The sequence below is a fragment of the Eublepharis macularius genome, chromosome 17 (assembly GCF_028583425.1).
Source record: "Eublepharis macularius isolate TG4126 chromosome 17, MPM_Emac_v1.0, whole genome shotgun sequence".
Lineage (NCBI taxonomy): Eukaryota > Metazoa > Chordata > Lepidosauria > Squamata > Eublepharidae > Eublepharis > Eublepharis macularius.
The window spans coordinates 19,004,461-19,142,243 of NC_072806.1; the positions used below are offsets into that span (position 1 = coordinate 19,004,461).

Here is a 137,783-nt window from a genome sequence, read left to right on the forward strand (position 1 = left end):
AAGGCCAAGAGTCTCTGTCAATGTTTTATTCCTGTGAAAAGTTATTAGAAATGGCGTACGTGCCATGCAAAGGCAGTTCCCCCCCTTTGGTGCCAAGGTGGCTGCGTTTCTGAGGCACCAATGGGGGGGGCAGAGAGAGAGGGAGAGAGGGCACCGTGGCAGAAGCAGCCAGATGGCAGGCAGAGGCACAAAGGATCGAGGGGTGGGCCAGCCCTCCAGAGCAGCTGTGGGTGTGATGTCAAAGGGAGCTGCTGCAGCTCTGTCAGGAAAGCACAATGGGTCTGTCACCCCGGCGAGGGCGAGCACCGAAGAGGCCTTCCTCGGCAGGGCACGTAGCAGGCTCCACAGCTATTATTACGGGCTTGGTTGCTATGGCAGCCCACGGAGCAAGGCCCCCAGCGAGGCCTTGGGGTGCGTCAGCACAGGATGTTGGAGAGGGCTGACTTGGCAAACAGCAGGCCCCAAAAGACAGCCTTGGCATTGCCAGCTGTGCCCCCTGCCTCATGCCCCCCAAGTTCACGGAGGCATCAGGCACAGATTGGGGGCCTGCCATTCAGAGCCTCAGATAGTTTGTTTCTTTGGGGAATCTGTATGCCGCCTCTCCAGTCCTGCTTGGAGGCGCAGAACTAAAACAGTAAAACGATATCATGCAAACAAGAGACTAAACAGCTGGTCAATGAGAACAAATCATGCTATTAAAAACAAATCAACAAAACCAGCCAAGTCGATAAAATAAATAATTAAGACCAAATTGATAAAAACATGCCAATAAAAATAATAATGCTGTCAAGCTGCCTATGAAGCTGTGACATCAAGACAGACTTCAGTGTGGAAGGAGGTAGGTAGATATTGTAATGTTTTTATATAAACAGAACCTGGGTTAATTAAGCACATATCTTGATAATATAGGGGTGTAGAGGTCAGATAGCTGGACTAGGATATGACTGACTGTGAGACCCAGGTTCGAATTCACAATCTGCCAGGGAAGCTCAGAGGATAACCTTGGGCCAATCACACCCTCTCAGCCTAACCTACCTCACAGGGTTGTTGTAGTAAGGAGAAGGGGACACTTATGTTGTAAGCAGCTGTGGAGCCTTCACCAAGGAGGAAAGTGGGGTATAAGCCTTAACCTAAATCTAATGTAAAAATATGAAAGATGATACAACAGTAGGGAAAAAACAGCAAAAACTGAAGCAAGATCCTGCCTGCTTACCCTGCTGGGCTGAAAAACAGTTAGAGAAGACATTTGTGACTAGAGAAAATGTTTGGGAGGGGAAGAATTTAAGTCTCTCACCAAGCCAGTGCTGTATCCCTGATTTCTACAGCACTCTCACCCTCTCTTAGACTAAAATACAAGTTTAGAGTTCTTATCACTGTTGTCTGTCATTAGGCCTGAATACAAACCAGGTAATAAGGCCTCAAAATGAGCTCAGCCCTCTCTGCCTCATTGCTAGAAAGGCCACAATGGATATTCTGGAAACTGAAAAACCTGATATATTTTCCTGGGGCAAGTGCAGAGGTGGCAGGCCAAGAAAAAACCCATTCCAATTCAAACATTTTTACAATTATGTTGATCATCTATTGATGGCAGGACAATTGTTTTTGGCAGCACATATAACTCTTTCAGTGCATGTGATCTTGCTTTACACCGGTAGAAAGGGAGGGCCATCTATTTAGGTTGCCATCTTTTTCTGCCTTTACTATGTGTTACTAAAGCTGAGACAGTGGGAAGGACAGAAGCCTCTTTCGCCGGACTGTTTCAAGGACAGACGGAAGAAGAACTTCAAACTGCTGTGTATGGAAAAAGAAGGATGTGCAAACATTAATAAATGAAAGATTTCTGTCACCTGGCTTGCTTGCTATCCTTTAGACAACCAGCAGGTGGCAGAACCTCTTCCTAATAACCCTTCCCCTTCCCAATTGCACTTTTTTTAAAAAGGAGGGGTAGCCCTGATAGTCTGTTGCAGCAAAACAAAAGAGAACTCCAGTGGCAACTTAAAGACTAACAACACGAGTTTTTGTGAGTCAGAGCTCACTTCTTCAGATGCAGACCGGACTCAAAACCTGACCATTTGTTGGTCTGTCCACTTTTCAAGAGGCCATTGCAGCTATGCTTTCAACAGCAGCCAGAAAAGCAGGCCGTAGCAAATAATCATGTTTATCTTTGTGTTGTGAAGGGGGGAAACCCCCACCGGCTAATTTCTGCACACTTTATTGTGGTTAAAGGCACAAAAGCAGAACAAAATGACACACGCACACACACCGTGATGTCGTTGGTCAGTTGGCAACTCTACCTTATCAAAGGAATCCTGATTTTTCCCACCAGCAAACACCTCTCTATAGTGGGGCAGCTCCATATGACCAACCCCCCCAGTAAGATTGGCATGATTTGGGTTCAGTGGCAGCTTAGAAACCAACAATGATAGTTTTAGGTGGATAGCCGTCTTGGTCTGCCGTAGAAAAGCAGGTTTTGAGTTCAGCGGCACCTTGTAGATCAATAAGATTTTCAGGGTATAAGCTTTGTTTCTTGCAAGCTTAAACACTGAAAATCTTGTTGGTCTTAAAGGGGCCACTCAATTCAAATCCTGCTCTTTTTAGAGCCCAACAAAATTTTCAGGGTATGAGCTTTCGAGAGTCAAAGCTCCTTTCTTAAGATACCCTGAACATCTTGTTGGTCTTTTTGTGTCACTGGACTCAAATTCTGCTGGTATACTAAAAACTGACAGGCTGCCTACTTGAAACCAGTAAGCTTCTTAGCTGTGTGTATGTGTGTGTGTGTCCAGCACCCTGGACAGTTTCTCTGAGCAAGCGCAAAATTCTTTCTGTTTGAGTGACTTTAAAAGAACACAACCTGACCAGGCTAGCCCAAGTGAGCCTGATCTTGTCAGATCTCAGAAGCTAAGCAGCGTTGGCCTTGGTTAATAATTGGATGGGAGACCTCCAACAAAGACTAGCGTTGCAGAGGCAGGCAATGGCAAACCATCTCTGATAGTCTCTTGCCACGAAAACCCCGCCAGGGTCGTCATAAATCAGCTATGACTTGAGGGCTTGTGAACATCTGGAGAGAATTACCGTGTTCCGGTAATTATTCTGTTCCGAGACCAGCAGATAGAGCCCAATTGTTTCTTTCCAGGGAGAACCCCACGAAATCTCCCATTGCGCGTTTCCTCGAAGGTAACCCCGCCTGCCTTACTCAATGGGTCTTCCTCCTAGGGACGCGTGCCTTGGACGACAACCAGAAGGCCAGGAGGGGCCCTAACGTGCGGCACGGCGAAGTGGGCAGAAGCAAAGGCTGGTGGGGAGCCCCAGCCCCCCTTTCCCGACAGAAGGGCTTTCCTCTTCGCCCGCAGCCTCGGGCTCCTCCGGGACCGTCGCAGGAGGAGGAAGAGGCGGCCGATCGCCGGGGTCCCTCCCCGCCTGCCTCCCTCCGGCTCCAGCGCATGTGCCGCCGCCGCCTGCCCGCCTCCTCCTCGCTGCTCCTCCCTTGATCGCGGCCACCGGAGAGCCGAGGAGCCCAGCCCGCCGCGGCAGCAGCGATGAAGGACCGGACGCAGGAGCTGCGCACGGTGAGTCCGGCACCGACGGACGCCCCGTCGGGGCGGCAAGGGGGCGCCTCCGGCTAAAGCGCGGGGGACCCTTCGGGAGGGACCAGAAGCGGCTTCATCCCTCCAGCAGGCGGAGGGGGCCCCAGGGTGGTGCCCCCAGCCAGCCGTGGGCGGACGAGCCGTCGATGGGGGTGGCGGGGGTGGCTCAGGTGGGTGCAGAGGAAAGGGGGCTCGAACCGGGTAGGGCTGGCCACGAGCTCCTCGCAGCCCCTTCCCTGGGGAGGAGAAGTGGGGCGCCCCGTCCATCCCTCGGCGCGTTCGTGGGAACAGCAAAGGGAGTCTGTGTGAAAGAGAAGCCACGATTGGGGCGCGTGTGAAGAGATTACAAAGCTCCCCTTTTGCTTTCCCGATGGTGCCCTGTTGATGGAGGGGGGGGGATGAAACCTTTGCTGGGGGGGGGGGATAGACAGGCGTGCCTCCTTATCCCACTTCTGAAGAGGAGAGCTCTGACTCTCCCAACTCCTACCCTGAAAATCTGGTTGGTCTCTGAGGTGCCGCTGGACTCAAAATCCTGCTGTCCTGGAGACCAACGCGGCGACCCACCTAAAATTACCCCACTTTGGAACTGTAGGCGAATGCTTCCCTTGTCTGGGGGAAGGGGTGCCACCCCAAACGATGGGAAGGACTTAATTGAGGTGATTGATTATTTAGCCCCCTGCCCCAGGCATGGAGCTGGCCGAGAACCTTCATCCCAAGAGATGAAGAGACCAGAACTCTCCCTGCTGAGACGAAGCTGATGGGTGGGAGAGAGAAGAAACAGGACTTGCCACAAATAGCCACACATTTCCAGTTATAAGGGTGAATTAGTCGGATGGAGCAGGGAGTATTCGCTGATTGCTGTAGGGCTGTGAGGGGGGTGCAAACGCTGTGCTCTGTCCAACCCCCTTGCCTGGGGGAGGGACACTTTGGTGTGAGGTGCTTTCTGGGAGGAGCCTTGAACCAAACCAAGCAGTGACCCCTGCCAGGAAACCTGTATTCCACGACAAGAGGGGTGCCTCCAAGCATGTGCAGAAATCTGGAGATTGGATGGTGGGCAATCTTTTGATGCTCTGGGGTGCCAAAGAGCCTGAGGAGAACAGGGGATCGCTTCATTTCACTGAAATTCAGATCCAAAGTCATCTGGGATGTGAGTGTGTTGTTGTTGTTGTTAGTTTCAGAAGAGTTTCTAAAAAGAGAAAAAGATTGAAATATGATTCCAACTTGGCTGCAACAGAACGCAGAATTTCCCTTGAGCGTGGGATCTGTCTGGAATCTAAGAAGTTTCTTGAGCATATGCAGAGTGCATTTCCATCTATTGGATCTTCCTAGCTGACCCCCTCCCCATGCACCTACATTCAGGAAGCAACTGTATTCATTAACCCCCCCCCCATCTTTCCTCCCATTTAGAATTCAAGTCGGTTTACTTAGCAAAAATTTCATACAAAGCAATCAGCAAATTCCAATCCACAATATTCTGCCACAAACCAAGCATTCTAGAATCACAGGAGCATCACAGTATAAACAAAGCAATAGTTTTGCTCAGCAGTCCAGCCAGTTGTGTTAGCATACCTTACAATGTTTAGCTATCTTAGAAAGCTCACCAAAAAGTTCAGTTTTACAGTTTCTTAAATACCAGAAGGGTTGGACCATGTCTGATCCATCCTGGCTTATTTTTCCATAAAGATAGTGCCACTACCCAAAGGCCTAAGACTGGATAATGGCTATCCTAATTGCATGGCATGTAGAAACAACAAAAAGGTCAGCTAGGAAGAGTCCACACAGGTATAGGCAAGGAGAGACAATCTTTCAAGTTTGTGGTCCCAAGTCATGAAGGGCTTTAAAGGTTAAAACCAGCTCATTGAATAGAGCCTGGAAACAAATGGGCTGACCTGTGTAAAGTCTTTGGAATTATTGTATATGGCCATAGTGGTTTGTCCTGGTAAAAACATGGGCTGCTGCATTTTAGTCAAGTTGCAGCTTCTGAGTTGCCTACAAGGGCAGCCCCATGTACAGTGCAATGCAGTAGTCCAGCTCTAAGGGTACTGGGCATGGATCAGCAGGGTGGCAATACTCTTGGCTCATTTTTGTAACAAAAGGATTGAGGTCAATAGTCCCCCAGAACATTTAACTGACCCAGTCAGAAAAAGACTTCCCCCCAGCCAGAACAAGGCAAGTAATTCCCCCTAGAACCTGATCCTTCCCAGTCAATATCCTCTCCATCTTATCTGGATTTGGTTTTTAGCATCCGGACCTCACTATGAACAGTTCTAATCTCATTGCATATTGTGTGTTTTAAATGAGGGAAGAGAGAGAAGGAGCCGTGGTGACTTGGATCGCTTGCAATATCTTATTCAAGTTTTCAGTTCGCCATTCCTGAATCAGGCTAGGACCAGAAGGGAGGCAGTGTTTGCCTCTTGGCAAATTCCCCTCTCCAGGAGTATGGGCATTGTCCAGCAATGGTGCGAGATGTTTGTATTCACTTGGTAGCCAAGCGAGTGGGCGATGGAGAGGGACCATCCATCAGCAATAGCACACCCGCTTTATCTCCATGCCAGAGGCTCGTAGGATTGGGAAAGACCTTTCTCTGCTTATCAGAGTCTTGGGCTAGTTATTTATTTACAAAGGGGTAACCATGTTGGTCAGTAGTAGAAGAGCAAGATTTGAGTCCAGGAGCACCCTAAAGACCAACTAGATTTCCAGGGTATGAGCTTTCGAGGCGCTTGACTCGAAAGCTTATTCCCTGGAAATCTTGTTGGTCTTTAAAATGCTCCTGGACTCGAACCTTATTTATTTATGTTATTTATAATTTGCCCTTTTTACTGAGATTCAGGCGGATTACAAAATGTAAGTCAATGCCGTCAACAGGATAGGGGCCTCCAATAAGCAACATAATCAGACTGGGATGCGGAATTTAAAACCAAGTGAAAAACCTGGAACAAAACTGAAACAAAGCGTGAGCGTTAACACAGCATGCAGAAATTACATAATAGGCTCAAACAGCAACAGAGAGTGCGTACTCTACACAGTAGTATAGTCCAGTCTTTTCCCCTCGATTAAAGCCTTCTTCCCCAATCAATTCCATCATAATAAAAGATGTCTTTCTGAATAATTCAGGTTTGCAAAATAATTTAGTATAAAGCAGCTTCAAACGTTCAGGACCATTTTGTGACGGGACCGTGGCTCAGGGGAGAATATGTGCTTTCAGTGCAGAAGGTCCCAGGTTCAGTTCTTGGCGTGTTCTGTTAAAGATGTTTCTCTTCCTAATCCCAAGGAGCTGCCGTGAGAGTAGAGGAAAGGCTAAATTGCCCAGTTGTCTGGCTCTGTGTACAGCAACTTAGTATGTTGGTGTCTGTAACGGGGGGGGGGGGGATTTCAATTCATTGTTTCCTACTTCAGGTCCTTTGGGTGGTGTGCACTATGAATGAAGCAAAGCCGCTAAGGCACCCAAGTGTACTGGAGCCCAGAGTTCTTGTCTTTCCGCTTTTCTGTTTTGCCTTCCCAATGGGTCTTCTTGAAAATGCTGGAATGGAAAGATGCGTGAGCTCAGAGATGCCCCCGTGGATTTCACAAAAGCAAGCTGGCACCTGTGTAGAAATAGGTTTGATGTTGCCCTGCTGCATTTTACATCTTAGGTCAGTGAAGTCATTTTGCAAACCCGGCTTTTTGCTGAAGCTGTCCAAGGAATGCAGCTCCTTGATAGGGCCGGGCATGTTGGCGAGCATTTCTCCCTGGGTTTCTGCAGGGTTTGATTTTTATCCAAAGCTCAGCTGCATCTCAGGTGAAATGACTGCAAAGAGAAACGCAGGAGACGGATGACAATTTTTCCCCCCTGAGAGTGTCAAAGATGGTTTGAAAGATTATGCATGGTGGTGTGAGGTCTCCTCTTGCTTTCCTCACAGGCAAACATGTTTTTGTGTTTCAAATACCTACATGATCTGTTTGGCTAAAAGCAACACCATGATAAGAAAAATATGTATGTGCATAATATGAACCAAAGCCTCTTTCAACTTCTGTCTAGCTGATGGGGGTGGGGTGGGGAATGGGTCCACTTTACTGGTGGTGGAAAGGGCCGTCAAGTTGCAGCCAACTTATGGTGACCCCTGATGGGGTTTTCAAGGCAAGAGACAAACAGAGGTGGTTTGCCATTGCCTGCTTCTGCATAGCAAACTTGGACTTCCTTGGTGGTCTCCCATTCAAGAACTAACCAGGGTAGACTCTGCTTAGCTTCTGAGATTTGATAAGGTTGAGCTAGCCTGGGCCATCCGGGTCAGGGTGGAGTAAACCTAGGCCTGGTACCTGAGAATTCTCATTGGTATGGCCTGGGCTGCAACTAAGCCCCTTACCATGACAGATTATTTCAGTCATAAAATGGCAAGTTTTCTTCGTGACTAATGAGACTGTATGTGTGGGATGGGATTGTAGGGGAGGGAGAGGGTGTGGTACAAGTCTGTGCCATGCCAAGGGGATGATGCTCAGACCCTAGTCCGAAGCTCCAGTTGGAAGGATAGATGAAAGCCATTTAGCAGAACCATCAGTGCCATTGGCTGAGAGACACTGGCATACTTCTTTGGTCCTGCTGTTCCTTTTGGCTAAACAGGCATTGCAGGTTTTGGAAATGCTAGCCTGGATGGGCCAGCTGAGCCCAAGCTCATCAAATCTTGGAAGCTAAGCAGGATTGGCCTGGTTAGTACTTGGATGGGAGCTCACCAAGGAAGTCTGGTGTTGCTATGCAGAGGCAGGCAATGGCAAACCACCTGTTGATCTCTTGCCTTGAAAACCCCACAAGGTTGCCGTAAGTGGGCTGCAACTTGATGGCACGTTACACACACAAACATGCATTTACCAGCATGTACCCAGCTCGCTTCCTCTTTCAAACATTCCTTCCCATCTTAGGATGTCCACCCATCTCCATCCCTAGGACTTGGGAGATGGGAGGGGACCAGTAACTTAAATATATATCCTGCTTTTCTTAGTGTTAAATGTGGTTTACAAAGCTATTGAAAGTGAGCATCACCAAATACATACCAAAAATTAATTGGAATAGTTTAATTACAATGGCAGCAGTTGGAAAAAGCCAACTTTAAGCCAAGAAAGGACAACAACAGTTTTCAGGTGTTAAAACTAGTGATGAGGACTCAAACCACCAAAAGGGAGGGAGGTAGAGATACCATAGTCTGAAACCCCAGCACAAAATCAGTCAAATGCAGAATGAAATAAGAATTTTCATCTGCCAGTTGAACACTGGCTAGTGTAGCGTCAGGCAAACATCAAGTGGCAGAGAGTTCCACAGGCATGGGGCCATCACAAAGAAGGTACCTGCCTACCTTCTGAAGCTGGGGCACCCGGAGGAGTCCTTGCCATGTGATTGCAGTTTACTAGCCGTGTGGCCAACATGTCAGCTTACTTGAGCAATTAGTGAAAGCCCCTATGTGAGCGTTGCCTCTCTTTCTCTTATAGTGAGTGAAGCTTATGGAAGACGCAAGTGAGACGGGAAGCACCAGCTGACCTTTTCTGCAACATGCATCTTACAGAATGGTGCGTCCCTTCTCTCTAGGGGAGAAAACTGTGGTCCTTTCTCACCCTCCCTGAGCCAGCAAAGTCAAAGCATGGCTCCTCATGCACCCGCAAAGCAAGATCAAAGCCCGTCTTTGGGTTTTCCCTGTGTTCAGAGATTTGCCACCAAGTGTGTGTTGGCACACACCGTTTATGCACACAGATGGTCGCTCTTGGGTGATGATGTGCTCATTGTGAGGCGTGATTTGTAATTAAACACATGTTGTTTGCCGCGATTTTGGCTGTAAGCTCCTCAGGGCAAAGGCCCATCATGCTGTGTACATCAAGAGGTGAAATGTTGAGGTGGGGTTAGTATAGAAAAAGGATGATTTAAAGGGGACCTGATATCTATATATATAAAGACAAGTGTCTTGACTGATGCCTAGCCCAACCCTCTGGACCTAGAAACATAAAATTTGAGAACATTCCTTTCATGATGTAAATTCCCACTAAGGGGGTGTTTACCTAAAGGGGTACAAAGGGGGAAAATGTGTTTTCCTAAAGGGATACAGCTTCCCTGTATGGCTGGCAGGCTGCTGCCTGCTTGCGCCCCTGCCCACTGCCAGCTTGGCCACTCTTCCCTGATTGGGCCAGCCTTTCAAGGTCATTTGCATATGCAGCCTGATTGACCCTCACCCCCAACATTCTAAACAGTTTGCAGTTGCTATTGGGAGTCATTGAATGTGTCCTGAGGTAAAATGCACCTCCCAGTCTTTCCCTCAAAGTTCACTTGGGTTGCCAATCTCCCTGTGGGGCCTGGCTTTCCTGTGTGGCTGGCAGGCTCCTGCCTGCTTGCACTCCCCTCTCTCTGATTGGTCAGCTGTGGAACTCTGTGTTCTGAGGTAAAAATCAGGTCAAAGAAACTGCAGACAGTTGAAGAAAGGCAGTAACTGAATTTAAAGTAGTTAAATACTGTAGGAAAGCTTGGGAATCAAGCTAGTAGGTTTATACAATTATGCACAGACTCTAGAAAAGGAACAGAGGGAATCTTTTCCCCTCCCTTCTGTTGTAGTTCTAGAAATCATGGACACCCAGTGAAATGGCTTGGCAGCAGGCCTAGCAATGGAAAGGAGCCGTGGTTCAGTGGAAGATTGTTTGCTTTGCATTCAAAAGGTTTCAGGTTCAATCTTTGGTTAAAGGCTGTCTTTTAATGGGAAAGACTTTTCTCTCTCTGAGATTCTAGTGAGCTGGACAGAGAAGACCATACTAGGCCAGATGCAACAATGGAGTGACTCAGTTAGGGTTTCAGCCTCCAGGGGGGCCTGGAGATCTCCCAGAATTACAACTGATCTCCAGACTACAGAGATCAGTTCCCCTGGAGGAAATGGCTGCTTTGGAAGGTGGACTCTGTGGTATCACATCCCCACTGAGCTCCCTTCCTTCCTCACCCCTCCTCAACCCCCCCCCCAAATTTCCGGGAATTTCCCTACCTGGAGCTGGCAACCTTTCCTAGAAGGCAGCATAATACATTTGGTTATTTCCCCCCTCCCTACACTCCCAGGTATGTAGAATGTCTAGTGTGTGTGTGATGCTCTCAAGTCAGAGTTGACTTATGGCAACACCTAGTAAGGTTTTCATGGCAAGAAACTGTCAGACATGGTTTGCCATGGCCTGCCTCTGCAACCCTGGTCTTCGTTAGAGGTCTCCCTTCCAAATACTAACCAAGACCGACCCTGCTTAGCTTCTGAGATCTGACGAGATCAGGCTCACCTGGGCTGTCCAGGTTAGTGGCCAGCTGATATTCAGACTTCCTAAATGTATATAAGATACAGAGAAAATACTTTTTCATGCAAAGTTCTGTTAATTGATGGAACTCCTTGCCACAAGATAGCTTTAAGATGACAAATTCACAGGGGTCATGTCAATCATGAACCTTTGGCCATAACAGTTTAAAAGAAACTTCCATGTTTGGAGAGAGTATACCTCTGAACACTGGCTACTCGGCGTGGGGGGAACCAGCAATACAACCCTCGCCTTTATTTATTTAATATTTTTATTTATGTCATTTATAGTCCGCCCTTCTCACTGAGACTCAAGGCAGATTACATAGTGTGAGTTTAGTACAATCAGTAGCAAGGATAAGGGCAGGCATTTCCATACAGTGTCAAGAACATTTTCTTAAACAATGCCATCAGGTAAACGAATACCAGTTTACAAAGACATAGCCTCCCTGAGCCCATCTGTGGGGAGGGCGGGGTATAAATCAAATCAAATAAATGAATAAATAGCATTAGCAAGGTTCCAATACGGGTTGAAGTATTGCTGAAACAGAACATAATCAATTCTAGGACATTAGACAACATGAAGCACAGGTAGTATATAGGAGTACATATTCAAAGTGACAGATAATATGCAAGGCAACATAGTGGTGAATTCTATGGTTCCTAAGTTATTAGTGAAACATCTGAGACCTCCATCCTACAATACCGCCCTCCTATCTGAGTAAAAAGCCTTTTTGAATAATTCGGTTTTGCATTGTTTGCCGAAAGCCAGGAGAGTGGGGGCGCTCCTGACCTCCTGAGGCAGGCCATTCCACAGGGTGGGGGCCACCACAGAGAAAGCCCATGTATGGGCTGCTGTGGATTTCACCCATGTGTAGGCTGGCACTTGCAAGAAACCCTGTATGGATAAGCAAAGCCTTTGAGGGAAAGTCTTACTTCAACATTAGAGACTCGGCCTGAACCATGGTCAGCTCATCATCTGCTGAAGACAAAAGTGAATATGGTCCCAACACCCCACAAAATAGGGGGTTCCGGTGCACGTGAGTTTCTCAAGGGCATCTGTTGGGAACAGGATGGCTGATGGCACAGACCCTGCTCCAATCCAGTCAGTTCTCTGCTTTTAATGGTGAGGAGGAGTATATACATTATGGGCCCTGTATAAATAAATAAAGACCACGTTCTTTTCTTAGCAGAGAAAATGCTTCTGGGGCTGCCACGGTCTCCAGGTAGCTCAGCTGATGAGTGTGTTAGCGAAAAGGATGTTTGTTTAAAGTGATGACAAAGGAAGGGAGACAGGAGCCGTGCCTCCTTTGTTGGTGGCTCCTCCCTCTTATGGCCTGGCTCAGTTTCCCTGCTCTCTCCAGGGCTCATTTTCACAGCAACCGCAAGAGCAATCTCAGCCCGCTCCTTCTTGGTTTTAATATTTCTCTGTGCTCAACAGAGAGAGAGAGAGAGAGAGAGGCAAAACTGGCTGGCAGGAACTGAAGCCAGAAACAGCCCAGCCACATCTTAATGGAGGCTCAAGGCTTAAAATTTAAACCGCTGATCCTTGGAAATGTCGAGCATCAGGTGAATTTGCACCTGGTGCTGGAAGAAGTCGTTCTCTTCTATGGATTCCAGTGTCAGTTTTTCACATGTTATTGTCTGGGTTGTCAGAGAACGCTTGAATCGGGCGATGCTTAGTTTTGTTGTTTGATGGCTGGCATATGATGATGTTAAGTATTTGGAAGTGGCTGGCCAAAGATCCAGACTAATAGAAGATGTCAAGTCCAAAGCATTGGAATTCCAAAGGGACAATATTCATAGCTGACGTTTCGCCTTTGACATTTTGTTTCTCTCCTTGTTATGCCTCTTGGGGAACTACTTCTAAAGAGTGCAATATCTCATTTATTACCTTGCTGGAACATGATGCAACCGTACAGGAGAGACCTGCTCTTGAAATTATTCTGCTAGACCTGCCAGAGGCTTGCACTAAGACAAATGGGCAAATAGACAGCTTGGACCTCTTGTTTCCAAAACACAGCAGAGTGCAGGGTTCCCCCCTTCCCCAGATTAAAACTCAAAAAGCAATGTATTTTCTCAGTTGTCTCCCAGGGCAATTGAAAGCCATCCTTTGAACAATGGCAGGACAGCCCAGTTAATACCGCCTCCTAGAACCCCATCTACCCCTTGGCCCGGTTGGCAGTGAGAATTAAGGGCATAAGCATAGCCCGGCTGGATCTGAGTTCCTCTAGCTGAACACCTTCTTTTTCACAGTAGCCCACCTACTGTTGCCAGCCCCAAGTTGGGAAATTCGTGATTTTGGGAGTGGAGCTTAGAGAGGGTGGGGTTTGGGGAGGGACTTCAACAGGGTATAACACCATACAGTCTACCTTCCAAAGCAGCCATTTTCTCCAGGGGAACTGATCTCTGTGACCTGGAGATCAGTACTAATTCAGGGAGATCTCCAGACACCACCTGGAGACTGGCAACCCTAACTGCCCTCCAGATGTCCTCAGCTGGTCCCCAGACAGGGATGCAGACACCAAAGCCTCCTCCTGTTGCCCCCTCCAGCAGTACATTGCTTCTGAACATGGAGGTTTCATTTAACCTCAAGGCTGATAATGGGTCCACTCTTCATGCGTTTATCTAATCACCTATTCAAACCATTAAAGCGACATTGCTTCTTCCACTGGAAAAGGGTTCCACAAATTCAGTGATAGGGCTATGTATTCTGGGCGGGGTGTGGGATTTCTCTTTATCTGTCAGCTATAGTTTGGGCTGCGTGAGGGAATCTCGGCGCATCCTTAATCCCTCCAGCAGGATAACGTCATTGCGCCTGTATTGGTAGGGGGTGAGCTATGGATTCACTCTGCTTAATTTTTTCAAGTCAGGCAGTGGCCTCCCTTTCAGAACCTAGCGTGTCTCAGCAGCACTCAGTATGACAGCTTGGGCAGCTCTTGAATCCAGCTTTTTGTTTCTGGGATGAGGAGTTCGCTTCCTCACACGCTGCCTTTATTGCTAGTGTTTTGATTACAGGATTGGGATCGTGAAAGGAGAAGGTTTCTTAGGTGACTAGAGTTTTCCATCACCCCTGTAAGGCACAAATCCAGACAGAGCCATGATGGAGCCCTTACCTTCAATATCGAAAATGACCCTCTACCAAAGGTAAAAAATGATGTAAGTCCTACTCACTCCCCCACTGTGAGGCAGATTTTCCCTCCAAAATGGTCAAGATTGCTTGTTGTGGCTGGGCAGCCTCTGGTAGCGCGTGTCTCTGAGTATAATCTTGAATCCCTTTCGTCCTACAAAGTGGCCTGCTCTCTGCTTGTCGCTCCTCTTTCTGTATTGTTTCTGATGAGGGTTGCTTAGAGAGATGAACTCTCCTCTTCCCCCAAACCACACGGTTTTAGGATTGCTGCGTGGTTGTGCTGCGTACAGGGAGTGGGTGCCGATCCGCATGAGAAGACAGCAAGAAATTCTCTCTCTGGCCCACTCACAGGTGTGAGATTATTGAGGCGCTGTGCTGCCTGTTTCTTTGTATTGTTGGGATAGACTCTCTCTGAACAAGGAGATTCCACTAAATTAGCTCAGCTAAGGGAAGAATTATGCATTATGTGCTGATCTGTGGGTCTTTTCCGTGGACTTTTATTGTATTTTGAAGAGTGCTTTTACCCTTAGGGAGGAAATTCTCTGCATACTCATCAATTTTCCCACAGGGATAAAAGTTACCAGGTTTGACTTGCTACTCTGACATGGGCACTTGCTGGGCGATCTTCAGGCAGTCACACACACTCAACCCAGCCTACCTGACAGGGTTGTTACGAGGATAAAATGGAGGAGAGGAAAACGATGTAAATTGCTTTAGGTCCCGGAGAGACATAATGGAAGTAAATAAGTAAAAAAAAAAAAAATCTCGAGGAAAACAGCCCAAGGAGAAAAATGGCCCTTTTAAATTGCAGCCGTTGGAGCTGCAGTTTTTATGAAATTAAAAAACCCACCTCTCTTTAATGTGCGACTCCATCCTAATAAAAACATATAGGTTCAACCTCCATAACATTTAATAAGTTTTTCCTGAGAAATCCACATCTTCTAGTGTAGGAAGTGGAACCTTTTCAACCGCCTTGCAAGGTTGGATAGTATAATTATCATATTGACTGGAGCTGGAGGGGAAACCAGATTTTCCCCTAAGTCCTGCTTGTGAGATTGTGGAATAGGGTTCATGTCTGCTTCTCTTAAACTGCTACCCGAAACCACTTGAGAACCATATTTGGCTTTCTTGCTGCTCTGGGCATCTTAAAATCCCTCTTTAACAGCGAGTGGCCATTGCCACGTCTTGAGGCGGCATATTCCTTAAGTTCATTCTGCATTGTTTGTGGACAGTCTTTCTTTCATCTGTCCTGAATTGACTGCCCATTAACTGCGCTGGTTGACCCCAAGTTCTTGTACTGAGGGATGGGGTGTGTGGCCTTTTTCTGCCCTAGACGATGATTCCAGGTGGGTAGCCGTGTTTGTCAGTAGCCACAAAATGTCTGCCTCGTGGTTGACACACTCCTGTGCACTTGATGAAGTGAGTTATGAGACTCAGGAAAGCTTATGCTGAAATAGGTTGCCTTAGTCTTCAAGGGGCAGCTTGGCTGTTTTATTTTCTCTTCGCTTTTCTTGACCATACTTCATTTTATAAACCTCCGTCAGGGCCCTGCCCTGTAGCTGCTGCCTCCCTCCCCCAACTACAATCAGCATTCCTCAAATGGAAAAGTTTGTAGTTTGCAGTCAAATGTTCAAAATAGGTCAAGTTGCTTGCTAATTTTTCCTCCTGTGATTTCCAACACGCAGCAAGCTTGCGGCGTCTTTTCTGTTCGCTCCTGCTGGCTTTGCGTCTGCCCCCAGCCTCCTTCCTCCCACATCTCCTTTCTTCCTCTCTCTCTCCTTTTGTTTTAAGATGCAACTTCAGCATCCTCGTCTCTGCAGGGACGGCCCTTTTCGAGCTAAGTGAGAAAGGAAGGGGCTTTCCATTGTACATTCAGAGCCGTAGCCCGCTTTTCCCTCATCGCGCAGAATAGATTTCTGTCTTGGGTTGACAGCGTGCAAAACCTAGAAGGGAGGCAGAACGCCTAGAAGCACACAAATGTGCATTTCAGCATGCTCTGCATGCTTGAGGAGCCAACAGTGTCTCTCCCGCCATCTCACCCTGCTTCAGGTGATGGATGCGACTTGGTCACAGATGAAACCAGGAGACCCAGTTGCATTTTCCTTCATGGGTGGTTCCCCATTGCATGTTAAATTCTGCTAATGCATGACCCTGTATTGGCAGACGAGGGTTGGCATTGCCTGAGCTGGCACCTGCCTTCCAAGCCATAGCCCCAACATTACATAGCTGAAAACAGGGGTCTTATTCTTTGCTTGCTGTATACAGGGCTCATTTCGAGGGGGAACATGCAGGAACGCAGTTCTGGCAGTTCCCCAAAGAGGTCACATGTCAGGTGGCCCTGCCCACCTGAGTCTCGGCCATTTTGGGCCTGTTTCAGCCTGGATTGGGGCCGAAACAGCCCAGATTGGGCCTCTGGCGGGTGGTGGATCACTCTCCCACTTAGCAGTGGCTTGATCCTGGCCATTTTGGACCCTTTTTTGGCCATTTTCAACCTCTTTTTGCCATTTTGGGCCCAATTTCGGCCCTGAATGGCCAGGATTGGGTCCAAAACAGCCAGGATAGGTGATGTTGGCGTGGGGGTGGGAATATGCAAATCAGTTATACTAATGACATACTTCTGGTGATGGCAAGGGGCGTGGCATATGCTAATGAGTTATGCTAATGAGTCCCTACAGCTCTTTTTCTACTAAATGACCCCTGGCTGTATCCTTAATTAACTGACTCTGTGATTGTTTGGTCAGCCTGGATTCAAAATCCAAAAGGGTACATTTGTTCTGTTAGCTAAAGAGATGCTAGACCAAGGGGGTCACAATCTTGTTGACCTGGTAGACACTTTTGGAATTTTTTTAAAAATTTTTTTTTATTCATTTCAACAATAACAGTACAACAATATTGAAGATAATTATAAAATAGAGATTATAAATTACAGTAAGGACTATAACATTTGTTTAAAAATTTACAACATTATTGGGTGTATGTTGAACAATCACATAACAAGATTTACAAAAAGCTAAGTAAACAGAGGGAATTACGTTATCATATCATATTAAATTAAAGTGAGAAATTGCAGATGTTTCGGAGTGTGTAGTTCAGTACACTTTTGGAATTTTGAGGACAAGGAGTTGGCGCCAGCACAAAATGGCTGCCATGGGGGGGCTGGGCCCATTCTCCGAATGTTGGGAGATATCAAGCCAAGTGTCATTCTAGGATGGAGGCGGCTGTTTCACAGTGGGTGTCTCTTTCACCCACAAAGGTGAAGCCGTCTCTGAAGCATGCACTCCTCCAATAAGCTGGAGGAAAGCTAGGATTGGCGATGTGCTTTGGGGAAGAAGAAAATGGCACCAGCAGGCACTGTGGTGCTCATGGGAGCCATGTTGGGGGATCCCTGGACAAGGGAGAAAGCTGGGGACCCATAAGGAATCAAGGGAAGGGGCTAAACGATTTGGAAATCCCACCCCTTAAAGCTCCCAGATTAATTCCCTTTCTACCCCATCCCCTTGCAACTGACCCATAACTGCTGTCAGCCTTTTGTGCCTCTTGAATCATGCCCGTCTTTTTCAGTTTTTTCTGACCTCCCCCCCACCACAATGACAAAGCCATATTTTTCTGCATACGTGGAGAGCCCCCTGAGGCCAGTCCCTGCTGTGAGGAGTGGGCAATACCCCCCACATTTTTGTCCGTGTGGAAAGGTACAAAGGGAAGCAGAGAGGCAAAGGACAGCAAGAGAATACTCCGGGCACAACTGCCCCAGCAGAGCCCTTTATTCATGTCTGTCTATGATAAACGGGTACAAAACAATTTATGATAACATCAAGAAGAAGGAAAAAGGAAAAGCATAACCCCCACTGGATTATTTTCAAACAGCAACAATAGAGAATGGTAGCTTCGGCCTCCAACAAGGCCTCGAATTTCATTCCTGAGGCAAAAGCGCTGGAAGCTGCCGGGAAGAGCAGAAGGATGGGGCCAGGCTACGTATCCAAGGAGGCTGGCAGAGACGTGGCCCGTAGCCTGTCTTTTCCATATAGCAGATTGCGGAGCGGCTTGGGCCGAGCCCATCTGTCGTTCCTTTCGGGCTGGCTGTGTTCTGCGTGCACCCAAAACTGAGCTCATACGATCAGGCTGAATCCCAGAAGACAGGCTGCATTAGGGTCAGGGGTTAATGGCAACGGGCTGAGGGGATTGTTTCAGCCTTGCCCTTGCTCTGTATCCTCTTAGGGCCTCCTCTGAGCAGGCCGACTAGGCTTCCTTGCAGACATGTGAAAGGGCCACTGCTTTCATCCCAGCTCTATTTAATCACATTTTTATCCCGACCTTCCTTCCAAGGAGCTCAGAGCGGCATAAGTAGATTTCCTTCCCCTCAAATATGCCTCACAACAACCCGGTGAGGTAAGTTGGGCTGAGGGAGTGCTCTGTCCTCAGATTATCCCAGCAAAATTCATGCTACATTCCTAGCTTGGCAGATATATTCTGAGAGTCCATGCCTCCCAGACTCACATAGGCCTTCTTATGGATGAGGATAGAAGGAATTAAGCCTCTTCCGCCACAACTTTTCCTGAGTTGAAACAGCTCACGGGTTGTGTGTGCGCACGTGCGTGTGTCACTTGGCCCATAGAGGGGTCCACACAGGGCTTTTTTTCTGGGAAAAGAGGTGGTGGAACTCAGTGGGTTGCCCTCGGAGAAAATGGTCACATGGCTGGTGGCCCCGCCCCCTGATCTCCAGGCAGGCACAGAGGGCAATCTAAACTCCCCTCCGCCTGGAGATCAGGGGCGGGGCCACCAGCCATGTGACCATTTTCAAAAGGTTCTAGAACTCCGTTCCACTGCGTTCCAGCTGAAAAAAAGCCCTGGGTCCACATAAGTTTCAGATCAGGTACACATGCATCTGCGAGGCTCAGGGTCAAGCTACAAGTGACGAATGACACAGGTTGGACACTTGTCAGCTTACCTCAAGTTTTGATGGGAGATGTAGGCATCCTGGTCTTGCAGCTTGGCTCTCCAACTGCTGTCCAATGGACTTTTCAACTGTCACTTGTCCAACATTCCGCCAAGCTGCCTACATTTCCCATCAAAACTTGAGGGAAGCTGACAAGTGTCCAACCTGTGTCATTTGTCACTTGCAGTTTGGCCCACAGACTTGCGATACACAACTCAACCCAGAGACATGCCAGGAATAGTGGTTAGTCCCTCATGCGTTGGGATTTAAACCCAGGTTTCATCAGTCAAAAGGCTACTAGAGAGCCAATTTGGTGTTAGTGGTTAAGAGTGTGGGACTCTAATCTGGAGAACCAGGTTTGATTCGCCACACCTCCACTTGAAGCCAGCTGGGTGACCTTGGGTTAGTCACAGCTCTCTTGGAGCTCTCTCATCCCCACCCACCTCACAGGGTGTTCTGTTGTTGTGGGCATAATAATAACATACTTTGTAAACCGCTCTGAGTGGGTGTTGTCCTGAAGGGTGGTATAAAAATCAAATATTATTATTATTATATTATTGTAACCACTACACCACATTGTTTTTCAAAAACCTTGATAGCCTCTGCAAAGATCATGCAGTCCTGTAACAAGAGAGCTTACCAAGTGTCGAGCAGCCATTCTTGTGCAAGAAGCGGCAGCTCTACGTCTTGGAAAGAGGACAGCCATATGTATCGCCCCCACACATTCTGACCTGGGATCCATTCAGCCTTTTCCAAATAGGCAATTCTGATTTCTTAACTGGATTAGATTAGCAACTGGCTGCAGCAACTGGCTGATGTTTCCTGGGAAAGTGGGAGAGCTCATAGAAAAGTCTTGAAAGGAGGTGGGTAGTTTGTTCTCAACGCCTGCTATTCAGAGGTAGACTGCCTCTGTACAGGGAAGTTCTGCTGTTACTTACTCACTTGGAGTGCTAGCTGTGGCTACGGAGCGGTGAGGGATTGGCCACTCTGCACAGACACTTGCTTGGGGGCTTTGATACTTTTGCAAAAAAGCCATAGGAATCCCCCCCCCCACCTTGAAAACTGAAGTCCAGATAAAGGGCCGAGAGTGTCTCTGGTGTCTTGCTGGGCCGCTCTTCTGGAGAAGCAAAGGCAACAAGGTCAGCCGGACTCTGCCAGTGCTTAAGATGAACAATAAAACTTGATATTGGACTAGCTCTTCCAGTATGCAAAGAGCTTCACACCCATTATTTTGTTGGAATGCTTGCAACAGCCCTGAAGAGCAGACCAAAATTATGGTCCTCCGTGTTTCAGATATGCTGGGAGAGAGCATCTTGCCTAAAAGCACCCACGAATTTTTTGGGCAGAGATAAAATCTGAACCCAGGTCATAGCTTCTCCTAGCTGCAAGTTTCCCTGTCTTTTCTGGGGGGGGGGGGCTTGTTTGGGAGTCCCTTAACTGGGCAAATTAGCTGGATCTGCCTCCCTTGCAGCCTGCTGTTCTTTAGCTGGCTGGCTTGAGAGGGAGACGGAGGCTCCTCTTCTGGCTGCCAGCACAGCTGTGCCATGTGCTTCCCCTCCTCAAATTAGTGCCCCGTTGAAGCGCTTGGAATGCACATGGCATGTAAAATGAGATCAATTAGCTGAAAGAGCGCTTTGCCTTTTCTTCTTTTTTTTTTACAGCATCTCCATCTTCTTGCCCACTCTATTTTGGATGCTGATAATACCAGCATTTTGGGTTGCTTATCAGCGTGTTAAAAACTACCCTTAAGGTGTGCACATCAGAGATTAAGGGCGTCTTCCGATGTGTGTCCAGGTGGTCAGCTTTTGCAGAAATCATTAGTAGTCACATTTGGAGAGTAGAAAGAGCATCTCCTTTCAAAGCAGGGTCCAGTGAAAGTGAAATGTATAGCTTCTGAAGCTTGAAGGCCCTCTGCCTCCTTTGCTGGTGCTGATCTGGTTGCCAGCTCTGGGTTGGAAAATTCCTGGAGGTTTGGGGGTGGAGTCTGAGGAGCTCAGGGTTTGGGGAGGGGAGGGCCTCAGCAGGAGTCCACCCTCCAAAGCAGCCATTTTCTCAAGGGGAACTGATCTCTTGTCGCTTGGAGATCAGTTGTAATTCTGGGAGGTCTCCAGGCCTCACTTGGAGGTTGGTGGCTCTGTGCAACCATCTCTGTAGTGAGCCAGGTGTTATTCTCCACAAGTTGGGCTTGCATGGAGAGATGCACTCTTGGCAACTGCTCCTACAGGTTGCAATCTCAAAGTATATTATATCCATGGCTTCAAAGATCGTCCAGCAGGAAAAATTGCAACCCTCGCTTCTGAACACACTTATTTGTCAATAGATTATACCAGTGAGTGACATTCATGTGTGAATGAGAGCTGGCTCTATTTTAGTACTCAGGGCTTTTTTTCTGGGAAAAGAGGTGGTGGAACTCAGTGGGTTGCCCTCGGAGATGGTCACATGGCTGGTGGCCCCGCCCCCTGATCTCCAGACAGAGGGGAGTTTAGCTTGCCCTCCGCACCGCTGGAGGGCAATCGAAACTCCCCTCTGTCTAGAGATCAGGGGGCGGGGCCACCAGCCATGTGACCATTTTCAAGAGGTTCCAGAACTCTGTTCCACCACGTTTCCGCTGAAAAAAAGCCCTGTTAGTACTTATCAATACAGTCAGTTTGGTGTAGTGGTTAAGAGCAGCGGGACTCTAATCTGGAGAACCAGATTCGATTCCTTCGCTTGAAGCCAGCTGGGTGACCTTGGGTCAGTCACACAGCTCTCTCAGAGTTCTCTCAGACCCACCCACCTCATAGGGTGATTGTTGTTGGGATAATCGTAACATATTTGTAAACTGCTCTGGGTGGGCGTTAAGTTGTCCTGAAGGGCAGTATATAAATTGAATGCTGTTGTTGTTGTTATTATAGAGTCACTTTATACAGCAGTCAGGTTTGGGAGGCTGGATTCACCCAAGCTTGTAGACATCTTTTTTCTACCCTGGATGCTTGGAAACAGCTGGTGGACAGCAGATTGCACGGCCCAACTCTGTTAGCCTTTAAGGTGCCACTGGACTGCTGGGATTTGGGTTTTTATTTATTTATATATTTTATTTATTTGTGTGTGTGTGTTATGTGCCATCAAGTCGTTTCCGACCTATGGCGACCCTATGAATGAAAGACCTCCAAAACGTTCCATGTCTAACAGACTTGCTCAGATCCTGCAAACTGGAGGATGTGGCTTCTTTTATTGAGTCCAGCCATCTCGTTTTAGGTCTTCCTCTTTTCCTGCTGCCTTCCACTTTTCCTAGCATTACTGACTTTTCCAGAGAATCTTGTCTTCTCATGATGTGACGAAAGAACGATAGCTTTAGTCTTGTCATTTTAGCTTCTAAGGAGAATTCCGGCTTGATTTGATCTAGTATCCCACTTATTTGTCTTTTTGGCTATCCATGGTATCTGCAAAACTCTCCTCCAGCACCACATTTCAAAAGAATCATTTTTTTTCCTGTCAGCTTTCTTTACCGTCCAACTTTCACATCCATACATGGCAATGGGGAATGCCATAGTTTGGATTATCTTGATCTTGGTTCCCATCTTTATCATTAAGGATCTTACCTAGCTCCCTCATGGCTGTTCTTCCAAGTCTCAATCTTCTTCTGATTTCTTCATTGCAGTCTCCCTTTTCGTTGATGAATGAGCCAAGGAATAGAAAATCTTGAACAACTTCAATTTCCTCATTGTCAACTTTAAAATTGTGTAGTTCCTCGGTAGTCATTACTTTTGTCTTCTTGATATTCAGTTGTAATCCTGCTTTGGCGCTTTAACGTTCATCAGTAGTCGTTTCAAGTCTTCACTGTTTTCTGCTAGTAATGTGGTGTCATCTGCATATCTCAAATTTATATATATTTATATATATTTACACACACACACACACAAAATAGACTAACACAGCTACCCATCTGTAACCGACGCTGTTAAAAAAGATTCAAGTCCAGTAGCCCCTTAAAGACCAACTAGATTTCCAGCTTTCGAGTTATGAAAGTATTACTTGTTCAGTGATTGGTCTGGGATAATATATTCTCCCACGCAAATGCTCACACTGGTGCAGCCGTTAAGTGGCACCTTTCCACAGGATTAGCCAGCCCCAAATGCCCCAGTAGCCAAGCACGAGTCCACATTCATACATGAACCAGCTCATGTCTTTCAACATATGTCCACAGGGTGGTTGTGCAGACAACTTGGGATTGCCCTACCTACACCACTCTGTGATCCTTGGTGGCATGGTGGAATGCCAATGTCAAGTCCTAGAGAATGACATGAGGACAGCATCCAGCCGCATAACTCGGATATCTCCTCCACTGCAGTTACCAACAGCTAGTCGATGAGTTCCGGGGGTGTTCCTGCATGCGGTCTCCCACTCTGCCTCTGTGCTAGTTTGGGGGAACGATCCAAGGCAATGAGTCAGCTTAAACCTCCTATCGATACAAGTTTTGGACTCTTAGATCCATGAAGTGCATACGAGTGCTTTAGTTGTCCAAAACGTGCATGGAGATGGATTCAGCTGCAGGGGACGATCTGGCTGCAGGGGACGATCTGGTATCTTTTCTCCCCCCTCCTCCTGAGGTTAGGTCAGTGCAATTTCTCTTAGCAGAAATCTACGGAAAGCCCGGGGTTCTTTCTCTCTTGTGCCATAGGAGTATTAATCACAGGCGTAAGGAACTCGAATGATCCCTGGCTGGAGACCCGAAGGATGGGCTTCAGTTCCAGGCACATTAACCCTGCCAATTACCTTCTCCTTGGTAGGATGTCATCCTCTGGGTAGGGCCTGGAGATCTCACAGAATTACAATTGATCAGGCTACAGAGATCAGTTCCCCTGGAGGAAATAGCTATCGCGTGACATCCTTGCTCAGCTTCCTCCCCTCCCCCAAACTCCACCCTCCTTCTTCCCTATCCCCAAATCTCTGGCAATTTCCCAAGTTAGAAGTGGCAATCCTTGGCCATAATGAAGTTCCTCCATCAGCTAGTTCTGCTGCATTCAGGGAATTCTTTCCCCTCTTTGAATGCTTCCTTGGCTCAAATGCATCCCTACCACATTGCCTCGGTTTTAGAGCATCTCACTTCTGTTGCCCTGGGCCCCCGAGGCTTCTAGGAACTCTTCTGTGACTGTCGAGGACCAAAGGCCCTTGGGTGCAGCCAGATCAAGCTAGGTATGCTGTTCTTCCATTGCCGTAATGAAATGATGTATCAGCTGGCAGGAGCCCAGCGCTGGTGCCTCTTGGCAAAGAGGTTCTCCCACCCTTGGCCTTGTTTTCCTGGGTGCCTGACAAAGGCCCTGGCAGCTGCAGGCAGCGAAAACAATAGCTGATAAAATGGGCACAAAGAGGAAGGAGTAACCAGTGCAGGGGGAGGGAGGAGGAGAGCAGAGGGCAGGTTTGTTTCTGATGGCAGCAGGAGCTAAAAACAGAGTCCCTCATCCACACACCTGCAAGTGTCAAAGGTGTCAGGAGGCCACTTGGCTTTGGCCAGCAGCTGGGTTCTTTGCGTATTTTCCATGGCATGCATCCACTTCTTTTGTTTCTTCTTCTTCCCTGGCATGCCAAGGGTGCAATGTGATAGCCAGCCAGACCCTGTGCCCACTGATGTCAGCTAAGTGTCTTACAGATAGGGCTACCAGCGTCCAAGTGGGGGCTGGAGATGATCTGGAATTGCAATTGATCTCCAGGTGACAGATATCCATTTCCCTGGAGAACGTGGCTGCTTTAGAGGGAGGAGCCTATGGCTCTGCTGAGATCCCTCCCCTCCACAAACTCCACCCTCTCCAGGCTCCGCCTCCCAAATCACCAGGAATTTCCCAATCTAGAGCTGGCAACCCTACTTACAAACCCCCCACGAGGTGCAGACAAAGGGGACTTTATATCACAGACTGAAAGAGGCATTTTTCTCCCACCATTATTTTGTTTAACATCCAGGCTGATAAAGAGTTCCGGAGAACTTGAAAGATGGCATGCTGTTCTGCGTCGTTTTGGTTGGTCCTAATAATAGGTGTTGACATGGCTTTCTTTAAAAAAAAATTTCTTTGGACCAAACTGACCAGACTTAATCTGTGTACTTTGTAACATGTAAAGAATCCTGAACGCACTTATGGATCTGTGATGATGATGATGATGATGATGATGATGATGATGATGATGATGATGATGATAACATTCTATTTATATACCGCCCTTCAGGATAACTAAATGCCCACTCAGAGCGGTTTACAAAGTATGTTATTATTATCCCCACAACAAAACACCCTGAGGTGGGTGGGGCTGAGAGACCTCCAGAGAGCTGTGGCTAGCCCAAGGTCACCCCGCTGGCTCCAAGTGGAGGAGTAGGGAATCAAACCTGGCTCTCCAGATTAGTGGCCCACGCTCTTAACCACGACACCAAACTGAGGATTGCTAAGATGACATTTGAAGTGCTTTGACATTCAGCAAGTAAATAAATGTCAAGCATAGCTATTCCATCTTGTTGACATGTTAGAAAGACATCCTGATCTCTGAATGTGCAACCAAATTGCAACATCTCTTGGGGTTCCACAATAGCACTTTTTGCTTCCCATGTGATTTTCCTTTGGCAAACTTGGTTGTTCCTTGGTGCTTGTTTCCACCCACGGTCTTAACCAGACTGACCCAAAACAAAGCATCCATCCTGGGTGTTGGAGAGGCGTCTCTTTGCCTCAGTCCCTTCAAAGCTAGAAATGGTCTGCAGTACCTGTCAGCTGTGATCCAGAGGCGCTATGATGTAAGGTGGCCTGCCCTGGGATGATCCCATTTTGCAGGCTCTAGGAAAGCCAGTGAGCATCACAGACGAGAAGGGCATGTGAAATGGGAGGCAGTGCCCTGCACTGTTTTGAGGTTTCCCTCGAGCTACGTGACTGCACGGAGATGTGAGCGTAGAGCTCGCTGGCTGCTGTGCCACACCACACAGGCCTGTAGGAATCACAAGACTGTTCCATCTCATAAGAAGAGACAGCCAGACCACGTTTCCCTTGGCTGTATTGCACTTTTGTTCAGTGCCCAAAACTAGGTGCACCAGCGCTTCTGGTCTGCTTTTAACGCTCTCTCTTCAAGATGGGACCGGTTCTTAAACGCTCAGCCATTGAACCTGCACATTGGCTAGCTGAGACTCACCCCCTCCACCCTGAATTAAAATAGGAGGCCTTATTTAATCCCTACATCTCAAAACATGTTTACCTTTTAAAACCAAAGTGGACTGTGATAAGTTTAAGGTAGGTAGCTATGTTGGTCTGTAGTAAAACAGCAGGATTTGAATCCAGTGGCACCTTAGAGACCAACAAGATTTTTCAAGGGTATAGTTTTTGAGTCAAAGCTCCCTTCTTCAGACACAACTAGGAATGGAGATCCCTGGGCCTTAATATCCCAGCCCAAAGTCATCTGCACTCCCTTGTAACACCCCACCCACCTTTGGCTGAGATAATGAGGCTCGGGGATCTCTATCCCTACTCGGGTTTGAAAAAGGGAGCTTTGGCTCTTGAAAGCTTACACCCTGAAAATCTTGTTGGTCTCTAAAATGCCACTGGACTCCAATCCTGCTGGACTTGGAAAGGATCTTTGTATCTTTACAAAAACAAAAAAGAGCTAAAAGCAGTGGTAGGCAACGGGATTCGAATTGGGACAGCCATAGTCGGCATGATTGGTTTTAACCTTGCATCTGTGCCATTTTTCTAGTACAGATCCTTCCCTTTCACCCAGTGGTGGAAACGTACAAGTATCTGTATAGTTCACCTCTCTTGGGCAACAAGCAGTTCCAGGATCTGTGTAAGCATCATTGAAGATGGTGCTTCTGAATCATAATCCCTGAATCATGTCCGTATTCCCTCTGCATCTGCTTTCAGCCCTTTAAAAAAATTAAAGCACCTAGTCACATGTCTCAAATCATGCCTACTTTGGCCCTTAGAACACACAAAAGTAAGCCTGGCTTGCCCTTGGAGGAGACAACCCTGTGTGTGTCTGCATGAGTCACTGTTCCGCCTTATCTCTTTTTTGCATTGGGTATGGCTGACGGGTACAGTTGCTCCTGAGGTAGAATTACCTGCCCCAAGAGAGGCTGGTGGAAGGAAGCCAGGCCAGAGCAGTGACTCATACAGGGATGCAGCAGGCACCTCATCTGTGGGCGGAGACTTTGGCCTTGTAGGAGCCTTGAATCTATTCTTCTTTCTAAAGTTCTGCAAAACATTCTCCAAACCGCCCCCTCCCTCCTCATGCAACTTCTCCATGGTTTTACATCTATAATTTGTTTTGTTGGAGTGAGTTAATGGGTGAAAGGTGGTGCCTGTCTTGATCAACCACTGTCAGCAAGGCCAAGAAGTTCCTTCAGTCCCTCCTCCTACACTTAATTTTGCTCTGCATTGGAAGCAAGAGGGGTCAGGCGGCACTCCTCGCAACTAGATTTGGCCCCAGTGGCCTTCAGTCACTAATCTATGGGTTTTGGGAGGGATATTTTACTGGAGAGCTTTGTCAATTTCATCTGTTGGCAAGGTGAAATTGACACCATACACAAGCTGTTTCCTTTTTAAAATAATCACTGATCCTTCAGGAGCTGAGGAGAGGTGAGAGCCTAGGTGATTATTCCTAAAACTGGGCAGACCAGGGTTCAAATCCTCACACAGCTGTCAAGCACACTGGGTAAGAACTTGGGCCATCCATCTATCCTATCTCTCTCTCTCTCTCTCTCTAGCTAACCTACCCTTGTAGGATTTGGGGAGGATAAAATGGAGGCAGAGAGAACCATGTACCTCTGGGAGAAGTCACTCCTTGATAGAAGGACAGGATAGAAATGTAATAGCAAAACAGATGTTTTAAAGTCTGTGTTCTGTTGTCTGAGACTGGTGGCTTTGTGTGAAGATTCTGATACAGCAGAGAATGAATGAATGTAAGATTTTTTTTAAAGCAACTAAAGGAGTCCAGGTAGATGGTAGGGAGAGCATTTTTTAGGCAAATAACTGACTAGTTGACTTCCAATACCAAATGAGAACAATCGTCTATCAGCACAACAATAATGCATGATAAACTACATCCATTTTTTAAAAACCCTAACAACAAACATATCTTCCTTTAAAAAGCAGTAAAACACAGAGGAACATTGGGCCTATCATAAAACTCAGATGAAGGAGAAAGAAGTTACATCAGTATCACAGCGACGTCACAGACACTGTGCAATAGGAGTCTGCTAGAACACTGTAGAACCTCTGCCCTCACTAGGATATTGTTTTGGTTTCCTTTCCTCCAGTTTTTTCCTCAGGTGCCTTCAGATGTTTTTTTAGCATAATTTTAAGAATGGTGTTGATTGTGTTGCAGGCCAAGGACAGCGATGATGACGATGAAGTTGCTGTTGGAGTGGATCGAGACCGCTTCATGGACCATTTTTTTGAACAGGTTAGTGATCCTTTCATTCGTGGAATGAAGAAGGGCCTGAGGGGTGCTTGCTCATACCCTAAAAGCTGGCCGTCTATTGCATGTGAGTTGGTAGCCTTGCTATTGGCTGATCTGGTGTGTTCATGATGCCCAGTTGCTCAGACTGGAACTGCCACCAGTAGAATACTGGCCTTGTTGTCAGGCCATTGAGGTCAGTGTTGTCTACTCTTGCAGTGGCGCTCCAGGATCTCAAGTAGTGGTTTTTATCACCAATGACTTGATCCTTTTTTCAAACTTTAGATGCTGGGAGTTGAACCTGAGGCCTTCTGCATGCAAAGCAGATGCTCTGTCTCTGAGCCACCACCTCTGCCTTCTAACTAGAAAGAACTAGCAGTGGTGTGGTCTTGAAAGACAAAGGTTTATGCAATTATGCACATGATAGAGGTTTATAAAATTAAGGATCGGGTGGAGAAAGGATGCAGAGAGAAAGTTTTCTCCTCAGAAAATACCAGAACTGGGGTGCTGAATGAAGTTAAAAGACTGTAGATTCAGAGTTTCTCTACACAAGACGCCTCGGCACGTGTTCATCAAGTGAAAGGAGACGCAATGTTAGCTGGGAAACGTAGTTTTAAAAGACAGAGCCAGCGGAGATCACTCCTCAGAGGGTTTATTAATTTCATCTTCTCTTCCCCCTCAGGCTCTGTCAATTTCACCTCTCCAGTCTAAAACCGTGTGCGATCGCAACCAGAGCTGGGCTTGGACCTGGAGAGGTTATAATGGGCTGAAGTTTCCCTTCTGGCATTTCACAGCCCCTTCCCACAGCTCCAGTGTATAGCAAAGCCTTTGCCCTGCTGCCGGCTCTATCTTTTTAAACCACCCTTCCCAGCTACCATTGCATCTCCCAGTACGTGTTCTTCACGTATCAGATGTCTCATGTGGAAAGACTCTCAATAAAGGGGCAGGGAAGGAAGCTGCACTTCACCCAATATACAATTAAGTTGGGGAGTTCACATCCACTGCTTGTTTAAATGGCTTTAGAAGGAAATTGACGGAGGGGAGGTCCATCAATAGCTGTGATGACTAAATGGAACCTCCATGTTCAGAGGTAGTGTACCTCATAATGCCAGCTGCTCTGGGGGCAGCAACAGGAGGCGGCTTTGGCCGCTGTGCCATGCATGTAGGCATCCCAGGGGCATCAAGTTGGTGACTGTGTGAAACAGGATGGTGGGATAGATGAACCTTTGGCGAGATCCAGAAGGGCTCTTCTTACAGCTCCTGATGGCAGGACGGAGCCCTGATGTGAGATGCCGGAAGGAGCTGTCATAAAGGAGCTCGGTTGCCCCAAGTCAGCCCTGAGTGGTTACAATTGGCTTCACTGGGGAAGCAGCAACTGTTTTGCTGGCCTCTCTTGTTTTCCCAGGTGGAAGAGATCCGGGGGTTCATAGACAAGATTGCAGAGAACGTAGAAGAGGTGAAGCGAAAGCACAGCGCCATCCTGGCGGCCCCCAATCCTGACGAGAGTGAGTAAGGCCATCTTGCTCCTCCTGCATGTCTGGCTGGGGGATACACTTTGGCAGGGTTTGCTGGGGGAGGGAGGGAAATTCATGGCGCCTTGCCCCCCCACCGGATAAAATCTACTTGCTGCAGGAATTTGTAAGAGTGGCAGGGTTTAGTAACTCAGTTGGTGGAAACGCAGTGGGCATATTATGTAAGCAGAAAACCCAGGCTGCTCTGCTAGGCACAAGGGTGCCCATGTGGTTCTTCAGTGATGCCACCGAGGTGAGAATAACAGGTGATGCCAGCCTGCTCCTAGCCTCTGAGGCTTGCTAGGTTTTCTTGGCCAAAAGCCCTATCCCACTTTCCGCCTGATCCTGAGCGAGCGTCCTTTTTTTATGGCATCGCTGCCCTGCATGGATCACTGCAACTGTTTAACCTCCATTGGGGCTGGCTTCTGACTTCCTCCGCTCCCCTTCCAAACAATAGAGCATTCTCTGCAGCGGCAAGAGCGTGCGTCGGGTAAATATCAATTAACTCCCTCGCCTGATTCATACAAACGCACTTAAGAGCAAACTGCTCTGTAATTAGCTGTGTTTGAATTTAGACTGGAAGGTTAGGGGCGCTCCTGTCCGTCTGGCAGCATCAAGTCACAGCGCTGCTCGGAGTGGAAAACCAGGAAGCCAGGCGGAGCGTGGAACGCCCAGGCCCACCCCAGCTGTCTTCCTGCCCCCGCCAGAACCAACCCAGCGATGCACGCAATGCGCCCAGTTACGCTGGGGAGGGGGGAGTGGGGATACATTTAGGGGCACCAGTCATGCCTGTGTGATCTGAGGATGGTACTCCGGGAGCTTTTGCCATGCTGGCTGAGGGCACCAAAGGCACATTGCAGAGTGTGGGATGCTTTGGAATCAGCAATGCCTCAAACTGCCCCTGAAGAGGCTGTGTGGATGATAACAGAACTGAAGGACAACTTGAGTGGTGGCAGGAAAGTATTGCTGCTGTTTTTAAAAAAGAGATGTGTGTGTAAACACCCCTAAGTGTCTTCACTGTGTCTGTGCCATTCTGAGTCTTTAAGCACCCATAGCTAGACCAAGATGTGGAGTAGGGGTAGACCTCTCTGGAGGCCTTGTAGTTAGCGGCAGAGAGATGGAACTATGCCTGGAGGGGTGGGGAGGCTACAAGAACCCTGCCTAGAGTCCCTTAAGTAGAAGAAAAGGGCCTGTTTACTAGGCAAGCTCATTTTGTTTGTACTGCAATGTTTTCTAGGGTTCAGGAGGGCATTTTTATAAAGGGGTTGTAGTAAATCGAATTGGGCACAAAGGCACTTTCATAAAGAGAACATGGCTGTAGTTTATTGCCCTGTTTACTGTATGTATTTTCTTGTTCGAACCGCACCATTTTTGAATGTTGGTAATCTGGTTGCTACATTGTTGACAGCATATTTTATACTGCAGCATATTTACACATATTTTATGCAACAGTATATTTTATGTTTCCTTTATTCTGTTGTTTCTCTAACTTTGCAATCTACTCTGAGTCGTGGCAAGAAATTGGTGGAGAGTGCCCTCAAGTCGTAGCTGACTTTTGGCGACCCCTGGTGGACTTTTCATGGCAAGAGACTAACAGAGGTGGTTTGCCATTGCCTGCCTCTGCAACCCATCCAATTATTAACCAAAGTTGGCCCTGCTTAGCTTCTGAGATCTGATGAGATCAGGCTCACCTGGGCCATCCAGGTCAGAGCCAGCAAGAATGTATAGTAAAATAAAATAAATAAAGGGCCACACATGGCCAGTTAAGAGACTTCCTACTGCCAACCCAGCCTTTTCCCTGTCAGTTTACTAGGCTAGGTCCGACCTGCAGGCAGCATTAAGGTTCGTTGGTTCGAGCCCCAGACCCCCACATTCTTTCTCCCGCTTTCTGGCGTTCAGGGATCTGACTTGTGTGGGGTGATGTGCTAGGTTTGAGCGGACGGCCATCTTGCCTCCAGAACAGGAGGGCGGCTATCTGGCTGGTCTGGCTCTGACGCCTGGCCCGCTGCCCTCATCTGCAGTGCCCACAGTCCTGCTGTAGTCCTGTACGGATGCCAGCAATTTCTCTGCCAGCTTGCCCACTTTGCAGCTTGCTGGCTGAATGTCTCTCTCTCTTCTTCCTCCTTCTCCAAGTTTGTCCTCCCACAGAGTTTTCGTGCCGGCTTCCTGCTGTCTTGTCACCAGCAGGGTCTGTTTCTCCTCCTTCCTTCCCCTTCTTCAGCTGCACCCTGGTTGAAAGCACCTTCCTTTGCCTTCTCCAAATCCAGCTTTCAAACAGCCAGGGCTCCTCAGCGTAGACAGGAAGCATCTTTAAGCTCTTCACTGCCCAAGTATTCCCAGCTAGCGAGGCCCAACCAGCAAGGAGGCTCATAGCCAGAAGTTTTATGATGGGGTGCTTGTGCGTACACTGAAGGAGGGGCTAGAGTTGGCATGATGCTCCCGTCATCCTAAATCCAGAAGTGGTGGAGCTTTATGACATAATAGGATGGGGTCCAGTGATGTCACAATGAATAGTTTTGTGAATAATGGGACTTCTGCACACCGATAAAGATGTGCCACATGTGTGCAATCATAATCATATGTCTTTGAAGAGAGAGGTTATTTACTTCATTTATACTTTCCTTTTCTCTGCAATGGGTACTGAAAGTGGCTTAACATCATTCTCCTCGCCATGTCACGGGTAAAAGAGGGTCGTGTGCGACATGTCTAGTATGGGTGTTCCCCACAGAGGTCCTTTAGCCCCCTCCCACACACCCCTCTCTCTCCTGCTCCCTTACTGGCTGCCATTACTCTGGTCTGAGAGTTCAACTAGGGAGGGCCCAGAGCACCCCCTTGTTCCCTTCACTCTTTCTAACAGCACCCTTCTACTGGTCAGGGCATTGCCACTGCCAGGTGACCTCACAACAACCCTGAGAGGTAGGTTAGGCTGAGAGTTGGGTTGCTAGGTATCTTTATCCTCCAGTGTGTGTGGTTGGGGGGGGGGCTGTACTCACCAGTGTGGAAATCTCCTGGCTTGATGCAATTGCGGAAGTGACATCATCGCACTTTACATGGGGCCAATTCTTTTAGAATCATCCCATTTGGGGTCCAAATCAGCTCCTGCAAAGTGTGGGAACTCTTGCCCAGGTTGTCTGCTGGTGGTGGGGGGATTACTAGGCAATGGAGTTTGCCTGCTCTTGGTGGGCACCTGGGAAACCTGGCTGAGAGGGTGTGACTAGTACAAGGTCACTCAGTAAACTTCCACAGCAGAGCGGGAATTTGAATCTGAGTCTCCGAGATCCTAGTCCAACACTCTAACCACTACATTTCACTTCGTCAGATGCATCTGACAAAGAAAGTTGTAGTTCTCAAAAGCTTATTCTACAATAAAGTTGGTTAGTCTTAAAGGTGCTACTGGACTCTTTACTATTTTGCAACTACAGACTAACACGACTAACTTCTCTGGATCTACACCGCCAGGGCCGGTGTGCCCATTGAGGCAGGTCCGGCCCCCGCCTTTAGTGCTGAGGCACCGAAGGGCGTGCCAGGGGCAGAGGCGCGCACCACGGAGCTGGCATGCCTGGCCTGCAGATGCTGCAGCCTGCCAGCCTCGTGCTGCCACCGCCACCAACACATGCCCCTGGCTGGGTGCAGCAGCTGCTGGCCAGACACAGCAGGCGTCCGGGGAGGCATGTGGAACCTCCCCAGCCACCCACCGCGCCCAACTGGGAGTGCAGGCAGCCTCCGCACACCGTCCCAGCCGCCTGCCAGCCAACGGGGCCAGCTTGCTGCGTGATGACGTCACATGCAGTGACATCATCCCACAGTCCGGGGCGGGGGGCGCGCGTAGGGGCAGCCGCGGGCATCAGAAACCCTGGCGCCGCCCCTGTACACCGCACTGTCTCTCAAGAGGATTCTACCGGATTAACCACTCTAAAAGATAAAAACAACATGGATATTAACTATGTGCTAAACATAAAAAAGTTTCTCAAGATTTTAGTGCCAATTATTGCCTCCCATTTCCAGTTTACATGTGCAATAGTTGCCACAAGCAGGCCCACGCAGCAGAAGCTATGCATATAGCACACCATTAGCTATCCAGGGAAGAAGTAGTTTCGTATGATGATACTAAGAGTCCCTTCTTTGATTTCGTTACAGCACAGTCCTAAACAGAGTCACACCCTTCTAAACCCATTGACTTTAGTGGACTCGGTAGGATGTAAGTCTGCTTAGGATCTCACTGTTAGTGTATCTGCATTCTTCTCTCAAGAGATACTGCAGGGCACAAGGCTGTGAGGGTAGGATTCAAAACTACTCTGGGAAAACTAGAGTGAGGAGACAGAAATTAACCAGTGCCTTGATCAGTAAAGGGGAGATTCCTAAATCATACCTGCCTACAAATGTCTCCTTCCAATCTAAAAATTATCTCCTAACACCAGATAGGTAGATGGTTGTGGTTACTGTATAGTAAGAGAAAGAACACCCTGCATACATACATGTAAAGGATTTGCAATCTTGCTATTCAGAGAAGGGATTATTCTTGGCTCAGATTTATTTAGATCTTCCCAAAGACCTTGCGATTTTGGAGTCAGGAATAGAGGGTGGGGGTTAAGACTGTCTAGGTATTGTGCCCCTTCAGCCTTCTGCACGGACAAATTCTGTTTTTCTGCAGAGAGGGGTTCTGGAGTTTAAACCTGCTTGAGCAGTTTGCCTCTTCCTTTAACCCCAATACCAGATTCATTTAATTTTTTTGCAGTGGATGAGTGGGTGAGGGGAGGACAAGAGCTTGACAGTGGTTATTCATCATTTGTGAGTTGAAGGTACTCTGTATGTGCTCAAAGGCATGCATGCTTGCATGCCTTCACACCAGCAAGGTGATTTGCAATTAATGACTAAAAACATTTAACAATGCCAGAGAAACTGGGCCTTAACTTTTCTGCTTCTGCCCCCCCCCATTTATTATTGAAGCAGGTTCTCCAATGCAAACAGAGAAAATAAGCCCCAAATAGGATCAGTTTCTCTCCAGTTTTCTACCTAGTATTCTCACTTGACACTGCAAGCATTAAAAGAGGCCAGAAATGGTTGTATAATGCCCAGGGCTTTTTTTCTGGGAAAAGAGGTGGTGGAACTCAGTGGGTTGCCCTCGGAGAAATGGTCACATGGCTGGCGGCCCCACCCCCTGATCTCCAGACAGAGGGGAGTTGAGATTGCCCTCCGCGCCATGTCTGGAGATCAGGGGGTGGGGCCACCGGCCATGTGACCATTTTCAAGAGGTTCTGGAACTCTGTTCCCCTGCGTTCCAGCTGAAAAAAAGCCCTGATAATGCCCAACAAAAACTCAACTGCTTCTAACTGAGTGGTTCACTTTTAACAACATTGGGAAATCTAGGGCAGGCAACTTAACTTGAAGGGAGGTGGGGAAGCCACTTAACTGAGACTTTTCCTGGTTCCTGTCCATTAGAGAACCAGAATTGTTCTGGCTTGGGTATGAAGAATTTATGCAGATCTACCACTGCAAATTAAAACTGTTTGCCTCCCATTCTCACTCTACAAGGCCTACTTACACTGAAGCCTAAAGGCCTAGCCTATTAAAGAGGCAGTACACAACGGAACCAAGACAGCAGCATAGAGAGAGAGAGAAGAAAAATGTGAATAAATATGATTGGGAAGGAGTAAACTGGCTCAGTTCCAATCAGCTTGCAGCTTCTTGCCCACATTTCTTCCAAGCAATCAGAACAAAAACTGCTTGCACATTTCCCTTTATATCTGTGTATCAGAAAGGGCTGGAAACTTATACAAAAGCTAGGAATTCAGTGGTGGGGCATGACATTTTGGTGGGTCATTGTCTCCAAATGCCCCACCCTGTGGCTATGGGGATGCTAGTGAGATTCAAACTTCCTTGCTTATCCTCTCAATGGCCATCCCAGGGTTTATATTTACTCACCTCTGAAGTTCTTGCTGGCAGCAGGAAAAAGTGGAGAAGGTGGGCTTGGTCTTTCATCCCTTTTACACTAGATTGGTCCAGTGACTTATATAGGTGCCAACCACAGCCTTAATTCTAATTTTTTATTCATTTATACCCTGCTTTTCTCCACACTGGGGAACAAAGTGGTTCACATGGTTCTCTCCTCTTCTCCATTTTATCTTCATAACAACCTTGTGAGGTAGGTTAGGATGGGAGAGAGTGACTGGCCAAGGTCACCCAACAAGCTTTCATGGCAGAGCGGGGATTTGAACTGGTGTCTCCCTGATTCTGCTTTGACATTCTCCCTACTATGCCACGCTGCCTTTTACATATCCACCCTTCTGGGCCCTAGACATGCTTATATGGATCACCCTGATATTGAAACCTTCAGCACTTAATGATTTCGTATAAGATTGTCCTGAAGGGCCAAAGTAGAAATTCCATGCCTAAAGCTCCCATTAAATAATCACTTGTGCCTTTGATACATGGAGGGGAATACGCCTCCAGAATATTTGACGCATGAAGGGGGAAATGACTTCAGAATATTTGACACATGGAAGGAAGACAACTTCAGAATATTTGACACATACAGTTATCCAGGGCTTTTTTTCTGGGAAAAGAGGTGGTGGAACTCAGTGGGTTGCCCTTGGAGAAAATGGTCACATGGCTGGTGGCCCCGCCCCCTGATCTCCAGACAGAGGGGAGTTTGCGGAGGTCAATCTAAACTCCCCTCTGTCTGGAGATCAGGGGGCGGGGCCACCTGCCATGTGACCATTTTCAAGAGGTTCCGGAACTCCGCCCTGCAGTTATCAAGTTTAGAGGACCGCTGCACAAAGGGAATGTGGCTTGTGCCTCCCATCCCCTCTGTTTTCCTGATCTAAAACAGTCCAGGGGAGATGCTGCTTGCCCTGTTGGGGAAACACAAGTGTTGCTCTGGGTGGTGGCAGAGAGTGCCGTCATTTCATAGCTGACTTGTGGTGACCTCTGGCGGGGTTTTCATGGCAAGAGACTAACAGAGGTGGCCCACATGCTTACCCCAGCAATCTGAATAGAGTTGAATCCCTGCATATCTAATGACCAAACTTTAATAAATGTTGGGAGCCCCACACAGCGAACTGCCCGCTTCTTGTCTGGTTTGGTCCTCTCGTGCTCCCCAAGGAGAGTACCATTTTGTGAACAGCCCGTTCCCCCTCTTCCACAGCAACAAGGGTCGGTTAATCCCTAAGGGTCGATTCACACAGGCATGTAGAATATATGATGAATTTGATCTTAACTCTGGATTGCTCTCTACCGTGGATGCAAGCTCCCTCCACTGAGGAGTCTTGTTGCGGTGCAGAAATTGCTTGGTTTTGTGATGGCGTCCCGCTGCATCCACAAGCGAAAGGAGCGCTGGGTGTTTGTGAGAGAGCTCAGGTCCTGTGAGAGGCTACATGGCAGGGATGATAGAGTGTATCATTAGAATTTGTGGGGGAGGCTGATCCAGGACCAGGACAAGATGCTGGAGAGAGCAAGAACAGCAACTGCCTGGCTTTAAATTAAACTCCACAAAGAGGAAAGGGGAAAATGAAATGGTGGCAAAGGATTGTCAACCTCTAGGTGGTGGCTGGAGATCTCCCGGAATTACAGTTGCCTTCCAGCCCACAGAGATCAGTTTCCTTGGATAAAATGACTGCTTTGAACTCTATGGAATTATACCCTGCTGAGGTTCCTCCCCTCCCCAAACCCCACCTTCTCCAGGTTCCACCCCGCAAATCTCCAGGAATTTCCCAGCCTGGAACTAGTCACTGTAGGGTGGGGAGCATTGTGGTGTGTGTGTGTGTGTGTGTGTGTGTGTGTGTGTGTGTGTGTGTTGGGGAGATGGGACAGTTTTCAAAAACGGTTGCAGCAAACCTCTTAGTGGTTTGAGAGCCAAACTACAAGTGACGCCTTACACAGGTTGGACACTTGTCAGCTTCCCTCAAGTTTTGATGGGAAATGTGGGCGTCCTGGTTTTACAGCTTGGCTCTCCATTACAGCTGCAAGACCAGGATGCCTACATTTCCCATCAAAACTTGAGGGAAGCCGACTAGTGTCCAACCTGTGTAAGACGTCACTTGTAGTTTGGCTCTGAGTGTTTGAATAGGATCAGAGACCTGAGTCCAAATCCTTATTCTGTCATGAAGCTTATTGCATGACCTTTGGCTAGTTGACTACTTTCTCAACTTGATCTACCTCACAGGGTTGTGGTGAGGAAGGAAATGCTGGGACCTTCCAATCCATATAAGCATATTGTACTCTTTGGAGGAAGAAGAGCTAAACATAAAGATAAATTATGAAATCATCTTGGTTCCCCCCCCCCAAATTGTGTGGGAGTGTTTATTTCTTTTTCTTCCCTTCTTTTTTTAACACTTCTGTCCCACAAATGCCACACGGTGCCTCCTCCTGTGGTGGAGAGAAAACCCACGCACAAATTCCAATCGTAAAGCAAAGGGGTTACAAAATGGAAATATTTAACAAGGATTGGAATTTTGATTAATTTTTTAAAACAGAAAACATTGATACGGAGAGACCATGGCTGTAGATTACTCAAAAATCTACTTTTAAAGTGGAAGAGCTGGACTAGTCTGTGTACACTTGAAAAGGAAGTCCGTCAGGTTGGGAGAGGAGAAGTCACTAAGAAGGCTCTGCAATCTTTCTGCCCTTTTTTGATCAGTTGGTGCACTTCTGGTGCATGTTCGTAGACATGTTAGTGTAGGAAGGAACAGCCCAGTCACTTTCAGTTGCTGCTTTTGGCATCACAAGGAAGCATCCAACACCTTTCTTCCCAAACCTGTCCAAGATATGTTAGCGAATTGGCCATCTTGCTTTCACCCTGGTAACTCTTGGCAAGTGTAGAGGAGGCCAGAGAGCCTTAAGTAGTGAAAAGGGCAGTAGGGGTTGGGCCACAGCAGCTGCAGGCAGGCTTTGGGCACAAAATCAGACCTGCTGGTCGGAGCAATGAACCTGCTTGGTATAGCACAGCCAACAAGCAGTTGGTGAACATCTGGCAGAATCGCGTGCTTGCCTGAATCAACAGTTGTAATTAGGGCTGTAAGTTTCAGTCAGGGTTGTGAATTTCACTCAGCTGATTAGCCAATAAAAGCTTTAGCTAATTAACACGGAGGGTGGCGTGCATGACTTAAGATCCCTCCCTTTTTGGGTAAGGGGCTATGATGGCATTTCTGCCAGGCTGTTGTAATAAAGAAGAGACAAATAAAATGTATATGTGTTTCTTCCCATTGATAATGAAGGCTGTGTAGAGCACTATTCTTTGTATGTTAATGGTGCTATTTAAACACTTAATAACCACACACACAAACCTCTTATACTTCACTCGCTTCTACGAGCACCTGCAGATTATTGATCGATACATTTTTATCCCATTCTGCCTTAAAGGAGCTCAGGGTGGTGTATGTGACTCCTTCATTTTGTCCTTAAAACAGCCCTGTAAGATAGTTTAGACTGAAAAAGTGATAGGTCCAAGGTTATCCAGTCAGTTTCATGGCTGAGTGAAGTTTTGAACCTGTGTTACCTGGGACCTAGAGCCGAATTAGACGAGATGAATTACACAAGTCTATGCGAATGGCCAGATTCAGTTTCCTCCCTCACCTTCCCATATCTCTTTTACCCCTGATGAACTCGTGTCCGTGGCTCTTCTCTGTGCACGTGTCATCAAAAAAGCGATTTATATTGGTGACCATATCATCAAGTCACCGTTGCAGAGTGGTGATTCTGTTTTGCTTCCATGTTCCTCTTCCCTCATAGAAAGGCAATAGGGGACAGGGGATGGTTACAGAGGACAGTTTAAGCATGCACAAACTGGCAGTGCATGATGGGATACCATTCCTGCATCTTGGAGGAGTGCAGAAGAAACCTGTGCCAGCATGGACATGGGATCAAGCGCAGTCTGGCTGCGCTGGTGAGTGTATAGGAAAGCAACAGGGAAACGCATGTAAGTCCGTTTGCATGTTGTTCGCGTGTCATTCGTATTGTGTAGTTCAGCTCCTAGTTTGACAGTCTAGCACTTCATTGGCCCTCACATTCAAATGTCATCAATGTAACTGATTTACAGTGAAATCCTAAGTAGAGTTACTCCAGTCTAAGCCCACTGATTTCAGTGGGCTTAGACTGGAGTAATTCTACTTAGGATCTCACTGGTAATCTGCTAAAAATTCAATCCCTAAACAATGCTGGATATCATGAAGAATATTCCCCCTCTTCTCTCCAACATCTAATGTTCAAAAGTTGTAAGAAACAGATATGCATCTGAGAAAGTGGATTCTGGCCCCTCAAATGTTATGCCACAATAAACTGCTGTGTAGCTGTTTAAGGAATAGGTCCTTGGAGACTGGCTTCCTCCACGTCCCCCAGCTGTTTCTTCCCTCCAACCAATCACATGTTGGCGAGTTTGCATCTGTCAGGAGAGATGCTGCAGCCATCCCCAATGGAGCCCCCATCAATCTTGAGCTCTATAAGTCCTGCCACCCGCCTGTTTAATAGATTTCTGGCTTTTCAGGGCTTTGCAATGTTATTAATGAGCCAGCCAGGCAGAGCGCAGCAAGGCTGATTTTCCCAGATTGGGTTGGGGCCTTATTAGCCCAACAGTGACAGCTGCCTTCATGCCCCCCCTCCCCAATGCTTGCAAGACAAATTGGCCGCTGGAGATGTTTTTGTGTTTGAAAATCCAAGGAATAATAATAATAATAATTATTATTATTATTAGACAGAAGGTGGTGATGTCAGACCTGGAAAGGAAGTGTCTTCAAAGTGTTGCTTAGCTTGCAGTGCAATACTAAGAAGAGTTATACCCTGCTTGGGCTTAGAAGGATATAACCCTGTTTAAGACTGGACTATCGAGTTGGGATCGCCTTTTGTGATGTCCAGCAGTGTTTGTTTGGGGACAACAGCCTGCTTAATTTACACAGCATCCTCTTCTCCCAAAGAAGGTGATCTACAATAAAGAACTGATTTCATTTAGAAGAAAAATATTGCTCCCAAATCATTGCTCACCCCCATGAAAAAGCAATAAAGAAGTTGAAAAATGAGCGAATGGTCTTTTTGTGAACAGGAGATACTATTGTGTGCAGTATGAAAAGTTGAATGCATTCTCTCTCTACAGTTGTGTTGCTTGATGTTTGCTTAATGAGCATTGAGAGCTAGTGGGTACAAGCTACACGATGTAGGATAGCCAACCTTAAGCTGGGGCCTGGAGTTCTCCCAGAATTACAGTTGGTCTCCTGACTATGGAGATCAGTTCCCACAGGGAAATGGCAGCTTTGGAGGGTGGACTCTATGGTTTCATAGAGCTCTCTTGCCTCCTCAAACCCCCAACTTCCCCAGGAACCACCCCCAAATTGCCAGAAAATTCCCAAGCCAGAGATGGAAACCTATCTCTGGATGGGAGACTGGCAGAAACAGTTTGGAAGTGGCCTGTGAAATCTGAATTTGTTTGGCTAACTGGAAAGAGTAAACTTGGGGAGAGTCCAAGGATCTGCTCTTGTTCTGGGGGAGGCGAGGCTGCTTTAAAAACTTGTGTGGGAGCTGCTCTTCTATTGCTCAGCTTGTCTCTCTATGTGTGTTATGTACCATCAAGTCTCCAACCAGGGCTCTGTTTCTGGGAAAAGAGGTGGTGGAACTCAGTGGGTTGCCCTCGGAGAAAATGGTCACATGGCTGGTGGCCCCGCCCCCTGATCTCCAGACAGAAGGGAGTTTAGATTGCCTTCTGTGCCGCTCGTGGCGCGGAGGGCAGTCTAAACTCCCTTCTGTCTGGAGATCAGGGGGCGGGGCCACCTGCCATGCGACCATTTTCAAGAGGTTCCAGAACTCTGTTCTACCGCGTTCCTGCTGATAAGAAACCCTGCCTCCAACCTATGGTGAGCCTATGAATGAAAGACCTCTATCTATGATCTTGCCAAAAAAAACAAAACCTGCAAAGTCTCCAGGATTTCTTCCTCATGCAGAAAATTGTCCTGTTATGCCAAAAAAAAAAGAAAAAAGGCACAGATTAAAGTCTTCTCTGGATCCCTTCATCTGCCCTCCAAAACACTTCGCCTTCTTTCCATCTCTGTTTGGTTCTTTAAATATTTCGTGGAGGCCTCTATGCATTTGGAATTGGATTAATATTTTAGGACCTTCCTCTAAGTTGCTCCTGGCTGCTGGCGTGGCTTTGCTGAAGGATTTAAAAGTCCTTGAGGCTTAATTTCCACTTCAAACAGGTCTTTAATCTGTCTGATGGAAAGGAGAGCGCTTGGCTGTGGGAAATCTCCCACCAAGTGCTGGAGGCCAGCTTCCTCATACCTGTTGACAGAGGATGAGCAGATGAACCACATTCTGAAGAAACCACGTTCTGGGTCTCTGCCTCTTAAATCCCAAAACCTCCCCTTTGGAATGCAAAAGCAGAAGGGACAAGGGAGGGCTGGGTACCTACGCAGCATGTTGGGGCTTAACTATGGTACTGAAGGAGGATATAAGGAAAAAAGAGTGCCTCTGAACCTATGCAAAGGGCATTTCACAAAAATTTAGATTCCCCCATATAAACTGTCACTATGGGGGATGCCAAGCTGGGCTTTGTTGCGCCCCTGACTGTGGAAGCTTGAAGGTCTTGATCCTGGCAACAGGCACCTTGTGGCCATCTTGGGGCCTGTGTTAAGAAGAGATGAGCTGTGGCTATGGTTACCAACCTCCAGGTGGGGCCTGGAGTTTGCCCATGTTTACAACTGATCTCCAGACTACAACGATCAGGTCCCCTGGAGGAGAACTTCAGATTTCTTGGCATCACACCCTCATTGCATCTCCCTCACCTCTGCAAACTCCACCCTCCCTATGCACCACTCCCAAATCTCCAGGCATTTCCCAAGTTGGAGTTGGCAACCCTAGCACTGTTGCTGTGTGTCCTTACAGTGGTACCAGAATTGGCTGAGGTTGTGTCATCGCATCCTCGGTGCCACCCAAGACTCTGTTGCTCTGCCAGTGTTGCCTGGTTACATTGATGGTATTCAGACTTCCTATCCAGGTGACGGCAATTATCACCTCTCAAGAGGGCAGGGGAAAGAGCAGTCCCACCTGCTACATCCGTGCCAGGGGAAGAGGAGCGCTAAGAATCCGTGGAAAAGGTTGAGAAAAGGGCAGCTCAAATCAACTCTCCAGGGCAAGGGCTGGGGCCCCTGCCTCTGGAGGGAAGGTAAAATTAAAGATGATTTGTATAGATATGTATCCACGGCTTTTCTCCCCAGTGAGAGGCCAAAGTGGCTTACATGATCTTTTCCCCCTCCTGCATTTTATTCTTGCAAGAACCCTATGTCAGGTGGGTGGGGCCACCTGACGTGACCTCTTTGAGGAACTGCCGGAACTGCGTTCCTGTGCGTTTCCCCTTGAAATGAGTCCTGCTAGTTTAAGGAAGAATCAGTGCAGGTGTGGATGAAAGGCAGATAATGCTCTTTATGGGCTCAGATACGTCTGAGGAAGGAATCTCAGTGCTTGGCTCTTGCAAATGGTGATTTTAACCACAGACTTATTCATTTGGGTATCAGAACTGAATTCTTTCTGGGGAGAAAACACATTGGGGCAATTTGGGGTGTGTGTGTGCGGGGGGGGGACAAACAAAACAATTGGGGAATGATATGCAACAGAGGAATTTGGTCCTGGCTGGCACTGGTTATCCAGGGTGATGGGTGGAACCTGGTTTTACAAATTTTTGAAATCTGTGACCAGAGAGGGCAACAGGTTTGACCACCACAGTACTTGCAGCAGTGGAAAAGTAGGCTGTAAGTTCCTAGGGCCCTGACCTGGATAGCCCAGGCAAGCTTGATCTCATCAGATCTCAGAAGCTAAGCAGGGTCAGCCTTGGTGAGTAATTGGATGGGAGACCTCCAGCGAAGACCAGGGTTGCAAAGGCAAGCAATGGCAAACCACCTCTGTTAATCTCTTGCCTTGAAATCCCCAGAAGGGATCACCATAAGCTGTGATATGACAGCACTTTCCACCACCAAGCTCCTGGGGATAGAGTCTCGTCTCTGTCCAAGGCAATTCTGTAAAGTGCCGTTGAGGCTGGAGACACCTTTTCTTTTTACTTAAATAACATCTTTGTTAGGTATTTTTCTCCAAAAATTGTTCAAAGCGCCTTGCAACAGCAAAACAGAAAATATATTAGAATGCCTTAAAAACGATACAATCAGTAAACATGTTATCAGTAGGTGAAAGAAACAATAAATAGCATAAAACCCACATGGTAAGTCGGTCATCCAACAGCCGGCTATAAAATGAATTCATCGGCATTGTAGCTATTCAGTTGCCAAGTTGTTTGAGCACAGTGAACAAAAAGCAAGGAGCAAGATGCTACGTGATCTGGAGGGTACCTGGACCAATCAAAGCAAACACCTTTGCTTGGTGTTTGGTTGGAGCTATCACTGAAAAGGCCCTGCCTTTGATTGCATCTTATCTTCAGAATGCAGGAGGACACAGAACAGGGGCCTCTGATGTCACTCTTAATTAGTGGGAAGGTTCACAGGGGGAAACGTTATTAAGGATAGCTGATTGATAATGGAACAAGCTTGAACAGTTTGGGACCCGTCAAGTCAGAGGCAGAAGACCATCTCCGTTCTTACCGTCTGCCTGAGAGTGGAGGGCTATGTTATACAGCCAGGCGTAAAGTACAGCCTTTTTCCCCCAAAAAAGGTTTGGCACGCAAAACGGGGGTGGGGGAGTGATCCTGTTTGTGAGCCAATTTCCAGCAATTCTTCTGATCTTCTTCCCTCTAGAAACCAAAGAAGAATTGGAGGAGTTAATGTCTGACATCAAAAAGACGGCTAACAAAGTCCGCTCCAAACTCAAGAGTGAGTAGCTGCCTGGGGTGGTGGGGGTGGATGGATTGTGGTGGAGACCCGTATGTAGGGGCCAGTTTGATTCTGCCAGTTGCACAAGAACATAGAGGGCTACAGCTGTCCAACAAGAGGCTGAAGCCAGGAACGGCGGTGCCAGCAAGAAGGCTGCACCTGCTTATCTCATAGGAAGTCCCAGTTCCAGTCTCCAGGGCCGAATCCACATTACCTTCGCGCGTCCCGGTGTTGCGCTAAATGTCCGCGAAACACCCGGAAGTATAGAGTCTTTCAAGCGCGATTTCAGAAATCGCGCTTGAAAGATGCTATACTTCCGGGTGTTTCGTGGACATTTAGCGCCGCGCGGAGGTAATGTGGATTCGGCCCAGATTTCAGCTAGCAGGGTCAGGGGAAGTCCCCCCTTTGTTGGAAACCTTGAGAAACTGCTGCCCATCTTGCTTAAAAATGGTTGCCTTCTCTCTGCCCCAAATCATTGTTTATCTGTGCATTTCGTGCCTCTGAAATTGAGCCATAAGTCATGGACACAATAACCCAGTGTGTTGGACTTAGAGCAATCATTATTTGATTATCTGTAAATGTTGTGGTGTTATTTGATACTTTTATAAGCCACTCTGATTTTGGTTGATCAGCGGTGCTGGCATATTTAAATAAATAAGTAAATAATGTGCACTCTGACTTTATTTTTTTTTTAAAGATCCTTGTGTTTTGGCTGTATAGAGATGCTTGCAAACTTATGTTCTGTGGCAGGGAAATTGCTGAGTCCAGAGTGGCAAAGTGTAGGACTTAACAGGTCTCTCTGCATAATGATGTGAATAAGGTGCCATCTGCATAATTTATTCAGGTCACAGAGTTCATCTTCTGGTGGCCCAGATTCTGATTGCTTAATATTTTTAGCATTTGCTTTTTCTTAGGCCTTTAGGTGATGTTTGCCAGATGCAACGGTGTGTTTCAGATGTTAGCATAAAAGCATCCCTTTATAAATGGGACATTTGTAGCTGGTGCCTTCTGGAGAGATATTTTTAGCCCCGTCTGCAATGGGCGTTTGGCAGGCAAGGAAGACAGAAGCAAGTGAGACCCATCTGTTTCTCAGTTTGCCCTCCCCCCCACTCCCTGTCTCTGAAAATAGGCTGTGCTTTTTCTGCTCCCTCCCAGGTATTGAACAGAATATTGAACAGGAGGAAGGACTGAACCGATCGGCAGCCAACTTGAGAATAAGGAAGACTCAAGTGAGTCCTTCTCAGGGGTCCAGGAGAGACCAAGAGGGAGATCTCTGTGTGCTGAAAAAAAGTAGTTTACGTTAAAAGCTTGGCCACCATAAACCTGCCCCCTCCTCCTCCATAACGTCTAGGATAACTTTACTCATTTAAATATAAAAATCACACTGTTGGATCAGATTAACCCAAATCTTTCTAACCCAACATCACGCCTCCAACAGATGGTTCTGGGAAGCCCCCAAGGAAGGCACGAAAGCAACTCTCCCCTGTTGTTTTTATCTCCAGGGTTTGTTATTTAGAGGTATACTGCTTATGAACATGGAGGTTCCATACAGCCATCATGGCTGTGTGTGTGAAGTGCCCTCAAGTCTCACCTGACTTACGGTGACCCCAGCAATGGGCTTCCAAGGCAAGTGAGAATCAGAGGTGGTTTTCCAGTGCTTTCCTCTGCAGAGTCTTCCTTGGTGGTCCCTCATCCAAGTACTGGCCCTGCTTAGCTTCCAAGATCTGACGAGATCGGGCTATACCATGTCGCCATCCTTCCCAGCCGTCATGGCTAATGGCCCTCAAAAGACCTATCCTCTATGAATTGGTTTGGTACACTTTTAGAGGCATCTATACTAAAAGCCATCTCCGTATCTCATGGCAGGGAGTTCATGTTAGTTAGGAGGTGTGTGAAGAAGTCCTTCCCTTTGAACGGAGTTTCGCTGTATAACCAAAAATTCTGGATGAGGAGGAAAAAGTTTCTCCACTCTCTACAGAACACTACCTCTCTCATGTTCTCTTTACTGATCCTTCCCCCCTCATCTAAACAAAATATAAAAGTCTTGGATTCTGCTCCTACGGCACTGTGTGCATAGCTGCTACTGGCTGGGGCAGAGAAGAGCACCCGTCCCCAATGTCAGACCATGGGCAAGTTATCTGAAAACGTTATGACAGAAGAGTTGAACACACTGTTGCCGTTCATGTAGCTGTTGCACACGTAATGTAACTTGCTATTTTGGACACTCTGAAAGCCTCTTTAAATGAGAGGCCACCCTCTGCACTCATACAGGGCCTATCCTAGCGAAGGGACTTTAAATAGCAAACAGTAATAAGCAGGGCTTTTTTTCTGGGAAAAGAGGTGGTGGAACTCAGTGGGTTGCCCTTGGAGAAAATGGTCAGATGGCTGGTGGCCCTGCCCCCTGATCTCCAGACAGAGGGGAGTTGAGATTGCGCTCCGCGCCGCTGAGCAGCGCGGAGGGCAATCTGAACTCCCCTCTGTCTGGAGATTAGGGGGCGGGGCCACCAGCCATCTGACCATTTTCAAGAGGTTCCAGAACTCCGTTCCCCTGCATTCCCCCTGAAAAAAAGCCCTGGTAATAAGCACATCCTCTTATTTCAAATGCATTTTGATAGCCCCGTGGCAACCTAATGCCAGCCCCCGCAAGAGGAAAAGATGGCCTGCTCTTTCCATTTGACATGCTTAAATTTATTCTCCGAGCCGGCATAGCCTAAAAACCCAGAAGTCAGCCTTGTGCTGTCTCCAAATCCTGCTTTATTCTGACTGCCAGTGAACTGGAAGAGCAGTTTCCAGATGTGCTGGAAGGCTCGTATTGGGAAAGGCTTTGGCGTCGATGCCCTTGCTTGGGTTAGCCAGTGTGGGGACAGGATGGTGGCTCAGATCGACTAGTGCCATCAGATCCGAGAGGGCTCTTATGATTCTTATCTGGGATAACAAAGCATTTGTCCTCCCTTTCCCTTGTAGGAAAATCTATGTTGGAGGATTTGGAATAGCTGATTGGTGGGATGTTCTCCATGCGGCTTTCTTAAGACAAGATCTTGGATCTGACCGGGAAGTCACATGCATCGGCTTTCCCTCTTGCCGCCCTTCACGGGTGCTAAAGGGGCCCAAGCAAACAAATCCCAACTGGGTCCTGGATCCTAATCTTGGACTCTATAAATAAATCACGCCTCTCCAACTCCTTGAAATGGAACAGATGGGTGACGCGTTGAAGAGAGGAAATTATAGACACTCGACAACCCGTTTTTTAATCAAAGGAGAGGAATAAAATGCACAAGCCAAAAGCAGGATGGGCGGGGGGGGGGGGCTGCAGGATCCAGCCTTTTATTCATTGCTCTAATTTGGTCTCGGCTGCTGCAAAATCCCTTCATGGTCCTTACATTTCTATCCCCCCTTTCTCCCATCTAGCATTCCACTCTGTCACGGAAGTTTGTGGAAGTGATGTCGGAATACAATGCAACCCAGTCGGACTATCGGGAGCGCTGCAAAGGACGGATCCAGAGGCAGTTGGAAATCAGTGAGTACTGCTGTGAAGTACAGCTCATGGTGCTCTTGTTTAGGGCCCAAATATGTTGTGGTTTTTATCTTGTTCTCCTTTACAGGCCTTCCTGCAAAGCACCTTTAGGGGTGGATTGAAAACTAACATTTGGACATAACACAAAATGAGTAACACATTTATGGACAATTTGGGTTAGTTTTTTATGTTTAGAAGCCCTGAAGTCCACCTGAAGGACTCAGGACAAGGGGCACTCCCAACAGCCACCATTTAAAGTGACAGGAATTTGGGACATATCTCCCTCGATAGATTTCTATTGGCTTTGTACCAGTTTAATCGTCATGGCTTCCCCCAAAGATGTCTGGGAAATGTAGTCTGGCTGAGAATCTTCTGCAGGAGTGCCCTTGGCTCTCACAAAATAAAAAATGAAACCCTGCCCTCAAGTCATAGTTGATTTATGGCAACTCCTGGTGCGGTTTTCATGGCAGGAGACTAATAGAAGTGGTTTGCCACTGCCTGCCTCTGCAACCCTGGTCTTCGTTGGAGGCCTCCCATCCACTTACTAACCAAGGCCGACCTTGCTTAGCTTCTGAGATCTGATGAGATCAGGCTCTCCTGGGCTATCCAGCTCAGGGCTGGATCTTACAAAATTTCCTAGAATTTCCTGAGAAGTAATGACTGCTGACCCAATTTAAAGTGCATACTGTTGATACACCCTCACAAAACAAGAGACCCTCTGAATCTTCTCCGAGCCATGGTTTTTGTCACTGTGGCACCACTACGCAACATGGTTGATTTAACTTTTCTCAACCATGTTTTTATGCCCAGAGCCCCTGAGGATGGATGGTTTATAAATCGAAATAATAACTAAAATAATAAATAAACTGCTGGGAAAATACACCTCTCTCCTCACCAGTGAATGCTATGGATGTTGGGGGCAGGGAGATTACCCTGGCTGGTGCTTGTGACAATATCCATCAGTGAGAGAGAAATTCCACATCACCTTCAACTGGTTATGACCTTCCTCTTTTTTTCTTTTTAATTTTTGAACTTATTTTAATAGTTTGGATGCTTGATCTTCTACGCTCGTCTATACAAAGCAAAGCTCCTTTGAGCCTTGCCTTGAACTTTTTAAGTTTCTTCTTGGCTAATAAATCCAGCTGGGAACTGAAATTGACTCGGTCATATGGAGTTTCAACTGGATTTAAGCTGTAATCAATTTCAGTTGTCAGTTTCAACCTTCTGGCCATCTTGGTCATTGGGGCAACCTCCATTGTAGGAAACTTTGCTAACTCAAGCTGTATGGGGAAGACCAAAATATCCTTTGTAGTTTGATTGCCTTGTTTTTGATCAAGAGTGTGATATTGGCATAACTCTCTCCAAGAAAGAAAGTGAAAGAAAAGATAAAGCACTGCATTTTATTAAATTAAATCATAAGCTTTATTGCCATAGCTCACAGCCTGAGCAATTGACACCATCAAAATTATAATACAACAATCACAATAACAGTAACAACTCTAATATACACTGCAATTTTATAACGATCATTAGGATCTCAACAAAATTTAAGCTAAAACCAACATTAATTCAAGCAATTCAGTCAGATAGCAAAATACATAAATTTATCCATCAGCCACAATAACAACAGATGGTTTTGATAAGGCCATTATCACGCTTGCAACAAACTTTGCCATTTACGGCGTTATCCATTTGCTTTTGTCAGCAAGTAATATAATTAGTTTATCATTAGCCACTTTCCCAGAATATTGTAATAAAATATCCCCAAGATATCTTTCACGTTCTAATGCAAATTTTGGCCGATAAAAGACCTCATGGCCTAAATCTTTGACAGAATTCTGATTGCAAATACAGAGTCTCTCTGCATGACATGTGTTCTTCATGTGTTGGGAGATGCAATGTTAGCCAGGAAGGGTAGTTTAAAAAGACAGAATCAGCGGCAGGGCAAAGGCTTTGCTATATATTGGAGCTGTGTGAAGGGGCTGTGAAATGCCAGAAGGGAAACTTCAGCCCATTAAAACCTCTCCAGGTCCAATCCCAGCTCTGGAAGGCTGCTCTAGCCCATTTCCATTCCTCGCTGCCCTCTGGTTGGGATCCCACACAGTTTTAGACTGGAGAGGTGAAACTGACAGAGCCTTCTGGTGGTGAAGATGAAATTGACAAACCCTCTGAGGAGCGATCTCTGTTGGCTCTGTCTTTTTAAACTATGCTTCCCGGCTAACATTGCATCTCCCTACACTTGACAAACACATGCCGAGGCGTCTCATGTAGAGAGACTCACAGACACATTCTCTATATGGGATTGCATTATAGTTGCCTCTTTCCATTGCCAGTTGTAAGGTACCCAACCCTGCTTTGGTAAATGCTTTCTTAAGCTCAGAATTAAGTAGATCAGTAAGATAAGATAGAGGAGTCAAAGGAGAAAGTGCAAGTTGCTTGTAAAGAGGAGCTATTCTCAGAGCATTGCACTTTAGGCAGGCCCTCCTCCTTCTTCATTTTTTGGAGTTGTGTAGACTGTGGTCCCCTGGAAGATAGATATTGTATCACTACTCATAAGAAGAGCTCTGCTGGATCAGACCAGCTGTCCATCTAGTCCAACATCATTTCTCACAGTGGCCAACCCCTTAGAGGCCTTCCCCTGATGCTGCCTCCTGGAACTGGTATTCAGAGGTAGACTGCCTCTGAATGTGGAGGTTCCCTTTAGTCATCATGGCTTGTAGCCACTGATAGACTTATCCTCCATGCAAGGTACCCCATAAGGAGCAAAAAGCTGCATCTTGTGGGTGGTGCATTTGTGGAAATGCCCCCCCACCAACTAGTTTTGGATTGCATTGAGCACACGTTTTCCATATCTCCACTTGCCCTGCATGAAGATAGCTTTGAGGGCAGCTGGCCCAACTGCAGGCTGAAAACGTGCCACAACTGAGAAGCTGCTGTGAGCAGGAGAACAGGAGCACCCACCCACACATGAGCTTGGCACTCACATGGCCTCTGAGTGCAGCTTGCCTTTTGATGGTGGATGGCAAACCTTGTCCCCAGAAGCAGAGAACCATGGAGTGGCTTGAGGCATCTCTCTGTGAGTGTAGCTTTTCCTGGCTGCCAGCAAGAAAGGGTGGGAGCGCGGGAGGCTAGATTAACAGGGAGTGGGGCGGAGGTGCAGATGAGAGAGACTAGAATAGAAGGGCTGAGTGGGAGATGCAGGGACTGGAGAAGAGACGGTTGCGAATGCCGTATGTGGAGCGGAAGTGCTGAGAGAAGACATCACACCTTCCGTCTTATGGAGCTGGGCAGTGGATCTAGCTGGGAGGGAGGATAAGGGAAGAAAAGCCAACCTTGGTTTTTTGTTGGTGCTTGGCAAGCAGGGCAAAGTGCTATGCCTCTTCCCACTTCTTCCTGCTTCTCTTGTTAGGCAGGATGACCCAGCCTGGTATGTTACTTGTCCTGGGAAGGATCCTGGATGCCCATTAGGACATCCTTGTACGGTGGGACCAAATTGTTCAGAGCTAGTTTAGACTTCCAATTGGCCAGCTGACATAGGCAGACAAGATGGCTCATCCCCTTGTGAACTTTCTGCAGAAGGGGACATTGAGGCTGAGAGAAATGGTGACTAGCAAGTGAGTGACAAAGGTGAATTATAAGCTCAAGTCAAACCTGGGAAGGTCTCTCATGCTGTGGCCCTACCTCTGCTCATTAATCTCTCTCTCTCTCTCTCTCTCCTCTCTCTCTCTCTCTCTCTCTCTCTCTCTCTCTCTCTATATATATATATATATATATATATAAAGACAAGTGTCCTGACTGATTTATCAACGCCCAGCTCAAACCCCTGGACCTAGAAACAAGAAATTTAGGGAGAACATTCATGTCAACACACACTAAGAAGGGATTTTAAGAAATTCGCCCCCTAAGGGGGTAAAAAGGGGTAAAATGTGTTTTCCCAAAGGGATACAGCTTCCCTGTGTTGCTGGCAGGCTGATGCCTGCTTGCACCCCTGCCTACTGCCAGCTTCATCACTCTTCCCTGATTGGGCCAGCTTTTCAAGGTCGTTTGCATATGCGGCCTGATTGGTCCTCCCTCCACATTCTAAACAGTCTGCAGTTGCTATTGGGAGTCATTGACTGTGTCCTGAGGTAAAATGCACCTCCCAGTCTTCCCCTCAAAGTTCACTAGGATTGCCAATCTCCCTGTGGGGCCTGACTTTCCTGTGTGGCTGGCAGGCTCCTGCCTGCTTGCACCCCCCTCTCTCTGATGGGTCAGCTGTGGAACTCTGTGTTCTGAGGTAAAAATCAGGTCAAGGAAACTGCAGACAGTTGGAGAAAGGCGGTAACTGGATTTAAAGTAGTTAAGTACCATAGCGAAGCACAGGTATCAAGCTAGTAATAAATAAAAACAAGAGGGGACCTGCAAGAACTGGCAGGGGGAGCAAAATCCCACCCACTCCTCATGCTGCCAGCCCTTCTCATTCTGGCTGCTGTATTTTCACATGACTTTTGGGATTGCCACAACTTTGACATGCGCAGATGGTGCTATCATTTTGGGGGGGGGGGGTGTAACCTCCAAATGAGGTTTTTTAAAAACTAAGATTTTCTACAACCTGGGGGTCCCCTGGGGATTGTTGAACCTTAAACAGTAGCCGTACTGGCTGTGTGTTGCATAGGTTTGTTGATCTGCACATGGCTCAGCCTTTGGTTGTTAGCTATAGCGATGAATATGAAGCACATTCTGATGTGGCTGACAGGGAAGGGATTGCAGCCTCCAGCACTGAAAGGAGACGATGTGCTGTGTATGTCTACTTTCTTCAGCTTTCTTTTTCCATACCTTTGGTTGGACTCTCTCTCTTGTGCTCTGATGTTTGCTTCTGGGCACACCTCCTGCGTTCTGTTTCTCTTCCCCATAACCATTTTCTGAGAATCCAGTCAGCGAGCCCCTCTCCCCCCCCCATCCCCTCCAAAGGGATTCTGCTGTTTCCTCAGAGCAATTCAAGCTTCCCAGCAGCCTCATTAGCGGCTCTTCCGGGCGACTGCTCCAGTTCTGTCAGCAAAGCAGTTTGCCAAAAGCACAATTAAAAGTTACCTGTAGCGTCCCACGCTGAGCTTAACTCTCTAAAGAAACCCTGAAGGAGGAGAGTTGGAAATAGCAAAGATTCCAGGATGCAGAATTTGTGTGCGTGTGTGTGGGTGTATATATGGGGCATTCCACGATTCTCCCAGTCTGGCACTGTTATGTTATGTCATGTTTATTAGGCTTGTATCCCACTGTCCATGCACGCAGGCTCAGGGCAGCTCACAACAAACAATTAAATCCCCGATCCAATCCAAGCCACACAGTCGCGTCCGACCCTCGGCTACTCCGTAGATCGTCCCCCTCCAGGCCTTTCTGTCCTATAGCGCGTCGAGAGAGATCCGATCCGCAGAGTCTCGCAGTGAAGGTTTTACAGGGTAGTTCACCATTGCTTTCCCCAACCCAACACACTTAGCCGTTCGACAGCCACGAATGGTAAGTCATACGTTGCCACCCCCCTTGGCACTTTGAGCCGGTGTGGGATAAGGGGGAAACAATTAAATACAAATACACAAATTTAAAATACACCTTGAAATAGATCAAACCAACCAATAAATATATAAATAGGTGTCAAAAATCATATATCAGAGGCTGCATTAAAACAAAAAACAAAAACCCAGATAGCTGGAGAGGGAAACATTCAGTCTCAGGACAGTATGGTGGGGGCATCCTATCCTATCCTATCCTATCCTATCCTATCCTATCCTATCCTATCCTATCCTATCCTATCCTATCCTATCCTATCCTCAGAGTATAAGGAGTATAGCTAGAAAACAATTCTCGTAAGCCCAAGAGGATGAATTCACAGCTGCCCTGTACTCCGTAAGCATCCCTGTTGAGGGCCAAAGGGAGAGGGTTGGATGATTTCAGCTAAAAGCATCTCTTCAGTAAGGGAGATGGTGACAGTTGCCCAATAATTAGGAAATCGGCCAGACAGACAGAATCCTTCCCTCTCCAGCGCCCGTTGTACTCCTGTTGACCCCTGGTCTCTCTGTCTATTGCAGCTGGCCGAACCACCACCAGCGAGGAACTAGAGGACATGCTGGAAAGCGGGAACCCAGCCATTTTCTCTTCTGGGGTAAGTTCTCTGCCCTTGAAACTTGTCATCATGAGGACGGTGGGCTGGCTGTGGCAGGTTGCGCCAGAAGCTGTCTGCTGAGTGTGTGTGTCCATTTTGAGAGGACCCTTTTTTAATTTAGCAAAATGTGGCCAGGCACCCGTTGTTCACTGCAAGAAGGAAGGCCCCAGGTATGAACCTGCGTACTTGAGGCCTTCCCAGAATTCCTTGCTGGCAATTCCTGCCCTCCCCTTGTCCATCGGGCCTCCAACAGAAATCGGGCCTTTACTTATTCAGACACCAGCCCAGAGCAGCCCTTCTGAGGCCTGACAGCAGGCCTCATCTTTAGGTACTTTCAGGAGGGCTTGAGAGACTATCCGCCCTAAGGGCTTTTTGATTAACACTGAGGGTAACTTGTTTTGATTTGCTATTTAGTGATGTATCCTCCCCCCTCCCTCCCCAGAGGAGATGTTTTGTAGCTTGCATTTTGAATTCTCTTTTGATACTTGAGGTTTGAAGTTATTGAATACATTTTAATCCCGCGTTCCTCCAAGGAGCTCAGAGCGGTATGCATTGCCTTACCGCTCTGAGCTCTGCTCTGAGGCAAGACACACACACACACCCGCACCCGCACCCGCACCGACACACATTTTGTTCACTTTCTGCCTTCCTTTGCCAGATCATCATGGACTCCAACATCACCAAGCAGGCCCTGAACGAGATCGAGACGCGGCACAGCGAGATCATTAAACTGGAGACCAGCATCCGGGAGCTCCATGACATGTTCATGGATATGGCCATGCTGGTGGAAAGCCAGGTGAGTCCCTCTGTTGGGAGGGTGGGGGAGAACAGGCAGGTGGTCCCCCCAGGGGCAAGAGACCAGAAGGAGATTCTGGCCCAGTGAGCAAGATGGGAGATAAAATCCGGCCCTGTCTTCCAGAGATTAGGCCTCTGCTCTGCCATAGTAGGACACCAGAGATGGATTTACAGACAAGCTGAGTAAACTATGGTTTAGGTCCTCCTGAGGTCTTAATCCAGCCCTTTGGGATTCCCAGTGGGGATTTAACTACAATTTGGTGAGAGTACAGCTGCTTTGCTTACCGAAAATTCTAGGTTTGGTCCCTGTTGTTATCATTACGAAATTTCTCCTAATGTTCAACTGGAAGCCACCCTTCTGTAATATTAGGCCTGTTACATCAAGTTTTGCTCTCTGTAGCAACATGACCGTCAGGTTGGGTATATGAAGAGCACAATCCCATTTGGTCTGCTGTTCTCTTGGTTCAATATGCACAGGGTTTCCTCCTGGCCAGAGGCAACATAAATCTATGTGGGGGGGGGGTAGAAAAAGGGGGTGCCCAGTGCTCCCATTGCAAACTTTGATGATCCTAAAGCCGTAGGAAACTGTTTCTTTCCTTCACAGAGGGCCTAAAATTTAGCTCTGCAAAGCCCATATTGTGCAATAACTTTGTTGCTTAGCCTGGGGTTAATCTCCATTCACAAGATGTTGAAGAGCCACATCCTGTTCTGGCAGACCCCCCTGGGTTAGGGGGCATTTGGATCCAAGTTAGTAGAAGACGGCCCCTTGTAGGCAGAATTGCAACCTAGAGACCATGTTACACTTCCGAGATCTGTCATGTGCATTGACCCCCAACTGGGTGTTTCTAAAATGGAATCTGCTGCTGCCAGTAGAGGTGCCATCAGCTTTTAAAGGCAATTAGGCACATTCATGGCTGAGGGAGGGGCTGCTGACCATTGCTAGCCAAGACAGCTAAACAAAACCTTCAGGTTCAGAGGCAGTACACCTCTAAATTATCAGTTGCTCCAAGCGCAACAGAGAAGGAAGCCGATTGTCTTTGTGTTCTCCCCATAGACTCCTGGTGGCACCTTGGCTGTCCCCTGTTGGAAGCAGGAAGCTAGATTAGGTGGAACCAGGGCTCTTCTCGCCTTCTTCCATTTTAAATGCTGGATTTTATAGGAAATGTTGGGAGGGTTGTCTATGTGGGCCAGAACTGCATATCCTGGGCAATGTGGGATGCTGCAGTATGCTTACGGCTGTCTTGAATAAATCAAATATGACTTTATTCAGTGCAAAGAACAATACCCAAGGCCTATCAGAGTCCTTCACAGTAGCTTGCCTAGTCAGTTTGCCCAGAGTCAGAAGTAAAACTTGGGCTGGAACTCCACCAGACTCTGGTACCCTGGAAGTAGGTTTGACAGCCTTCAGGGAGTAGCTGGAAATCTGAAATTACAACTGATCTCCAAGAGACAGAGATCAGTTTTCCTGGGGAAAATGGCTGCTTTGGAGGGTGGACTTTATGGCATTATACCCTGCTGAGGCTCCTCCCCAACACCCCTCCCCTCAAATCTCCAAGAATCCCCTAACCCTCAGCTGGCAACCACATTTCTGGAACTGATATAAAACATGAAATGGACTTCTGAATATTACAGGCAGCCACTGCCAGACGCTTTTCTTCTTCCCGGGTAGAGTTTAGCCAGGCGATGGTGTGAATTCCCTGGGCCCATGCAAATGGCAGCCAAAGAAAAGAGGAATGGGATCTCTGAGCACCACAAAGCCACATACCTTTTTTTATGAAGAATCCCCTGGAGAGAAGGGAGTGGAGGAAAAGAGGCAGCCCTTGCCTGGTGGGGTGTGAACTAGTCTCTGAGTTTTCCTCTCTGGGGACCCCTCCTGAACCCTGTTTCTACCCCCCTCATGCTACCGTGTGCAACTGGATAAGGGCGTTCAGGCATTGGCAGGTAACGCCCAATTCTTGTTGTGTTGGGGCAACTGCATGTTTGTGCTGCATGGCTGCTGTTTTCCTGCATGCTCCTAAGGTGGTGGCGGCGGTGGTAGGAGGGGAGGCCTGGAGGCCATGTACGGCTGGGCCAAATCCTGGCTCACATGTAGCTAATTACCTCTTGGCTTTTGCCCAGCCAAACAGCCAGATTGGGATGGATCGGGAGTTCATTCGGATGCTGATGACTGTGTGTGCCTACAAGCTGCAAAAAGTGTTTCTTGGGACGAACTGTTTCTAGACTGTGTGTACGCGATAGCTCAAAGCGGGCATGAGATTGCTCACCACATCAACATTTAGCTTTTCTTCTCTCCTGCAGTGGTCTCTGGTCCACTAAGATTTTGCAAGGGTTTTTTTTTTTTGCAGTGTTAACAAAGACCCAGACAACCTGTTTATCCAGAACATGGCTCTTAAAACTGCCCTTTGCTCAGTTGCTGGAGCGAGCTAGAATTGCCCACTGGTCATCCTGGTTAGCAATCATTTGTCAAAGCAGATGTGTGTGAGCTGGATAAGGGGAAAAAATGGACCAGTAACATTGTTGTGGACTCATTCACAAGGCAATCAGCGGTAGGATACAGGGGAAAGGGAACACAGATATTGTAGGCAGTAGATGTCTTGTATTATAATCCTGTTTGGGTCTCTGGGAAGCCTGATGCAGAATCTTGAAGTTGGTTTTGAAATGGGGGGGGGGGCGCAAAATATCCTTGTTTTTGTCACACTCAGTTGCCATTCACTCCACTTGATCAAGTGGAGCACAAGTGAATGGCAAGTGAACAGAGGAACACACATGAGTCTGTTCATTTGCCAGGCAAGTGTCATTCCTCACTTGTAGCTTGGCTCTCAGAGCTCAACTGCAGAGGGAGTTGGTGGGGCAGAGGGCAAGGACTGTCAACAATTGGCAGAGCCCAACAATTCTGGTTTTATCCCCGTCTGTTTTCCTCGTACCTTCCTCGCAGAAGATGACATTCGAGAAACATTTCTCTAGTTGTACACAAATCTCTATGCAGGTGCCAACCTCATGTAACCTCTCCTTTTGGCAGCTGTGTTTACAGTGACAGTAGACACACCCAATGCAGGAGAGAAACGCTCACCTTTTCTAAAACCCGCGACTTAGAATGCTAGCCAGAAAAGTAAGGTTTATGAGACAAAGGAGGATATAGGAGCACTACAGGTCTTTCAATGGGATCAGCTCTCCAGATCCCAAGTTCAAGAACTTATTTCCCATGTTATAAATGCAGAGGAGTTAGCCGTGTTAGTCTGTAGTAGCAAAATCAAAAAGAGTCCAGTAGCACCTTAAGACTAACCAACTTTATTGTAGCATAAGCTTTCGAGGATCACAGTTCTCTTCGTCAGATGCATGGAGGGCGAGAAGAAACTGCATCTGACGAAGAGATCTGTGATTCTCGAAAGCTTATGCTACAATAAAGTTGGTTAGTCTTAAAGGTGCTACTGGACTCTTTTCCGTGTTATAAAGTAACACAAGATAAGGAGACCTTTGGCCACACAGAGAAGGCAAAGACACCCCCTCACCCCTGGATAATCAATTACAGAGAAGCAGCCCAAACCAAACGGAGGGGTGCTGGTTCATTGAGCCCCAACCCTTTTCCTTTCAGGAGGTAATGTCTTTCAGAGCGCCTTTAATTCACCATTAATGATGCAATCCCATGCATGTTTAACCAGAAACAAGCCCTTCTATATTCAATAGGATTCACTCTCAAGCAAGCATGTTTAGGATTGCAGCTTGAAAGGGGCTTGGGTTTTCTTCGTGCATGGAAGTTTATATGGGGAGAGCTCCAGCCTCCCTCCCCCTTCAGTACAAATTTTGTACTACAACAACTGCATTACTGAAGAAGTTCCCTTCCATAATCCTCCTTCTTCAGCTTCTCGGAAGTAGGGAAAAGGGCGATTTATTTTACACGCACACACAGAGATAAGCTTCTCTCTGCATTCTGTAGCACCAAGATTTCTCTGCTGGATGAATTGTCCCTTCCAGGTTTTCCAATCTTGCTAACAGAAAATGGTTTTCTAGGGTTGCCAGATGGGGTCCAGAAGTACATTGGACCCCAGGGAAAGGGGGTGCATGTTACGTTTTTGGAAACTTGCACATGTGCTCCTAACTCAGAGCCATGTCAGTACCAGAAGTGATGTCATCCGCCGACCCACTCCTGGGTGACACTGCGCAGCTGCAGGAGACTGGCCAAGCGCCTGGGCTGGCAAGCCTGTTCCCCAGCCGGGCAATGGTGCCATACAGCCGCAAGAGACTGCCTGGGCAGCCCCTCCTAGATTTCTTAGCCAATGAATTAACAACACTGGTGTGGCTAAGCCTAGGTTTAAAGTGGAATTGCAAGGACGGACTTGCATGTCTACTTTACTGAGTTAAAGATAATACAGAAACTGGAACAGCTGATTCCCTGCCACTAGCATGCCCCTCAGCGAGCAGGAAGGGACTGAAGGGGTAGGGCGCTGCCCGTTCACCTTAATGGACCAGCCTCCATTAAGCACACCGTATGATTTTCCTCTGCATTTATTGAAAAAACAATTCCCTTGAAAATTTGCTTTATGATGGAGGAAATGTTCATCTCCTGCCATTTTCTTCTTAGAAAAAACCTTAGGAAGAAAACAAAGCATACTAGCACGTTTTCTTCAGTGGAAGTAATATTAGCTTGAGGGTGGCTTTTCTCAGCCATGGAGGAGAGGGTTAAAGTTCCCCCCTTTCCCCGTTGCTGCTTTCATCCTAGATAAAGCAGCTCTGGCAGCTAAATGTACACAAGAAACCAATGTTCTTTAGCAGAGACCCACATGTAGCTGAGCCAAGATGTGGACCTGGGAAAGGTAGGGGCATCACCAGGGTTATGATCTCTCAGGACTGGGAGAGGGAAAGCCCAGGGTTAAAACAGCAGGGCTTGTAAAATGAAGGGAAAGGGTTTTTTTCCCTCCAGCCTGTACATCTCGTTAGACTACTATGGTTTTCCTTAAGAACATGTAGCATTATACCTTTTAAGCTGCCATTAGGGCTCTCAGTGCCCCCCATACCCCATCTTTTCTCTCCCCATCCCTCATCCATTAAGCAAGGTTGCATGCCAGTTTCAGTCTTGGTACATTTGTGAGCATTTGTGCATGCACTCCAGGATATGCAGAACTCTCCTGACGTGACCCTGGTCTTTTGCTCCCTTGAACATTCCGTTGGGTTCAACAAGAACCTGTATATTTGCCTTGGAATTTTGCTTCTGGCCAAACATGGTGGAGGCCCAGCGTACTGGCGCTTGAGCATTAAGTACAGAGCCCTGTAGAGCTGGAGGAGGCTGGAAGGACGTGCCTTGCTGTGCACTTGGTAGCTCATGCGCATGGATGCACAGCGAGTGGAAGAGCTTCGGATTGCCTTGCAAAGAAAGGGAAAAAGCAGCTAGGCGTCCCCTGTGCCAAAGTGAGGGAGAGGGGGAGAAATAGTGGAGCAGAATGAGAAGGCGACCTTCGGGGTGGTGCAGCTCAGCAGGAGGCTGTTTAAAATTCAGTATGCCAACACCCTTAACCTATACTGAGTGTGTGTATTCAGTACTGAGGGGAGCTAGAAACTTGATGTCACAGTAGCTCAAATTCTGTCCAAAGACCTGCTGGATTCTGCAGCTCCATGGGTATTTTTGCAGGTTTGCCTTCTGTGCAGTTGCATCATTTACCCTGGCTTTCCAAGCGGAGGGGAGGGATCAGGTGTTCTGGAGGAAACTGACACCCTCTCCAGCTACCAATCTGTCCTCTGAGACTGCACATGGCGTCACCTGTATACTTCCAAGAAAACCTCTGAAAGCACGAGGGCTACAAACTTGCTTCTTTTTTTAAAAAAAAAAAATGAAATGTCTTTTTAAGGGACACCGAACTCTGGGTCCTGAACTGCGTTCTGCATCTTTTCATGCTGTTCTTAAGTGGAGCTCTGAGCAATGAATGCAGAAGTTCCTGGAAGCTGAAGAGCTTAAGCAGGGGACGCTGCACACCTGGGGAGAAAAAGAGAGGCAGCTCCCAAAGGAGACTGGTGGCCAATTGGGTGCTTCCCTGTCTAGGGAAGGAGGCGGGATCTGCTCCATCCATCCATTCCTCAATCCTGCTTGCTTTGGCCTCTATTTTGGGGCAGTGGCTACCAGCAGAATGTAGGGAAATGCATCTTGCCCATTCTAGGCTTGGATTGGCAGGAGAGCTCCATGGAGATGATCTGCCTGGCAGAACCACAAGGGGCCGTAGCTTGGCCGTGTGGTCTCCTCGTCCCTCTCAATTCACAGAAGGTTCTGAGATCAGAAGAGCACCCTTGGCTGGACACAAACAGCCGGCAAGAAGCGGTAAGTACAGATCGCCCAGCGATTCCTGCAGCGCAACCTCCAGGCTTTCCCCAAGGGTTCCATGCCAGATGCTTTTAAGCCAGGTTCTCCGCTGTGGCTGCAGATACCAGGATCCCAGCTAGTCGAGCTGCTTCCGACCCCATGCTCTGAGTAGAACAGCTAGGAGACAACGAGATAGTCGCACAGGAGACGCGTTCAGCACCAAAGTTGTCTTGCAGAGTGAATGGCCAAGGGTCTTGAACGGGGACCGAGGATGGAGCTGAATTTCTGAGTAGAGCCCAAAGGGGTGAAACTCTGCCCCTGCCATCCCTGGCATGCCAGCAAAGCCAGAAAAGGCATTCTGCACATGCTCCAAGGCTTTCCTAAATTTGAATAATTCAAGTTAACCTCTGGATGGTGCGCATCCAGTTCCTCCTTTGTCTATCCAGACTGTGAGTAGTTGTGTGAGACCCCGGTGCATGTTATTTAGTGGGTCTAGTAGGTTTTGCACTGCACGTGGCAAAGAGCCACAATGTGCATTTACACCAAAGGGCCAAGAGAAGTTGTTTGGCATCTTTGTAGTCCCTGTTGGGGATAGCTGTAATTTTACTCTAGGAAGCAGGGTGTGTGTGCGTGCGCGCGTGCTTGCATGTGTGATGGGGGTGGGGAATCTACATCCCACATCAATATACTGGGGTACCGTGGGCAGCATATGCTACCTTGTGAGTCCCCTACAATGATTTTGTGAATCAGGGTTGGGATGAGAGCTGGGTCCTTCTCCCTGCATGCACTTGTGGTCCTTTGTCACTGCCCTCCTGGTGTGGTTACTCCCACCCCCTTTGCTGGACAGCATCTGTGCCCCTGTAATGTCTGGTGGCTTTTCCTGGAGTGATTGGTTCTTGCTTCTTTGTCCGTTTTCTGTGCAAGTTTCTTGTCACAGGTGCCTTTGCCCACCTGTCCCCTTTCTACCTGAAAAGTGTCTCAAGCAAAAACAAGGGATGTCAGGCACTGCCTAATAACATGTAGGGGTTAGTGTCAGCCTAGGATCTGGGAGACCCAGGTTCAAAGCCCACTCTGCCATGGAAGCTCATTGGCTGACCTTGGGCCAATCACACTCTCCCCACATCACCTACTTAACAGAATTGTTATGAGAATAAAACAGGAATGTTGTAAACTGCTTTGAGTTCCCCACTAGGGAAAAAAAGCAAGATACAAATATCTAATTAAATAAACAACAGAGGCTTTCCTTTCTGTCTGAGAGGCAGGTGCTTACTCTGCAAGGCTGTGTGGCCCAGGAATGAAATACTGGACTTGGGAGTCCCAGGTTCTAATCCTACTTCAGCCATGAACTGTGGCAAGTATTCCTTTCAGCTTTAGCTTTCAGCCTATGCATCAAATGGGAATCGCTAACCCTAAATGGGTCGAGCAGCAGAGGATGTATGGGTAGGCTTTCAAGTAGCACATGGGGCAGGGGGGAAGAAATAAGCTGTCCCTCTAAGCCCCTGACCTTCCTTTCAGTCCATTCAGATGATGGGCAACAGTAGCAATTTTTTAAAAAGGATGTAATGTTCCTTTCGCTTCCCGGTAACAGGTCTTGTAAGGATCCCCATGGAACGGGGCACAGGATGTACTTGGGCTGCCCAATGCCGGAGGAGTCACCTGGAAGTGCACAGGTAACATGGGAACACTTGGAAGGGCCTGCCGGCACCGTAAAAGGAAAACCGCTCTGTGCATCCTCCGTTGTGCAGGGCGAGATGATCGACCGCATCGAATACAACGTGGAGCACTCGGTGGACTACGTGGAGCGGGCCGTCTCAGATACCAAAAAAGCTGTGAAGTACCAGAGCAAAGCCAGGCGGGTGAGGACACCTCTTTTATGTCGTCCAATTGCACCAGTTACGATTGGTCTGCTCAGATCCCTAACGCCAGATCAGCGAGACTAGGGCATGTGGTTATAACCCGTACTCCCCACTGGTGCCTAGAGCAACCTTTAGCGTTACTCCCGATGTGTTCTTGCATGTGTGTGTTTTAAGATTCCAGAATTGATATCCGGTTCCAAATTCACCCCCTGCACTACTCCGAAGTCCAGAAGCCAAGCCTCTATCCTGGACAGCTGTCCTTCGGATTGGTTTCTGCCCATGGACTTCCTATCTCCTTCGTGGAGTGGTGGAGAGTGTCCTCATGTCATAGCTGACTTATGGCGACCCCTGGTGGGATTTTCATGGCAAGAGACTAACAGAGGTGGTTTGCCTTTGTCTTACCCTACAACCCTGGTCTTTGTTGGAGGTCTCCCATCCAATTACTAACCAAGGCCGACCCCCCCTTAGCTTCTGAGATCTGACGAGATCAGGCTCACCTGGGCTATCCAGGTCAGGGCTGCTATCTCCTTACTTACTTCCCGGTAACAGGTCTTGTAAGGATCCCCATGGAACGGGGCACAGGATTCCAAGTTCTGTCCCTTCCTGGTCATGAATTACTTAAGAGGGACTTGCTCTCAAGGAGCATCCCACCCATTTCTTAGCATGGAAAGAGAGTCTTTGGTTTTCACTCTTGGGGCCCAGCCTCTATTTACAGAATGAAAGCAGCCAGTGATAGGGACTCAGCCAGGGCCGCCCAAGGGCCTTTTTCTGACGGCTGTAGCATTTGCGGAGGGGGGGGGGTGCCCTGTGCTGATGGCAGAATGGCCCTTCTTTGCTTCCCCCCTCTCCCGAGCAGAAGAAGATCATGATCATCATCTGCTGCGTCGTGCTGGGGATCGTCATTGCCTCCACTTTTGGCGGGATTTTCGGCTAGGAGGCCCCCACCTGGACTCGTGTCTTTGGGAAAGCGGAGGTGAAGAGAAGCAGCTGAGCTGCCAGCCTGCGGGGATGACCCTTCCTGTCCTGCCTGCCCCACATGGCCGTCATGGGAGAGCCTTGCCGACCAGCACTTCCGTTTCTAATGCATGATCGTCTGTGTTAACGCTGCGTGTCCAGTACAGTGTATGTGGGGAGGGTTGGTGCTGTGGCATGCTGGGAAGTGGCAAGGGAGCCTCGGGCCCACATTGTTCACCATCCCTGGGCTTCGTCGCAGAGGTCCTTCGCTCCTGCCTTTTTGCCTTGAATTCAAGCCCCCTTCCCTTTCAGCTGGAGCAAGAGGAACCCCTTCCCTCTTTTCCACTAAGTGGAACTGGCTGCGGCAGCCCCAAGAAACGAGCTCTTGCTGCCCAGGGACTACAGGTTGCTTCAGCCGTTGCCTGCCAGGACAATGGCCTGTGGTCACTAGGGGGCGCCAAGGAGGGAGGAGAGGCTCTGCCTCTCTCTTTGCCTGAGCTGGGCTAGTATTCTGGCCTCTAGCCACTGTGGTCACCTTTTTACACTCCTGCTGGGCCTGTCCGAGGGCCATTTTGTTTTCCTGTTCTGTAGCTGCCGAAGGAGAGATGGGTAGCCCTTTTGATGCACATGTCTTCCCTTGTTTTTTGCTCTTTTCTAGAGTTTAGGCCTGGCTCCTTCAATTCATTTATTTGGATATGTATAGCCCAGTTTTCTCCCCAATGGGGACGCAAAACAGCGTACATTATTTCCCCCGCCCTTCTCTCTCTTTTATCCTCACAACAGCTCTGTGAGTGAGAGATTACACAGTGTGTGTGACTGGTCCATGGTCACCCAGCCAGCTTCTAAGACAAAATAAGGATTTGAACCTGGGTCTTGGGTAGCTTGCTTTGATATTCTTAAGCCCTCCACCAAGCTGGATACTGTTTTTCCACCTGCTCCTATTTTGCCCTTTGCAGGAGAGCGACTGTAGGACACCCCGCCCCCTTCAAAATGAGAGGGGCCTCTCACTCAGTGGGGAAGGATTGTTTAGGTTCACTTCCATGCCTCCCGGTGTAAAATAGCAGCGGGGCAGATGTTTACAGTTGTGTGTCTTGTACCTGTATACTGATGCTTGTGGTTCCCTCCCTCGCAAACCAAACTGCAAACCCAGGTTGTCTTCCACACAATGTGCAAAATGACGCTGGGTCTCTGCTGTGCCACGTTACATGCCATGCCCTGAGCCTGTCCCAAATGTTGTGAAGGGAAGAGATGACACAATGCATGTTTGCAACTTGAGCTATGCATGGCAACCGAAGCCCCTGCACCCTTCCAGGATCAGGTCAGCAACAACCGCATTTCTAAAGATCCCACCTTTTAGGTGCAGAAGCGTGCGCTGCGGGGCCTGCCTGGAGGTGCACCTTGGCCGGACTGGTGCCCTCCCGGCCACTTTTCTCAATATAGCCTAATTAAATAGACCTTAACCCCCCCTTGGCTGTGCCTGCAGGGAATGGAGGCCTGAAAAGGTAACTGTGAAAAAAAGATACCCCTGGAAGAGAAGTGCAAAAGTGTGCCAAGATTCTTTCCACTCTCCCAGCAGGCTCTCTCCATCCACTGTTGTTCTTTCCTTGGCTGCTTTTTCCTTCTTTCTGGAAAGAAAGACCAGAGGGAGGCATCTGTCCCCTCTTCCCGCCCCCCACCCCCGGCAGGTTGCTAAGACGAGGCCACAGGCTCCCCTGTCCAGTCAAATATGCAACACAGCAAGTGCCAAATCCCCTACTCTGACACTGCCTGGAGGAGGCCTTGTCTTTAACGTAAGAGTGTGCAGCGCGGCCGGCTGCTACCCAGCAGAGCCCAGTCAGCACTGTGCTGCCTTCCAGCTGTTTCACATCACCAGCAATCTTTTTAAAATACAAATATACCCCCATCCTGCAGTAGGACGACGACAAATCGTTTGCAGGAAAGGGAGAGCCCAGCATCCCCTCGCAAAATCTCCTTAACCTTCCTGCACTCCACCCCAGCAAAAACAGGATGCTGCTGCTGCTGCTGCTGCCAGGGAGGCATTTATCTCGAAGAGACAGGAGCTGTGGCCTGGCCCTGCTTGGCAAGGGAGTGCCCGGGGGATAGGCAGAGTGAGAAGCTGCCTTGTGACTCCAGCACTACTTGGCCCTTAGAGGGAAAGATGTTGAGACGGCATCCAGTTTTGAAAGGGGGGGGGAGAAGGTCCTACTCTGGGGTGCTTTCCTCACCTTGAGGAGGGCTGCTGCCTCCACCAAAAGCCCAAGGTATCAGACACAACCGCTAAACCACCGTTTGGTCAAACCTGAGTTAGCTTTCATGTCTGAATGCACCGCAGGGTCGACACCACACCAGCCTTTCAAGCTAGGGTTTGTAGATGGCTTATTAGCTATACCTGGGAAGGCCGAGTTCACACAACCGCAGTGTGACACAGTAGCACCACCCCTTCAGGCTGTCTGGTCTCAGAGATGGAGATAGTCCTCCTCCGGAGAACGGGGGGATCCAACAAAAACCAGGGGGTTACTCACAAGCCAAGACTTTTCATTTGGTGGACTCTGTAGTTTGCATAATCTTGACGTGTAAATTGTGGCTGCAGATCTGTTCCCACTTTGGCTTCCACTTCTAAGGAGACTTATGATACTGGGAAAGTGGAGACCTTGTTGTTCGAGGAAAGCCTCCCCCTGTCATTCCTGCACTGGCTGTAGGGGCAAGAACTGAGTATTAGAAACAGCCTGTACCCAGATGGTAGATCCGGCTCACATAGCCTTTATCCTTGTCCTACCCCCTATACCCAGCAGGGGGAGCTGATGCTCCCAGTCACTTCCCCTCCCGTGCAGACTTTCACGACTTCTACTGCTTTCTTCCTGTCTAAGTGGAGATTCGCAGGGCCCATTCTTTTATCGCTGCCCTGGGCTCTGCATCCCCCTTTGTTTGATTACACTTGCCTTTCTTGCATGTAGAAACTGAGCCGTTGGTGGTGTGTTCGTGCTTTGGGAAGGTATTTCACTGTCTGGCACTTAAACCACCCAATTTTTTTTTAAAAAAGAGGTGGCTGCTGTGCTGTCCCTTCTGCTGCCAGTATTCAGCATTCATGCAAGGGGGTGGGGATGTGAACGTTTTTTGACATGTCTTTCTCGGAGGCCTCCCTGGGAGTCATTCCGGTGCTCGTATGCTGTGAGCCAAGCGCCCCCGTCTCTCCATATGGGATCACAAACTCACCTCCCTGTCTGTCCAGGTGCAATTGAAAGTGTCCATTTGTTGCCTTCTCTTTCCATTCAGGCCTCCTTTTCTTCCTGTTTACTGAAACCTCACCCTTCCCACCCACCCCCCAACACTTCAGATGGGGGGGGGAATAAAAAGCTTCCTTTCTGGATGGAGTTTTATGTAGAATAAAAGTATTTATATCTGTGAAGCAGCCTTTGACTCCTAGTTGCGCTGTACCAGAGGGGGCTGGTCCAACTTGTGCAAGGGGCAGGAACTGGGCAAGGCCAGGTGCAGAACAAAAATTAAGTATAACCAACTGCGCAGCCATCAGCCCCACCAGGCAGATTTTGCTACTAGCAGCAGGACCAAGTACCTTAAAACCCTCCCTGCCTGCTGAGAGTCTTACTCCACCCACATTTGTGACTTCTCACGTGCCTTCAAGCACATCATTATAACATGAGGACTAGAGACTTTTTTAAAAAATGCAAACAATAGTAGGTGCAGAATTCTTGACAATGGAAGTTCTGCAGGTTTCCTCCTGGCCCAAGGAAAAAGAAATCACAGCATGGCTTGAGACAGAGGGGAAGAACGAGGGCCTATGTTAAAGAACATCTCAAAATTATGACAACCACGGGTAAGATTTTGAAGGAGTGTGACTAAGACAAGGAAAGCAAACAGCAAACCTACAGATTTCCACTGTAATCAGCTCACAAACATGAGCCGCACAGGAATTCCTCAACAGAAGAGGAACAGCACCAGGCCCAGTGATTTGCAAAGCAACAGCCAGTGAGTCAACATTTTTATTTAAGTTCCCCAGGGGCTTTTTTTTACCCATCTGGTTCTCCAATGCCCTTTTGTTTCTAAAATTTTGGGACAATGGTTGGTGGAAGGAGTATTTGAAAGCACCCTCCCTCACAAAGTGCACTGACCAAACCAGCAATCTTTGCTGCTGTGGATCAATTCATGTGCTCGAGTAGTACTGTAAGGGGAACCAAGCTTCCCAAGCCCAGCTGGAGAAGGGCTTAGGAAAACAGGACTGCAGCAAGGCAAGGTGAACACTCGGCAAAATCAGCGGGTACCACACTGTCTCTCTGAACAGCTCTTGCTTGCTCCAGTTCAAGGAGGCTAGATCCAGCAGGTGGATGCCCCCAGGTAGAAGTTCAGGCACAGGGCCTCTGCCAGCATCTTCCTGCATAAGAGGACACGGTGACAGGTGCCATGCTCTAGGGAACAGAAGCAGTCCAAGAGGTGAGATGGGTCCTCAGAAATGAGGCCGCCGCTTTCGGCCCGTGTATCTCGTGTCTGCCCGCACCTCCCTGTGGGCAAATCATAAGAGACACGTTTGTAGAAGCAAAGAAAGATGGACAAAATGCAGAAGTTAGCAGAAGGGGCAGGTGTTGTGACCGGATGTTCCTTGGAAGAGGAGACGGTACTCACTTGCCCTGCCGTCGCCGCCGTTCTTTCTTCTCCAGCACCCAATCCCGGCTTTTCTTCACAGACTGCCCTTTGGCATTCTTAAACCGTATTCTGGAGAGACGAGAGTGCCATAAGGAGGTGGATTCTGCCAGATCTGGTTCTGTCCCAACTTCAGCAGGTAGCCTTACCCAAGCTTCCTCCCCTCAGTCTTCTGTCTGCAATATGAGAATGGCTGACCTCACAGGGTTGTTGTGAGAACTATCAGCCCACTTCTAGAAGCTGTTACAAGTCCTGTCCCTTACTAGAGTGTATGAGGCAGGAAAACATGACAACCCAGAGCTGCTGGTTGCCATGACGACAATCCCCTGGCTGTTGCTGTCCGTCTCCGCCTCAAGCAGCACAGGGTGTGGGGTGCCCTTGGCTGCTTCCAGGGAAGAGACGCGGCTGACTAGTGGAGGTGGCTGCAGGCATGTGGCCGTTCTGGCTGCCCGGTGGTGGTGGGGTGAAAGAACCATTATCCTTGCCATTTCATGGGTTGGGGGGGGGGAGGCACAGAGGTGGAGGGAATGTGATTTGGCTCAGATGAAATAACATTTCATTGCCAAAGTTATGAATTGTACCCAGTCTCATCCACATTGCTCTCTGAAGAACAGCCTCACTCCAGTTTCCAGTGGAAGCCCCTCAGCCAATCCCAACCACAAGATTATTCTGTTGCCTCTTACCCCAGATATAAACGAATCACAGCTGTACATGTCCAATGGGCAAAACAGGAACTGGGAGGAATGGCCTTCCAGCCCTAGCCAGCCCCTGGCAAGATAGCGTGCATGAACGTTTGTGCGCTGAAATAAAGCGGCTTGATCCCTCAGTCTCCTGCTGCTCGTTACCCCCCACTCCCAGTTCAACCACCTCAGTAAGCATCCCTGCCTCCCCACTCAGTACCTTTCACGTATGAATTTTGCTTGTGCTGTCTCTTCATCACTGCACTCGGTACCGAGACCCTGAAAAAACACAGTGTTGATTTGCTTGCTGTAGGAGAAGTGGCTCCAGGCCCTGCCATGGCATAGGAGGGTGACAAACAGAAGATGACAGACCCACAAGACTATCAACCAGGGACAGAGGCTGTGGGTACTGGGGGATTCAGGTTTCACAGTCCTTTGCAATCAGGATTAAAAACTCAGCGCTGACCTGAACTGAAGACATTCTAATCTACAGGGGAGGGTCATAATATCTTGACAGCAAACCCCACAGAATATGCTTTTATCAGGCTGACACTGGTCACAAACCCCCCACTGGAAGAGGCTGAAGCAGCAGCGCTGGCAAGGCACCAGGAAAAGGGTACTCCAGAGCAGCCACAGAAAACAAATTAATGTTTGGGGAAGTGTAATGGGGAAGATCTGGCGCAACTGGAGGAGTATCTTGGCTCTTCCCTCTCCCCCATCTCCTTTCAGCAAGCCCACCCCAAAGCACAACAAAGGCAGCCCAACCGACCTGCCCTGGTTATTCCCCACACATTCCCCGATTCCATTACCTTTGGCAAAACAGCAGTTGGACCAACAAAGAGACAGAGAAAGAACCTGGAGGAGAAAATGAAAGGTAAGCCATTAGAATCAAACAGATAAACGGGAGCCTTTGCAAGAACAGAAGGGCGGCTGAATCACAAAAAGGTAATGGGGGAAAATGGATACTGCAATTCACAATTTGGAGGGCTCAGGGCAACCTCTCTCAGAAACGCACCTCCACCACATTCCCGAAGGGACTTACTTCTTGGCTTTGGCGCTATTGGGATAATCCACCACCATGCCGCCCGTGAAGCCTGCTTTCATGGCCTGGGTGGTGATGAGTTCCAGCTACCAGGGGGGGAAAAAGATATTCTGGTGAGTCGAAGCACAACGCTGCCTCCAGTCTATTATCTCAGTACTGTCTCCTCCCCAGGAGCTTGGACAAAGAAAGGACATTCCCTAAAATCTGCTCTATACAGACTAACTGAAGATTGAACCTGCCTACATCTGAAGCAAGTGTTCTGCCACTGAATTACAGCCCTTCCTTCTTTAGCTCGGCAGCACAGTCTTGCCACTTCAGGTAAAACTAGACTCCCTCCCATATCCAGACCTCATCCAGACCTCATCTCCGGTCTTCAGAAACACAATTTTCCTTGCTGTCTGCCCTTGCAGAGTCTTGGACATTCCTGCTGTGGATCAATAGACCACTGATTCAGTTACTGCCAAACACAAGAAAGAACAAAGATGGCCTAATCTTGCATCCCTGATGTAAAGCTCCTTGTGAAAAAATGCCTGGCTATACATTCCCTCTAGCCAGGATGGCTGTAGCAGTATGAAAGCTTGCTGTCATCCTAACCACATTCCAAAGGAGAATCCTAAATGCTATCGGTTTACATGAATGAAGCCTGACCTGACTCTTTGAGAGCACAGGAGAGTAATCAACAGCAGCCTTTGCTGACCTGATCACTGACCCCCCAGCCCAAGCTGGAAAGCAAGTCTCTGCTTGCCCTAGGTAACTCTGGCTCAGTCACAATTGAGAAAGAGGGCTTTGATTAGTAGCACCCACCCCCACCCCGGGAACATACCTGCTGAGAGTTTTCTGGATAAAGTTGCAGAACAGCTCGGGCTCCTCGGGCCTAGAAACAGAAAAATAAGCTATGATCTGGCAGCAACCTGCCTTAAATCTCACACACAAGACTGCCCGTGCTCTAACTAGAGGAATAAAAAACACTAATGAGATACTGTTTTGTAAAATGACGTCCATGAGTCTAGGCATGGTTCAGCAGGCACCGTCTGGCCCTGAAACCCCAGACTGACATGCTAGGGAGGAAGCAGCACAACAACTGCAAAGGACATTATACCCCAAGTCCCAACTCTGTTCTCTGCACCCTTTCTTTTGTTTTCTGAATCCTTAAGTAGAGGTCATAGATCCAGAGGAGTTAGCCATGTTAGTCTGTAGTAGCAAAATCAAAAAGAGTCCAGTAGCACCTTTAAGACTAACCAATTTTATTGTAGCATAAGCTTTCGAGAATCACGTTCTCTTCATCAGATGCATGGAGGGCCCTCCATGCATCTGACGAAGAGAACGTGATTCTTGAAAGCTTATGCTACAATAAAATTGGTTAGTCTTAAAGGTGCTACTGGATTCTTTTTGATTAAGTAGAGGTGCTTCACAACTAGACATGGGCACGATCCAAAAAAAAAAATACCAATCAAGCTGTTCATGGATCTGCGCTGGTGACAAGCCCAGATCGCTGATTCACTCCAATCAAGTCCTGTTTCCGATCTGGGATCGGAGGGGTGCCCCCCCAACACACACACTTAGAGCAGATGGGGGGGGGAATTTTTAACCCGGTGATGAGCCGCCTCTCCTCAGGGAGGGGACATTTTCACACACACGCATGCACGCACACAGAGCAGGGGGTGGGGAGTTTTTAACCTGGTGACGAGCCGCCTCCCCTCAGGGAGGGGACGTTTTCTCACACACACATGCACGCACTTAGAGCAGAGGGGGGGAAAGTTTTTAACCCGTCCCTGCCTCTCCAAATAGAGAGAGAGAGAGACTCCCTGTCAACAAGTTTCAGCCAGCTTTTTAAAAAAAGCAGGGATAGAATCTCCATTCCTCCCTACCCAATTTTAAAAGCAAGCAGCCAGTCTTCCAAAAGCATATTTTAAACAGGAAGAAAGTAAAACCAGGATCCACACGGATCCTTGCGGACCCTATGGTTTTCAACTTCTTGCAAAAAGCAGGCACTGGGCTGAGAAGCCAGGAGGAGAGAGATATCTCTTCTCAGTGTTAACTCTTTCAACGCACTGAATGAACTCAGGAGGAGTGCAAAACAGCTTCTGCTGATAGCCGCACTCAAAGTTTTCTCTCCCAATCACTTTGCTTATATTTTTCTCAGGAAGCCACCTTTTCACTCACAACTGTTTGCTTTTCCTCGCTAGGGGAAATATTATCAAGTTTCAAACAGAGCTCAGGCATTCCCCTGCCTCCGTTGCCAGGGGAATAAGATTGTTGGCGCCTGAATGTCTAGCTTCCCGATCCTATCACGATTGCCCTGTCCAGCCCCGGTCCAGCCCCCTCCCGACCGCTGGATCGTTTGCCATGGAAGACAACGATCCACCAGGTCCCGATTGTGCGAATGCCATTATCGTGGGGTTTTTTTTTTATAGTAATGCAGATCGTGCCCATCTCTATTCACAACCCATTGCTGTGTTAACCTATGCACCTTTTTTAAAGTGATGGTTTCAAAGAAAGGCAGTGGAGTGGGTGATATTTATTTATTTATAGTTCACCTTTCTCACTGAGACTCAAGGTGGATTACATAGTGTGAGATTAGTACAATCAGTATCAAGGACATTTCCATAAACCATGCCATAGGGTAAATAAATACAAGTTTACAAAGGCATGGCATTATCAAGGATCCAATACAGAGTTAAACAAATGCTGAAACAGAACATAATCAATTCTAGGACTGACATTAGACAACACGAAGCACAGGTAGTATATAGGTGTACATACTTAAATATGTAAGGCAACGTAGTGGTGAAGTCTATGGTCTCTAACATTAGTGAAGCATCTGAGACCCCCTCCCTACAATACAGCCCTCCCATCTGAAAGAATGCCACGCTTACCAGAGCAGTATAAAGAGTAGAGAAGAATCGATACAATCGCTTTGGAGGACGGTGTGTCTTCTTGTCAGCATTGCAGAGCCACTGCACAGCTGAAATACTACCAGAGAACACAAGAGAGTCAAACAGCCTTCCTCGTGATGTTTTTCACACAAAGAATCTCACATGTTCACATTATCGACAAGCTGTAGGTGTCTGTTCTTGCAAACATCACACCGCATGTTCCTACCTGATGCAGCCATCAAATGCCCCAGGCCTGAAGGGAATCCCCTGGCCCATATCAGTAAGCATCAGGTCTCCTTCCACTTCTCTTTCGATAGCCACATCTGTTCAGAGGACGAAACAAAGGAACCTTGCAATTCCTTACCTAATCATAACCTCACTCCAGTTCAAAGCAAGAAGGTTCATGTCTAATGGATGGATGGAACAGGAGGCACTCACCTAGCATAGCAGGGCTGATGTCCATGCCAACCCAGTAATGTCCCTCCTCAGAGATGTAATCCCCGCTCAAACCAGAGCCACAGCTGAGAAGAACAAAAACAAGAAATAAGCAGACACCAATTTTCTCTTCTCTGCATCTGTTCCTGAGGACTGGAAGGTAGCTAATGTTGTCCCCATCTTTAAAAAAGGTTCCAGGGGAGATCCGGGAAATTACAGGCCAGTCAGCCTGACGTCAATACCGGGTAAGTTGGTGGAAACTATTATCAAAAATAAAATTAGTGGGCACATTGATGACCAAAAGCTGATGAGGAAAACTCAGCATGGGTTCTGTAAGGGAAGATCTTGTCTCACCAATCTGTTAGAGTTCTTTGAGGGAGTGAACAAACAAGTGGACAAGGGAGACCCGATAGATATTGTTTATCTTGACTTCCAGAAAGCTTTTGACAAAGTTCCTCATCAAAGGCTCCTAAGTAAGCTCAGTAGCTATGGGATAAGGGGCCAAGTCCTCTTGTGGATCGAAAACTGGCTAATTAATAGGAAACAGAGAGTGAGTATAAACGGGCACTTCTCACAGTGGAGGGTGGTGAGCAGTGGGGTGCCACAGGGGTCGGTATTGGGTCCAATGCTTTTTAACTTGTTTATTAATGATTTGGAATTGGGATTAAGCAGTGAAGTGGCTAAATTTGCAGATGACACGAAATTGTTCAGGGTGGTGAAAGCCAGAGAGGATTATGAGGCACTCCAAAGGGATCTGTCCAGGCTAGAAGAGTGGGCATCCATGTGGCAAATGAGGTTCAATGTAGCCAAGTGCAAAGTAATGCACATTGGAACCAAAAATCCAAAATATAAATACAAGTTGATGGGGTCAGAACTGGCGGAGACTGACCAAGAGAGAGATCTTGGAGTCATGATAGATAACTCACTAAAAACGTCAGCACAGTGTGCGACTGCCATAAAAAAAGCTAATGCTATGCTAGGGGTTATTAGGAAAGGGATTGAAAACAAATCAGCCGGTATCATAATGCCTCTGTATAAATCGATGGTGAGGCCTCATTTGGAGTACTGTGTACAGTTCTGGTCGCCACACCTTAAAAAAGATATCATAGCACTGGAAAAAGTACAGAGAAGGGCAAGTAAAATGATTAAAGGGTTGGAACACTTTCCCTATGAGGAAAGATTGAGGTGCTTGGGGCTCTTTAGCCTGGAGAAAAGACGACTGAGGGGAGACATGATAGAGGTTTACAAGATAATGCACGGGTTACAGAAGGTAGAGAAAGATGTGTTTTTCTCCCTTTCTCACAATACAAGAACTCGTGGGCACTCTATGAAATTATTGAGCAGTCAGGTTAGAACAGATAGAAGAAAATACTACTTTACACAAAGGGTGATAAACACATGGAATTCGTTGCCACAGGAGGTGGTGGCAGCTACAAGCATTGCCAGCTTCAAGAGGGGACTGGACAAATATATGGAGCAGAGGTCCATCAGTGGCTATTAGCCATAGGAGATAGATGGTATTCTCTTTGTGGGGAGGTGGTGCTCTGTTGTCTTGATGCTGGAAGGAAGGCAGTGGGAGGGCTTCTGGTGTCCTGGCCTCACTGACAGTCCTTTAGATGGCACTGGATTTCTAGCCACTGTGTGTGACAGAATGTTGGACTGGATGGGCCACTGGCCTGATCCAACATGGCTTTGCTTATGTTCTTATGATAAATAGCCAGACAAACAGATCACTCAAGACCACAGGGATACTGGGACACCTGGCATACTGCCTCTTGATTCATGAAACCTGGTTATCTCAAATACATTAGTATGCAAATTATTATTTACAGTGCTTTGTATCAATCCCTCCACAAAAACCCCTTCAAACAGAAAACCAGATCTGCCACATCAATTTTCTAACCAAAAAAATTAGCTCAGTATAGATGCCAACTCAATCCTCATTCGTTTCCTCAATTAAGCACAACACAAAGTCACATTTTAGGCATAGAAAAGACAAAATTGCAAGCATAAGGAGTTCAGACTATGTCATTAAGGGATAACCAACGTGAAGAAATGAGAAGACTCAATTAGACCCATAAAATAGGACATTTGTGCGTTCGACATCCAAAACAAAAAATTATTATGAAAGAAGTTTTATTCAGTTTTTAAAAGCTGTTGCTTACCCAAAGCATTGCTGCTTGTTGAATGCTGCCCATGTACACAGTTACTGCCCCCAGGAAAGAGAACATCCCCAAAATTCAAAGAATTGCACTCTTATGAAAAGAAAAAAATCCCTAGCTGTCCAATACAACAAGCTTACCCCACATCCAGTAAGAAACATGGACGGTCCTCTGGGAGACCCAACAGCTCCACGGCCCGTTCAGACATCTGTGACTGGATCTCAATCATCCGAGAGCTAGAGGGTAGAAGCACACAGGGAATGATCAGTACTGCTCCAGAGCTCTAACAGCAGGAGTTCGTGCATATTCCACAACTTTAGCTAAAATTTATAGTAATGCCCCCAACCCCCCTGTCCAGCACATCATCTTCAGTGAGCAAGTGTGTCAGGCAACCAAGAAAGTCCTTTTTTTATTTATTATGCCATAACTGACTACTGAAAGGCAGGTGGAGACCACCGGACCCAATTTAAGGCAGACTGAATCATTAGTCCAAATTGTGAAGACTCCCCAGACGACATTTCCTCTGTACTCTCTCCAATGATACAACAAGCCTTCACCATACCCACTTCTCCTCCCCTTTTTAAGCCATTGACTTCCATTTATCTCAGGAAAAAGAAATGAATCTTCCCTGTGTTCTCCCAACACAGGAAATGCCATCCTTCTGCAAGGCACGACTTGCCATCAGACTGTCTCCTTGAGCATCCTTCCACCACAACCACACTAACTCATGCACAGCTGCTGCACATGTGACAGCCTGAGGACTTTTATCAGACACAAATGTTTACAACTGTCCTCTCTGCACATTTAAAAATCAATGTACAGTAAAGCTACTTAGGTTCAGCTACATAAGCTTTTGTTAAAAGTTAAACGAGGAAATAAGTTGCTTCTTCATTGGAAAACCTCCATTCACCAAAGCGGTCTTACTTGTGTGTAAAATCAAAAAGAGTCCAGTAGCACCTTTAACCAACTTTATTGTAGCATAAGCTTTCGAGAATCACAGTTCTCTTCGTCAGATGCATGGAGGGCAACATCAGTTCTCCATATCAGAAGCTGTTTGCATCTACTCCGCCCTCCTCTCTCCACATATATATCTGACCAGTTTCTTCTTGCCCTCCATGCATCTGACGAAGAGAACTGTGATTCTCGAAAGCTTATGCTACAATAAAGTTGGTTAGTCTTAAAGGTGCTACTGGACTCTTTTTGATTTTGCTACTACAGACTAACACGGCTAACTCTTCTGCATCTCTTACTTGTGTGTGTATTTCCGGGCTTCAGTCTCATCATAGAACTGGAAAAGAAACAAAAGTGAGTCGTGAGTCGTAGGGAGAACCAAAGAACTTTCTAGCTATGCCAATCCACGTAGCCTAGTGACTGTCTTCCAGCAACAGACAGCAAGAGAAACAATTACATTATTTATAATCCGCTGTTGTCACTTAGCCTCAAGGCGGATTACAAAATGTGAGCCACTACAGTCAATTTCAAAGGCATTTCAACCAACAACGTAATAGAGTCTATAAATGTAAAGTTACAAGGAATCAGCAGGGAGAGCGGACTAGAAGTCAAATCAAATAAATAAACGCTGAAACAGCATAACGAAGACTGCCTCTGAATATGGGGGCTCCATCTAGCTAGCGTGGGATTTGAGTCCAGGGTCACGTTAGAGACCCACAAGCTTTTCACGACGTAAGCTTCCGAGAGTCAGAGCTCCCTTCTTCGGACATTTAGCTACCACGGCTCTCTTGCCTCCCCCTGTGAGGTCACCTCCCTCTCCTCACGCACCAACTCAGGGGGCCCTCGGTGCTCCGGCCGCTTCCCGCTGGCCGCCATCTTCCTCGCTTACGTCAGCCGCACACGCAGCGCGCCGGTCGACGTCATCCCTGCGCGCGTCGCCTCACGACTCACAGGCGGACCGCCGGCCTCCCTTGCCATTGGTTTAGCTCAGTGTCCGTCTAGCTGCAGCCGAATGCCTTCTCAGAGCCCGCCTCCTCAAGGCCGGGAAGCATTTTCTATTGGTCGCCTGCCCAAGAGTCGTCGCCGCCGGCCGGCTGAGAGGACCCATTCAAAATGGCGGAGGTCAGATGCGAGAGGGCAGCAGGGGGCCGCTGAAGTGTCGCCCATGGCCTTAATCCGAACGAGCCTGAGGGTGCCTTCCTTCCCCTGGGTCGTCCCGAGCGCGGCCGTTCGCTGGCGCTCCTCGGGCTCGGAAGCGGGCGGGGGCCGGCGCGACTCCCCCTCGGGCCTGTACGAGCTGCTGGGGGTGTCCCCGACGGCCACACAGGCCCAGATCAAGACGGCCTACTACAAGCAGTCCTTCCTCTACCACCCGGACCGCAACGCCGGCAGCGAGGAGGCGGCCGAGCGCTTCACCCGCGTGGGCGAGGCGTACCTGGTGCTGGGCAGCGTGGCCCTGCGCAAAAAGTACGACCGCGGCATCCTCAGCCGCCAGGACCTCCGTACGGCCGGGAAACCCTCGGGCAAGGAGGCCACCCCCGGCCCGCCACCACCCAAGAGGACCCAGACCTTCACGGCCAGCTCCTCCGCCCAGCCCGGCAAGCCCATCTTCAACTTCGACAAGTTCTACCGGGAGCACTATGGCGAGCAGCTGGAGCGAGAGCAGTACCTCCGGGAGAGGCGGCGGGAGTTGAAGAAGCGCAAGGAAGAGAAGAAGTGGTGGCAGCTGGAGAACTTTGGAGACGCCATGATTGTCCTTATCTTCATTTCTAGCATATTCCTCATCTTTGACACCAAATGAAGAAGAGAAAGTCTCTCGGACAGACTTTCAGAGGAACACACAAATCCTAAAAAAGGGCATCTTCTACTCAGAAGTGCCTGGTGGTGGCTGCTGTCACAGCGCAGAAAAGATCTCTCTGAAGAGCCAGTGTGGCATCCAATCAAACCCTGTCCTGTGGGGATCTTCCCTTGATGCCTGGACTGTGGCAATCGATTATGTAAAGGGCAACTAGCATTTCAAAACTACTTTGACTGTTGCTGTGGCTCCCAAATGTGATGGAAAGCAAATGGCCTGTTTTTTTAAAAAAAAATCACTTTGCCTTGAAAGCTGATGATTGTTGGTTTGGATTTGGTGGTGTCAGTCACCTATTGTGTATGGACCTTGAGTGGGTTTAATTTCCCACATCTATTTGCACTTTGAGAAGGTATTAGTTGTATTTTAAGTGTCAAAATGGAGCATGGTACTTTGGTTACCAGGTGTCACCTCTGTAGCATTCACTACTTCCTCAGGGGGATGAGGCAGGGGGAACAATTGTTTTTCCTTTTCCCCTTAAAAAGGTGGATATTGCTGGTTTGTCCATGGTTCTGTTCTGTTGGTAGGAATGCTCCTATTTTTGGTCCTCATAGCTGCTGAAGAGCGATACTTAACAGCATTGTGAGCAAGTCCCGGGCTTGTGTTAATGCCTTTTTACATCTCTGAGGAGAGGGAGAATTCCCATCTGCGCAGTTTGTGGTGACTTTTGGTGATGAGACCATGAAAATGGCTCCTTCTTTAGATTGCTTTGATGGGGCAGACTACTTCAGACTTTGTCCTGACAGTTTGCAATGTGATGACATGGGATCCATGTTTGGATGTGTAGATCACAAGAGATGAGATTCAAACCAATGTATTTGAATTTTATTTTAATATATAACGATATCAAGATTGAGCCGAAAACTGTGTGCTGCATCCTTGCAGGTATGTTAAATTGGCTCCCTTAGTTATGAGGGGGCTTCTGATACTCAGGCTGTTGAAGGAATAGGTTTACCCTTTCCTCTATTCTATCAAAGTTGAGGCCACTTTGCAAGGATAAAAACATACAGCAAATACTCTTAGAGAGGTTAGGATAGGCAGTGCACAAACAGCAATGGATGAATATGAACCAACAGAGTTATGTAGATTTATATATAATTTCAGTTGTATGTGAAGGTAAGGAGAGGAAGAGCCGGAGCTCTCTGGAAAATATGGCTTTTGAGGAGAGAATGGAAGAGATGAAAGTGGCACCTTGATTTCTCGCTTCATGTTTTTCTTTTCACCATTCATTGCCCTGATTTCCTAGAGAGCTGATTACAGGGAGAAAGCATGCAATTAAAAACAACAACACCCCAAGCCCTGGTTCTAGCACAGCGATTCATAAAATGTCAACATTCCTCTTCGTTTTAAGGTTTTAAGGCTGTTGTTTCTGTGTTGTGCTGCAGGGGGAGTCTGTGCCACATCTTTACAACTCTTCCTGCTTTTAACATTTGAGAAGGACCCCATGCCACAGCCTGGCCTTGTTGAATAAGATGGGGAATGGCATCTGCCATGCTAGGGACAAAAAAAGGGGGGGGACCTAACTGGATGCAGAGAGAATGTGATTCCCACTGGCTTTGTACCGTAGTTAGAGTGGGCAACTGAAAAGCTGGAAACGGGACGATTAGATGACAAAGCATAACAGGAACCTGAAGAGATCTGCTCACCACATTTCCAGTTTTTAATTACACTTCCTTTCAGCTTCCTCCAGACCCAGCTCACTATCTAGGTAGTTCAACCTGGATTCCTGCTGTCTCTTCCTTTTCAGCTGCGGAACTCCGAATTCTTTTTGCTTCATTTTCATCCTGCTTTTTAGCCAAGTATTGGTGCTCAAATGAATAAAAATGCACTATAGATAATTAAAATTGAATACAAAATGCTCCTTGGGAAGGGGACTCTCATCCAAGTTGGATCCAGGCACAGTGCATGTGCCTGGCTTCTTCCTGCACTCTTTCTGATGGACTCATCAGTGCCAGCTGTAAGCAGGGAGTTGTGTGTGTGTGAGTAGGTTTCAGCTGCAGCTGGGTCCAAGAGCAATGGAGGGTGCCTAGCAGTTGTGATCCTCTGCCTGATGCACTTGTGGAGCTGCTTTTTCAGACAAAGACTTTTCTAAGAGCGAGTCTCTTTAGATATCTGTCCTTTTCCATATGGGGATGGGGACAGGACACCCATGAGGTAGATGGGCCTGGCAGTCTTACCCAGGCTGCAAGTCGCTTTGCCTTAGAAGGTGGTGATTCTCAGTTTGAGTTTTGTTGTTTCAATTACCTAGTGTGTCTGGAATGAGATTTTGAGTGGGTTTGATCCCTCACATCCGATTGTACTTTGAGAAACAACAACAACAACAACAACAACATTTGATTTATAGATCACCCTTCAGGACAACTTAACATCCCACTCAGAGCGGTTTACAAAGTAAGTTATTATTATCCTCTCAATAATCACCTTGTGAGGTGGGTGGGGCCGAGAGAGCTTCGGAGAGCTGTGACTGACCCAGGGTCACCCAGCTGGCTAGGAGTGGGGAATCAAACCCAGTTCTCCAGATTAGAGTCCCACCCAGGGCATTAATTGTATTTTTATGTACTCCATTAACTGGACTGGGTGGTCGTGCCCTATGCCAACATGAATTGCTCCACCAAAATGCTGGGTCTACCACTTGCTTTCCTTTCCCTTATCCTGTTTGCTTTGCCCACAGCTGCACTGCAGCAGGCTTAGCCTCTTGGAGAGTCAGCTCCACCAACACCAAACTTGGCTTACCCTAAACTCTAGGAGGAAGTGCAAATGGAATTTGTCCTCTGTTTGGCTCACACAGGGTTAAATCTGCTTGTTTACACCTAACCATGTCTGCCAGTACAGCATACCTCTCAGTGCTGCCAGCTGTATTAAAAGAAGTCCTGCAAATTCTCCATCTTGCTTTGCTATCCGTGGTACCAAAGTAGAAAGGAAACAGATACTTTCAGTTAGTCAGAGAGGTTCCAGCTCTTCATAGTGCAAAATTTTGAATGTGATACTTGAAATTACTTATTTAGGCCGTAATCAAAATGCTTGTAACCCGTTTTTATCTCCTGTAATGGGACTTCAAGCAGCTTATAGGAGGTTAAAAACAAATATGTAATTCAGTAATTGGGGAAAAACACATTCACCCAAGACAAAACCATAATAAAAGTCGAACACAACCATTAAACTGCACATACTGCCTCATTCATCTTCCAAAGCTCTCTTATATGCCTTGCTTTTAGAATGCTCTTTGAAGACCCTGAGTGTGTTCCCTTCTTACCAAATTCGGAAAGGTTCTTCCACCGTGCAGGAGATGACACAGAAAAGCCTGACAATGGGAGCAGTGGACCTCCCTGGCTTCCACCAGGGGACTGTCAGAAGTAACCGCTGGGATGACCAGCATTGCCACATAGGTTCAAAGTGGGAGAAACAGTATTTTCTATATATGCATTCCAGGTTATGTTTTAAAAACAATGACAAGTATTGTAGACTTTGGAAATACACAACAATGTAAAAATACCAGGATTGTCATAATAAGCAGAAAGTTGCTAAGTCCACTTAACAACTGAATTACTGCAATTTGCTCCGAGTGAAGCTTTTGAACATTCATGGCAGCATCCCCTCATAGAGCATTACAATAATGGAGCTTTGAGGTTCTTGGCAGTGTGGATCAAAGTGGCTAGATTGGCTGAGTCCAAGAGCAGAGATAGAATCTGTACTAAATGTAGGTGAGCAGAAAATGTAGCTACCATACAACCTCGCTTCTCCAAAAGAATTAACAAGACTCCCAAGCTTTTAATGGAGTCTGTCATAGTGAAGCTCATCCCATCCAAAGTGGGCGACTCAGTCCTCTCCAAGACCACAGTCTTCCCAGCCAGCATCTCTTTTGTCTGGGTTCAGTTTCAACTTGTTCTCGCTCAGTCACTTGGCCACAGCAGCCAGAAAGCAGTTTAAGACATAGCATTTCTGGGGGCTTATGAAAAGAGAAAGGTAAATTGGTTCACACCAATGTATTTGAGATGCCTAACACCAAAGATTTGGACAGAGTGACATACAGAGCCTTGTACAACCATGCAGGCTAAATCCAAAGGTGCAGATTCAGAGTTCTTGATGACCTGGGCAAATGAGGGTGTTTAAAAAAAAAAAAAAGACAAGGCATTTGTGCTATTCCACCAAGCTCAACTTCAGACTCAATGTATGTTAAGCAGCTCTGAGTGACCAATGCCCACAGATCAAGCAAAAATAATAGGAACACATTCCTTTTATCCAGGTGAAGGTCATTTTCCAGTGGTACGAACACACTCTGTCTCATACTTGGGCCTGAAACCACAGTGAAAAAGGTCAAGGGCAGATGAATCATCCTGGAAATTCTGGAATTGCTCTGCCATCACTCAGTTCCCCCCCTCCCCCCCAAAAAGAAAGAAACTGGTCTATAATTGGACACTATTTCTTTATCAAGTACGGGTTTATTCAGCCTTAGATGGACTAGCTTCTCTCAGAGGCGGTGGGAAGACCCCCTTCAGGTAGGGATTCCTCAGTGGTCTTCATCAGTTGGACCTTTGCCTTAACATTAATTTTACAGGATGGACACAGGTCCTGACTACACATGGTGTCTTTCATAATACCTGGGATCCTGTTAGATCAAACCGGGATAACAAGAGGAAACTGCCCATAGAAAAAGAGAGCCCCTATGAGGGAGACAATGAGTTCCTAGTGGAGGCAAAAGTTGAACCAGCAACATCCCAAATCACAGTTCATTTCTAAAAATATTCACACCCCACCTTTCCCTTGTGGCTCAAGGTGGCTAAAAACATACAAAGCACAATTTAAAAAATCCCCAAGAAAGTGCCTGCAGCTTAAATCCTATCAAAAGCCCCTGCAAATAAAACTGCCTAACATCACCACTGCATTCACCCTGTTCTTTAAAAGTAAAGAATTAAGCTGTCTATGAACTGACAAGTGTTTTCCTTCCGGGTTTGCCTGGAGGAGATTCTTAATCCCCACAAGCGAACAAGTCTTTACAAGCCTGGCCTGAGTAGATCGTATGGATTTTTGGCTGGCATCGCGTATGAAATCACTTAAGCTGTTCACTGTCAAATATGAAACTTCAGTGTCCTCTATCGAATATTGAATATATGCTCACGATCGAATATAGAGTAATGCCTCTGCACATTTAGACAGCAAGTAATGTCCGATGTTGACTGCCAAAAGCACATATTGATGGATGTTAAATGTTATTCAAGATTTGAAATTGGAATTTGCAGAGAAGGATTCATGGGAGAAAATTCATTTAGGCCCAGATTAACAGTGAAACCCTAAAATATGGGCAGGGCATCCATTTCTGGATGAGACTCTGGAGAATTGCTCCAACTACAGCAAGATATAATTCTAAAGAATATTTCTGGAAATACTTTCATCCTGTTATTTGCCACAAAACAACCCTTTGGTGTTTGCCCTTCCTCCCCCCATGTGCCTTCACTTGTTTGCTCTGTGGCCACTCCATCCCACTATGGTTACAGTCACCCTTGAGCTCTTCCTTCAGCTCTCTGAGATATCACTTACTTATTTAGAAAATTTTTATGCTGCTCTCCAGAATCCTGCTCCAAGCAGCTTACTAGTAAAAACAATACCATAAACTCATCATAAATTATTGAGAAAAGAATAAAAACAGCCATTCAAATAAATCTGCTTGGGAGACATGCCCTGTAATCCCATATGGTTTGGTTGCTGGAAAAAAACACTTTGCTCATGCTCAGGAATTCTCTCACGTTATTATTGTGAAGGCGTATGCCTGAGCTCTGTTTAAAATGAGAGATGAACATGGCTGGATGAAGGGGTTTTTTTGAGGGGGGGGAGGACAATTTTCTGGCCCTCTTCCCCCAAAGCTGTACTGCACTGCCAACACCCCAATGAACCTGTGTCATGTCAAGAGATCACTCTGAAGCACAATTCAAGAGGTGCACCTGGCAGGTTGTGTCCTGGCATTGTCTACAGCAATGCAAGGGTCACATTGTCTGGCTTTTGTTTGCTTAAAACATTCCCCAATCCAAGTGAGGTTGGGCTCTTCCAAGGAGGAGGGCCGCAGGACTGCGAAACCTCTCTTGCCTTTCACAGGAGGATGTGGATGCTGCTGTTGCCAAGGCGACCGGGCAGCCCATCAGCATGCTGGAGAACCTGGCTGGTCCTCCCGGCCAATGGGAGAGCCAGGCTGGCATCCAAGAGACAGCTGCTGCCTGTAACCAAGGGCTACCCACTGGCAAATGGGAAGTGCATCTCTCTCCGGGAAAGGGTTTGGTTTCCTATTAGCCTACAGCAGGAGCAACTGGAAACAACCAGGGAGCTAAGGAGACTCAATCTTCTCCGCCTCCCCACCCCCCCTAGTAGATACTGAACAGCCAATTCAAGCCTTTCTCTAACCTTAGCATTTGTTGTATTTAGAGGCTGCTGCAAGGAAGGGAGCCGGCCAAACCCACTTACTACAATCCTAGCAAGTTGCCCTTTTGTGGAATTTGCAAGGAGTTAAGAGTCTGCTTGGACATTAAACCAAAAGGGAGAGGGAGATTGCCTCTGAGAATAAGCAAAGTGCATGGGGGGTTTGCTAACAAGCAACCTTAGCTTGCTTCATCTCATGCATACTGGAGGGCAGGAAGATCTAGACTGTTAAGGGGGTAGGGGCACACCACTAAAAAGTGTTGGGGCTTAAAAGTACTGTCCAGTCCTCTCATGTGCTCTGTCATTAATCCAGTCTTGTGCATCCCGCTATGTGACATACTTCACTGTGACCTTGAAAATACATAATTTTGAAACTGAACTGAGAGCTAAATGGGTCCCAGGTTCAAATCTTCCTTTTGCTAAACTTTCACTTAGGCAAGCCAGTCTTAGTTATTCCCGTCCCATAGAAGGATAACAATACAGACCTGCCAAACAGGAATTCTGAGAAAGTATGTGAAAAACATCCGGAACCTAGCAAAATGTTGCATTGGTGACATTATTATTCCTGCTACCATTCATAATGCTGCAAGAACCTTTAGCGAAGGTGTCTAGAGAGACGGTGTATACATTTCTCAGTACATTATGCAAGTTTATTACTGTATAAGGCACTTAGGTTCTGATAAAGAGGAGCAGGAAAAAGACCAGCGATCCAACATGGCTCACAGGGATTTTGACTAGGGTTAGGGAGTGCCAGGTTCGAATCCTCACTCAGCCATGAAGCTCACTGGGTGACCCTTGAGGCCCTGGGTGACCTACCATGCTGGGTTATTGTGAGGATCAAAGACCATGAGATCCTTGGACAAGATAAACACTTGCAAATTTCAGACGCTCATCTCAGGGCTGGTCAGCACATGGGTGCCTGCCTATCCTTGGAACAACCACACAAAAAAGAGAATCAGTTTGCAACACGCTGAGCCAGAAGGAAGTCCCACAATCTCTCTAGCCAGCAGGCAGGCATCAGTTACTTGGTACTCTAATATCACTTGGCATAGTGTTGGTACATGCTGCTTTCTCTTCATTCCTGTGGCAAATTTCGAGTACAAACTCGGTGGGAGCAAAGCCTTCTTTTTTGCCTTATGAACCTCTGGATAAGGACCATGTAGGCTTAAGGTATCATGTAATGTAGGCTTAAGGTATCATGTAATGAAAAATTGTCTACATGAGTGAATCTGGGAGATGAGTGGTTGCAGCTGGGGCCTTGCATGAGCCTAAGGAGGTCCAGAAACATCAATGCTTTTCTGGCATCTGAGCTAGCAGACGTCAGGGTCACACGAACTGTAATCTACTTGAACTTAGGAGGACGCTGGAGGTACGTGCTGGAAAGTAAATCTTTCATGAATGAAACCCTGCCCTCAAGCCATAGCTGACTTATGGCGACCCCTGTTGGGGTTTTCAAGGCAAGAGACTAACAGAAGTGGGTTGCCATTGCCTGCCTCTGCAACCCTGGTCTGCCTTGGAGGTCTCCCATTCAATTACTAACCAAGGCTGGCCCTGCTTAGCTTCTGAGATCTGAAGAGATCAGGCTCGCCTGGGCTATCCGGATCAGGACAAATGACCTTCGGTGAAATGCTCCCACTGGCTTTGAAATCAATAAAGATTTGGAGTTCAAACTGCTGTTGCAAACATAGGTGCTGTGTCAGTCCAAAAGTCAGTCAGAGGGTGCCAGAATCCTTCTTTACTATGGGGCAACCAGGGATAGAGTCGCTGAGGAGGATTTTCCAGGTTGGCTTAGGGGCTCTACAGTTAATGATGGGGTGGGGTTGCAGCTCATCAAACAATCCAAGTAGGATTTCTCGGCCTGTGAGATTCACCCGGCTGTCTCCCCAGCTGCTGCAGATGGTTAAGAAACAGGATGCCTTGTTGTAAGCAGAGGGAGGGATCTGGGCTGTGGTGGGGAGAAAGTGTCTGCTTTGGCTTGGAACATGAAGCCTCTGAAATGACGCTACATGCTGCTGGAGTTCCTCTGTTATTGTGGAGAAAGCAAGAGAAGCTCAAGGCCACGCAGAGGGGAAACCACTCACCAAACTGGACAGGTTGAGAATAGAAACATCCAAGCCAATCAGTTAATGAATACAATCATCTCTCTCTCTCTCTCTCTCTCTCTCTCTCTCTCTCTCTCTCTCTCTCTCTCTCTCCAGGTTTTCCTCAGTGGCTGTTGGAGCTGAGGCTCCTGTTCAGATTGCCTGAGCAGGAATATCGTCCCTTCTACTGGATTCCGCCCTCCTCCTCCTTCCAAGTTGCTAATGAATTTCCCTCAACAGCCTCTGGAGATAGGGCAGGATTTATTTTTATTTACTACCTTTATCCCCAGCCTTTCTCCACTACGGGGACCCAGAGCAGCTTACATCACTCTCCTCTCTGCCCCTTCATCCTCACAACAATCTTGTGAGGTAGGTTAAGCTGACTGTGTGTGATTGGCCCGAGGTCACCCAGTGAGCTTCTATGGCAGAGTGGAGATTCGAACCTGGGTCTCTCAGATCCTAGTCCAACATCCTCATCACTACACCACACTGAGAGAGAGAGAGACTGAGGGCAAGGTCATCCCATAAAGCAAGTACTTGAAGGTGGGTCTCAGATCAGGTCAGATTCTCCACTTCTGCCTCGCTGACTTGTGACGCACCCAGCCCCAGAAAAAGAGACCATCTCAGACTTCATCGTACAATGAAAATGAAATGAAATCCTGCCCTCAAGTCATCGTTGACTTATGGTGACCCCTTGTGGGGTTTAGAGGTGGTTTGCCATTGCTTCCCTCTGCAACCCTTGATCTTCCTTGCAAGTCTCCGATTACTAACCAAGGCTGACCCTGCTTAGCTTCTGAGATCTGATGAGATCAGGCTCTCTTAGGCTGTCCACTGTCTGTAAAACATCCTGGGACTCAACTCACACCCAGTGTCATCTGCAGGTGGGCTGCATAACAGCAACATCCAGTGTGGAACTAATTGTTTTTGATTGTCCCTGATAGACAAAGCGCTGTGGCCATTGCAAAGCCACCTTTTCAGGTAAGGGGCAAGAGGAGCACCTCTCCTGGGCACAGCCAGATAGAATCGCAAAAGAGCCATCAATGATCATGAGACAATTATACAATGGTCCCTCGGACAGAGGCTTAGAGAGGGCAGCAGGCCAAGCATAGCAGCAGCATTGCTGCTTCTCATTGCTGTCTTAGGCTCAGAGGCAAAGCACCTTTCATCAACTGAACAGAACTGGTGATAACAGATGAGAAAACTCAGAGGCAGGTAGCCCTGATGGGGCAGCAACAGCCAATTGAATTTTTGCACATCATTTTCCAAGGAAGCGCAATTGGAGTTAAGGGAACTTGGAAACCCAGTGGCCGAATCCTTAAGGATTCACAACCATTCTGAATTTGCTCCTGTGCCAGTTTTGGGGGAGGAGGGATGAAGTGTTAGGAGCGTAGTTTAGAACTGGACGTGTCCAATAACGGAACTAGAAAACTATTATTAAGCCCCAGTCTTCCCGACCCATGCCAGCATCCTCTGTACTTGCTCTGTTTGGGCGAGGTAGCACATTGCACAAATGGATCCCCTCCTCATGTGCAACAGAGCTAGATACCACCATGCTTCCTTTCTCCAAGGAGCAGCCGCTGTTTGTTTCACTCAGTGTTGCAGCACCAACATTTGCTCTGCTGCCTCCCCCAAACAGCACGGGCGCCCGTGCCAAGGGAGCTCTCTGCCAACTGCTCCTGTTCCATTTGCCTGAGTCCTTGGTGATGCAAATGTTGGAGGGATCGAACATGCTGTTCTCATTTACCTTGGAGGGCTCCAGGCGATCAGTCCAAGGTGCTCCAATTCATCCAAACCTGCATGGAATTAATAAGGACCCAGTGAGATCACACAGTTGTTTCAACACACCTTTGACCTGGCTTTTGGCCAACGAAGATGACATCAGAGAGATAGTGAAAGTGGCCAGCGATTGCAGGCAAACTCATCATCCAGTGCTTAAAGACATACAGGTGTCCCAGATCAATAATACAGCGCCTTACTGTGCTGCTTTACTGCCCCTTGTCTCTGTCCCCACCCCATTCTCCAAAATGTTCTTCCAATTTCCCTCACAATATCTGCTCTGTCAACATGAAATGACAGCCTCTTTGGTCACTGAAGGTGGAACGTTTGTGAACACTCCATGACATAAAAATCCTGCAATAGTGGCATAGGAGGGGAAAGTTCAGATGGCAGCAGGGAAGGAACAGGCTGCCTAGATCCAGTGTAGAATCTCCCTTCTTGGAGATCTTCAATGCAAGGTTGACCTGGGAGGGGGAAATGTCATGGAGAGTCTTTATGCTGGAACAGCTGGGAGTTGCAGACCGGCAAAGAGCATGATGCCCCAGGACAGGGGATAGGATTTAACAGCTTGCTGTATACCCAATTTCTTTAAAACTCTGGGGAGTTTAAGAAATCTAGAGTGACACATTCCAAACCACTACTGAGATCAGCTTCAGAAACTTTGTGGTCACCGTCAGGCATTTTCTCCTTTCTGCAGCCATGGAAGAGGCATCTCTGGTAACAGCAATGAGCGACAAGAACAAAATGAGTTATTGTAATGAGTGACGAGCAGTGCCATTGCCACAGGCAAGATCTTGGGGGGCCGTGTTGAGAAGAAACCTCAGAGGCCTTCAAGAGATCATGGAGGTCACCCAGGGACTTTTCAGCCTACCTTTATCTCCTGATGGGGGACAAAAAAGCAAGCAGAAGAATGGGACATGAAGAGCACACCTTTGGAGAGCAACAGCACTGATTTTTCGTTGGCCATCTTGTGCAAGTCCTGCCCATTTTAAGGGGACTTGCCCAAGAAAGGGGGACTCGCCGTTTATTTCTACGGCACTTGCTACCTACTGGCTGTTTCCTTGCTATAGTAATACCTCCCTGCCTTGTGGAACTTGTTCCCTGATGGGGTGCCATTTTATTCACTAGAGCTTTTAATAGGGTGTAGGCCAGAGGCATTTGGGGGTTCTTGGAGTTTGTTTGTTTGGATTTGTAAGCAGCCTTAAGCCACAAAGGAAAGGACCGTTATAACGAGTTTAATAAAACTTCTGCAGATAAGACCCTGAGCCTTTGTTATTCAATCTTAAAACGATACGGCCTAGCATTTCCAATTTAAAACTCTTGTTTTACTGACTGTACATTTTAGATATTTTGTTCCCTTTTACATTGCATGTTGCTTGGACAATTTAGTTTCACAGAAAAGGCAGCTCCTAAATTTCTACTTGTAATAAGAAAAAGAGCACATGCAACAGCTCTCAGTCCAGTCAAGGATTTAGTCCCCTAGATTTCTACACTTCCCCTTTTAGCACATCCACTCAGACCTTGTCCTTTTCTGCACCACCTCCAAAGCATCTGGCAAACACGTCTCAACCCACACATTTGTAGGTAAACATGGGTGCTATGAGACCTTTCCAACACATGTATGACCTGATACAGTTGCCTTATACCAAGCAAGACTAGTGTGATCCATCTAGCCTGCTCTTGTCTGCTTGGACTGGAAAATGGCTCTCTAAAATAGAAAGGTCTTTCCCAACCTTGAGATCCCCACGATCCTTCCATTGGTGATATCTGGGATCACCCCTGAGACCTGTGCACAGAGCAGGTGTGCATGCATGGAGCCACCACCCTCCACGACTGCACATTCTCTTGCATCAGGACCCTCTAGGAATGTCTACCTAGCCTCCAACTAGTCAACCAACAAGGGACTATGAAACAATATTTTCAGGGGCTTATCGTCAGAAGGAAGCCAAAACACCACTGGGATGCTCAGAAGGTTATGAGGCTCCTGGGAACAGCTGTTTTTTTTAACCATTTCTGCACTGTTTTGCAATTTTCTCAGGCTGGCAGCCAGTGTGGCACAGTGAATAGAGTGTTGGATTAGGATCTTGGTAGACTCTGGTTCGAATCCCCACTTCTACCATGGAAGCTCTGTGCATGACCTTGGGCCAGTCGTATTCTCTCAGCCTCGCCAACATCACAGGGCTGTTGTCGGGAGAAAATGGAAGAAGGGGAGAATGATGTTCTAAGCTGCTTTGGGTCCCCACTGGGGAGAAAAGCACATTATAAACATAAACAGATTCAGTAAAGTACGTATTTGTGGCATTCATTTGTAAATCTTTTCTAGTAAAGGGGGGATAAATGTAGTAATTTCTAGAAGGTACTCATTTGGTCTTGAAACCGATGAGATCTGACATCTTTTACTGGCCTCCTTACTTATTATGAATTACTGGTAAATGTCAACATTTACCAAATCCCTAGCACTGTAGACTTTATTTAAACTGGGCATTATTTATCCACAGACTTAAACCACCTTCAGTGTTTAGGATCCTGCCAAAAGATCTTATGCAGAAGAGAGAAAGAAGTCACCTAATGCCACCCCTCTCTGCAGCTACCTTTTCTCTGGGCTATACAAAGCCAGTCTCTTCACTTGGTCCTCCGTGGTGAAATCACACGGACCAGTAAAAACCCCGTTCAGCCCCTCGTCTGATGTGGGTAGACAGATGTGAACAGGAGAAAGGCGGTTTTAATGTTCTTGTACCCGGATGGAGGGATTAGATCCTCAACCTTACCTCTTGGAGGAAGACTCTGTTTCAAAAGGTGGCCTAGGAGGACCAGGACTTTTTTTCAGCTGGAACACGGAGGAATGGAGTTTCGGCACCTCTTGAAAATGGTCACATGGCCGGTGGCCCCGCCCCTGATCTCCAGGCAGAGGGGAGTTTAAACCCCCCTCTGTCTGGAGATCAGGGGGCGGGGCCACCGGCCATGTGACCATTTTTGCCAAGGACCATTTAAGCTTTAAAAAACTCCCCCCTTGTTCCAGCTGACCCAAAGTGATGTCATTGTGCGGTCCTGGGAGTGTGCGTGCACTTTGAGCGTACGTATGTGGTACCAGGGGCACCACCTCCCGCCAGGAGTTGCCCACTGTGCTGGCAACCCACTGAGTTCCACCACCTCCTTTTCCCAGAAAAGAAGCCCTGCCTAGGACTGAAAGCAGCAATGGAACACTGATGTGCTGTGTGCGCGCACCTGGGCCTGCAGGGATACACCCAGCATTTCATTTCTAGGAACAGGAGCTAGAAACCTCAAGAACTTAAAGAACATGTTAAAGAACACGCAAGCAGCTCTGCTGTATTGGACTAAAGGCTCATCTAGTCCGGTGTCCTATTTCCCATCCAGATACTTCCAAGAAGCTCACATCAGGGCATGAAGGCAATATCTTCCTAGGTAATTAATATTCAGCGGTACCCTGCCTCTGAAATCGAAAGTTCTATTTTGCCACATTGCTTATGACCCGGAGGTATTGATAGACCTCTCCACCACATTCTGATCAGAAAGCTGTTTTCCCCATGTGCAGATACATGCTGAAGTTTCTCAGAAAGCACGTTCAGTTCCTTTTCAGGGATTCTTTAAGCTGTCCTTACTTTATCTATTCCAGAGTTAAAGTCCAAGCATTGGAAACTAATCACAACAGCTGAGGTCTGGTATTCAGTTTTTGGACAGTACATCTTTCCTTTGTTTTTCACCCTCCCAAGTGATATGAGCAAGAGGGAACCCATACCCTTGACTTGGAAACCTTATTCTCTAGTATTCACATCTGACAACAATAACACTCTACAGGTGTTTTCTCAGTGAGCCTCACCACAGCCCTGTAATGTGGGTTGCCTTCATATAGCATGGAAGGAATTGGCTTGCCTAAAGCCACAGGGAACCAAGATCAAGATAATCCAAACTATGGTATTCCTCCTTACTATGTATGGATGTGAAAGTTGGACAGTGAAGAAAGCTGACAGGAAGAAAATTGGTTCATTTGAAATGGGGAGGAGATACCATGGAGAGCCAAAAAGACACATAAGTGGGTGCTAGATCAAATCAAGCCTGAATTCTCCCTAGAAGCTAAAATGACAAAACTGAGGCTATTGTACTTTGGTCAAATCTTGAGAAGACAAGATTCTCTGGAAAGGTGTTAGGAAACGTGGAAGGCAGTAGGAAAAGAGGAAGACCTAAAACAAGATGGCTTGACTCAATAAAAGAAGCGACATCCTCTGGTTTGCAGGATCTGAGCAAGTCTGTTCATGAAAAGACATTTTGGAGCTCTTTCCTTCACAGGGTTGCCATATGTCGGAGGTGACTTGACAGCACATAACACACACACACACAAAGTCACAGGACAAGTCTACATCTGGGGTGAGATTCTCTCCAGAGACTTCTTGAAGTTCAGGTACAGCAAGATTTTGTTTACTTACAAGGAAGTCCAATTTAATTCAATGGTGCTTCATCCTAAACAAGATGCAACACACAAATGACTTCCAGCGACCCCTCTTCCTTGAGGGCTACCTTCCTATTGCACCTGGGAATGCACTTCAACCGAGTCTCATCTTGCAGCAACACCCAGAATTGCCAGGTGCTGAGCCTCCAGATGCCCAGATCCTCCTCCCACGCTTTCTTGCCCTGGAACTGGTCCTGATCCATTACTCCTCAGCTGCAAAACAAAATGCACATGGCACCGGTGGAACTCTCACCTGGATCCTTACCTGAGCCTGCAGCTCCACCTCCGACCGCCAGAGGGCGGTCTAGAAGAGTGGTATATGAGTCCGGAGTTGAAACTACCTCGGTCTGGGCTGGTGCAGATCCGAAGTTGCCAACATTTGCTTTCCAAGATACCACCAGCTCAGGCTGGTTGTGAGCATGTACAGAGTGTGGGGAAAGGGATTTTGAAAAACAGACGTAAAGTCAAAGTTTCTGAGGATGTGTGGTATGTCTCTTCTTTCTAACAAAAAGCAGCATATAAAAAGAAGGTGCCTCTGAGCATATGCAGAACGGTCCCACAGGTATCTCTTTGGAAAATGCATTTTCTTGAAAGCAGTGGAAATTTTAACTGAACGCATACCCAGTTTTCTCCACTCCTGGGCTGACACTGAGTTCTTCTGGCCTCTAGTCAAGAAAATGACACTCAGCCTTCTGACTCCAGCTTCCACGAATGTGCAATGGTGTGACACTGTCCTTCATGCCCCGTCTGAAAATCCTCTCCCCGAAGAACGCTTGCGATAAATGTGAATGTCATTTGAATTGAGATTTTATTTTCCAAGCCACTTTTGACTGAAAAGTGGATTTTTTAAAAACAAAAGTGAATAATTTTTTTTTAAAACCACGTAAATGCTGAGAGACTTGATGCCAACTATTTAAATTTTCAATCTGCTGGATGGAATCCCATTACTGCCATGAGCTCAGCAGGTGGCCTTGGGTAAGTCACACCTCTCAGCTCCATTTTCCCAGCTGTATTGTGAGAAGTACCTTTATTGTGGGGATAACAACCCTATTCACTCCTCTGGCTGGGGTACTAATCTGTCTAGAAGAGCTGTGTATATAAGAATGTGTGTATTGGTCTGTCTGTCTACATTTTTTGCTAGTCCCCTTTGCAAGCTCAGAGTTTACACCATTATCTCCCTTTCCTTTGGCCCACAATGGGATTTGTGCATTTGATATACATGCTCAGGGTCAAGCGCAGCATGCTGAAGTGTCTTTGGGCTCTAAGAAGCCGCCATTGGTGCAAAGAGCATGTGGATCTAGGCTGGGCAGGTGGGGAAAGGTTGGTTAATCCCTCTCTGTCATTATTTCCCTAATCTGAAATGCTTCCCTGCATAGCCTGGACTGCAATTAATTGCAGGGTGGGAAAAAAGATTGGCACAATATGGGAACATTTTAACCTTAAATAAAGTTAAATAAATAAATAAATAAATAAATAAATAAATAAAACAGATGGTGATGCTTTTGACATTGTGGGGAAGATTTCTTCCTCTTTCCCAGTGCTGTGGGCTTGATTTACATCACCTCTTCCCATGGCTGCTTCTTAGGGGCCCAAGAACACCAGCATTCAAACTCCAGCACGGTGTGGCATTTGGTCCTTAGCTTGCAGGGACAATGAATATTTAATAACAAGAGCCTGTTATTCTATAAAACCAGCCAAAAGGCAGGAGTTGCCAACTTCCAGATGGGGCCTGGAGATCCCCTGGAATTACAACTGATATAAAGACTACAAACATCAATCCCACTGGAGAAAATTGGCTGTTCTAGAGAGCAGATTCTATGGTATTATATCCTGCTGAGCCTGCCCCCCACCCTAGGCTCCATCCCCGTATCATCAGAAATGTCCCAGCCTGGAGCTGGCAACCTGACTTATCCTGCAGATGGACACATCGGAGGGGGCTATTTGGGGGCGTGTCCATGCAGTCCACCCTTCATTTGTCTGCTGTCCCTTCAGTAGCCATTGCCCAGCTCCTGTCCTGGTGGGTCCACCTGGCTGGAGAGGGTAGGCTCCACCTTTGGTTCATGAGACTTCTGTTGGCACTACTGGCCCTATGGAGAGGCCAAGAAGGCCTCTGGGATTGCCCCCTATTCTCCTAATTATCAGCATGACTACAACCAGGACCCTGTATCTGTTTGGACTACCCAGGGCAGCCTCTTGTGGGTGCAGCGTTCATCCTCTGCCCCCAGGATACAGTCAGCCACCTTTGTGAAGGAAAGTTGTGAACTGGGATTGGAGGCATTATTTCCCCCACCATCTGTGTAACAACAACAACAGCTTGGCAAGACTTCCAAACTTCTTTGCTGGTGTGGTTCCATTGGAGTTTTCGTCGCATCAGCCCTGATTACTCCAGTCCCTATTTGCGTCTCAAACCTATTTGCATGTCTAGCAACCCAAAATAGCTTGAGCAGCAAAGAGTGTCAAAGAAGCAAGGGGTCAAAGGTACAAACAGAGCCACAGAGATGAGCAAGTAGCAGCTTATCTACTTTTTGATGACACAGCAGCAAGATTTGGAAAAGCAAAGGTACGTTCTCTAAAATCCAAGCACGCAAAAAAAAAACCCCTAACTCTCCACAAGGACTCTGGTCTTTCTCGGCCACATTTCTATATAAATCCCCCAGCAGTAATAATCACAACGTTGAAACCTGCTTTTGAAAATGCTGCATACAGAAATGTATTACTTAAATTTATTCCAAAGAATATATATATATGTATATATATATATATACTGTTTCCACACTTATGTTTCCAAAAAACATTACATGAAAAAAAAAGTTCACGAAGACAGCATGAGGTCCACCTTGAAGCTGCCGGAATCAGATTATCCTGGGAGAGAGTTCCCCGAGTCAAGTTCTGCAGTGAGTCCCCAACGAGAAAGTTCTGACTTCTGCATGAAATAACAGGGGTCCGGTTGATGTTTCAGAGATAGGGAGGCCATCTGGAACTGCCCCCCTTCAAGGTCCTTGAAACTTGTAGCAAATTTACATTCCAAATCTGAGGCTTGTGGGCTTACTTAGGTGGGATGTTGGCACATTGAGCGATGAGGAGAGATTACTTCTAGACATCCCCCTCCCCAAACTTTCATTCCCAACTGAAAACCTGATTGGGGACACCCGGTTAAGTTTCAAACCAGGTTATTTTTCATGGCTAGTTTAAAAAAAAAAAAAGTCTGTGCCAGAAAATTAGCAACTTTAAATTTGCATGCATTTAAATGAATCGACATATAATGGCGCAGCAAGAGCCTTATCTCTTCCTTCGGAACCCTAGAACCAAAACCAGGGTGGAAATTTTCAAGCAAATGTTGCTAATTCAACCAATTACTTTGCAAACATCTGTATTCGCCTATCTTAACACCACCACGCAAACACTTCAAATCAAAATCTGGTCTCTCTATAGTGATGTGTCATGACAGCTAAATGGAACCTCCACATTGAGGAACAGTGTACCTCAGCATGTCAATTGTTTGCAGACATTGAGGACGCTTGTTGTCTTCATGCCCCGGACTAGAAGGACCAACCTGGGTCTGATCCAACACAATATGAAATGTTCAGCTGGGCAAACGAACACTTATCACGTTCCTTTTCTCTCTTTTAAAAAATCAAATATATTAATATTGCTTTAAAAAACCAAAATGCCTTCTGATTACTTGAAAAAATTAAATGTGAAGATTTTGGAAATTTCAGATTTGATCTTTGGAAAACAAATGTTAATAATGGGTGGGATGGGGCGTACCACACCCCACTCTAGCGCTTTGCCTTGGGGGCAACTCGAGAGCTGAATTCCTTGTCCTGGAGACTGTATTGCTCCAATTAACCCTTCATTGCCCTACAAACACTCCAGAATCTGTACCTCCCAGCTTGGTCTTACGCGAAAAAAAAGAAGACGGTCAGTAACAGGTCAATAAGCAGAGAATGTGATGAAACAGATCAAAGTAACAAAAGCCAAGCTAGGGATCATGCTTGTTTCATTTAGGAGAAATGAATTCGCCCAGATTTTTAGTCAAACCAGAGAAATTCAGTGGGGCTAACTTCAGAATTTGTAGTCAGCTCTGAGACTGGCATACTAACAGTGCCCTTGAGCATGTGCAGAGTCCATCCTTTTCACGCACTGACCACTCTGCTTGATTCCTCCTCTTCTGCTCGGATTCAACCCGGTTCATGGCCAAAGGGTCTATCTAAAACATTTCACAGTCGGTGATGGCCATAAAAAGGGTTGAATCTGGGTAGGAAAATGTCCCTCAGCAGTGAGTGGGGCAGCTATGGCAAATGGGTGGGAGGGAACAGCTCCATGGTCTCTGGGAGAGTAGGCCTCCTGTCTAAATTTTATCTAGAGCCCTATTTGGTGCAGAGATTTGGCAAGCGGAGATTCAGCTAAAACGGCCTTGAGGTTTCTCCTTGACCAAATGGTCTTCTCCTCATTGGAAGCTTGTCCTGCATCTCTGGACTATGTCTTACTCGGTCATCCCCCTTCTGGTACCCCAGAGACACAGTGCTGATGGAAGAGGCCTTCAAGCAGCTGTTCTTTCCTCCACTGGGCTCAGTTGTTGGAACGTCATGACCCATGGATAAGTTTTTCCTTCCTTGGGAAGATTGACTACTGCTGTCCTCTCTCATATCCCTGACTTTCTTATCCTGCCCTGCATTTACAAGCTGCCCCAAAGACCCTTTTCCCACCTGGAACAACACAACCAGAGGTCAAATGGCCCCAGCTTTCTCTGTTTAGACTCACAAAACCTTTTTTCTGGGCATTCGCCAACATAGCCAGACAAAATGCAACTTAGAACAGAACAGCAATGGATTGCTAGATAGGGAATCTTGAGGCAAAATTTCAATCTGGATTTTTAAAATTAAATTTGCAGGGACCTCTTTAGATACTCAAAAACGTGATGCCTTCAAAACTTTTATAAAGCTACCAAATACAACACAAGTACCTTGTTTGCTTGGAGCAGCCTTTTTCAACCTCCTTTCTCCCCTTCCCCGAATTTTAATTTGAGGCTCTCTTAACTTGTACACCACAAAAGATTTACTTTTCTAGGGTGCAAGCACAAGACTTATGAGTCTTCTACCTCTCTGCAAGTCCCTCTTCTGAGCTTGCCCCTACCGCATTCTACCTTCTCTGCTTTCAAAAAGACTGAATGACTCATTGATGCCCAACATAGAGATGAAGCAGAATTATATTCCAGAAGTGAGAGGGGGAAAGCCAAATCAGTGACTCACGCAGAGATAAAACAGACAGCCTCCTCTCTGGACGAGCTCACCAAAGCCTTTCAATTCCAGATGGATTTATTTCTTACGGGATACTAGCAGGTTTAGTGTGGCCTAGCACACAGACTGGAAATTACTAGTTAAAGGCTTTGGAACTTGATCTAGCAAAAGTTAGGACCAGATATTTGGAAATCTGTGAGTAGATAACCCAGATATGTATTGCAGGCAAGATGTGAATCAGGACTGAGGCGCTGGAGAAAGGGTGTGAGTTTAATTCCCTCCCCATGCTGTTTTCCTACTGGAAATGTATCTCCCTCCCCAAGGCAGTTTTAAATCCTAGTATGGAAGGACAGGTATAATAGGGTCTTTTTAAAACCCATCCTGGGGCTTAAAGCAACACCAAGAAGCAAGGAGGGGTGGGATTTCCAATGGAAGAAATGGCGCAAAGGGAAGAGGTAAGCTCCCTTTTCTCCAGAGTCATGGCCCTACTGCATAATAGGCCTCCTTGCATAAGAGGTGTTCTGTTGGATCAGACCAGTGGCCCATCTAGTTTGGCAGCCTGATTCATCCAGTGGCCAACCAGTTGCCCTGAAAGGCCAGCACGAACAAGCGGTTGAGGCCAAGACATTCCAGTGCTATTGCTTCCTAGTACTGGTATTCAGCAGTTGACTGCCTCTGGACATGGAGGTTCCCTTTAGTCCCTGTGGCTAGTAGCCATGGATGGGCCTTCCCTCCATGAATCTGTTGAATCCCCCTTTAAATCAGGCTATGCTTACGGCCACCACAGCAGCCACCATCAGTGAACCCCCAGCATTCACTTATTCACTGAGTGTACCTCCTTTTGTCTGGTCTGAATCCATTGCCCATCGACTTCATGGGGCACCTGTGAGTTCTAGTACCCTCACGGCTACTTTTGTACAGCTAAAATGCACATCTGGGGGATCTGATGGTGGATTCTCAGCGTTACAATGGCGAAGCCCCCTCCGTTTCCATGTGGCCAGCCTGCCTGCCTCTGCCCTCCAAGCCAAATGGAAAATGGGGGAGGGAACACCCTGATGCCATTCGGGATTGCTGGTACACCGAGCAAGTTTCAGCAACTGCCCAGGGAAATTCCTGGCCACCTACCGAAGACTAGGAGAATATCATTCTGCAATTCTATTCAAAAAAGTTCCTCTCCTCTTAAGGATTTATATCAATAAAAAGGGTGCATAAACATTCAGGTTTGCTTGAGAATGCCCCCCACTGCCAAGTATAATTTTCTGTCCCTACCAGAAATACAAACTCTCCCTCATCCATCGCTGCAGCTGCAGCATCAACCCCTCATCTGCATACCCTGTCAATACCTTGTGCCTGCTTCTGGTACAAATCTGGTCATGAGCCATGGCGCAACTTTGGGCCAAATGTCCCCATACCCTGTGCTTTACAACTTCGACCCACCCCCTCCCCGCCACCCCCCTTGCCGCAATCATGGAAGCCCTCTTCCACGTCAACAGAGAAACCAAACAACGGAGGCGAGGGACATGTCCACTCCAAAACGTGCCCCTCTCCATCCCTACCCACTGGCCCTCCCTTCCCCCACCCCTTGCAATGTGCTATGTGTATTCCCCAGTGCCATTTCCCAGTGGCTTTTCTGCTCGCTAACAAAATGGAGTCGCTTGTGCTAAGGAAAGCTCAGCTTGCCCGCTGCAGCAGGACGATGCCCAAAGGTCTCGCCATTCTACAGCCATGTTGAAATCAGAGATGAAGCAGCCAGCAGCCTGCAAATTTTGTTTTCTCTCCAGGAAATTTGATGGGTGCATGGTGTTTGCAGGCTCCCCTAAAGATGGAGTGGCGAGGGGGAGGGATGTTGCTAAGTATACCTCCCTTAATTCTAAAACTGGAGGGGGGGAAATCCAGCCCTGTCTCTGCTGCCTATACTTACAATAATGTGTTATAACCCCGGCCAGCCAGGCTGCCTAAGGGGGTAGGGGACAGGAGGGGGATTAAAATCACATGACACTCAGCAGCCAGAGAGAATAGGGAGCCAGCTCATTCCCCCCAGCCCAGCCCACCCCCCAACCCCCAGCTCCTGGCAAGTCTGGGAGAACTGAGTCCTTGGTGGGCTGGCCTCACACCTCGGACCCTGGCACATTGTAGCTCGTGTCAGAGGCTCCGGTAGAAATGTCCCGTCGACGCCAGCATCTACCGGTGCGGAGGCTCCTTTTTCTTCTGGTGAGGCAAATGAGCCTGTGGCAAGTGGATGTGTCCAATCAGACTCAAGGGAGAGCCCACAAAGGGGGCCTTGGGGTGCGAGGTGGCCAGGGTTGGCAGGCAGCACTTTTGGGGGGCTGCTGCCACCGGGATGGGGAGCACAGCTTCTGAAGGGATCAGGAAAGCCGGTGCCAAGCGGAGCTGGAAGACCTTGGGGGCTGGCCCATTCTGAGCTGGCGGGGCTTGGGCCAAAGTTGGAGGAGCTGGAAGAGCGGGAGAGCTCGCCGGCTGCTCTTCACAGCTGGGGCTGGGCTGCTCTGGGGTCTTTTCCTTTTCCAGCTTGAGGATCTCCTGCAGTTTCTCCAACTGAGTGCGACGGAGGTGGGACAGCATGCGGCTGTGTTGGAACGACTCCACGAAGGTCTCGATAGGAAGGTCCCAGCATAGGAACTGCTCCATTTGCTCCTGTGGGACACAAGGAAGAAACGCCAAGACACCGTTAGGGATTGCTGATGCACTGTGCAAGTTTGAGTGATTGCCTTCGTCAGCTATCAGCCATCTGCAAGGGAAAAAAAATCTCTTGGCTCCATTAGAACTCACCCCCCTCCCCCACTCAACTGTAGCAAAGCCATGCAGACTGCAGACTGATTGGGAACTTGGCATGGTTTGGTTTCCCTATGGCATTCCTCGGGTCTTGAGCAGCCATAGTCTAGACTTGTGGATGGGCAGAGGCTCCTATAGAAAGCTTCCAAGAGATCAGATTAGCCTCAATGTTCATGAAGGTGCTTTGGTGGGTCTGCTGTGGTTGCATGACACAGATGCACCCACTGCGTGCATGCAGCCTGTAGTTCTGTGTGCAAGGAGTTGCAGATAGAAGTAGCGGCCTAAAATGGTACCAGAACTGCGAACAGAATTAAGCAACTCAGGGCTTATTATTTCTTGGTTGTTTATTTTAAATGCTTTTTTGCTTTTTGCAAAAGCAGCCCCACGGAGCGCTTTATCAAGGAAGAGAACATCTTGAGCGGGGAGCGGGGACTTTTTCTTTCCTCTCATAATATTTTCTTGTAGGGGGAAAAAACAACTCATCCCCCCTCCTTCAAACTTCTTTTGCTTTCTCCAGAAGAGTTTGTAAACTGCTATAGTCATCCAATAGGTTTGGATAGTCATGTTGTCTAATTTGTTAAAAATGATGTTCGCTCAATAGAATTTAGCTTGAACAACAGTTAAAAATAGTAAAAATTTAACAACAACAACAATAATTGCTAAGTGTCGGTCAAGAACAAATGATAAATGTAGCTGGGGAAACAACGCAGCTCTTGGGAGCAAAGCGGCAGCTCTGATTGGCAAAGAAGAAAAATACAGAACCTCTGCCCCCTCCCTTTTCCTTCACTGCAAGGAAAGGAAGTAGGATCCTACTGCTTCCATTACGTGTCAGTTATACCACTGCCTTTGTACCCATTGGCTTAGAACACTGAGAGGTGGGAACAAGTTGATTATTTACTGGGCTGTTGGATGGAATACAGTCTGCAAACCTCCCATATTTCTCTTAAAAAAAAAGATTTTATTGGGTGAGTAAAATTTAATATTACAATTTTTTGATTAATACCCTCATTTCCATATTCCCCCACCCTTTCCCCTCCCCCCTTTATCTCAGACTTCCAACAGTTTTCCAACCCGCTGTCTAAATCTACTGCTTATATCTCTTTTTCTTTTCTTATTCATTTTAATATACTACTAAAATAGATATTATATGTTAAACTATAAAAAACCTAATATCAAATTAACAATTACAACATGTTTCTAACTTATCTCTTCTCCTCTTGTAAAGATCGCCCTCTCTTCCCTTCTGTCAAATTAATAGTTATCTAGCACCCACATTTCTCTCTTTACGTCCCACTTCTTTTCCAAATACTGTTTTAGTTTCCCCCAATCATTAAAGAATTCCTCTGGACTCTGTTCTCTCAGCTTTCTTGTCATTTTGTCCATTTCTGCCATGTACAGCAATTTTTGTATCCAATTTTCAATAGATGGTACTTCTTTTGTCTTCCACTTCTGGAAGACAAAAGATAAAATTCTCGCCGCTGTTGTCATGTAAAATAGTAATGTTCTATATTGCCTGGGAATCCCCTCCATATTCAAGTTCAACAACAGCAGTTCTGGGTTCTTATTTATTTGAATTTGTAAAGTTGCAGTCATAGCTTCTATAATATCTCCCCAGAACTGCTTTGCTACCTCACAGGTCCACCACATATGATATAATGAAAATAGCATATGGGAATAACAAAATGTCAGATAAGTGCTGGAAATGTAAAAACCATGAAGGTTCATTATAACCTCCCATATTTCTCTATGGTTGCCAACCTCCAGGTGGTAGCTGGCGATCTCCCAGAATTACAGCTGATCTCTAGGCTATAGAGATCAGTTCCCCTGGAGGAAATGGGAGCTTCAAAGGGAGGACTCTATGGCATCACACCCTACTGAGGTCCCATCCCTCATCTCCCCAGACTCCACCCCCCAAATCTCCAGGAACTTCCCAACGTGGAGCTGGCAACCCTACCGTAATTTTATGGGCTAGAAACTTACTTTTTTAAAATCTGAAATAATAACCTTTAATAACCTTGTGTTTATATATCGCTTTTCTGGACAGATTAGTGCCATACTCAGAGCAGTTTACAATGTCATTATTATCCTCACAGACACCCTGTGAAGTAGATGGGGCTGAGAGAGCTCCGAGAGAGCTGTGACTGACCCAAGGTCACCCAGCTGGCTTCAAGTGGAGGAATCAAACCCGGCTCTCCAGATTAGAGTCCTGCCGCACATAAACCACTACACCAAACTGAAAGGTGCCTGGAATATTCGAAGGAGAGCCAAGCCCCTTTGTTATGGCCCTGACTTACCTCAACTTTGGCCTCCACTCCATCCAGCTCAGCCTGCAGTCTGCTCACGGCATTCTGTGGGGTCCACTTTTCCATACAGTCTCCTGCAAGGGAAAGCAAAGCCTCAGCATCCACACAGCATCCACACCATCTCCTTGCCCAGGGTGAGAGTAGGTTAGGTTTTTCAAACCACCCAATGTGGGCTGAAATGAAGGCTTCTGGGTCTCAATCCCAATATGCCAATGCTTGCCTCGGCCTCCCAAAGAGCCGGTGGGGTGGTTGCCGGTGTCTGGATCCTATCGCTTCAGCATGCAGGTGGGGACTTCCATAACCAAAGACTTCTCCACACCAAAGAACTCTTTGTATGCAGCAGAGTTTATTCTAACATACATCTAGATGTGTTTTGAGCAGCAGGAGAAAGAAATTTTGCAGCAGTCACTCTGTGCAGGTGGGTATTAGAGATGGGGACAAACCGGGAAAATGGTGGCCTGTGGCAGTTCGTGGTTTGTGAAAAGCGACGAACCACATGAATTTGCCCAGTTTGCGAAACGGTTTGTTCGGTTCGTGGTTCATCGCTTACGTGGGCCAACAAAAGTGGCAGCAGCCGCAGCATTTGCAAAGAGCAAGAAAAGTTTCAAACTTCCCGCCCTGTTTTTTTCACTCAGTGGAAGAGGGAGGAGAGGCTTTTCTTGCAAACGGCACGAAAAGTGCTGCTTTGAGCTTCAGTAAACCCCGAAGCAGGAAACCCGAAGGGGTGTACACCTCTAGTGACAAACTGAAAAACGAACCAAACGAACTGGCCTAATGTTCATCACAGTTTGTCAGAAATGGGCTCTGACGAATCACTGGTTCCCAAACCGCAGACTGGCTTGGTTCGTGATGAACTTTGGTTCATATTCATGCCCATCTCTAGTGGGCATCCAGGATTTAGCAAGGAGCTACGCTGTTCCTTAAAAACAGACAGGGGAAAAAATGAAATTAAAAGAAATAGAAAAGGAAGATGAATATTTTCTTTCTTTCATGCCTGTTAGAAAAAGGTCTTAAGCCCTGCAGCTAGAATATTATCATACCAACGAGAAGGGAACTGGCTTAATATTGCCATGCTAGATGTCTACATTCAGGGATGCGTTTGGTGTGGGCGAGCATTCCACAGCATAAGCCACTTGCGCTCTGAACTATACAGTCCGGACACAAATTTATCACCTTGGGAGAATGAGACCTGAGTTGGGCTTGGGCCTGGAAAGGAAGGAACTCATTTCTGGCAAGACCAATAGCCAAAAGCAGGTTTAAACAAAAGCACCCAAGTACCCTGCAAGGCCAAAGAAGAGTAAGAAATATGGACCCAGGGAATAGGAGGGCAATTTGGAAGCAGAAATATATTGAGAAGTTGAATACCAAGCCTTAGGCCTGGGACATATGAACGGGTGCATTCTGAGCACGGGCAGAGTGCCTTTCTCTTTCATTCTTGAGTCCTCACAGTCAACGACTACCTCTATAGAATCTGGTAGCAGGAGCTTCCACAATTCAGGATTTGAGTAGGGGGCACAATCAGAATTTACTATGGCTTGCTTGACCCACAGATTATGTACCTGCTGCATGCCTTTTGCTGTGGTGTGTTGGTGGAGAGTGCCTTCAAGTCATAGCTGACTTATGGTAACCCCTAGTCACCAGGCAAGAGACTAAGAGCGGAACCACAAGTGACAAAAGGCACAGGTTGGACACTTGTCAGCTTCCCTCAAGTTTTGATGGGAAATGTAGGCATCCTGGTCTTGCAGCTTGGCTCTCCGACTGCTGTCCAATGGACTTTTCAACTGTCACTTTGTCAACATTCCGCCAAGCTGCCTACATTTCCCATCAAAACTTGAGGGAAGCTGACAAGTGTCCAATCTGAGCCTTTTGTCACTTGTGGTTCCGCTCTAACAGAGGTGGTTTGCCATTGCCTGCCTCTGCAACCCTGGTCTTCCTTGGAAGTCCCCCATCCAATTACTAACCAAGGCAGACCCTGCTTAGCTTCTGAGATCTGATGAGATCCAGATCAGGGCCCTTTGTTGCGGTAGCCAGTGTTAAATGTAACGGAGAGACGCATGGATCATATGGGGTGATGTGAGCTGAGGAGCTGTGCCTGGCCATAGTTTCCTGGCATGTGTCTGTTATGTACCTACAGCCATTCTTTCACACTTCATGAGGTTCACATGGCTAACTCATCTGCCAAGTAATGTGTGAATTGAACCTCTAAAAATAAGTGGGCCAATGTTTAGAAAGGCTAACCCAGTCAGGAGAGTTTATAGTCTCAGGCTGGAACTGGGTGTTGTAGCAACTAAAAGGCTGCTGCTGAAATTGGAGACCTTGTGTCTCTGTCTCTTTCTCTCTCCCCACCCAACATCTAGCAATGCTCCACACAGAATGGGACAACACTGTGTCCTTGCCCCAGTTATGCTAGTTATGGAGGGTGGGGCAATTTGTAAGTGTTTCTAGATGTTGTATCACAGAGGAGACAGACGCAGGGATGCCACTTTCAGCAGCAGCCTTGCCCTCTCCATATATCTGCTTCCAGCATCAGCACAACTCCATACTTCATGCAGCAATCTTGCCTGCTGTAGCTACAACAGCATTACACATAAAGAACGGGTGACAACCCCCACCTCCTGCATACACACATTCATCAGCCACAGCCCACTCAGAGTCTCTTCACATGTGTACATGGAAGACATGGGTCTTCTATTCATGCATTACGGGTTTCCTGCTGGAAGCAATTGTACACCCACAGCAAACACAACAGCTAGGAAAAACATTGGTATCTCTGGCATCCTCCCACTTTTTGGCAACATGCACAGGACAGGTGGGAGGGGCTGTGGCTCAGTGGAAGAGCCCCTGCTTTCAATGCAGAAGGTCCCAGGTTCGACCCCCTTCATCTCCACTTAAAAAGACGAGGTAGGATGGGATATGAAAGACCTCTGCCTGAGACCCTGGAAAGCTGCTGCCGGTCTGAGTAGACAATGTTGACTGTGATGGACCAGGGGTCTGATTCTGTATTAGGCAGCTTTATGTGTGCTCATCTGCCTGCAAAGACCTGATATTCTAGGTGTCAACAACACAGGGTCCATTGCTAATGCTCTATGGCTTGAGCCTGGAATCATCTTGAACACCTTAGAGCTTGGCTCTGGGATACGTACAATAGAAAAAAGAGATGCAGCTGTGCATGCACAGAATTCCTTTCCTCATCACTAACCACAGCCAGCTGTACACATCTGGAATCAGAGGACAGAGTTTCCAGGTTGCAGGCGGCTGCTTTCTGCAGGGTTAGCACCTCAACTCAGCACCTTAAAAAAAACTCCTCTGCTCCCCGTGGATGGAGGGGGTACAAGGGAAGGGACCCCCACCTTCTCACTCACCCAAGCGTTGCTGCTTGTCCCGACATGTCTCTCGAAGTTCCCGCAGCTCCTGGTACTTGATAGCGAGGGAGGCCTTGCCGTTCTCCAGGCGTGGCTGCAGAGCCAGGTTTTGTTTGGCCAGTGCGTAGTTGGAGGCCAGGCGCATCTCCCGCTCCAGCTGCAAATTCTGGAACTACAAGGAGACCAATGAGATCCTGTGTTTGGTCCTACTTGGGGAGTCATTCTGAGAGTCCCTGAAGGTCCTTAGCTGCAATCCTAATGAGCTGCTGTGCTGACGGGATTTTTTACACTTTGATTTGAAAAAGTTCTCTCTGTTGATCACCTGGCTGAAGAGGAAAGCCACTTCCCCATTTAAAAGTGGCTTGTCTCATCAGCTATGTGATGGACAGCAGTGGGGGGAAAGTCCAACATACTTTAGTCTGTGCATTAAGTCTCCCCCTGCCCAGGTGTCAGTGTTGTTTGAGGGTGCGCTGTAGCAAGGAGCTTGGATTGCCGGTCCGAGAGCTGCCTGCAGGTGTTTGCACTGCAGTTTCAGTTGCACTGGAATCTAGATTGAGTGTGATTGATTAGGAAGTGCATTTGCCCCCAGTCTGTACCCTGCATTAAGAACCTCTCCAAAGCTGCAGAACAACAAAATGTGTGTGTGTGTTAATGCGCAATCAAATCACTTCCGATTTATGGCGACCCTATGAATTAACAATCTCCAAAACATCCTGACATTAAAAATGTTGCTCAGATCTTGCAAACTATACAATCCAGCCATCTCATTTTGGGTCTTCCTCTTTGCCTACTGCCTTCCACCTTTCCTAGCATTATTGTCTTTTTCAGTGAATAACTACAACAACAATAACAAAAAGAGTCCAGTAGCACCTTTAAGACTAACCAACTTTAGCATAAGCTTTCGAGAATCTCAGTTCTCTTTGTCAGATGCGTGAGAACTGTGATTCCCAAAAGCTTATGCTACAGTAAAGTTGGTTAGTCTTAAAGGTGCTACTGGATTCTTTTCGATTTTGCTACTACAGACTAACACGGCTAACTCCTCTGGATCAACAACAATAACAACATTCAATTTATATACTGCCCTTCAGGACAAGGACCCTATGAATTAACAATCTCCAAAACGTCCTGCCGTTAAAAGTCTTGCTCAGATCTTGCAAACTGGAGGCCCTGGCTTCCTTTATCGAGTCCAGCCATCTCATTTTGGGTCTTCTTCTTTGCCTACTGCCTTCCACCTTTCCTAGCATTATTGTCTTTTTCAGTCAATAACTACAACAACAATAACAACATTTGATTTATATACCTCCCTTCAGGACAACTTAACACCCAGTCAAAGCGGTTTACAAAGTGTGTTATTATTATCCCCACAACAATGAAATACATAAATAAATCACCCTGTGAGGTGGGCGGGGCTAAGAGAGCCCTGAGAGAGCTGCGACTGACCAAGATCACCCAGCTGGCTTCAAGTGGAGGAGGGGGGGAATCAAACCCGGCTCTCCAGGTTAGAGTCCCGCCGCTCTTAACCACTGCACCAAACTGTGAGTCTTGTCCTCTCATGATGGGACCCAAGCAGTGACCCAAAGTCTGAGAAAACAAGAAAAACCTGTAACTGGAAGGGGTTTGGTAGTTGACTTCAGAGAAGAAGTAGTTCCAGAGCTGCAGAACCAGAATTAAGAAGGTTCTACTTCTACAAGGGTTGTCTCATGGACAACCGGGTGGGGTGGGAACGGATGGGAAGAGTGGAGACTTAACAAGATGCCCCCTCAGGTCACTGCTAGGGTTTAGACTGTAAGCTCATCTGGGCAGGGACCTGAATTTTTGCAGCACTTGCCCTCTGTTAAGCAGCATGTTCACTGACGGCTCTATAAAGAGCAAACAGACATGAATAATCCACAACATGTCTAATTTGCACGACGCCATCAAGAAATGGCATGCAAGCAATCTGGTTGCAGAGCACTGCCCGCTTTTGAAAATGTAAGAATTTGAGCACCCAAATGGCAAGTTCCAAGGATTCTTGGCTGGGCTTGGGGCCGAGGAATACAAGCCAGAGAAAAGGAGTCCCGTTGAAATAAATGGGCGCTGTGCAGGAGAGCTCGCTGCGGGATCATGCTGCCCCAATTTGACTTGTGGTTGGTCTTTGGCCCCCTGTCCAACACAGTTTTCTCCTTTGCACTGTACCACAGATATCTCACCAGCAAACAAAGAAGTGAGAAAAATTGTCCTGAGTACCATAGTGAAATCGGGGCAAAGTGAAATCCAAGCAAAGGGCTCTTAGTTGGAGGGCAACTGGGCCCAATTCCCAGCTTGGTCGAAAGGCCTACTCCTGGGAAATGGCTCCTGGGCATGTAAGAAGGGGCCACGAGAACAAAGCACTGATGTAACCCTTCCTGCTCTCCCTCTCATGATCTGTCCAGGTTCACAGAATCAGCATTGCTGACATATGGCCATCTAGCCTCTGCTTAAAAACCTCCAAAGAAGGAGAGCCCACTATCTCCCGAGGAAGCCTGTTCCACTGAGGGACTGCTCGAACTGTCAGGAAGTTCTTCCGAATGTTATGTATCAGAACGTAACAAGAGCCTTGCTGGATCAGACCAGTGGCCCATCTAGTCTAGTATCCCGTTTCACAGAGTGGCCACCCAGTTCCTCTGAAGGGCTTGGCAGAGAGGCCAAGGCCTACTTGGATTCAGTTTCCTGCCTCTGGACGTTTGAATCATCACAGCTAATTGCCCCCGACGGACCTCTCCTCTATGAATCTGCCAAATCCCCTTTTAAAGCCCTCTCTCCTAGTGGCCATCATTAGGCCAACTGGTAGTGAATGCCCCAATTAAATCTCTTGTGAGGTAAAAAAAAAAAAAGGTACTTCCTTTTGTCTGCCCTGAATCACAGCCCTTCAACTTCACTGGGTTACCCAGAGTTGTAGCGTCACGGAAGAGGGAGAAAAGTTTTCTCCATCCACCTTCTCCACCCCCACAGTACCGATCACAAAGCCGCTCCCCCCAGAAAAGGGAATTTTGAATGAATCACGACTGAGTCAGACCTTGGCCCATATAGCTCAGTATTGTCTGCTGAGACTGGCAGCAGCTCTCGGGCAAAAAGTTCATTCCTAACGCCTGTCAGAGGAGATATTTTTAACCAGACCATACTGGGTATGGAAGTGGGGAACTTTCCACATGCAAGGCACATGTTTGCTGTGCCTAACGCCTGTCCCCCACAATCTACGCACGCACCGCGTTCTACAGAGGCCACTTCGCCCAGAATTGTCTACTCGGACTGACAGCAACGCTCCAGGGGTTGGGGCCCTGAGAGAAGTCTTTCTCTGTCCTGCTGACCAGCAGTTCTCTAACTGAAGGTGCTGAATCACACCTGGATCCTTCAGCATGCAAACCAAGAGGCCTACCCACCCACCCCATACCCTGAGCAGCAGTGCGTAATTCACAGGGCCCCCCAAATAGTTTATAATGGGATGTTTTTAGTGTGTGGGACCAGCAAGCTGGAAAATATTACAGGGGCTGCAGAGGGACACTGCCGCGTGGTCTGAAACACAAGGGGGTGACCCCCTACACTCCTTCCATGCAACACTCCTTCTGGCATGGTTTCATTTTGGAGAACTGAGAAATTCTGTTTCAAATCTCAGAGCCGCAAACATGCTCGATGGCCTCCAGTAAGCGATCGATTCCAGTTTCAGCTCACCTCCCTACCCAGTACAGCTGACCCACCTGCCCGAGGCTAGGAAAGGAGCTGTGGATCAGAGGCAGAGCATCTACTTGGCATGTAGAAGTTCCCAGGTTCAATCCCCAGCTTCCCTAGTTGAAAAGATTAGACATTTAGGGATTTGAACGGCCTCTCCCTGGGACCCTGGAGAGCTGCTGCCAGTTAGAGTGGACAATACTTCTTAATGGACCAATGGTGTGATTCAGTATAAGGCAACCTTCAAGGGTTCATGTATGTTCAAGGCTATGCTGACCATTACCAAGACCTAATGGATGTGAAATATTTTGAATTCCTGAAATGCTCCAGCGCCGTGTGAAGGATCCCCATAGTCTCGGGTCCCCAGAACCTGTCTACCGTCTTTGGGGCCCAGATTTCTGTGCCAAGATTCAAAGGACAACGTTCCCCTCCAAGCTATAGTCACTATTTTATTTTAGAAATGTACCTCCCACTTTTCTCTCCAAGGGACATAAAGCCACTTACAACATCATTATCCATGTCTCTGTTTTATCTTCACAACATCAACACAACACGGTAGGTCAGGGTGAGAGTGGGTGACTAGCCAAGGTCACCCAGTGAGCTTCCGTGACAGAGTGGGGACTCAAACCTGGGCCTCTCAAATTGTGGCCCGATGCTCTAACCACTGCACCATACCAGTTCTCTGTCATTCAGTAGCTGAATGTACTTTTACTCTGTTAGGCTGAAGGTGGAGGGCCAGTGAGATGCTGCACGCCTGCTGCCCTGCCAAGCTTGCTGCCCTGACTAAGCCTCCCAGCAAGGCATTATCCGACTTTCCCAACTCCCATCTTGAAAAACTTGCCTCATTACATGTTAAGCATGGCACACTTTAACATTGTTTTAATAACAGGTAGATAACATAACATTCGGTGCTCCTTTTCTGACCTCCAAAGGGATATAGCCATTGGACTCGGGTGCTTCTTTCCCTCCTCCAATGATACTGGAGGGAAGACATAATAAAGGAAGAGCACAGGGAGGGGGTTCCCAGCCGGACTTGGGGGGGGGCAATCCTGGAAAGTGCTTAATCCTCACTAGCATTTGCAACTAGAAGTGGCAGCTATCCCAATTTAATTAACACCAAGAAAAAAAGCAGCAATCTCGTACATGGGGCCTGGCCGCCAGTGGGGTTTGAAGGAACTGGAGAAGGTGTCTTTCCAAGATAAACAGACTGGATGGATTGTGGCAAGAACGGGTGACAGGCACTGACATAGCGGCTGCGAGCCGAGGGAACAGAATCGAGTGGGCCTGTGAAGGTTTGGGGGGGCCAAGGAAGGGACAAAGAATGCCTCGGGGTGGCGGAGGGGGGGATTGCCGGAGGCCAACCCTCTTTGCTTTGTTTCTCTGCCTGTGGCTTCGGCTGTCGAAAAGGCGAAAGAAAATCATACGCCATTTATGATGAAAATGTATGAAGAGCCAAGCAAGGGAACGGCAGCCGGGCAATTATTAAACATCCCCCCCCCGCCACACACAAAGCACAATACGTTTTGCCCGCCTCACCAGCCCCTTACGGCTGACACAGTGGGGGGTTCGGCCAGACCTTGGGTCCCTTGCAGCGAAACACAGGAAACAGGCCAGGGAAGGGGGAGAAGGGGGAGGCGGAACGCCAGCATCTCAGTGTTGATGGTTCTACCCAGGGAAGAGAGCAGTGGCAAGGCAGGTGGCTGTGGCAGGAGGGGGCCCTGCCAAGGCAAAACAGCCAGGCCTTGCAAACGCCCAAATCACCCCCCCCAAATATCTCCCTCCCCAGTGACTGGCGCTGCCTTCTTCCCGTAGGGCCATGAAGGTGAACAAGAGGGCCCTATAAAAGGCTGCTGCAAGAGGTGGGTGGGGATACAAAGGGAAAGGGACAGGAATCTCTTTGGATGGTTGAGGAATTGGGGAACCCGGGGAGGGTAATATTGGGGCCCCCTGCTTGGAGGGAAGTGGGTGGGAGGGGACCCTTGGCATCCTCCATGCCAGGGTCTGAGGCAGAAGCAGGTGGGCTGGGATCTTGGGCAAGAGGGTCTTGTCACCCAAAGGGAGGGGGCAGCCTTGCCCACAGGATGCCCAGGTGGGCTTGTTTGTTTTGCTTTGTGTTTGCCTGAGGGCACTGGAAGCAACCCGAGGCTTCTTGCAGAAAGGCCAGCAGCGACCACAGCACCAAGCGCGGGCCTTGCTGGATTGGCACAGCCCCCCCCTCCCGTGCCAGGCTCCCACCCAACGGGCACCGCAGCAACCACTGGATACTCGGGAGTATTCAGACGGCGCAGCCCCGAAGGTGGCAGAGGCAGGCCTGGAGAGCCTCGCGTCCCTTCGCTTTCCTGGGGTGGGTGTGCTTGGATGGGGCGGGAGGGGGCCGATCGCGGGGGCTTGCGGCGGGCGGCTGCAATGCAAAGCCCGCGCGCGATCGGAGCCCCCGCTTGCAAGACAATGCCCGCCGCGGGCCCGATCCCCTCCCGCCCGCCCCCGGGTCCCGATCCGGGGGCCGGTTACCTTCCTGCTCAGCTTGACGATGCGCTCCAGCCACGTCTCGTCCCGCATCAGGGCGCGGAGCTGCGCGGTGCTGAGCGCCCCGAAGCCCAGGTCCACCGCCGAGCTCCGCGGGCCCCGGTCGCGGTCCATGATGCGGACGGAGCAGACGGGCGGCCGCACCTGGACGGCGATCTCGCACCTGCACCTGCGCCGCCGCCTTGGGCCGCCAGAGGGCGCCGCCGCCCCTCTTAAAGGGGCCGCCGCGCTCTGTGCGCTTCCATTGGGGAGGGGGAGAAATTGAGGCGGTGGGAGGGAAGGGGCGGGCAGGGCGGAACAGTCACGCGGAGAGGGGAAGGATTGAGGCCGGCTGGAGCCCCGTTTCTGCGAAGAAAGCTGTTGATTTTCGTGCTATGGGATTGTGGAGTGGATTTGGGTGCTCCTGGCCATGTGCAGAGGGCCTTTCTCCATATCATTAGAAGTGTAACCTTCAGACGGGCTGGAAGGGCCTAGGGATGTTGCAGAAAAGGGAAAAAAAGAAACCTGTTGGAGCACGGCAGGGTTGCCAACCTCCAGTTCGGGCCTGGAGATCTCCTGGAATTATCACTGATCTCCAGTCGACAGAGATCAGTTCCGCTGGGGAAAATTGCTGCTTTGGAGGGTGGACTCTAGCATTGTGCCCAGCTGAGCTCCCTCCCCTAGTCTCCAACCCCAAAATCTCTAGGAATTTCTCAGCCCTGAGTTGGCAACCCTGCATTCCATAACAGGAAAAGCTAAAGAGCTGAGGGGCATTTCACTTTAGACAAAAGAAGGGGGGTAGGATGGAGGATTAGGAAATGATGCAGGGTGGGGGGAGAGCTCAGTCTCCTAGTAAAGTTGATGCAGGACAGACAGACAGGACAGATGGCTGATGAACATGTGGAACTCACTGTCACAGGAGGTAGCTTGAATGGCTTGAAAAGGGAACTAGAGGAATTCGTGGAGGAAATGCCCATCAATGGCTTTTCAGCAGGAAAGCTAAATGGAACCCCCGTATTCAGAGGCAGTGTACCTCTGAATGCCAATTGGGCAGGGCCTGTGGGAAGGCTTTGTGGGGGACATCTGTTTAGTCACTGTGGAAAATCAGAATAGATGGACCTCTGGTGTTATTTTGAATTGGATGAATGTCCGGAGGATAAATCCATCCATGGCTATCTGCCAGAAGGGTTCAATGAAACCATGTTGTGTGAGGCAATATGCCTCTGTATACTGGCTGCGGAGAGATATCTAGTTGGCCGCTGTAGGGGAAAGGAGGCTGAGGAAAGGACGGTTTATTCGTCTAATCCAGCAGGGTTCTTCTGATGTCCTTATGAGTCTGGGAACGAAGGAGTTTCTCTTGTCTCTTCTGAGGGTTGAGATGGATTAGAGTTGTAACTTGAGCAGTGTTTGGTTCTGTGACAGGGGTGGGAAGATGGGACAGAATAGAATGTCCTAGAGCATGAGTCTCCTCCATCTGCTTCCACAGGTGAGGGCCGAATTATGAAAGGTAAAGGCAGTGAGTGTCAACAGTTGAACCCCTGGCTCAGGACATGCTGCAGTTGTGAACTAATGTTACCAACTTCAAGGTGGGGCCTGGAGTTCTCCTGAAATTACAGCTGATCTCTAGACTATGGAGATCAATGACACTGGAGGAAATGGTGGCTTTGGAGGATGGACTCTATGGTGCCATAGAGTGTAGATGAAATGGAAGTCCTGGAGTGACACCACATCTCAGCTGAGCTCCTTCTCCCCTCCCCAGACTCCAAATCTCTAGGAATTTCCCAAGCCAGGGTTGACAACTGCAGTGTGAATTTAACAACTGTCTTTAGGCAACCTTCTGTAAACCATCAGTCTGCCCTCCAATAAGAGGAAACAGTTCTGGCTGACCTGACAGGGTTGTTGTAAATGTTATTGATGCATTTAAAGGCATGGCGTTTTTAAAATATAAGCAAAAGTTCTTATGTTTGATTGTTGACGATGCATGCGTTGCATAATGCAAATGATGAAGAACCAGTTTGGGTTGCAAAGAATTCTTGGACGCCTTGATTCCAAGTCTGAAGTCTGCCACGAACTCAGTCTATGGCTCCAGCCCAGTTTCCCTCTCTGTAACATAGGGATGGTTCACACCAATACATGTACCCACCCACCCCCTTCCTCTCTCTCTCAATGGCTGTCGGCCAAGGATAGGGGAGCCAGTGTGGTATAGTGAGCAGAATGTTAAATTAGTATCTGAGAGACCTGGGTTCAAATCCCCCCTCTGCCATGGAAGCTTGCTGGGTCACCTTGGCCCAGTCACACACTCTCAGCCTAACCTATCTTACAGGGTTGTTGTAAGGATAACATTGAGAGGGGGAGAATATCGTAAGCCATTTGGAGTTCACGCTGGGGAGAAAAATGGGGCATAAAAGGAGCAAAAATAAAGAGAAGAAAATAATAGGGGAAGGCCATAGGTCAGTAATTGTGACGAATACTTTGCCTGCTGACAGTCCCAGATTCAACCTGCAACATCTCCAGTCGAAGTATCTCAGCAGAAGCTGGAAATGCCGAAGATGAACGAATGGTCTGGGTTGGTATAAAGAGCTGTGTTCTTTCACAGAACGGTGTGAATGGTCCCCAGAGAAGAAAATTCTGCTGGAGCTGACACTGAAATTCTCTCTGGGGTAACTCCTTGATCTGCCCAAACTGTTAACAACACAAGAGGAATGCAGATTCCCCACCAATCTGTCAAAATGAGAATAAAAGTAAGGTTGTCGCAAGGGCAAAACACAGAATGGAAAGCCTATATCTGGTCCCAAAAGTCTGAGGGTACGAACCACAGGGCCTTCTCTGTGGTGGCACTGTAGTTGTAGCTTTGGAATTCTCTCCCTGGGGAGAGCTACTGAGTTGTACCGATTAGACAGCAGACTAATACATTTCATTTAAAATATACCCCAAGGTTTTCTCTGTTGCTTTAATTTTTATTGATTTTGTTTTTAAAAGAACTCTCTATTGAATTTCATTTCTTATGCTTTCTTATTGCTTTTTAAATCTTTAAACCTTACTGATCTGAGGCATTTAATGAAAAAAATCAGTTTAGAGAGCCAGCTGACATATTTCCTCTGGGCAGATATTCATGCAGTGGTTTGTTTTGATGACGTCACAGTCTAATAAAATGACATCACAGCTTTGTGATCCTGCTAGGCCAGCACAGAGCATAGAGAATCAAGAAGGCCACTGCAATGCGCTTGGAAAGATTTGGCGCTTCATGAAGGGCAAAGGCTTTTAAAACGGATAGCTCTAGAGCAACCTTGCAGGAGAACTCGGGTCAAATGTACAGATCATGGGATCCAGTGAAAGAGGCTCTGCAGTTAGGATGGGCCAACCAGCAAGCGTGCTGCCTCAGAGCTATCAGTCCCAACAAGGCCATGACAGAAGCTCGTCACCCCGAAGAAGCGGTGATCCTCGCAAAAGCAATCTCTTTCCTGCCGGAGCTCAGTACCACCAAATGAGCATGCAACCCACTTCACTCCCCAGAGCAAGCGAGGTCCCAAGAACTTCCTTGCCCCCCAGAGGAAATGACGGCGGCCAAAGAGGTTCACTTCCAAGAGGAAATGAGAATTCCCAAAGAGGTTCACCCCCAAGGGGAAATAACAGTACTCGAAGTGCCTCGCCCTGGAGAGGAAATGAGGTTAGCCAAAGCACCTCTTCCCGAAGAGGAAGTGAGCTCTCTCAGGGTGCCTGTTCCCTGAGGGAAGCCAGCAACCTTTCCCAGAATGCTTCCCCTCAAAGAAAGAGTGAGGCTGCCCGAAGAGATTCTTCCTCGCGAGGGGCCAACCCTCCTCAGGACAGCTCTATGCAAAGATGGAGTGAATTTCCACAGACATCATCCCAAAGGCGGCCGAGCACCCTTTCACGGAACACTTCTCCACCTAGAGGAAGCGATGTCCCCTCAAGTACTTCTTCCCGCCGAGAAAGTGACCCCTTGAAGCATGAGAGTGGACTCTCCCACAGACCTCGAGAAAGTGATAGTCTCCAACGAGGCCGGCCGACAGACCAAAACCTCTCACCGCCCCCTGCGTATCTGGACTACCGGAGTGGAAGATACTCAATCCAGCCAGGGCAGTTTTCTATGACCAGCAGCCGGATGTTGTTGGCAATACAGCAAGGCCTCAATGCACAGAGGGAGGAAGTGTATCAAAAACACAGGATGGGCTCAGAAATGGTACCGAGGCCAGGAAAATCCCAGATGGAAAACAAATTGATTTTGCCGTCCACACCGCAGTGTGATGCCCCTCAGCCCTCAGCAAAACGCTTCACAAGACCTGTTGTCAACCCAAAGGATGAATCAACCCAGACAACTCCCCTGAAGACAGAGCTTCTGCACACCCCCAAGATTGCCCCTCAGCCAGTGACTGAGTCAGCACAGCACAATTTACCTCAGCCATCCAAAAAACTCATCCGCAAACATGTTCTTAACCCAAAAGATGCGTACACTCAAACGGAGCCTGTCCATAGGCTGACTTTTGCAAAAAGCGAATCTCCTCAGACAGAGGTGCAAACAACTGCCAAGGAACCTCCGCAGTCAGAAGGCCGGGGAACTGCTAAGCCTTCCTTCCTGTCAGCAACCACCATCAAGGTTTCTCCTCAGCCAGAGGCCCAACTGAGCTATAGACCCATTTTCCACCCAGAGAGTGAGCCCAACTACAGGAGCACACTTAGCCAAGAGATGGAAGCTGCACGCAAGGGCTCACTTTCGCCAGGAGCTGAGCTACTTCACAGGGGGGTTCTGTCTACTGATAATGAACAGAAAAGAATTTTTCTCCCAAAAGGGTCTGATCCAACTCACAGGGGCTCCCTTCTCACAGAGCCTGAGCCGACAAGGAGCTCTCTACAAACAGGGCCTCCTCTTAGCCATAGGGGTTCTCTTCAGAAAGAGAACCGGTCGGCCTACAGGCCTGTTTTCCACCCAGAAAGTGAATCCGAATACAGATGCCATTTCCATCAAGAGATGGAGGTTGCTCATCCGCACACCCTTCCTCCGGGATCTGAAATTCCCCACAGAGGTTCACTCCCCAGGGAGACAGAAATGGCTCTTGGGATTTCACCTGAGCTGAGGCAGGAAAACATCAGCAAACCTTGCCCTTTCCCCAAGAACATGTCGACTCAAACGGAGGTGTTCTCCTCTGTTTCACCTTGTGTGGAAATCAAGTCAGGGGTCAGGTGCTCCCTTGTTCCCAACACAGAAGTAAACCTCTTGGTCTCGCCGTGGATGGCCATGGAGCCTGGTGTTTTGCCTCCTAGGTCATTAGCTAAGTTTGGGCCAGACTCAACTTGGTGGCCCTTACTCCAGACAGACATATGTCCTCCCTCTCCACAATGGATAAGCGGAAAGAGCTCCAGTCCGTTGGTTCCAGAATGGATAAGTGAGAAAAACACCAGCCTGCCGGCTGCCGAATGGATGTGGCAAAAGCCCAGCAGCCCCGCCGCTGTGGAATGGATGGCTCATGAATCGAGCAGCCTGCCACCTCAAGAAATCATGGGCCACAGGTCCAGCAACCCACCAATTCCAGACATGATGTGGCGCGTGTCTGTCAGCCCACCGCTGGCTCCAGACGGGATAAGGGGAAGGCCAGGTTCTCCTGTGGAGTCAGAGATGGCCTCTGATTCTTCGTGGATCAATATTCCCACCTCGGGTAAAGACTTGCCAAAGCTGGCAGCCGATGCAGAACAGCTACCCGCAGCTGCAGATCCTGGGCAGGGTGGCCCATGGCCAGACTATGCCGGCCCGTCCCGTGAGGCAGAAGACTTGGTCAAGTCAAGGCAAGGGAAGTCGATTCCGAAGTTTAGTGCTTTTTTTGTGGGTATGTTATGAGAATCTGGGTTGTCTCTCCTGGCTATGGGCTGGCTCTTTCTCTGAGCAGAGGCAATGCTCCTTAGCAATGAGGCGGATTGGGAATGCTCATTTCCAAGCACATTCTCCCAGCACAAGCTTTGTTACCCTTTTCCATTCATTATGTTTGCAGCTATCCAAACTGGATTCCGTCCAGTGGAGAGCAAGCAGAGACAAAGAGGGAGCAAGGGCAGCGTTGGGAAATTCTCAAAGGTGTTGGGGATGGAGTTTGGGGAAGGTGGTGTTTGGGGAGGGGAAGAACCTAGGTGGGATAAAATGCCACAGAGTCCACCCTCCAAAGCAACCATTTTCTCCAGAGGAACTGATCTTTGTGGCCTGGAGATCAGTTGTAATTCCGGGAGATCTCCACCCACAACCTGAAGGTTGGCAACCGTGTGTAGTGATGGGGTGGGTGTTGAATGCTGCTAAAGAGGTAGGTCAGTTGGCCTTCCAATGAAGGTTTCTTGCACAGGCCCCCATTGCAATGAAGGGGTGATATGCACGAGGCCGGAGCTCAGATTATCCTGATGAAGTTAGACGGACCAAAAGAAGGACTTCACCAAGTAAAACACAATTAACTCAGACCCTTGAAGCAGCTTTATCAGACCACTGGTGGTTTATCCAGGTCAGCGTCGTTTGCTCTGACTGGCAGCAGCTCTTTGGGGATCTTTTACATCACTTTCTACCTGCTTTTAGCTGGAGATGCCGGGGATTGAACTGTCTGCATGCAAAACAGGTGGTCCACCACTAAGCCATGGTCCTTATTGACCCCAGAAGAGGGAAGGATCACTGTCTTAGGGCCAACAGAGATGACGTACCAGCAGATCCAAGAATGGATCTCCCAAACATATTTTATGGGTACGTAGCAGTTGTGAGATCTTGAATGGCTTTGCAATCAGGGCATAGGTGTATCCTGCTTCTGTCCCCACCAGTGCCGTAAGCAGGGCTCATTTCGAGGGGGAACACACAGGAACGCAGTTCCGGCAGTTCCCCAAAGAGGTCATGTGTCAGGTGGCCCCACCCACCTGACTCTTGGCCATTTTGGACCCGTTTCAGTCTGGATTGGGGCCGAAATGGCCCGGATCGGGCCTCTGATGGGTGGTGGATCACTCTCTCACTCAGCAGCAGCCCAATCCTGACCATTTTGGGCCCCTTTTCGGCCATTTTCAACCCTTTTTTGCCGTTTTGGGCCCAATTTCAGCCCTGAACAGCCTGGATTGGGTCCAAAACAGCCAGGATAGGTGATGTCAGGCGGTGTGGCATATGCAAGTCAATTATGCTAATGACACACTTCTGGTGATGTCAAGGGATGTGGTATATGCGAATGAGTTATGCGAATGAGTTCCTCCAGCTCTTTTTCTACGAAATGACCCCTGGCCATAAGGATAAACTTAAGGTAAGGAAGTTGATGGGGGGGGGCAGACGACACATGGCGTAACCCTAATCTGAATAATTGTCTCTTCCGTAGCCATTTAAAAGTACCCAGGAAATCCATTCAAGGATTTTACAATGTGCCATCCCATTTGGCCTAAAGCCTTAGGAAAAAATCTGTGGGGTGAGCAGGTGTACGGCCATTTTCACGCAACTGTAAACGCCTCCGGAAAATCACACAAAACTCGCGGCACAACGGCGTCTTCATAGTGCGATTTCCCGTTTAATGGTGCGATGATGGCAGAAATCGCGCCATGCAATGGGAAATTGCGCCATGAAGATGCCATTGTGCCGCGAGTTTTGCGCAACTTTCTGGAGGTTTTAGGCATGTGAAAACGGCCTACTAGTCATGAGAGTTTAATGATACTTCTGTGTCCAGAGGCAGCCTACCTCTACCTAATGCTGTCAGTTTTATCTCCTTTGGGAGCTTCCAGGGGCAACTTAGAATCATAGAATCATAGATTTGGAAGGAACCTCCAGGGTCATCTAGTCCAACCCCCTGCACAATGCAGGAAATTCGCAACAACAGCTTGCTGGAAACCAATCAGATGCACAGCAGACAAATGGGTTCATTCCCCCCATGAGGTGTGAAGGATTGCAGAGCACAAAGTGTGCTGAGCTCTGACTTGCCCAGGCTTGATGGAAAAATTCCAAGTGGCACCCTTCCCTTTTATTGTTATACAAATCTCCCAATTAATTCAACAACTGACCGCTGGTGGTCCTTTACCAGCCTTCTAATGCTTTGGCGTCTTCTGAGATTGACTTCCTAGAAGGGCCAAGTGTGTGCTGAATCACAGCCAACAAGGAAAAGCCGTGGAGCTAAGCCGTCAGGGCATCACAGTGTCTTTTTAGGGACCAAGTGTCTCATTGAGATGAAAGTACTTAGAGAGAGATTAAGTCCACTCCAGTTTCAAGCTGGGGTCCACTCCTTGGCTGCTTTGGCCCTGCCAGGGTACTCGCAGATACAGAGGCTGAGCTGTGCCATTTGCCTGCCTGCCTCCTGATCTCAGAATCCTGGCCAATACCTCGAGCAGACTACAGCGGTCTGGCTCCACTCCTGCTCCCGCAGTGCTGCACTGCAGTTTCTCATGGGTCTCTCTCTCCTTCTCCGTTCCAGATGTCTCCGACGAGATGTACACGAACGTTCTCTGGTGGCTTAAAGGTGGGTGTTTCTTTCAAGCACAATTCCTGTTACAGAAAAGCCCACAGGGAAATCGAAAAGCAAGGGAGAAATCCTCTGCTAGCTTTTCACGAAAAGCAACCTAGACCTTGTCTTTAAATTCTCCTTGGCTGATGGCCTGTCCGGAAGATCTCTTCCCGCAATTCTGTTCTGCACTTACAAAACATTTCGTGGGGGGGGGGGGGGAACGACAGCATGACTTTGAAGTCCAGCCAAACTGGGAGGTGCATTTATGCAATAGATTAACTGAACCTTGTTATTATTTACTTCTGCATTGAGAAATAAACCGGGTAAGACATGGAGGGTTATGGAGACTTTTAAATTGTCCCATTGTGGTTAGATCGACTGTCCATATGTCTGCTGGGCTTCTTCAAGTAAACTTAGAGGAGGAGGAAGGAGTTATTTTAACCATTTGTTGACTAGATACTTTACAGAGGATAAATACCTGGAATGTTTGCTAACAGGGAAAGGGTTAGTCCAGATGTGCGTTCCAAGCATCTGGGTGCTCAATCTTAGGTCACATATAAACAGACCTCAACAACAGATACTGCATTTTAATTAGAGTTTGCTAAGTCATTATTTATTGTGTTCCTTATTATCTGGAATGGATGTCCTCTAGGGAAAAAAATTAATTTAAAAAATCACACACAAAAAAGCAGTTTTACTGTTTGGAGGGTTGTCAAGAGATAAAACATGGTTTCATTGATTAATTATCTGGCTTTTAACTGATGGATTAATTAATTGTCTGGACACATTTACACAGTGCAAATGGCAGTGAAGGTGTCTTTTTGAGCACGGGGCAGTTTCTTGTAAGTGTATGATAGCGTTGTACACAAAGATACAATCCTGCACTGTCATAATTCTGGAATGAGGGAAGTGTCAGCAAGAAATGGATTGTAACCCAAAACTACTACTGCGTGCTTTCCTACAGTAACAGAGAAAAATGGCTGCAATTGATACTTATTTATTGCAATATTTGCACCTTCCTTTCTCAAAAAAATAAGTTCAAGAGCCATCAATTTTTTGGGAAATCCTTGTTTAAAACAGATAAGCAAGCTGTTTTCAGATAGAAACATAGAGCTGGAAGGGATCCTAAGGGTAATGTAGTCCAGCTCCCTGAGCCATGCAGGAAATTCACAGCTATCCCCCCTCACCTCCCTCAGGGACCCCTGCTCTATGCCCAGAGGAAGGCAAAAAACCACCAGGATCCCTGGCCAATCTGGCCTGGAGGAAAATTCCTTCCCAACCCCAAGTGGCAATTGGCATTACCCTGGGCATATAAGAAAGGGCCACGAGAACCAAGTACCAGCTCATCCCTTCATGCATTCCCTCTCTTGATATGTGTTTAACTTTAGTTAAAGTTAAAGATGTTTAACTTTAGTTGCCTGTGGCTGATACTATCAGAAGGGAAAAGGGCAAGTTAGTGGCATCCGTAAAGAGAAACAGCTAGATTCAGAAGGAAAAGCTAGCTATATTGGAGACTATCCAAAAAGGCGCAGGAAGGGGGAACTGAGGCATCCATGTGGCCTGTGGAGCTCTGGTGCCCACCGATTCATCAGGGGCCAAATTTTAACTTACAACTAAAAATGTAGATAATTGATCACCCTGATGAACGGCTCTGAGCTTGCGTTATAAATTCATATCCTTCTGTGTAAGAGTGGCAGGGCTGACGGGGAAGGCTCGGCAGCGAAACGATAGTGCTGAAGGGTCATCACAGCCTTCTCATTCATAGAACCCCTTCCTCAAAGCCATGAAAATTCACCGAATCAGGCTGCATGTATTTGGGGTCCTGGAGGGTACAATAGAACTGCCAAGAATGGCCCTGGTGAGGGGGGCTTTGGAGTGTGTACTAGACCTTGTCTTTGGTGCAACTCTAACTGGTGTCTCTCTTTTTCCAATTCTTGCCTCCTGTCTGCTCCTCTTTCTGGCTTTGTCCCCTTTGGGAACGGCTCCTCCTTGGAACCTCCCACCTCCAGATGAAGAGGTAAGAGAAGCCCTCCGTGCAATGTGATCTTCAGCAGTTAATAGTGACTTCCAAAGCGGGCTGGATTGGGTTGTCCCCTGTCTCACCCCAGGGAGGTAAGGGCTCTTCTCGTCTCATGGGCTATGGGGCTGATGAAGAGTGCATTGCCTGATTTAAGCCAGTACACATACTGGCTCAAATTGTAATTCATGTTGTAGCTTTATGACTGGCTGACCTGACATGGAGGGGCATATTTTGTTTTTGGCTCCATTGGTTTGCTCACTTTTGTTATATTCATGATAATTCCCATTTGTTTTCAATATGAATGTAACACAGGACTTTCTCTGATTTTCTTCATCCATTCGAAAACAATGCACACCCTTCATTCCTTCTTTTGTATATTCTGCTCAACTTTGATGACTGGAAAGCTCCAGTGTCAGTTTCATATTTCTGGTTCTAAACTTGACTGCCAAATACCAGGGAAATGAATGGTCTCTAATCATTTTGATTGATTGATTCATATATTCATTCAGTCATTCATATTATTGTTAGCTAATGGATATAACACATGGGCCTTTATGGGCTGCATATTTTCCTACTAATTTTTCAATGTATGTACATGTCAGTTACCTGGTCTCTTCCCTGTACTCCCATATTATTAAATAACACACCTTGGAAAAGAAAGACAACTGCTGCAAAACTTGATTTTGCTATTTAAAAATTGCAGTGTGGATTCTTTGTGAGTGTGACTGTAGCTTCCCGCTCCGGACAAATTCTTTTCCCACACTGCTGCTTCCTCCTTCCTTCAACCTGTGGTAGTGAGGATTCATTTTATTATATCTTTGTTTCATTTTATTCTGGGTTTTGGGGTTCAGTGCATAATTGCGTGAATCCCTTCTGAGCATTAAAGTGGGCTAAAAAATTGCTCCTCTTACCTGCTTATGTGTGATGATTTTTCCCTCTTGGTTGGGTCACAAATTACTAACAGTGGTGGGCAGGTGAGCTAGTATGTTGGTCCTGCTGAGCTACAAAGGGTGGGAAGTCTTTTCCTTCATGTCTGTCCGGTCTGGGAAAACTTATTCTTCTCCCAGTGAGATTTTGCATAAGGCTACTTTATGTGGTCATGTGACAACTGTGTTGGTAATGCATGATAATCTGAGTTGATACAGAAGGTGGCACTGTTGAGTTAGCTATCAGTCTCTTGGTGTTCTGCATATTGATGGGTTTGTTGGGCTGGTACTTCTAGAACGATACAGCTGTTTCCCCAAAATGCACAGGCCTCCCCGCTCATTTGGGGGCAACCCCTGCTAACCCCTGTCCCCCAAATCAGAGCTGGGTCCAGATTTTGGGGACCCTGGGCAAGATGACATCCTGTGCTTGCATGCATCCATGCATTTATTTACTTCATTTATATCTTGCCTTTCTCCCCTATGGGGACCCAAAGTGGCTTACATTTTTCTCATCTCCTCTATTTTATCCTCACAACAACCCTGTGATGTAGGTTAGGCTGAGTGTGTGTGACTGGCCCAAGGTCACCCGGCAATCTTCCATGGCAGAATGGGAATTCGAATCTGGGTGCCCCAGATCTTAGACTGATGCTTTACTTCTGTACAATGCTGGTTCTATTTCCTCTTGAAGGAAGGAGTGGTAATAGGTTTGCCACCTCTTGGAAGGCACAAATCTAGGAAAGCCCACCCAAGGGAAGAATCAGTGGGTTAAGAAGAGGAGCCCGTGAGTCCAGGGATAGAACTTAAGGGTCAAAAGGCACCAACAGCAGAAAATATTGATTCATCTGCTGTGCACGGCTCTCTCTTGCCCCTTTCTCTCTCTCTGGCTGAAAAACCAGAAAGGCATCCAAGGACAGCCACAGCATTCAAAGAAGCTGCTCTGGAAGCACAGAAAAGCTGGGGCTGAAAATGAAAGTTAAAACAGGCTGCAACTGGGAAGGAGTGCCTGGGAATGAGTTCCAAGCACAAAATGCCCAGTCCATAGCTTTTGATCATGTGAGGGACACAAGGACTTTGCAATGTGTGAATTAGGGTAGTGAATGGGCCCTGGTTTGCCAAACAAAGGGCTTGGGGGGTGTTGCTGTCTGGCCCTAGTGCAGAGGGATTGCCTACACTGGTTTGCAGGGATGTATACATTTCTTTATTTCCAAAATTTATATACTGTCTTTCTGCTTAATCAGGGTCACTAAAGCAAAACTGTAGTTATCTAATACTGTAGATAGTCTTACCAGGTTATTAGAAAGCATAGATGAGGTTGAGGACAAAGAGTTGCCAAAGCAACTTATTAAAACAATGCGCTCATAAGTATTTCACTCATTCTAAAAAAGGAAATCTTTAATAAGAGATTCTTTCTCTCCGTTTTGCTTCCAGTTTCCCCATCAGTGAGACTTTTTAAAAAATCCTTAAAAATGGAAGGGGTCATTTTTCTGTGCCCCCCACTGCTCATCTCTAATCAAGAAATGCTATCATATTTTGAAATCTACCTGCTGAGTGACTGAATAACTTTGTTCTACTACAGATCTTTGTTGTTAGATCGAAACGTTATCATTCAAATGTTAGCAGGTTTTATAACTGGACTACTCGTTGACTGAATAGTTTTATTGGGCTTGTCATCCGCCTAGAGTCTTAGTGAGAAGGCAGACTATAAATGAAAACAAATCAATCAATGAATCAAATACAGGGCACTTTCTGCAGCTGATAAAACTTAAGTTGTTGTTTTTTTTTAAAGACCAGATGGGACAGCCCCCCAGCTACCTACAGTGATGGGTAAGAAATCTACTGCTTTACAATTTAGACTACAGCTTCGGCTGGGCTATCCCATCTTGATTTGATCTTTGAAGGAAAAAATAACAACCTTGGGAATTGGGCCAGACCCATCCCAAAATAAACGTGGCCTCCAAGGATAATTATAGCTCTCCCTTGGTAACTTCTGGCTACAGCCGCCCCCTTCCCAGGAAGCTGCGCTTGAGAATTGTCCCGCCTGACTTCTCTCGACCCATCCTAATCGTTAAAATTCAGAACCTGCCTGCAGACTCCAAAATTATCCCCCCCCCAACTTGATTTCTTTCTGGCATCATGGCTTGCTTCTGGAAAAGGCTGGGGAAGAAGAATTGCGAGGAAAAGGACACCATGCAGTTCTTGGGATTTTAAACTGCACAATGGCCACTTGGGTCGCTAGTTTATGGAGGAATTAGATCTGTGTGGCTAATAGCTCAATGGAACCTCCATGGAGAGAGGCAGTATATCTCTGAAAAAATGCTGGAAACAGAAAATTGCCACCTCCTTCAAGCACTGCCTCTTAGCTCCCAGAATGGGCTATCCCCTGTTGGAAACAGAGTGCTGGGCTCTAGATCTGATTCAGAAGGGCTATTCTTATGTCCCCAGGGCTTATGAATTGCTCTGCTCATTTATTAACAACGAGGACGCTGTTCAGCAGCTTTCTTCCACATGGCAGAAAGCTGGGCACCATTTTTTCACCTCTTTCCTTGGCCAGTTGCTGCTCCGATCCTGCGTGGGCGTCCCTGATGTTTTCTTTACAACGCCCCCCATTGCTGCTTGCCCCTCCCTCAACCCCAGCCTGGTCCAGGCCACGGACCATGCAGGGGGTCCCTGCCAGCTGTGCAACCTCTTAGGGGCAAGTTGACAACCCAGCTCCCATTTAGGCACACTCAGGAAGGGCTGGTTCTCTGACCAACCCACCCGAGCAGTCGCTTGGGGCAGTATATTGAGGAAAGGCCTGCACTCGTTCCTGGGCCGGGGCTGCCACTAGCCAGGTTTTTAATTGTTAGTTTGGGGGGGGGGGTCCAGTGGGGACCCAAAGCAGCTTGCAACACCATTCTCATCCTCCTCCGTTTTATTCCCCTCTCCTTGAGGTAGGTTAGGCTGCAAGAGAATGCCAAGCCCAAGGTCACGCATCAAGCTTCTGGAGCACAGTCAGAATTCGAACCTGGGTCTTCCAGGTCCACCTGCTACACCATGCTGGCTTTGGGTTCAAGCCAAGCCCCTATGGCAACAGCTCAGGGATGGTTTGTATGTGGCTGGAGGTGGTGCAGGAGGCAGTGGGGTGTATTTTGTTCGGAGCCACCAAATGCTACGAATTGGCTGTATTTTCAGTGCAGCGCACACATCCGCTCCAAACACCAATCTGCTCTGCCTCTTCCCCCAGCTGGGCTAATAGACCTTAGGAGGCAAAGGCTTAGCTCCTGATCCTTTCAATGGGGCTTTGAAGAAGAGCCCTTTCTGTTCATTCACTTAGGGGTGTGTGTGCTATTAGGATTTTCTGCTTAGAGTACCAAAAGATTCTTGGACTGGCCACATCAAGCGACGGTCTCTCTCCTTTGACACATCTCACAAGTGGGTGTGCATTGACCATGCAAAACTTTGGTTGCTCCCACCACTTGCCTCCTATTTTTTCTCCATGCTGGAATATCCCTTCATACTCTAGGGAAAATGTACCCTTGGACGCTGTTGCTGCAGGGCACAGAAAGACGCACACGATCTTCTGGAAGGTCTCTGAGGGTAATCCTCAGTAATCCTGAGATTCACTGGACAGAGTACAGATTTAGACATTCACAATTCCCCCCTTCCTCCTCCTGCAAGGGAGTCTTCCTTGTTCCTCCTCTTGGCTCCCTGTGGGTAGGAGACACTCCAGTTTAAAGGTAATCTGCCACCTGCCTTTCTGGTTTCCCTCTTTCGCCTCTTGGGACAACCTTTTCTGTTTCCTTTTGCAGTTTGTGGGGGAGAATTTTGCAGGATAGTTCTTCAGCGAGTTCTGGGAAACCCCAGCCTGTTTGCAAACTGATAATTTGCTAGATCTGAGATGTTAGGCGGGCAAAATCTTGCAAAACAAACTACTGTAGCTCAGGTATAGCAACATTTCTTCTCCGGCTCCAAAGCTGCTCCTTTAATTATCTGCTTTGCCTGCAAGATATATACCAAATACTTATTTTAAGATTTACAAAGAGAGTAAAATACAAATTACTTCAATCTAGAGTTAGAACTGATTGTTGTCGGATTCCCGAGTCCATATAATAACAATCTGTTTACATTTCTTGTTGGAAGTACCTATAACCAGTAACCCTACTTCCTTTTTAACCCATGGTACTATTTCTGAGCTGCCACAGTTCATTGGCATTAGGAAGTCTGTGGTTTAAATCTCGCCTCTGCCACTATGCACTCTAGGCAGGCCACCTATATGCAATAATACAAGAGCGATACAGTGTGTGTGTGTTATGTGCCGTCACAAGTTGCTTCCGATTTATGATGACCCTACGAAAGAACACCCTTCAAAAGATCCTATCATTGACAGCTTTGCTCAGGTCTTGCAAACTGCAAGCCAATGGCTTCCTTCACTGAGTCAATATATCTCATGTTGGATCTTCCACTTTTCCTGCTGCCTTCAGTTATTCCTAGTATTATTGTCTTTTCTTTTAAAACTTTTCATGACCCGCACAGCTGGAGCCTTTGCTGTAATCAATAAGACACAAACTAATTTTCTTCTGAAATTCTCTGGTACACTCCAGTAACCACCGTAAATTTGCAATATGATCTCAAGTGCTTCTTCCTTTTCTGAATCCAGCTTGAACATCTGGCCTACTGTCCAGGGCTGTTGTAAGAATGGCATGATAATTTCTGTGAAGCACTTTGAATATGTGAAAGCACTATGCAAATGCTAAGGATTATTCATAAATAACAGCAGCACCCTCTTGCACCCACCAGCTTAATACACTACTACAACCTAATGACTCTTTACCCAGCCCTGAGTTCAGATTAAGTGCTGTACTTTGCATATGCCTGTTGGGGATATTCTGTGGGTGCCCGGGGGCACTAACTGCAGCTTTCTGAACCTTAAGTAGACTCAAAAGATACAGTATGCACTAGGATTACCAACTCTGGGCCGGGAAATTCCTGGAGATTTTAGGGGTAGAGCCTGGGGAGGACGACGTTTGGGGACAAGAGGAACCTCAGCAGGGTATAACGCCACAGAGTCCACCCTCCAAAGCAGCCGTTTTCTTCAGGGGAGACTCACGGAAGTTGAGCTTAAATCCAAAATATATACACTCGGTTTTTTTTTCTGGGAAAAGAGGTGGCGGAACTCTCGAGAGGAAAATGAGGAAGAAACACACGGGATTCTTTGAAATCATATTATTTTCAAGCACTATTGCTGAGCATTTTCAAGAGGTGCCGGAACTCCATTTCCCCACGTCCCCCCTGAAAAAAAGCCCTGTATACACTCCTGTGAAAACTAAATAATGATTCAAAAAATTCTGATACACGAAATTCATTCACGTGCATATAACTCCATAAATGGAGATATACAAAATTCATTCACATACATGTATCTCCATAAGGAGACATACAAAATTCTGATATCAAAATTTCATTCACATACATATATCTCCATAAATTGGGATATATGTATATGAATGAATCGTTTCTTTAATTAGCTTCCACGGGTGTATATATATTTTGTATTTTCTCCTGGTGACCTGGAGATCAGTGGCAGTTCCCGGAAATCTCCAGTCGCCACCTGGAGGCTGGCAACGCTCTGCCCAAGACACCCTGTTGCGGCTCTCCAAAGCCGCCCAGCAGCTGCCCAGAGATCTGTTCTGCGCTCTGCACGTGCCCAGGGGCGCTGCGCGAAGCTGCCCGAAGGTGGACTCGGCCCTCGGCCCGTGCCCCGCGGCTCAGCGCCACGGGCGACCGTGCCAGGCGCGCCCCCGACGCCGCTCCGTCCCGGGCTGCGGGGCTGGCCGCTCCCCCGCCCGCGCTGCCGCCGATCACATGGGCGCCCTGCCCGCCCGCCCGCAGCCTCGGTCGGCTGTCCTGTTCCGGCGCCGACCTGGCAGGGGCTGAGCGAGCCAAGGGAGCCGAGCCGGCGGCCGAGGGAGCAGCGCCCGGGAGCCCCGCCGAGCCGAGCCGAGCCGGGGGCGATGGTAAGGGCGAGCGGGCGGGCAGCGCCGGAGGGGCAGGAACTGGAGCGCCTGCGGGGCTGGGCTCGGCCTTGCGCGCTCCGCGGAGATGCGGGCGCTTCCCCGGGCGGGCGAGCCAGCCCTCTGCTGCTGGGTCTGGGGCGCTGGCCCGGTGCCTCGGCGCGGCTCCGATGCCCTTCCCGGCCCGCCGGCACCACCTTGCCCATGCTGGCCTGCAGCAGCAGCTGGCGCGGGTGGGAGAGCAGCCAAGGCTCTTCCACTTTCGTCCACGAGCCGGTTTGCAGTGCCGGCGCTGTTGGATGAAAAAATGGCAGTGCCAGAGGAAAGAGAGAAACCCTGAGCATGTGCAGAGAGCCTTGCGTCTCACTGCTGTGGCAATGCGGTCTGGCCTCCTCCCGGCTTGTAAAAGGGCAGGAGGGGCTTGTGCGCCGGAATTTTTTATCCTTGTGGTGTGGGGTACTAAACTGGAAACAGAAAAAAGAATCTAAATGTGTCAGATGTGCTTAAAATGACTTAATGTAAATTGAATCGGATTTTGTGCCAGGTGTTCGAGTACGATCTGGGGTAACTCCGGACTGGTATTTCGTCCACAACCAAGTACTTACATCTGTGCAGCACAGCACGAGCGGATAGAACTATGTTTTGCACGTCCTGAACATAAAAGCACAACCTCATTAGCATCTGTACCAATCCAGTGATGGGCTAAGAAGCTGCAATCCCATACATCTTTAATCGGGTGTCAAGTCTCTCTGAACAGCGTGGGACTTGCATCCAAGTAAACATGCATAATAAGATGGAGTACTGGCAGTGCAGAGTTACTCTAATATAAGTTTATTGATTTCTTTAGGTATACTGGAGTAACTCTGCTTAGGATTGCACCATGAGAGTCCTCCAAAAAGTGGCAAGAGAGACAATCTAGAAATGGAAATACCTTGTGTTGAAAAAACTCAGACTTTCAGTTGGCTGGAAAGCAGGAGATCAGAGAGGAATGCGACCTCACTGTTGCATGTTTATGTTGCTTTGCTCTGAGGAATTCAGGGTGACATATCTGGCTCTCCTTTTCCTGATTATCTATCTCAACGTTTCCCAACCTGTAGATCCTGACCCAAAAGTGGGTCATGAAGCTCATGAACAGGGGGCCTGGACTCTTGCAGTTTTGTTGATTTGTGCCTGCTCTATTTTTTAAAAAAATGGGTCACCAAGCAAATTTGGACTTGTGGGTCACCCTATCAAAAAGATTGGAAACCACTGATCTACCTTGCTGGGCTGTTGTGATGATAGCATGGGGAAGGGAGAACTGTGCATACTGCCCTGAGCTCTTTGAATAGCTACAGGCCTCTCCATCCCTTACAAGGGCCTTGTAAGGACAGAGGTAATGTAGGTGAAACACTTTGAATGCACCAGAAGCTCTCTATATATGCTGCGTAGCATTATGGTTTCGTTAGTGGGCAACTGTGCTGGGTCTCTTTTGGACCATATGCCCCAGGACAGGCCCTCCTCCTAAAAGGCAAAGACCTGTCTCCTTCTGTATACCTGCAGAGGGCAAGCCCCTTTCATACTTATCAGCCTAGATCTAATATTTGTATACCTCCCTTCAAGGACCTCAGAGTAACACGTGATTCTCTTGTCTTCCATTTTGTCATCCTAGCAACCCTGTGAGGTAGGCTAGGCTAAGAATGACTCACCCAAAGTTACCCGGCTGCTGCTGGTGAGGACTTGAACTTGGATCTCCATAGTCTGATACTAACCACTGCATCATACTGTATGACCTGGGGGTGGACAGTGCAGGCAGGACATGGGGGGAGGTTTAGCAGCTAACTATGCAAACTATCCAAGTGTTGTCTTTTAGGCACTCTTCCAAAGATGCTGACAATACCCATGCCAGCCTTTTTTGGCAATCTGGTAAAAAAGTTGCTCCCCATGTTCTGTTGCCAACCCACCCTGGAACTTTTTGCAGGGGGATGGTCATTGAAATAGGTAGTCTGATAGACAAGGAATCTCAGAGTCTCTCTACATGAGATGCCTTGGTGTGTGTTTGTCAAGTGTAGGGAGACACAATGTTTGCCGGGAAGCGTAGTTTAAAACGACAGAGCTGGCAGAGATTGCTCCTCAGAGGCTTTGTTAATTTCATCTTCACCTCCCCAAAGGCTCTGTCAATTTCACTTCCCCAGTCTAAAACTGTGTAGGATCTCAACCAGAGGGCAGCCAGGAATGGAAATGGGTTGGAGCTGCCTTCCAGAGCCGGGCTTGGGCCTGGAGGGGTTATGATGGGCTTAGTTTCCCCTTCTGGCATTTCACAACCCCTTCACACAGCTCCAGTGTATAGCAAAGCCTTTGCCCCGCTGCCAGCTCTGTCTTTTTAAACTACGCTTCCCAGGTACCGTTGCATCTCCCAGCACGTCAGATGTCTTGTGTAGAGAGACTCTCAGAGAACTTTTCTTCCTGTGGTGAGATGAAACAAATTTTTGGAAGCATTGGAGAGCTTTGCTGCTTCTGCGGACAGCAGTTCAGTCACTCCCCTTACAAAGTGTCTCCCTTTTTTCTTTGGATGAAATGTATTTTTTTACCAGATGCTTCTCCCCTCCCCAGCAATATTAGCAAACCTCTTCAATAAGCATAATGCCAGATTGTCACATTTTTCTAATTCTCCCCATGATTGCTCAGGCATTCCGAGGGAATGGCTGGAATGTCAAATTTCTGATCAAATCTGAGCAGCGCTAATAACCCAAGCTTTGTTTAACCAAAAATTTCTTGCAAAAATACTGGGTTTTTTTCATCCACAACATTGGACACTATCATTTTTTTATGGGAAACCTGCCTCCCCAACAATATCCAACCGATTGACAAGTTCATCCTTATTTATTGCCTTAAAGGTTTACTAACAAAGTTTAACGTCTTAAAAAGCGGCCTTCCAAGTTGAGCTTGGGAATGAAAATTGATAAGTTTGCAATCAGAGATTTCAAGTGAATAAATAATAATAATAGGATCATAATTGTTTTTTGTTTAAAAATGCATTTTGCTGGATAATGAGTTCGTGGGTTTAAAAAAAAACCCTCTGAGCAAGTGGGCCATGGTAAGTCCTGTTTCATGGCCACTTAACCAAGTGGACAAATTGCATATGGCAAGCTGAGTATAAGTGCCTCATTCACCTCTGACCAGAATTTGTTTTTAGGCATATTTGATTGATGGGAGAAGATATCCCTAGTCCCCAAATGTTTGATAACTGATGCTCCTTTTTGGAAAAAAAAATTAAAATTGAAGACGCACTTCGTTCTTTTCTGTCTACGGAGCTTTACTGTGAAAATGCTTAATGACCCTCCTTCCAAGGAATCTATCTACTGTGTCTCTGTGTGAGTCACTGTTCTGCTTGGAAGACATGCATGCCGTCTTACTGTATCTTTTCATTGGCAAACCGTTTCAGGGGACCACAGAATTATTCACCTCCAGCAGAGGCTGATTGGAAAGAGGAAACATCAGAACAACAACTCATACAGAGATGCAGTAGTCAGCTTTGGGTGGGAACTTTGGGGTCTCTTTTGATAAATCTGTTTCTTGTAGCATGCCAGCAGTTTTCATGCGGCTCATGGTTTGAGAATGACAACATCAGAGGTTGTTGATTGTGCCCTGATCTTTTAGCAGCAGCGGCCACAAGGGGAGAGACAGGAGAAATCCTGTTGCTTAACTGTATGAACAAATGGTTTATGGCAAGTTGGCCGGCTTTGACAGTGCTGCCATTTCTATGTAGTTCACAGGCTTTGTTTTCCTTGGTGCAATGCAAGTAGATCAGGGCTGGAAGAAGGCATTTCTTCCCACCTGAAGTGGCTGTACTGTGGAGTCTGTGAAGTACACATTGGGAGGGTTCAGCCTTCGAGAGGTGACAGCTGGTCTGGACTTAGGTGTGAGAAGTTATAGTTCGAGTATATATTAAGGGCTATAAAGTCAGAGCTGGCATTCAGCACATCTTCATTAATGCTGATTAAAGGCAGAATTGTGCAGACGACCCAGGCTTGCAAGAATATGGGATATGTTGCAAGACACAAAAAGAGAGAAACTGGTTTGTTACGGCAGAACTTTTTGCAGACTAGAGCACACTTCGTCAGATGCAGGCAGCATGTACTCCATTGACAGAGATAGATCTACACAGAGGCATAGAAGGGGGAAAATGAAAACAGTGAGTTTAAAAGTCAATGAAATATAAGAGATAGCATCTGTGCAAAGCTAGCGACAACTCATATCAGTGCTAATTGACGGTAACACAATCTTGCTCGACTTGCTAAGCTAATTCCTAACAACACCTGCCGTGTATGACTAGAATCCCTTGTCTTTATCAAGGCCTAATGAGGTAGCGTAAAGCCTCTTGATGAATTCGAACTAGGCAGTTTCACACCGGAGTCCCCCTTTGAAGTTTGTTTCTTGAATAGTGATGACTTTCGGGTCATCAGCAGAGGCGACGTAACCTAGCAGACTGGCTTTAGATTTGGAAAATGGACTGCGATAAGTCGAGAAGGGAGGACGTTCCAGAACTAACCTTTTGTGGCCCAAATGGTGTCTGAAGATATTTAAGGGGGTGCTGCTGGTGAATTTTAGAGGTGCAGTTTCAGGGAGATGGCTTCTCTCTAAAGCATGTAGGGTCCAAGATGCTTAAGACGTTCTTTCATAGGACGAAAGCAACACCTTGAAGTGTCTGTGGGCTTCTGGAAGGCCACAGGAAGTCTGGGAGACCCACCGCAAGATACGGAGATGGTTGCTACATTAGGTGGCTTTAAAGAGCAACTAGACAAATATGTGGAAGATTGGTCAAAGGCCGTGATGGCTAAATGGAACCTCCCTGTTCAGAAGCAGTATACCTCTGAATGCCAGTTGCTTGGCAGCAATAGGGAAAGGCTGAGGTATCTGTGCCCTGGTTGTGGACCTTCTAGGTGGGAAGAGTCTAACTGGCCTGTGTGAAGAATAGGAAATTGGAAAATGGACCCTCAGTCTGATGGCGTAAGGCTTTTCTTATGTTCTTCTGAAGTCAAAGCAGATGCTGGCAAGAGGAGTGCATCACAGGGCTGGGAGGGGTCTGTGCATTCCCAAAGCATTCCCAGATGCCGATTGATCCCCTTGCTTCTTGACAAACTTCTTTTCTGGCAACGGGAAGTATCGTGAGTGAGCCCGCTTGCTTTAGTTCCAAGCCCTTATGCTGCTAGATTGCACATCTGGGCACCACATGTGGCTTGAGGACATCTAGCACCCGCCATGGCTCTGGGGGCATGCCTGCTTATAGTTATTGCGAGGGCCTGATGCTCTGAGTGGCCTTTGCCTCCAAAGTCTGCGATTCTGGCCAGATTATAAATACCTGCCTGCAATTGGATGTATGTAACTTTCCCAGTTTTCTCCCAAAGTGCGTGTATACAAGACTCTAGACTGCAACTAGGGTTGCCAGCTCCAAATTTGGAAATTCTTGGAGATCTGGAGAGGGAAACATGGAGAAAGTGGAGTTTGGGGAGGAAAAAGACCTTGGCATGGCATAATTCCATAGAGTCCACCTCCCAAAGTAGCCATTTTCTCCAGGTGAACTGAAATCTGTGGCCTGGAGACCAGTTGTAATTCCGGGAGGTCTCCAGCCACTACCTGGAGGCTGGCAACCCTAACAGCAACTGTTTAGCAATTTGGACTTCAAGTCTTAATTTGTTGAATGGTTAGATTAATAGCTCATAGCTGTGGCTGATTAATTAGTGGGGGGCATTTTAAAACCTGTGTAAAAATATTTATTGGTGAAACTGATGGTTAAGCTGATTTCCATGTTCGGAGATTCTCAGCATCAGTTCATGACATTTTAACTTATATGTCCTCCAGTGCCACAAAATGTTGTGTTGGCTGGTCACTTAGATGGCTGGGAAAGAATTTAGACCGGGGTTCTCCATCCTTGTTGAGCCTGCAGGTATTTTTGGAATTTTGAGAAAGGGTAGCAGGCCTCACCACAAAATGGCTGCCATGGAAGGCCCCAACCCTCCCTCATACACATTTTAAAAGTACTGTTTAATTGAGTGAAACGTTCTGGTGAGGGGTGTGTGTGGAATGGAATATTTCAATTTGTGTAGGGAGCCAAGAAAACTTTCAGACAATAGTACGGTTGCCTGAATGTACAAATATTTATCCTGTTGAAATAAGCTATGTTGGGAACTGGGAAGTCTTAACTACTGCCTGTAGGCCTTTGCAGGAATCAGGGGAATCTACCTGAAGTTAAGACTGTGGAGTCCACAACCATGTGCAGTGTGGATTTTCCTTGTGATGCACGTGCGTGTGTTCTGGATTGGACGCACGCTAAGAGAGTGCGATGGTTTCCTGTCCTCTCTGCCACCTGGACCACAGCCCGGGCAACCTGTCCATCTTCCCATTGCCTTGAGGACACTCTGAAGCCAGCTGAAGAGCTGGTGTGGGGTGAGAGTGAAGTCCCAGGAAACTCAAGAAAGAAGGGGCAGGAAAGGGGGGATAAAAGGGAGATGAAAACCAGCAAAGGAGAGTAGAAAGGGAGAAGGTGTGAGAGCCAAGTAAAGGGGTAAGGACAGGATCAAAACATAAAGCAAGAAGTCAGAACCCACCAGGAAATGTATTGTGGCATTTGTGAGGATCTTGCTGGTGATTATTCCAGAGGGGTGGCTGTGTTAGTCTGCTGGACCAAAATTAAGCAGGAGTTCAGCGGTACTGTAAAGACTAACAGAATTTATTCCAGCATGAGCTTTTGTGAGTCAGAGCAACTGGTCTCCTGTTAGCTTGGAAGGTATCCTTAAACATCATCTAGTCCAACCCTCAGCTGGACTAGATGATCTTTAAGGATACCTTCCAAGCTAAAGCATCCCTTCATTGAATGAGAGTTCATCATCCCATCCTCTGATAAATTGTTCCATTGTTGAGCTGCTGCTACCGTCATGTAATTTCTTGTAATGTTCAACCAAAATCTACCCTAACAAGGCCTTTAGATTGAG

The 137,783-nt window shown here is 47.6% G+C and overlaps 4 protein-coding genes across 4 annotated transcripts; 2 read left to right on the top strand and 2 right to left on the bottom strand.

Moving 5' to 3' along the window:
- Positions 1 to 3,492: 3,492 nt before the first annotated feature.
- Positions 3,493 to 67,565, top strand: STX1A (syntaxin 1A). Its single transcript, XM_055001989.1, has 10 exons — positions 3,493 to 3,566; positions 28,252 to 28,329; positions 29,729 to 29,828; positions 44,552 to 44,626; positions 45,782 to 45,855; positions 48,035 to 48,143; positions 54,203 to 54,276; positions 54,935 to 55,111; positions 63,028 to 63,213; positions 64,070 to 67,565. Exons 1-10 carry the CDS (start codon positions 3,537 to 3,539, stop codon positions 64,145 to 64,147), a joined length of 981 nt encoding a protein of 326 aa, XP_054857964.1. The 5' UTR covers positions 3,493 to 3,536; the 3' UTR covers positions 64,148 to 67,565.
- A 586-nt stretch (positions 67,566 to 68,151) lies between these two features.
- BUD23 (BUD23 rRNA methyltransferase and ribosome maturation factor) lies at positions 68,152 to 77,870 on the bottom strand. Its single transcript, XM_055001500.1, has 12 exons — positions 77,795 to 77,870; positions 77,266 to 77,303; positions 76,156 to 76,251; positions 73,857 to 73,939; positions 73,645 to 73,741; positions 73,419 to 73,515; positions 71,366 to 71,416; positions 70,543 to 70,628; positions 70,310 to 70,355; positions 69,721 to 69,779; positions 68,803 to 68,892; positions 68,152 to 68,681 (listed from the first exon to the last, which is right to left on the bottom strand). The coding sequence occupies exons 1-12, from the start codon at positions 77,840 to 77,842 to the stop codon at positions 68,627 to 68,629; spliced, it is 846 nt and encodes a 281-aa protein (XP_054857475.1). The 5' UTR covers positions 77,843 to 77,870; the 3' UTR covers positions 68,152 to 68,626.
- A 197-nt stretch (positions 77,871 to 78,067) lies between these two features.
- On the top strand, positions 78,068 to 81,957 carry DNAJC30 (DnaJ heat shock protein family (Hsp40) member C30). The gene has a single exon (XM_055002037.1). The coding sequence runs from the start codon at positions 78,132 to 78,134 to the stop codon at positions 78,765 to 78,767; it is 636 nt and encodes a 211-aa protein (XP_054858012.1). The 5' UTR covers positions 78,068 to 78,131; the 3' UTR covers positions 78,768 to 81,957.
- Positions 81,958 to 100,966: 19,009 nt separating this feature from the next.
- VPS37D (VPS37D subunit of ESCRT-I) lies at positions 100,967 to 113,567 on the bottom strand. The gene is made up of 4 exons (XM_055002094.1): positions 113,439 to 113,567; positions 107,244 to 107,415; positions 103,873 to 103,955; positions 100,967 to 101,440 (listed from the first exon to the last, which is right to left on the bottom strand). The coding sequence occupies exons 1-4, from the start codon at positions 113,565 to 113,567 to the stop codon at positions 100,967 to 100,969; spliced, it is 858 nt and encodes a 285-aa protein (XP_054858069.1).
- Between the last annotated feature and the right edge of the window lie 24,216 nt (positions 113,568 to 137,783).

Coding starts and splice junctions, on each gene's coding strand:
- BUD23 (XM_055001500.1), bottom strand. CDS start 77,842: ATGGCGGCCAGCGGGAAGCGGCCGGAGCACCGAGGGCCCCCTGAGTTG. Junction 76,252..77,265: donor GCCCGGAAATACACACACAA/GTAAGAGATGCA, acceptor TCTACCCTCTAG/CTCTCGGATGATTGAGATCC. Junction 68,682..68,802: donor CGGCGGCGACGGCAGGGCAA/GTGAGTACCGTC, acceptor ATTTGCCCACAG/GGAGGTGCGGGCAGACACGA.
- DNAJC30 (XM_055002037.1), top strand. CDS start 78,132: ATGGCCTTAATCCGAACGAGCCTGAGGGTGCCTTCCTTCCCCTGGGTC.
- VPS37D (XM_055002094.1), bottom strand. CDS start 113,567: ATGGACCGCGACCGGGGCCCGCGGAGCTCGGCGGTGGACCTGGGCTTC. Junction 107,416..113,438: donor TCGTCAAGCTGAGCAGGAAG/GTAACCGGCCCC, acceptor GTCTCCTTGTAG/TTCCAGAATTTGCAGCTGGA. Junction 103,956..107,243: donor GGACAAGCAGCAACGCTTGG/GTGAGTGAGAAG, acceptor TTTCCCTTGCAG/GAGACTGTATGGAAAAGTGG.
- STX1A (XM_055001989.1), top strand. CDS start 3,537: ATGAAGGACCGGACGCAGGAGCTGCGCACG. Junction 44,627..45,781: donor AGTCCGCTCCAAACTCAAGA/GTGAGTAGCTGC, acceptor GCTCCCTCCCAG/GTATTGAACAGAATATTGAA. Junction 45,856..48,034: donor TGAGAATAAGGAAGACTCAA/GTGAGTCCTTCT, acceptor TCTCCCATCTAG/CATTCCACTCTGTCACGGAA.